At 38.0% G+C, this 113,452-nt stretch overlaps 2 protein-coding genes across 3 annotated transcripts; both read left to right on the top strand.

Annotated features, from left to right (window-relative positions):
* The first annotated feature begins 2,721 nt into the window (after positions 1-2,721).
* On the top strand, positions 2,722-9,721 carry LOC117409603 (nuclear factor interleukin-3-regulated protein). Of its 2 annotated transcripts, XM_059022209.1 has the most exons (3): positions 2,722-2,943; positions 7,837-8,372; positions 8,583-9,721. In XM_059022209.1, the coding sequence occupies exons 2-3, from the start codon at positions 8,025-8,027 to the stop codon at positions 9,441-9,443; spliced, it is 1,209 nt and encodes a 402-aa protein (XP_058878192.1). In that variant the 5' UTR covers positions 2,722-2,943; positions 7,837-8,024; the 3' UTR covers positions 9,444-9,721. The 2 variants fall into 2 exon arrangements, with proteins under 2 accessions (XP_058878192.1, XP_033871778.1); XM_034015887.2 differs by having other exon boundaries at positions 2,723-2,943; positions 7,837-9,721.
* Positions 9,722-15,090: 5,369 nt separating this feature from the next.
* LOC131736838 (methylglutaconyl-CoA hydratase, mitochondrial-like) lies at positions 15,091-84,313 on the top strand. The gene is made up of 10 exons (XM_059022214.1): positions 15,091-15,370; positions 16,245-16,312; positions 17,368-17,455; positions 25,786-25,872; positions 40,222-40,314; positions 46,143-46,199; positions 79,851-80,038; positions 81,072-81,122; positions 83,067-83,114; positions 83,452-84,313. The coding sequence occupies exons 1-10, from the start codon at positions 15,130-15,132 to the stop codon at positions 83,527-83,529; spliced, it is 999 nt and encodes a 332-aa protein (XP_058878197.1). The 5' UTR covers positions 15,091-15,129; the 3' UTR covers positions 83,530-84,313.
* The last annotated feature ends 29,139 nt before the right edge of the window (positions 84,314-113,452 follow it).

Below are 113,452 nucleotides of genomic sequence, written 5' to 3'. Positions count from 1 at the left end.
AAGCTTGGTGGAGTGGCAGACATGCCTACAGGCACAAAGGAAATCCAAAAAGATTTAGACTGAATACAGAACTGGACAGAAACGTAGCAAATTAAATTCAATCTTAACAGGCCGGTCACAAAAGAAAGACGTAATGTAGTGTTGTAATAGATTCATCACTATCAGCAACCACACAGTGCAAGGGAGCAAACAGAACGCTTGGGTATATAGAGTACAAATGGAAGGAGGTTATGATGAGGTTGAATAATGCACTGGTGAGACCTCACTTGGAATTCTGTCTCCAATTCTGGTCACAACAGCACCACAGGGTCAGCGTGGCCCTAGAGAGAGTCCAAAGAAGAGCAGCCAGACTAATCTCAGGACTTAAAAGACAGGACTGCTCTACGAGTGTATGGAATGGGTTACCTAGTCAGGTTGTTGTGGCAGAAACACTTGAATCTTTGAAGACCCAACTTGACAAAGTTCTGAGATCAATGAGATTCTAGGAACCGGACAAGGTTAGATGGAACAAATGGCCTCCTCTCATTCATACATTTTCTTATGCTCTTAAAAAGGGGGAAATCAGTGGTGTTACTGTTAATGTTGGTGCTAAGGTTGGTGAAGGAGCTATAAATGTGTGCTGTGCCATGTGATGTCGAAGGGCGAAGGTACTGCTGTGTTTTTTATGGTGTTTGTTTAGACCATTTTATTTTGGCCACTGTGCCTGTTTGTTTGTTAGTGTGTTTTATTAAAAGTGTGCAATAGCCATGAAACTGCAGCGTCTCGTGTCTGAGTCTCTCTCCCTGACAGTAACAGCCTTGCCAGTTACAATACCCTGTCACAGGGAGTCATCACAGTTTATGTGACATAGAAATGGAAATCTCACATTGGTGCAATTCTCCGAACAGAAGTAGTAATGGCTAAATACAGCAGAATGAAGTTTGACATTTTGACTAAGTGAACACCTGTGGGATCAGCTGGGAAGAGGCTTGATCCCAACGACCCCTAACATCATAGCAAAGCATTCCACAGTGTATCTCAAAGCCTAAATAACAGCAAGCAACGAAGCTCGAGGCTGTGCAATTTGAAAGCTAGTCAAGCGAAACAAAAATACTTAAACAACATAGTACCTCAAAGTATGCAATGTTATGCTTCCAAGTTTAAACAACTTACATTTTTAGAATGCCCAATTATTTTACCCTTGTTTTAATGTCCAATTTTGTTTCCTCGCTGCGGCAATTCTCTAAAACAGCTCCAGAGAAATATGGAGTGTCCTCTAAGCCCATTCAGAAAAAAAGGCACAATACCGCAGTAGTAATGTCAAAATGACATATTCGTCTAGAAGATTATACTTGACCTTTGACCCATATTTGACTCCTGTGCACCCTGACCACTTCAAACAAAATGTTTAGTTTTAAATTACTTGACAACACCACAATTCTTGGTTTTTAGGCACTTTTAACAAATCTGTCTCTGTGAAGATTTAAAATAATCCTCCACCAACAGCAGCACCAACCAAGCGAACAAGACAAATCTTCGAAACTAACAGCAACTAAAAAATAAAATATAAAGCATACCCCATTGAAACACCTTTTCCTTAAAAATACATTATTTTCATTATCTACCCAGTTTAATTCACCGTTCCTGAATTATCATAAAGAAAATATATTTAAGATTCTTTAATATTGACTTAATTTACATTACTATTATTCATTAAATTCACTTGCAATTTTACAATATTGTCATTTTTTATCACAGATAATATCCATGTATTTTAAAAACATAATAGCTGGGCTTCAGTGAGATAAAGGAAAATAATTCCATCTCGGGTTTCTGGGTTTCTGTGACAGTTTATAAACTATGCGACCCAACGGTCTGGTAGTTTATGAAGTCACATAAACCCTAGATGGGCTTCAGTGGGTTACAGGAAAATAATTCATCTATTCATTCTTCTCTCTCTCTCTCTCTCTCTCTCTCTCTCTCTCTCTCTCTCTCTCTCTCTCTCTCTCTCTCTCTCTCTCTCTCTCTCTCTCTCTCTCTCTCTCTCTCTCTCTCTCTCTCTCTCTCTCTCTCTCTCCTGTATAATATTCTGGATTTTTTTCTTTACTCTCATAATATACTGTTTTACTGCTTGTTGTTGATCACATTAATTTATTTAAGTACCAGTAGTTTAAACCAAGAACTAGAATCTGAAAATAAAACTGCTTTTCGTAATCATTCTTCAACGCATTTTATTTACATACTAGCACAGTAGGCCTACTTTTAGACGGTAAATGTGGTGCTAAATCTTTGCAAATATCATTGCGTATGTTGTTGAACTTTTTAACTTTTTTTCCCACAAATTAGCACTACCCCTGTCCCCCAAACTACTACTTTTGTGTGTATTAAACTCAAAAGTATCGATGTTCCAAGGTGATTACAAGGTCTTGATTTGTAAATGTTATTGTTCTGTACCCGGGATGGTTTTCTCAGAGTTCGCTGTAATCTGGGGGTTTCTGAAACAATGTGCGACCTTAACCACGCTTTTCTCTTTCTATTGGATAATTACGTAAACTGTCAAGTTCCCCAAACCCAGCTGTAGCTTTTCTCCCTGGTTATGCAATCCGGTGCACTTGTATTTATACTGAACTCGATACACAAGCTATATCCGTCACAGTTTCAAACCCCTCCTTCCTCTTACACCATTGGTTAAAATCAAATAAACCTTCTTAAGGATTTGCTCTTTCAAGTGTCAATACTAGGGAGCTGCCAATGCGTTTCTTTACTGACCTACTAACACAGATCTGTGTCAGACACAGACTCCAGCAGGAGAAAGCTTTGGAGAGAGCAGTCGGTTCACCTCAATTCATTTGGATTTGTACCGTTAAGGAAAACAAGTTCTGTCTCTTCGATACTACGAGCATTATTGACTACAATGCCATAGGGTCCTCAGATTCGGCAATTGATAAGTGGTAGATTTAACAGGTAAATAAGAATAATTATGTTTATTGTAATATTATTTAATTGTGCCTATTTATCTCAGTGGGATAATCGCCACCTTAAGTGAAATAGTTACATTGCAGTATGTTGGAGGGTCACGTAGTCTTTTCAACAGCATTGCAACATAGTTGCATAATACATATGTTTAAACTCTGGACTGAATGTTTATAATATATTTGTAATACATTTTGTGACATACGTTTAATTAGCTGCTTTTCTTTGAAACGACATTGTTGTAAATGTAAAGCGACTGGCATAGTGACCCAGAAAACTGATTATGTGAGCCTGTATCTTCATATAAATGAAAATCTACAGTGAGGCATGCTGCAAGGAGCAATTTTGACAGTATTATTGTTCATTCCAATTATATAGGCTACAGTTATCATTATACTGGGAAATGTGTTAATTATTGGACATTCTATAACTAATTCATTACAAAATCGGCAAAGTGGTGTTAATTTTCCGAATAAAGAGTTTTTACATTATTTTATACAAATACATGGATAAACATTTCTAAAAATTAAAATGCGTAGAAAATGCCTGTAACGGTGTTTTCTATACATGAACATTATTTTGTATCCCCAATATCAGTCACTAGTTCAGAGGACGTAAGCATAGTTCCTGGATATGTTACATAATAGAAGGGAATAGAAGGGAGCTGATTACGCGATTTTATAATCCTGACAAAAAGAAAGAAACTGGGGAACAGAAATGAACAGTTTAATACAGACAAGTGAATGGGAAGCATTCAGCGCAGTCTGGGTTTAAAAAAAACAAAAAAAAAAAAAAAAAAAAAACTCCGAGGTGAGTTACTTTTAACTACAGCTCTATATGAAACTATTGCCATTTTTGGATGATGCAGCTTTTTATATTTAACTTCTGATAAACAAGCGCGAGATAATTTATTTGAATGTAGGCTACATTACGAATCCGATTGTAAAATGATGTTTGATCTACATACACATTATTTTCATAAAATATAGAGCAAAATAAATAAATAAAAATAAATAAAATAAATAAATAAAGTCTACAGCCTACTAAGCTCGTCGAGTTTGTTTTGTTTGTCAAATACAACACTTGTCCCCTTATATAATTCTTGAGTTGCAGTTTACAGTTTTGATTACATCTCTTTTGTGGTGCAGATGTTATGCCAGGGCGTTGGTGTTTCACATTATGCAGTCTTGCGAGACCGCTGTCTATAAACGGGAAAACAATGTGTACATTAACAAATTACATAACTCATACTACAGATGTGTAGATTTTTTATTTTTTTTAAATCTCCAATTACAAATTTGGTTTTACTTTCTAGGAACATGAAAAGTAAAGCTTTAGTTGCTATTATCCACAGGTGACATTCACAATCCACAATGTTTCCCATCCTTCAAAAAATAAAGTCTGTTTTATAGCGCGTTTTCTGCAGTTGTTGGTGTACAGGTTGCACGTGTGTACACAGCCGGGCTGCATTCCTTTGTTCTTGGAGCATTGTAATAAACACTAGAAGCTGCTGAGAGCAGCGAGTCCTGCGATCCTGCCTGCATGCTGCCTCAGTCACGTCTCATGTATTTTTCCAACGATACAGCGTCGCAATGAACAATCAGCGGCAGCACTGCTTAAGCAATTTCATTTAGCCCCCACCCAAATGCAGGGTGCATATTAAATATGTATTACACGTGTTTTATTTATTTTATGTCAGTCTGACATGTGTGTTGCCTATATAGTGTTGTTTCAGTATCGGATTTAAATGCGCATGTCAAACATGTTAGAAAATAGTATTTCTAAATCCTATATTTTATGTGATTATAATGGTTTTCAAATTATTTGACCTGGTTTTGTTGGGCTGGTCCAGTTTTGGCACATTTTACTGTATATATACTGTGTGTGTGTGTATATAATGAAATATATATATTTTGTTTGTTTGTTTGTTTGTTTTGTTTTTTATCGAAACTGAGATGAGCAATAGTTAAGTTTAACAGATGTGATGTTTTCAATTCGTTAAACAATTTGAAATCCTGTTTGGTCACGAGAGTGTTGTGTCTAGAATTGGAGTGTAAAACAGATCCGTAAACTGTACGTTTGTTTTCATTGCTTCAGTCTATATAATTACGCAATGGACAAAGAATAATGCAGTACTCTGCTGTACAGTACGTGCCTGGATGTTTGTATGGATTACATCATTTGGAAGTGCAGTAAGGTTCCGTGTTGCACTTGTGTAACGCATTCAATAGTGCTGATGTTTAAAGATAGTTACTTTAGTCAGCGAGTTACATAACTTTCCAAATTCCCAGAATTTGTTCAACGGAGTTTTTTTTTAAGTTCTCCTCTTACATTAGTCGAAAACAGTTCCTCATGCTAAATCACACGTAAAAACTGCCACAAAGTGTTTGGATAAAAGACCCTACCACTTTAACAACGTGGAACAATAATACATGCCGAAGTGTTGTTCCGGATTATATGGTCCAATCACCGTCGTGGAGGGATATTCGACTTCAAGTTTAAATGAACTACTTCAGGGTTTGGATGGAAGTTTAATTGTTTCAATTAAACAATTCAGACCAGGGTTGGAACAAAGACCAAGAGTGGAGGAACCAACTTTGCCTCCTCCCCCCCCCCCCCCCCCCCATTAGTGTTTTAATTAGCTGTTTTCTGTTATATAAATAGTAAAGTTTCCATGACTACCTATTTACTGTGTACACATTTATTTTAAGATCGAATTATAGTTTTGAGGTTTATTTGAGTTAATGCAAAACAAAGCAAAAAAAAAAAAAAATACTAGTTCTTATTTTACAGTCACTGATTCAGTTAAGTGGCAAACAACTTCTTTATGATATGAAACTGAAAAGGTTCCTCTTAATTTTCAAAATAAGAGAAATGTATTTTCAGAATGAATGCAGTAGGCAAATTAGACTAGTGCGGGAATTTACAATACAGTATACATAACTGTATCCCCATTTTTATATAACTTTAAAATCCTACTAGAATGATAATGTACTTTGTTGAGGGACACACAAACGGTTGTCATTATTGGGGAATTTAAATACATATCTTTTGCATTTCTAGCGACTCATTATTAATGTCATTATTATTATAATGGATATGATTATTATTACTATTAAGTAATAACAGTACCTGGAATTATAATAATAATTACCTCCAAGTAAATATAGTACACTCCTGGCATGGCTGTAAAAACAAAATTAGTGTCATCAATGTCATTAAAAAAAAATGACCATGTCCTACAGCCACCTACAGTACATGGACATGTAAACATGTAAGTCAAACATACGTACATAGATACGTACATAGGTTCCTGGAGGGCCGCAGTGTCTTCTGGCTTTTGTTCCACCCGAGCTCTCAGTTACTTAATTGGTCTAATTATTTGATTAACTGGACACATTTAACACTTCTCTTCAGGCCTCAAAATATTTCACAGGTAGTGTACCTTGAATCAAGTGCATTTTTAAAACCATCAACTGTAAAAGAATTTGAAAAATATTAACTGTCAAATTGAACAAATAATTAGGTCAATTATGTTAATTGAGAGCTTACGTTGGAATAAAACCAGAAGACCCTGTGGCCCTCGAGGACTGGAGTTTGACACCCCTGATATAGAGGGACAAGCTTGGTACTCCACGAGGCATATGCATCCCTAGTGGGAGAAAAAAAACACATTAAAAAACATTAGCTGTCACTCATAACTTAATGATTTTGTAATGAAGAAGGCAAACCTAGTTCTGCTTACTCTTTATGATTGAAATACCCCATTTCTAGATTTCAATTTTTATAGCAGAAGTAGCACTAATTAGAAGTTTATTATTATTATTATTATTATTTACTAGGATAGTTCCTTTGAGATGCTGCTCTCCAGTTTACAAAGGCATCCTGGTAAGCTTATGTTCATACGTTGAACTGTGTAAGCAGGTTGTGTAAGATAATATTGAAGATAAGTGACTGAATCACGGCATAATCTGTATAATTTTTAATGTATTATTCATTCAGTGCAACTGGTGCTGTGCTGTTTTGTCACGATTCACTGATGTAATTAAATTTGTATCTGGCTGCATCACAGTCAAGTCGCACTAGCGTCAGCTGCCGTCAATTTATTTAGTTAGATTTCATTTTCTATGTGCAGATTGCTAAGGGGCATGTTGAGTCATGTTGTTCACAGGATGTTATTGTGACTGTTAAACAAGTATTCATCCTCAATGTTTGCATTATGTTAATATTCCAATTAAATGTTTTGTGTGTAATAATCTGTGTGGAGTAGTGGTTAGGGCTTTGGACTCTTGACCGGAGGGTCGTGGTTTCAATCCCAGGTGGGGGACACTGCTACTTTACCCTTGAGCAAGGTACTTTACCTAGATTGCTCCAGTAAAAACCCAACTGTATAAATGGGTAATTGTATGTAAAAATAATGTGATATCTTGTAACAATTGTAAGTTGCCCTGGATAAGGGCAATAAATAATAATAATAAATGCTAATAAATAACAGCAATTATTTTTGTTGTTAAGAGACAGTTTTTCCTGTGGTATTATATGGCAGAGATTAACTCTGTTTACCTTTCAATACACCTAAACGTGGTAACACTATATTTTCATAAGAGAGTGTCAGAATGGAGGTTTTGGTAACAATGTTTTTTCTAAATTCCCCTTAACTTACTATTATAATATTGTATTAAAACTTGAAAAGAACAGCTCATTTATGTGTATTGCAGATATACTAGTCAGAGGAAGTTGTACTTGTCATTCATTCAAATTCCTTAAGTGAATACTGTTTAGGGAAGGAATATGCTTAAACTGGAGCTTTCCTCTCATAGAACTGTATAGGTGTGATATTATCCTCCTATGATTTTAAAAATATATATTTTAATTTTTCTACAGGTAGTCCAGAAGCATTATTGCTGGAACAAGAAATGAATGTTTTCTGGAGTTACCAGGTTTTAAGGTGAAACGAAGAATTTTTGTGTTTATTTTATTTATTTTTTGCTTTCAGAAAAAACAACTTATCATGACCACCTTTTAGAGATTTAAAGCAGATTAAGAAATTACGAAATAAACTAAAATAAAAGATGCATGCAATCAAGAAAGAAAAGCCATCTATTGACTCTTGTAATGGAGACAATGTAATGGCACTGGCTGTACAGGACTCAAATTCAGATTTAGAGGCTCATGAACTGTCTAACGGGCCCTTTAAACAGAAAAACTCAAGCTGCCGTAGAAAACGAGAGTTTATTCCCGATGAAAAGAAGGATCAGCAGTACTGGGAAAAAAGACGTAAAAACAACGAGGCTGCCAAACGTTCACGGGAAAAACGCAGATTGAACGACATGGTCTTGGAGACTAAACTGATGGCGTTGGGTGAGGAGAATGCTACCTTAAAAGCCGAGCTGCTGTCTTTAAAACTCAAGTTTGGTTTGGTAAGTTCAGCTGCATATGCCCAAGAGGTGCAAAAGCTCTCAAACTCCACAGCTGCGTTTTATCAGGATTTAGCATCCTCCAGTGCTAGCAGAAGTTCATATTCAGTTGAACCAGAGCCTGCTTTGCTGAGCAGCAGTTGTATTTCTGTCATTAAGCACTCTCCGCACAGTTCCTTGTCCGATGTGTCTGAAACGTCTTTGATTATCCAGGGCAGCCCTCTTCGAAGTACTTGCAGGACCCCGGAAATCATCAAACAAGAACCTATGGAAACCGTCACTTACCCACGAGAGATCCGAGATGAGAACATCCCCTATGATATGTACAGGAGCTACATGGGGAACACATTCGCGGGAAGTTACTCTCAGCCATCTCCAACTTTGCAAATAACTAGGTCATCAAGTAACTCTCCGCGAAACTTGGAGGCAGATGAAGGTACTGTGGGAAAAGCCTCTGATGGAGAAGATGAGCAGCAGGTTCCCAAAGGTCCTATTCCTTCTCCAGTGGAACCACAGAGTATAACCACCACTGTTGTCAAAGTACCAGACACAAGCTCTTCTGCCCTGCCTCACAAGCTGAGAATCAAAACAAAAGCCATCCAGATTAAAGTCGAGTCCGTAGATCCCGACTTTGACTCCTCAAAGAAACTACTCTCCCCAATTGATATGTCTGCCAAAAAATGTTATCTGCTGGAGAAACACACAGCTTCAAATCTGATACAGTCTTCTCTAAGCCCCTTATCTGTTCAAGTGATTAATATCCAGGACTGGTCTCACCAGCCAGATCACTGGCATAAGAAAGACCACCCAGAAATAGTTCAAAGTAACTGTAAAAACAGACTTGGCCCTTGCTCGCCTGGGACATTAACAAATAAAACAGTTGCTAACCTAAAGGACAATTCCTACAATGACACTGAGTCAGAGAACTTGTATTTAAAACAGGGTATTGCTGACCTATCGGCAGAAGTTGCTTCTCTGAAAAGACTCATAACAAAGCAGCAAGTACCTGATTTTGAGTCTGGCACACGCAAGACTGATCATGGCTCATTGTCTAAAGGATGTTATATAAAATAAGATGTTTGTGTTTGCACAATGCTCCATTTGACCTGGAGCTGTGTTTGTGATGTCACTGTAACGTTAATGTAGTGTCTAAATTATACATTTTGGTGTCTTTTGTGCACAGATTGTTGTAGTCAATGAATGTGTCATAATTACTCCATCTGTACAGTTTATAATAGCCTGATGTCAGGCTAAATGTAAATTTAAATGTTAACATTTTCTCCATTAAGTTTTATTGTAAATTGTGAGTTTTTTTCATCTACAATAAATGTAAGTAGACAAGCACTAAACAACTGTTTTATTATTATTATTATTATTATTATTATTATTATTATTATTATTATTATTATTTGCTTAATGATACCATGTAAGAGTTTTACAAGAAAACAACAGTTATATTTGTTTTTGGTCACTTTTTTTGTTTTTATAATGGTTAGGAGATCATTTTAAAGATGTGTTGAAATACTGCATAAAATATAAAATGCTTAGTCTGGGTTAAACCAAATGTTTCTCAAGCAATCTTATTGCCTTAAAAGACTGTAAAGACTTCAATGCCACCATTGTACCTTAGTTTAGGTGCTTCGATAGGACACCTGGTATAGATTTTGTCCCTGACCTCTGACTTCCTTACTGCCCTAGTAATTTATTGTGGTTACCATGAGGGAGGAAGTAAGAGGATGGGTACAAGATATATTCCAGATGTCATCTACTGGTACTTAAAATTACTAACATTCCAAAACGGGGGATGACTATCGGGGGATAACATATCTGCATTCACACATTTTTAGCAATATCTCTAGAGCTGAACATTCAATTGTGAAGAAATTTGGTCAAGGCATTCCTTACCACAAACAATTTGAATCGACTGTAGCCTCTTGGTGATATACTTTTGCAGGTGTTCTGGCGGTACATACATTTAAAACAGCTCGGACATATTTTTTTTAATACAAAGGTTTTTTTATAATTATATATTTTTCTACTTAACAAAGAGAAGACAATGCTAGAGGCCTGCAGCCAAGGTTATTGTAAATTCAATCACTGATGCAATATTCTTGAGTTAAAAGTAAGCATTAAAGCCCGTGAATTTTTGGAGTAGGGAAAAGGGGAAATACTCATAAAACACCCAGACTATCCAAATGTATACACTATTTTTAACAGGGTTTGCAAACGTGTTTCTAAACATAAAAATATGACTTTATTCTCATGTTTTTAAAGGATGATCAGGTGCACTTACAGTAAGCATTTGGTTAAATACCAGCCCCACTTTGCCTTATAATAGACGTTCCAGTCTTGAAGCATAGGTCAAGTTTAACTCTCTTGACACTAGGGTCACATTGCAGACATTTAATGGTGTCTGGGTCACAAAGTTCTATCACTTAACTAGCTATTGCTGACTCTTTGTTTCTTGAATGCATTTGTCAAGTGACATAGAAGCCCAAGTTTGATTTTGACACATGGTGATGTCATACTGTATACAGACCATCCATATACATTTTTGACTATTATGCTGAAGACATTGTCTTTATATTCAGAAATGTATTTAATCCTGTTAAATAATAATAATAATAATAATAATAATAATAAACAGGTTCATATCAAAATATAGTGAAAGGTATGCCCCAAAAATCTATTAGATGAAAAAACCCAAACCAAAACATACATTACAAAACTACAATACCAAGGATGACACATGATAATTCCTTTTATGGAGTTTTGCTACTATCATATCCCAGCGTACTTATCACAGCTAGTTCAAGTTATCTATACAAATGTAAAACAAAACGTTACTTGTCATAGCACTGCATCTATACCCAATCTTTGAAGGGGTGACCATTTGTTGTAAGTTGTTCCTTTTTATATATACGGTATCACATCTTTGTATGGTTTATTGTTTCTTCTGCTTTAATGTAACTTGGCAGGAGCCACTACTGCATGACTAGTCACTATGATGTGGCATAAAAAAGTTCCTGATGTGATATTACACTGGTACAAGTTAACTCAGACATTGTATTATAAACAGGGCTTCTGATTTTCGGTTATAACCAATAAAAAACAATAAATCACCCCGATACAAAAAAAAATTAAATTGGTGTACAGCCAATAAACACGTGGACATGGTTACACAATTCATGTTGACCACCTCCTTCCCATTAAAAACAAAAGCCTATTACAAAAAAGAAATACATTTCCCAGTGTTGCTGGGCAATGTCCCTCCTTCCTGACTTGTATCTATCATTGATTCGTTCTCGATACTTTAAATCCACCCCAACTGAGTGGCAGCACATTCCTACATTTCTATTGGAGACGCTTGTGAGATTATAATTAGGAATGGAGGCTTGTTCGTGGTATTTAAAGCTGTATTACAGTTAAGTTACAGAGGATTTAAAACAGAACTGCGAATTGTGGTGAAATGTAAAAAAATGCCCACACACAAAAACCCCAGAAGAATGTGTCCGTGACCATAGGGATTTCGTTGTGGAAGACAGCAAAGAAGGTACAACTTAAGTGTACAGGTACTGTTGAGTTACTACTATACATATTTTGACAGAAAAAAAACAGCCAAGCATTTTGGAAAGTAACCGAAAACAATAATTAAAACTATCCTCAGTTACCATATACCTTTAATATCATATTTAACAAAACAAAACAATAACACTTTTTCAATAAACAAATAAAATCAAACAATCAACAAATCCAAATATGACACAATGGTACTGGAGTAAAAGTTTTTAAAACTTGGCCCAAAGAGTAGGGAATTTTCCATCACTCCAATACTGTCTGAGTCAGTCCCCAAAACAGTGCTATTAATATTAGCCTAGTTGTTTTGACATTGGCAGACTGTTTTCTGTACAGTAAGATTCTTGTAACAGTTTATGTAAACCATGAGTCACATGTAATGTTGTTAAACTGTTAAATCAAATGTAATTAAGTTTTAATACATTTACAAAGCAGGGATAGGTTGCCCAGCAACAGGTGCACATGGTGATGAAAACATAATCCAGCAGATGTGGAAATATCAACTGCATTTGTATTTTACATTGCACTGGGAATTTATTACACACACACAACATTATATAAAACTGAGAAAAGTTTGTACATCAAAGTATAAACATGTTTTGTTTTGCATGTTTCCATATAACAATGTAAGTCTCTGATTGCATGTTACCCGGTTCATGTTTTTTATGACCTCTGCCTGGTCTTATGTGTAACAGTGGCAGACCCTCATAAACTCCGTCTCCAGATTCCTCAGGGCCACTGCTGGTTCTATAGACTATACAGTATCTGGGGTTGGTTGGTCATGCACCTGCCCAGGAATCTGAATTCAGTCACTCCTTAAGAACTTTCTGTATTTGCAAATGTCATGTCAGTTATATTACAGATCTAAAAGAACACATACATAAATGTGAAAAAAGGGTAACCAATTTATTGAATCTCAAAAGATGTTACTGGTAGAAATTATATTTAAAAAGGCCCTTTTTTTGTTGAGGGAATTACATTTTGCTCTTATCATTATGGGTATGAAATGTATGGATACCCACAGATATTAAACTTAAGTGATTATTGTCCCTATTGCTTTTTTCACCATTGACATAATAATGTACTGTTCTCCATCAGCATCCAAGATATATTTACAAAACAACCCCTAGGCTAGACCTCTTATAGCTCAGGTGGTAGAGACGACTTAAGTGTTAGGGATCTGGATGGAGAGGATTCAGGTACACAGAGCACTCATACTGTCTGAGAGACATGGGACGAGACTGTGACTTTATAAGAGTGATTATTATTCTGCTGAACTGGATGAGAATTGCTATTTATACAGATACAGTATTAGCTGAAACCAGTATCATCAGTGGTTTCAGAGGACATACTGGACTCAATTAGTAAAAATAGCCCAAAAATTATATTATCATTGCCACCTGTAGGTAGATGAAGAACCATTAAATGCCACAGACTACCACCATATCTATTTTTGTTATTGCAGTGGTGGACTGTAATATGGCCACCCAAGCTTTAACTGTACATTATACATGCTGGGTATTTATTAATGCTCTAACACCACTAAATACAACAAAAACCTAGGATATCCTCTGGGGTAAAAAAACCCCTCTGCATTTAGGGAAAAACATACTGTACACTATTTTAGGGAAACCAATGGGCAAATAAAGTAATAATCTGAGTGTGACGGGGTACACTGCTGTTTTAGGTCAGCAGGAAAGGGTTAATTGCCTCCCCTGCCAAATCAATTCATGTGTAGAATGTGCCTGAGCCCGAATGAATGACTGACAAGCAGTCGAGCTCATGCACAGCTGCATAAAAGAGGCATGAACCTCTCAGTCTAGGTTTAGTGATCAGGGAGTAAGAACGAGAGAGAGAAAATATAAATATATACAACTGCTACTCGTGCTGGATTTGTTACTTGTTTGGTCACTGTGTTTTGTATGTCTGTTTATTTTGGTCACTGTGCTGTTTTGTTTTGTGTGAAGTGTTTTGTGTTTAAACCTTTTACTTATAATAAATGTGCATCAGCGCTTCAACCTGCAGTGTCAGTGTCTGTCTCTTCCTGGTCTGACGTCACCACCAAGCCATCCTGGTCACACTGAGATTTTGGCAAAACAGTTTATCCTAAAAATGTAACACCCTTAATTGCTTTTTGCTAAAATGTACTGTGCATATTTTCACTTCTGTCATTCACATATGTTAATGGAACAATGGCATAATGCCCATTATATCAGGGTTGCATGCATGCACTGTGGTGTATTCTGTGGTTGCATAGACATCATGTTGGGCTGACACTTGGCACATAATGTAAACTAGGCTACCTGATAACTGATGACAGCAGAAATTATTTCACATAACTATCAGAAATGTTGGGCTGTTTAAGTTGCAGGATGTGATGCTGCCCAGCTAAGACTGTGCTGCATGCATTCTGTGTAGTACCAGGTGTAAACAGAACACTAAGAATGTCGATTTTGAATTTCAGGTTTACTTGGCAGTTACATTCCAAAGGTGGGAGATCTTCATGAAAATAGCCTGCATGCCAGGCTACAAATACAATACGGTAAAGTGCAGGATTCTACACACATTCTGCCCCACCTTCTTTTTTATTCTGAGGAAAATTTCCATGAAAACCGATAGTTTAGAGGAGTTTTCAGGGGAGGTTTCCAGGAATGTTGAGATAAATCTTATATTTCCACCTAGAAAATAATAAAGCCAGTGACAGAGGCAAAGCATTAATAATATATATTTACAGTACAGTTTAGCAGGGGGTTACTATTTGGTTGATGGCTTGTTGACAATTAATTACAAAAAGGTGGAATTAATTGTTCCAGGTTCTTTTTTTGTTTGTTGTGCATGGTTATATTGTATATTATTAATTCAGAAACGTATACACAGGTTCAGGTGTTAATAATGTAGTCTATGTGAACATATGTTAGATTATTTATATAGCCTTAACTATATGCGCTCACCTACCTGTCTTTCAACTCTCCACGACCTCCACGTTCATTTTTTGAAAACCGAAAACCCCAAATACATAAATAAATAAATGTACTCCCTGCCAAATAAGCACGATAATGATACCTGCACTGCAAACGGAAGAAAATGTGATCTCTTGGAAAACACAGTGCACACTGCTAATCACGTGATTACATCTCTGTGTCACAGTTCGGAGTTCAAAGCCAACAAACACAGGCTGTGCAGCATGGCGGTTCTGGCAGGCTGCGGACATTTTTCCCGGACATTTCGACCTGCACTGTGTCTATTCCGTTATGGGGCTAGCAAGCTACAGTTGCATGCAGGAATCGGGTACCCTGCAATCTGTGCAAATGAACCGCTGCTGCGCAGAACCCGGGCTCTGTGGGGAAGTGGAGTGGTGGGTCGTCATTTCAGCTCAGATGGTGGAGACGATCTAAGTGTTAGGTATCTGGAAGGAGAGGATTCAGGTACACAGATCAGTTATACTGCCCGCGGGATCAGTGAAGAGTGTGACGTAATCAGCCATTGTTGTAAAGTTTAATTTCCTGTAGTGAGTGATTAGCGCAGGGAGAAGCGTGGTTATCATTCTGATGACCTGATGAGAATTTGTATACATAACGATACGTGGACTGAAACCAGTATCAGTGCTTTCAGAGGCTGTAAGTAAATATGATCAAAATAGTCCAAACCTATATAAAGGTTGAGTTTAATTGTACCATACTCAATATTTAGAATGTCCTTGTCTTAGATCCAGGCACACTGTAGGCTATGACATACTTTCTCAGGGTACCACCAAGGTCATTCGTTTATTACAGTATAATACCACTAGAACAGATTGTCATTTAAATGTACACTCACATTTTAATGTACATATTAGAACAATTGCTTATCATAAATGTAAGAATCGTAAACAAACAAAATAAATAAATACTAGTCGGATAGTGGTAAAATGTATTAAGTAGTTTTAAGTGATCTGATGTATATAGGTTGTGCAAAATAGCACTAACTATTCTGGAAGGTATAAAATGGGAAATATGCTCTGATAATCCAGTTTTCACATTTAAGTGTAACTCCACAGCAAGCTTCCACCTTTACCAGCTCTGACAACCCCCCCCCCCCCCCCCCCCCCAACTCTCTAACACTACTAAAGACAAACAAATAATAATAATAATACTCAAGAGAACCCAGAAACAAGTAATATACCACATTAGTCTAATTCGGAGAATAAAAAATAGAAAATTCATGTATAATTTCTAAGAGGAACAAAAGGCAGAAACTGAACAGAAGTAGCTGAAATGTTTAATGTTTTTGACTTATTCATGTTTGTTTGTATTTTGTTAGGAATTGTGGTGCTTGGAATAAACAGACCAAAGGCCAAAAACGCAATCAGCAAAAATCTTGTTAAACTGGTAAGTATGTGCAGTGTTATTGACTTATTATAGTTGAGGAGATCAGTGTTGAAATTTGAGTTTCCGTTGTACCCTAACATAATTGGGCTTATTTTTTGGAATCGGTTTATCATGAGGATGAACTTTACAGTGGGTGTCAAATTTTCTGGTATCGACATTCGGAGATACAACCATTCACCTACAGGTCCTGGCCACTTTACTGTTAATCAGAAGCAGCTATAAACCATCAGGCAAAGCAAAATGTTAAGGTGTGAGAGGCGCCACACATGACATCAATTACATCCATGAGCAACCCATATCCAGCAGGACAGTACATAATTAGCAAGGATATACAGTAACTATATCATCATCATCATCATCATCATTTAATTTTACATAGAAAAAATTGTGTTGACATAGAATTTTTTTTTTTTTTAAAGCAAAAAATAACGGAATATAAATAATTTGTGACATCAACCTAGAAAGCCAGCAAGCCTTAGTTTGAGGAACAAAGACAGCGGGTGGGTTCATAAAGTATCAGAAGGTCGAACATATAAGAGAATGTGACACTAAGCTTACTGGCCAAGTATTTAAAATCTGTATGAGATGGTATGTGTAGCCAGTGTAGTGAATGCAAGATAGGGGTCTCGCAGCTGAATTTTGTAAATGCTGCCATCTGGCTAAGGAAGTATATGGAGAACCAGAATAGAGAGTCTCATACATCAGTACACTAGTGCATAAATCAGTGTTTTAATACCAGAACAATTAAGACAGCTTTGACGTCATGCTATATAAATAATAAAAAGCTGCTTTTGTAACAAGCTAGGACCAAAGGACAGCAATGCGATTAACTGGAGGTGTTTGAGTTGTAGGCCAGCCCAAGTATAACAACTTGGACCCATATTATGGCAATGGAGCACATGACTCAAAGACAGCATATACATTTCATCCAAATGAGACCCCTTTCACACTAAATGTCATGCCATGAATATATTCAGTCAGGAGAAAGAAGGTAACTGCTTCTGTTAATGCACATTTTAAAAGGTTTTAATTTCCCTCATTTGTTGTGTTTTTAGATGGCTGAAGCAGTGGATGCAGTGAAGGTTAACAAAAGCGTGCGAACAGTCATTCTGTGTAGTTTGGTGCCCGGAATATTCTGTGCAGGTGAAGTACTGTTTACAGTATAAACTATGATTAGCTCATTATTAAGCAGCCATGTCCACCACAGCCGTTGCTTAGTCAACAGCTCAATAACTGTGAGATACAGAATTTATATTTTCGGTTATGGAAACTTCTCAGGCAAAGTACAACAATACCCTTCACTTTGACCTACAGCCTACTGTCGGATGCCATATGGTGGCCATCTGACTGTTTGATTTCCGAATAAGCGCTCCACATTCTGTACACAACTCTATTCTGTAATTCTTTAGGTCAAGTTTGTTTATGGGTCTTGTGCAAATGGCAGTCATTTTACACATGTCACAAAATCTCAACAGGAATAAAAAGCTGTTGTAATAAGGGACTGAGAGATCATCTTTAAAGTACTTATGGGTTGCAGATTGGGGTTGATACAAGACTTTGCGGTATGGGTTAGAACTGTTTCAGTGAAACCACTGTGGTTAATAATACTTCCCAGTTGACTCACTGACTTCTAACAATGTTTTCGTTCTGAAAGAGGGAAAAAAGCTGTTTCATTTTTAGGATTTTAAGGTCTCCACACACCGGACGCGATGCAACAAGCGAATGTGTCGTACGACATACCGCACTACGACAAAAAAAATAAAACATGTATTTTTGATACAAGACGCTCGCACTGCTTGCGATGTGACGGGCGACACTGAAGCGACACAGAAGTGATGCGTAAGGTAGTGGCAGTGTTGCAATCCTTGCGGGAGGCTGTACTCACTGCTAACCCAAGGAAATGTGCTATTGGGAAGAGTGAGTCGGAGTATTTGGGGTATTGAGTAGGGAGTGGCCAGATCAGACCGCTGATTGCAAAGGTGAAAGCCTTGGCTGAGTGGCCGATCCCAAGTGCGCTCCTTCTTGGGATTAGCGGGCTACTATAGGAAGTTCATCCTGAGCTTCGCCACGCTCTCTACTCCCTTGACGGACCTCACCAGGAAGGCTGCCCCAAATATGGTCCAGTGGACAGAGCTGTGTCAGAGGGCCTTTCTCGCTCTGAAGTGAAGGCTGTGCGGCAAACCAGTGCTGTGCAGTCCTGATTACAGCAGACGGTTCACCCTGCAGACGGATGCATCAGAGACAGGTCTCGGGGCAGTTTTGTCTCAAGAGGTGCGGGGAAGCGAGCACCCGGTCCTGTACATCAGCAGGAAGCTCCTTCCCCGTGAGAAAAAATATAGTACCATCAAGAAGGAGTGCCTCGTGGTAAATTGTGTAGTCGAGTCAGTCCGGTACTACCTCCTGGGGCGACACTTCACCCTGGTTACAGATCATGTCGCCTTAGCATGGCTTCACCGGATGAAGGACAACAACGATAGGATAACACGGTGGTACTTGGCACTACAGCCCTATGCCTTCAGGATAGTCCACCGAGTTGGGAAACTGCATCAAAATGCAGATTTTTTCTCTCGGGAAGGCATGGGGGTGTAGAATTTTCGAATGGACCGGTGGTGCCATTCTGAGGGGGAGGATATGTAGCATGGCGATATGTAGCACGGCGACATCTGTGCTGCGTATCTGACGGGTGCACGATCCTGCAGGGGAGGTAAGCATCCCTGTAGGATCCGCCTGTCAATCACGGCAGTGACACAGAGAGGTTGGGTGAGGATGTGTGGTCTCTCCTTCTCTGAGTGGTCGGGAGGTGGTCCTTGGGGGGGGGTCGCTAGACCTATAAAAATAACCCTTTGCTGTTTCCTCCGTCTTGCCTTTTTAGGAACGGACAACGGGAGTTGTGTTGACAAAACAAAAACAAACCTTGGATTAAAAACCATAATAGAACACCAGTGTCTGGAGAAAGAAAAGCGGTGAGCAAGCGTAGCTGAGGAAGACAGCCGCTGTAAAATAAATTAGATTGATTATTACTTACCCGAGTGGGATGTAGCTGGGGAGGTCTGGACAACCCTGAGAGTTATAGCAAAGGAATAGCAATGCACAAATAATACCGCAGCCACATTGAATAGCGGTGGCTACGGAATACTGCCAGGGGCAGCACCTTTTATTTGTAGGTTTATTGCTGTGTTTTATTTTCTCTTTTGCTTTCACCTTTGGTTATGGAATATTATTTTTAGCACTAGCATGTGCACATGAACTGTGACTGTTTCTACCTGAATTGGTAAACCTGTGGTCCTGATTACTGTTGTCGGTATTCAGGCCACGGACAAGAACGCCCTCTGCGGGCAAAAATAAATCAGTGCACCCCAGTGGTGTTTCAAAAGAAACTTCTGTCTCCTGTGTCTGTGAATTCACTACAACCCTTTCACAAGGAGTCAATTTCGAAAGAGCTGGATAAGCCTGTTACGTATGATTTATTGCCGTATATGTTGAAATACTGTCAGAGAAGACACTCAGTTTCATGTTGACAAATATGTACCAGCCTTGATCATAGTTTTGTCAATAGCAATTTTTAATAGTTGTGTAGAACGGGCAGTTTTTAAACCTGTCACATCGCCTATTTGTCTCTTCTGGTGGGTGTGGTCACGTTGCTGTGAAAGTATCTTGTCGCCCAATGAAAAATCACATTGCATCAGGTGTATGGCAGCCTTTACATTACACTACGGTACAAGTACTTTTACGGGTCTCTGCATTAATATCAAAGAAGATAATCCAAAAATGAGATCCAGCCTGGCACAATACAGCTGTCTGATAGCTTACACTTCAATCAAGCATTTGTCAGCAGAGATACAGCAAGCGCAGCTTGTAACAGTTGCAACAGTTTTGATTAAATCTGTCGCAAAATATTTGGATGCTTGGTATATCATGTTCTTAATCATTATTTAGTGCCATTTCAGCATAATGGATTTTTAATAGAAAGTAACTAACAAACATACTGTTTCAGGGAAAGAAATTACTGGTGCACACCTTAAACCCTGTGGCCATTTTTATAAGGGCCGCAGGACACAATTGTAATAATTGTAAGTCACCCTGGATAAGGGCGTCTGCTAATAAATAAATAATAATAATAATAATAAACAGATTTAAAAATAAAATAAAATAATAATATGCAGATTTAGATGGTAAAGTATTAATTTCTTATCTGTCTTGAGATTTTCCATCCAACAACAATAAAACCGTTCTTGGGGGAACTGCAGTCTAAGTCACTGTGGCCCACTGAACTTCATGGCGTCTGATTGGTTGAGCTCGAAAGCTGTGTCTTTACTACACATCTGGATTTTTATAAATTTGTGCATGAGCATTTTTTGCGAGAAGTCATTTCAGATACTTTGAATGATAACCTTTTCAAGACACTGACATTTGGTTGGATCACTGCTTGAAAACAGTCTGATTTTGATTAAGATATGCATGGATGGCTATGGCCAAAAGTTTTGAATTACCCTATAGAATTAACTAATTTTGCTTCATAAAATCAAGAAACCGGCTGAATAATGTTATGTTAACATATTGAATTACGTACCAATTTATGGTTTTCCATATACAAATTGAAAAATGTTTAGAAAATCTAACATGAAATACTGTAATACTATTATGGTTTCCGGTAGACTTTTGCAATATCATTTTGTAGTTTCTCTGATTACATGATGTTAAATAAGATCAAAATTATGTTCATATATATATAATATATATATAATATATATATCTTTTTAGATTATGTCTCAATCCTAAAATTATAGTTGATGCAAAACGTTTGGCCATGCAGTAGCTGTGCAAGCAATTAAAGCTACATGGTGTGAAGTTCTATATTGAAAGCAGTGGAAGTACTGACACCTGTAATGTGTTATTTATATCATCTGCGGGGGGGTGTATGTGAAATGCCCAATCTGTAAGAGACTTGCAGCTTTGCGTGTCTCGCTTTTTAAACTGTGTTTTCATACCACCTTTCTGCAACGTATCTCAAGAAAGATTATATCGTGAGTCTACTACACTTTAAAATATCGATGACATATTTTTATTTCATTTCTTAACGTGTCTTTACATTATCTTTAGGAATCTGACGCTGTTATTAAATTGGTGGTATAAATTGGTATTTTTTTTTTTTTCTCTCTGGGACTTGGTTGAGTTGCTTAAAGAAGTCCACATTGCACCCTGGTCAGAATGAAGAGTACACTTGACAATATTATTAAAACTGAACTAGACTGAACTTCTGAAATCCTTAACCTGCCAATTCAACAGAGGGCTGTTGAAGTTGTTGCATTTATTTTTACCTTGTACAGGAAAGCCATGCTACAAGTATTTTTTGAAGTTTTTGAAGTTCCATTATTTGAAATTCTGGAAAACAACCTTTTTTTAATAGAATGTGAGTTTGTTCTAACTGTGATTGACACTTTATCACTTGCATTCTGCTGAATTAATTACAATTCCTGTGTTTATTAACATGTTGTTTAAATACAGTTCATGTAATTGATCATTAAGCTCATAGCAAAACCTTGAATGGTTAAACTAATATTATTTCCCTGAATTTTGAGAAGTTCATGATAGTTGCTGTTGTGTTAAGTTAGTAAGTTAGAAAGTCCCTACAGTAGAAACAGCTGTGTGCACTGAAGTGGGGCATCTTGTTTGATAGATTTTCTTAATATTTATTTCTGTCGCTTTAGCTATATCGGTGTTTCCTGGAAAGTGTAGCACAGCTGCAGACATTGGTGTATATTACTGTGTTTCAAATTACCCACTACTTACTTATACCAATTATAGTCACTCTGTCTGTCTTGTTCTGTTCTGTTATTTTTGTTGAGTTATAAATTATCGCAATGCAAATTAATAAGGATGTAGGAACAGCTAATATTAAAGATTATGTGATATATTATTTAAATGTGAAAAGCAGCCTGGCCTTGCTTGTTATATTATGATCTACATACTGTGCTTTGTTTTCTAAAGTGTATTTTGCTTGTATGTTTTGATGAACATTTATTTTTTGTACTGTTTCTCACCCACCCCTGTATTATTGCTCCATAACAATGTGTAACAAAGTACTGCTGTATCTTGTATTATGCTTATGTCTGCAAAATACAATGGACAGATTTATCAAGTATTTTTTTAATTGCAGTACTGTTACATTGCTGAATGGTTAGATAGACCACTGATTTTATGACACACACAGCCAAGCTTATTTTTAATATATGTGTGTATATACAGTGCCGTGAAAAAGTATTTGCCCCCTGTCTGATTTTCTGCATTTTTGCACATTTTTCACATTGTATTTGGTCAGATTTATTTGTGGGTTGTAGTAGTATATAGAGGGAGTCTGAGAGAAAAAATGACACCAAAGCTTGGTGCGTCTTTCATTTGTTTGGTGTGCAAGGTAATCAAACATGCAATCTTCAGGTGTGAAAAAGTTATTGCCCCCCCCAGTTAACTCAACCCAATTAAAGGGATAATTAGGGTCAGCTGTTTGAGTACTTTGGTTAACAACCAGGCCTGATTTGGGCCAGCCCTGCCCAATATAAATCTGACTAACTTTGGCCTTTACCATCAGAGTGAAGTTGTCAGCACACAGATTCTAGAGGCACAACATGCCACGAATGATAGAAATTCCTGAAGACCTCCGGAAAAAAGTTGTTGATGCCAATCAGTCTGGAAAGGGTTACAAAGCCATTTCAAGGCTCTGGGGCTCCACCGAACCACAGTCAGAGCCATATTGTCCAAATGGAGAAAGTTTGGGACAGTAGCAAATCTTCCCAGGAGTGGCCGTCCTGCCAAAATTTCTCCAAGAGCAAGGCGTAAAATCGTCCAGGAAGTCAAAAAGAACCCTAGGACAACATCCAGGGATCTGCAGGCCTCTCTCGCCTCGGCTAAGGTCAGTCTTCATGACTCCACCATCAGAAAGACACTGGGCAAAAATGGGATTCATGGCAGAGTAGCAAGGCAGAAACCATTGCTCACTAAGAAGAACATGAATGCTCGTCTCAAGTTTGCCAAAAAGCACCTGAATGATCCTCAAGAGTTCTGGAACAATGTTCTATGGACAGATGAGTCAAAAGTGGAACTTTTTGGCCGATATGGGCCCCATTATGTCTGGCGAAAACCAAACACTGCATTCCACAGTAAGAACCTCATACCAACGGTCAAGCATGGTGGTAGTGTCGTGGTTTGGGGATACTTTGCTGCATCAGGACCTGGGCGTCTTGCCATCATTGAAGGAACCATGAATTCTGCTCTGTATCAGAGAATTCTACAGGAGAGTGTCCGGCCATCTGTCCGTGAGCTGAAGCGCAGATGGGTCATGCAGCAAGACAATGACCCGAAACACACAAGCAAGTCTACATCAGAATGGTTGAAGAACAAGAAATGTCAAGTTTTGGAATGGCCTAGTCAAAGTCCAGACCTAAACCCCATTGAGATGTGGCAGAACCTGAAGCGAGCAGTTCATGCTCGAAAACCCACAAATGTCACTGAATTGAAGCAATTCTGCATGGAGGAGTGGGACACAATTCCTCCACGGCACTGTGAGAGACTAATCAATAACTACAGGAAGCGTTTGGTTGCAGTTATTGCTGCTAAAGGTGGCGTAACCTGTTACTGAGTCTAAGGGGCCGATTACTTTTTCACACAGGGGCATTGGGTGTTGCATAACTTTCTTTAACAAATAAATGGAATATGTATCACATTTTTGTGTTATTTGTTCAATCAGGGTCCCTTTTATCTAATATTAGGTTTTGGTTGAAGATCTGATAACATTCAGTGTCAAAAATATGCAAAAATGCAGAAAATCAGACTGGGCAAATACTTTTTCACAGCACTGTATGTATATATATATATAAGTTAATTAATCATCATGACTGGCTTCGTTTAAAAGAAGGACTCATAATGATTTTTTTGTTTTGCAGAGAAAAAAATGTATTTTAGAGTGACTCTTAAACACAGTACTGTAGTGCAGTCATGTTTTTATTTATTTTTTCAAAACAGATATTACTCATCATTTAGCTGGTGTCTGCACTGCTGTATTTATATCGAATCTAGCTGGGTGAAGAAAACCTGGCAATACTGACATTTGTGTTCTGTCTAAGTCTAGGACATCATTTACCCAATGACTCATTTTAGAAAAAAGTCTTGGAAATATGATTCAAGTGGAACATTTTACACAGAACTACTTTAGAATGGGCTACTCAGAAGTGTAACACTATGCCATCATTTCCCTTGTGTGTCCCACAGTGGTGGCTTGTACTGTGATAACATTGCTGTGCATGGCTTTGTTTTTTTTACTGGATTTGAAAAAAAGCAGTACAGCAAATTGTTGGTTTAAGCAGGTCCAGTATAACTCATATTAACCCTGATGAATATTCAATTGAATATACTGTACTACACATTTTTGACAAACTGGCCATTTACGTAGGCCCATCCACAAAAGCATATTAAAGATTGGTTGAGTCAGATTGTATAACTCCTTCCAGCCTTTGGAATTCAGCAAGTGCAACATCTCAGTGCAGTCTGTCAGTACTTTGATAGGTTGAAATTCCCTTTTCATCCAAGCCATTTGTTAATACAATTATAGGAGGCTTGACTGTACCAACACTTGCAAAGAATGAATGTCCTACAAACCAAGTAATTGAAGACTGGATTATTTCTGTTCACAGTATTTATAAGAAACCGAGTCAAGCAGACGCACGTTTCGGCTGGTATTTGTCTACTCAAAGTACCTCATAAGTGTTACCTGATCATTTTGATTGAGTGTTTTGAAGTTATGGATAACAATATAAATCAAATTGTTTGTGCACATTAGTGTATTGAGTTCTCATAATTAAAGCTCATACATTTCCTCATTAAATAGTCTCCTGATTTTCATTCATTGTGGTGAAAGATGAAGAGGAATCTACTTTGATTGTTGAGGTGGGGTGGGGTGTTGGGAATTTGGAATGATTTATGAATTGTTGGAAACCTATTTAGCAAACAGTTACATGTTAAAATTAGGGTATTATGTTCTAATATTCACATAATATTTATTAAAAATAATTTCACATGAAAACACAATAATATATGCATTCTCATAAAATAGATATTATCAGATTGGTTTGTGTGAAAATCAGTCTGCTAATATACTGTAGAACGTTCCTGTTTTTATTTTTGTAAAGAATTCACATGAGGGAATCTTCTCCGCCACCGCAGATTCAGCTGATAATATTTCAGAAATTGTTTGCGTCCAGCTTCATTATTTTCAGTGTTATACAACCACAGGCAACAATACTTTTCACTTTGTCATAGTGTGGTCATGTGACTTTTCGGGTGATAAACATTCTATTCTCATTTAAGTTCCATTACTTGTGTTGAAAGCTTCAAATGCAATTATATTATATGGAAATGTTACCTTTTGTTTTGTATTTGTCACAATAATGTGAATCTGTTGTAAATGAGCTTTTTTTCTGCAGGTGCTGATCTGAAGGAGAGAGCAAAAATGCACCCAAGTGAAGTCGGGCCATTTGTGTCTAAAGCCAGAGCTCTCATGAATGAGCTAGGTCAGTAAGCCTTTTAATACATTTTATTTTATTGTCATTATCAGCAGGTTTGGGAAGATTTAAAGGCAAAAGGTATATAAGAGACCTACGAAACCTACGAATTGACAATAATTCATATCAAGTATAATTACCTGGAATTATTTTATCCACCAACTTTTTAAAAATAATCTTATTAAACTATTTAGTTATTTAAAGCTTACCTTTTTAAGTCTAAAATAATTCTCATAAACATGGCTAAGTTGTTCCAGATGTTATCAAAATTGCGGGCTAACGGCAAGAAAATCATGAAGATTCACCTTTGAAGTGCTACTTAATATCGAAAAACATATTGACGTTCTGTTGGCAGATTAGGAAGGCAGTCTAAACAGCTCTCTGTGATCAGATAATGCAGCATATTTGTATTGTATGAGCCGTGAATGTGAAGTGGGTGTTTCCTGTCTCATGAGCGGGCAAAGCATTCCATTAAATATGTTTATCTAACATAATCTAACTTTTACTCTAATAGGTAAAAGACGTAGGACATTAATCACCCACTCTTAAAAACAAACTTCTGTAATTGAGATTAGTTTAGTTTTTAAATTTCATTTCATTTGTACTTCAGTTGATGAGTATTTGAATTGTTTTGCTGAGCTGAGCAGTTGCAGAGTAGAGTTTGAACTGTATCTTTTTGCACAGTACTTGGTGTGCCCTGTCGGATAGCAGTTCCCCATTGTTTTACCGCCAGTCAGTCTCAGTGCATCCTTTCTCCCCATCTAAACTTTTTATGCCAATTTCTGCAGTGGCTGTCTTGTTGTCCTTAACCGGCCCCGAAAATCAGTAACAACATAGCAGGCTTATTATAGTTGTATCCTCATCACCTCTTTACTGTGCTGTACAAGAAGTTCACATGCCTGCCTACTCTCTTTATTTCACAGAATGCCTTCCTCTACTTTTATTTCGGTCTCTTTGTTCACAGTTTGATTGCCACAGTCATCTGTTTTCTGTACTTTTGCAAGGTGTCCTTTTCTGTTTAAAACCTATTCCATAATTATGAGCAAAAATATGAAGTCCCCATTTGCTGAAACCACATATAAACCCAAGATCTCATATATGGTGTTAAAATATTTTAGCAAGATATTCCACAAGTGCAGTGGTACCCCAAATGCTATCCATTTACTACCTATGCAGAATGACTGGGGGTTTGCCCCCTAAAACACAGTAAAAGCTGTCTTGGCAGTCACAGTTGCAGAAACCCATTCTTGGGGTAAAATGTGGACCAAAAATCGATTTATCTGGCTGCCAGTCATGCCACCACAGCCTTAATGAAAGATTGTTTATAATTTCACTATTCAACCTTTCAAAAAGAAAGCCCTTGTCATTAAAGCACAGTGCAAAATATGACCCTTTATCACTAAACAGTATTGGACTGCGGGCAGAACAGTGTTTGTGAAGTAGGTAAAAGTTTATTACTTGAACATGCATCTTTTAACCTAGCTATTTAGAGTTGATGAGAACAGCGTGGCAAATAATCGGTTCTAAATGTAGCCGTCTCTGCTTTTCAAAGGAATTTATTTGTGCATTCCTCATGTTACAGTAGACATTTGGGGTACATTTTGGAATACATTAAAGGGATTATATCGTATGAAATAGTAATTCGATGCACTTCCATTCACTATGCAAGTTTAACAGAGAGGACAGGCAAAGTGAGACAATTCTTTAACCCAGTATGGTGCCATATAATATTATTTAATGTGCTTTTTGCTGCTTTCATAACTGTGCATGTGAGATATATGGAAAAGCTTTATGGAATTATTTCATTATATGTAATCCTTTTAAATATGTGCTAATGCTCAGTGTAATTAAATACAGTTTTTTTTTTGTTGTCTGCATGTAGAACATCTGTATTGGGGATATTTGTAGGTAAAAATGTTAAACAGACTTGATGCCTTTTTGTGACTGAAAATAAAGGCTGACATGGACGTGGCGGTTGTGTAATGGGTGACAATGTTTTAATTTCCTTGGATCCAGGGTTATAACCCTGTTTCCTGTTTATTAGAACTCCGCTTTCTAAGTGGAATTTGGATAAGATTGGTTCATGCATGTGACCTTGGATTAAACCCGGCCATCTAATTCAACAGTGGCAGATTTAGCTTGTATCATCTGTTTGGTTGTTTTATGTATTCCTTTTTAATACCATACATTTGATTGCTGTAACAGATCACTGTTTTCTGAAAAAACATTCAAATAAAATGTTGCCCTTGCATTGGGTAGTCTTTTGCTTGCTAAATAGCAGGACTGTGCAGGTTTCCAAGTAATGCATTTAAACCTGTTAAAAGTGGTTAGGTATTAACTAAAATTGATTAAAACCTTTTTAATAATATGTTAATTACCCAACACAAAACAAAGCTTCCCCCTGTCTACACAATGATTGAGTACCAATCAATAACAACCGGATAGTGGGATTTAATATAGAACCTGTTGCGATAAACCAAACTAAAACCACTTGTGTGATTTACCTTTCTTTTATCTGTTTGATAAAAATCATTTTAATTTCACTTCCTGATTTTCACTTTGTCTTTTCCATATAAATGCGTCTCCCATTGTGATCAAGAGTTCAGCAGTGAATTGTGGGATAGTAATCTTGGGCAAAATTTAACTTTTGATTAAACCCCACTTGCGCTATGGCAGTAGAAATGTTAGCGGAAAGGAAATTCACTTCCATGCAGCTTTTAAATCACGCAAACAAGTTCATTGCCATCGGTTGGTACTCACTTGTGCAGATGAGGGAAAGGAAATGAAATTCGGTTTCATTTAAAACTGCACACAAAAAAAACATATTAAAGTGAATTATGACAATTTGAGTAGTTTACTGCCTGGAAGGACATTTTAATTGGTTAAATTAAACAATTTAGAACTTAAATCAATTATGAGGCCAGCTGGTAACCCTACCAGGCATGTACATTACATACGTTTGTATTTTTATATTACTGATCTTACTGGCTATGTTTTGGGACCAGGAAATTAGTTTTCTTTTTCTAGATTTGTGATATAATCACATTGCATTTAAAATTACATGTAATTTAAAAGCTGCATAAAACTCTTCAAAAATGCAGGCAACTTGTTTTCTATTTTTACTTTTACTTGTTAGTGGGGTCTAATTTTGTGAGAATCTGAAGAAGATTAGGTGATTTCTGTTTGAGCTGGAACTCCAAGGCTGTGCAAGGCCTGGATTAAATCAAATTGATGTTGGCGGATTAGCCATTATAAAACATAGCAATGGCGGCGCCACAAATTTTGATTTAATTCAGGCCCAAATGTTCTCTGCAGCCTTTCTTTGTGTGCATGGTTTTCATTTAACCACATCTAAAAATAGCACTTGGTGGTGGTGTTTCAGTCGTGGAACGAAGTAAAGGCTCAGTTGCTGACTTCTGGGTGGGTAAATGCATATTCGTTGTGGTTTACCTGTTTACAATTAATCTGCCGCAAATGGGGCCGGCAGTTTAAGACAAAATGTCTAACAACAGTGCTTATCATATTTTAACATTTAAAAAGCTGAAAAATGTGAAATGCAAATTAAAAAAAAAGTAAAATAAAATAAATTCTAGTAGCTTAGTTTAAAGCTGATGTGACAAGGTGGAACCCCTGCTAAAGTTAAGTGAACATATCATTTCTTTGTCATCAAGCATCAGCCTTCAAAACACACTTCAATGTGACGCAGGAATGATAGAATTCAGTAACAGAGCAGAATTCTAAAAGCTCACAAAGGATTTAACAACAAGAACATTACTTACATTGCCTGCATTCCCAGCAATGCGTTCTTATTCTGTATCATTTTAACTTGGTGTTCAAAGTCATTCTTCTTCTATCGGCAGCACTTTAGATTGCTTCCCATCAGAAACACTGGGTATTGGAGAGGCAGCATTGCTTGAAAGGCCTCAGATTTAAATTGGAACAAATGCAATTAAATAAACTGTGAGGGAAAGAAGCTGTGATGATATAGGTTGGATTGAATCCCCCAGTACAGTGCCATACCATCTCTGCAGCCACAATGGTTTATTCCAAATTCTCAAACAAGGTCAAAAAATCTACACAGCTTTTAAATAACCCCATTGCCTTCTGATTTAAATGTTACAAGGCCATTTTATTGGTTGTATGGAGAACATCTTGCGTAAAGTTTGGTCAATTTGAAAAAGTTTAGGTTTGAATCACTTTTATGAAGGTACACGTTGAAGCGTTTGTCTACTTATAGGTTGTACCTTGTAATTTTGATGGCTTTTGAATGAAATCACAAAGAATAAACACCAAAAATTGGAATCTAAAATCTCAATTAGGAATTGTTATGTTCTGCTTGCCTGATTTCAAAATATTGCATTACATTGCATATGACCAAACATTTAGCATAAAAACAGCCAGATAAAAGGATCGGACATGTACAAAGGTTATATCGACAAAACGGGTCAAGTTACAATATAGTTGTGATACAATACAAAAACAGGCATGTTAAAAAGGACTCGGGTGTGGCTTATTTTAATGTTGGAATAGATTTCAATTTAATAAAATGGGTCATGGTTTCCTGACAAACTTGCGAGTGCAGATCCTTTTTTTTCAGTGCTGTGGCTGCAGATGAACTTTTTAGAACTAAATGTGCTCAAGGGGCAAAGCTGCAGTATCAATTTAACTTCTTATTCCTGTGTTATTAATATTCTCTTTTAAACTGCGTTTATACTACTCAAGATGTAAGCCTTATCGTATCGTAAATAAAAAATGGCTAAATGTATATTTTAGATTCCTGTTTTATAAAGCTGTTGACAGTGACAGTAACATGAAGAAACAGGAGTACCAGGCGTCACAACAATTTTTGGTACCAGTCAGATTTTGGTACTGGTAAAGTGTACTACAGAGGGAGTTTAAAAAAAAAAAGAAAGAAAAAGAAAAAAATTATCTGTAGCTGACGGCAAATGTTTTACATTGAAGCATAGCATTTTCTCAAAACTGTACAAGTACCTTCAAGTACACCTTTTGTAAACTTGTTTTGCAAAGGTGGCATACTTATTGTACTGTTGTATATTATAGTGCCAGAGGTGAGCCCATTTGGGCTGCATTCCTAAGAGGAAAGTCCCCAAGACCTACTTAAAGAGGAAGTGTCAGCATTAGTGGTATGTGCCTTTCTGATACTGATTAGATTTCCTGTTTGTTTTTTTCAAGCACAGAGTGATTTGTTTTTTTTTTAAGTGTATTTTTTTTTTTACTTTGTTACACACGTCACTTTTGTATAACATTTTTATAGGGCTGACTCTTGCAGCTGTGTCTGTTTTGCCTGTATTTCTTTCTGTTTGGGTACATTTTTAAAAGTTTTCAGTTGTATATTTTATAATGCTGAATAATTTAAGTAGTTTTTTTTATGTCATGCTTCAGGTTTGCTATAAAGTTCTGTCATTTATACAGGAGTTTGAACTCTTTGAAAAACATTTCTTGTCCAAGGGACAAAATGCTAGAAAAATCTGCTTGCCCCCTCCTCGTCGCACAAAACACACACAACAAAGTAGAATATAACTTGTAGGATTTTGCTTTTATTTAATACCACTTTATTACTTTCAGCTTTTTTGCACAATGCAGGGTACCTCGTGCATTTTTCTACTATTTATTCCCCTGGTCCCACCCCAAGTCCAGTAGTGCCAGATCAGAGGTTTTCCCTCCAGATCTAGAGGTTTTATGTTTTGACTCAGGGCAGTCTGGAGGTAAGGAATGGGCAGAGGTTTTTTTAAAGGTACATTTTTAACTTTAGAGGATTTTTAAAGGGTTTTTTTCTGTCTGAAAACATTTTGTTCCCGAAGATGTATTAATAATGTGCAAGTCCTTCCTTTACTAAGATGGCGGCTGCATTGTGACATCATACTAGTTGGCACCTGCGACCGATGAGTTCTATAGAATTTTTCCAGACGTGCGATTTACTTTGACTGCCCAGTATAAGACCGCGTCATGTGCAGGAATTAGGGCCGATAGGCACACATAGAGTCTGTGCTGCATAGAATTTGAATGAGAGGCACAGGTGGGGGCCTAATACTTTCATTTAGTTGTAAGAGCCGTGTTTAAGTGTTGTGGCAGACAGTGAATATGTATTCTGGAAAATTAAGCAAAAACTACATTTACAGATTATTATTTTTTACAATGTAGCCATGGTGTGCCAATATAATATTACTGTAGGTTTAAGGTTTAAGAATTATACAAGTAAAGTGCATTCCAATGAATTGCATACATGATAATTGCATATTCCTGTTAACTTAAAAAAAGTGACGCACATTTCCTATGAAAATGCACATGCAGTAGATTCATGTGAACAGTTTTATACATTTAACCAGAATAAGGAACGTACATTTTCAAAAGAAATGTACTTCACAATTCTATGCAATTATCAGGTAAACAATTAAATGTATTGAACTGTATATGTTGCTGATAATTGCATGCTGGTAATTGCATAAAACTGTTACAGAAGGCACCTGGGCTATGCAATTAAGAAGAATCTACTGTAATAGGACAATATGATGTGCTTCTGATATTATTTAATTTGGGATTTCAGTCCTACATGCATGAATTGTCTCTTAATAAATGTGGTATATATTGCAGTTTAATTGTTTGTGTTTACAGTTAGAACAACAGGAACTGGAGCTCTCATACTAATTCATTTTTTTCCCCTCGAGGTATTAGGTGCAGTTCTAAAGGGTTTCTTGCATTCATCTAGAGTTTTTTTTTGGGAGGGGAACTGGAAACACTGCCCACGTCGTTAAATGCAAATTTTCTTCAAAAACAAAACACTGCTCAGCGAAATACTTAAGTCTGGTTGGGTGATTTTTCTTTTTTTTAAACTGTAGATAAAACGAAATATTTATCTGCTTTCTAGTCTTCTATCTTTTGAAACTTGGTTCTTGGTAGGTCCCTTTCTGTGTGCTGTGACCTGTGACCTTGGTAGGTCCCTTTCTGTGTGCTGTGACTCCTGTTTTTTTTATTTTTTTTTATTTTAAGTGGCAGTCCTATAGCCCACTCAGAAACAACCATCCATGATCAAAATGTCTCGTTTTTATTACTGAGGAAAAAATATATACAGTTTCAAAAAATATATACGGTAATAAAAAAAAACAGATTGGCCATATTGAGGTATATTTTTCATAAATACAGTAAGTGTTACAATCAGTGAATATTTAGGACAGTAGTTCCCAACCTTTTTGGGTGTGCAGACTCCTTCTGAACCTCAAAAAATTTTGCGGACCACCATGTACAACTGTCATAGTGGTACACAGCCACTACAGCTGCTTTCCACTATAGTGCAGCAATTGATGACCATGCCATACAGGAAATTGATTAACTTACCTAATGAGATGACTGGTGCTGTTTCAGTGATGTCACAGCCTGGATGTCTGGTTGGAGTGATGACGGTTTTAGCCTTAAATCTGGTTCCACATCCAGTCTACTCCGGTACTTTGATTTCAACCCAACAAGCACAGAAAATCCACTTTCAGAAGAGTATGTGGTGGTGAACGTGTTACCAGAAGTCAGTCAGATTTCGTTGCGTGAAGACTAACTTTAAAGAGCTGTCACATGAAAGCTCGGTTAGGCTGTCTTACTACTTTGATGTCAAGTTTGTGTGCATTTCACTGTCAGCGTTCGCAAATGGGTTTCTTATCCACTTGTTTTTGGAGTCCTTTCACACTGGCACTCCTAACCGGGTCTGGACCCGGGTCCTGGCTACCCAGGTCACAATCCCGCATAGTGTGAAACCATGACCCTGGGTCATACCCGGGTTGACCCGGGTCCCAGAGACCCAGGATGTAGGTCTACATGCTTTCACCCGGGCTGAGCGAGGCAAAATGCTTGATGGCTGTTCGTGAGCCGACACAATAACAAATAGCCACGTCTGCGTGAAGGATTCACTTCTGCAAGGAAAATTTCTGTTTGTTCTGTTTAGCCATATTTTTGTTGCATGAGACACACAATGAGCCAGACTGCAGCAGAGATAAAGAAACATTTGCTCTAATCAACATTTGGGCCGACGGTTCAATCCAGAGAATCTTGAATTGAAGCATCAGTAACAAGCTGCTTCCGGGCATTGACACGCGTATTGTTTATTTGCGTCTGTCACCCCAGTCAACCCTGCTTTAACAAAAGCAGTGTGAAATCACATAGCCGACCCACATGACACCGGGCCCTGACCCGGGTAGAGCACGCCAGTGTGAAAGGGGCTTTAAACTCGCTGTGACCAAGTGTAGATGGGCAGTGCACTAAATAGACCATGAGTGCCTTTGGGCATTTATTAAGACATTGTTTTCATGTAAGATCTGGAATTAGTGAGCATACAATTAGAGCATGTAGACCTGGCAGTGGTGTACAAGGTTAGTACAAGAATGTCAGGTCCAGGATATAAGACATAATCTAGCTATTCTTTGTCATTTTATTATATCTGATTGAAAGTATTTTATAGAATTGGCATCTGAAATCTGAAACTAAAACCTCTAAGTAGGTAATCGTAATTACTGTGCCCCATTTTGGTAAATATACATCACTCAGTTTTATTTGAGTCAAATCCACAGGAATGCAGACTCATTCATTGAACTTCTGTTCGAGTTTTTTTTTGTTGTTGTTGTGTGATAAGATTATCTAGAGCTTTTCTAATTAATAAGAATACAAAAAAATCTAAATCCAGTGAAATCTAAAAAAAACATGAAACATCTTTTATTTGAATATTTTAATTCAGCAAAATGCAAAACAACTTTCACTTAATGTCATTCATGTAGCTCTTTATAGTGAATAACTCAAATGCAGACGATGTAGCGGGTCATTTTGGCGAGGAATTAAATGTTTCTGTATAGCCATGTCGAAAAATAAAATAAAATATGTCAATTACACAATGTATTATAGAAATACAATCTGCAATAAACGTTTGGTGCTCTGGCTGCGTATCAACGCACTACTAATAAAAACAAATAACTAGGTTAAATGCAAACCACTGCCCTGCCAGATTAAGTAGAAAAGTCTGCTGAAAGAAATGTTAAAGTAATAAACAAGTAGATAGCCTAACTATACAAGCCAATCTACTTGATTTTGAAGTGGAAACAACCTTGACTTCCAATTTAAAAAATGTTTTTAAAGAAAGTGGGATCATCTAGTTTAAACAAGGGTTTACCTTGTTTAGTGCATTCTCGATCCTTTGTGGTTGACTCACTATCTCGCAAAAGAACAACAGTGGGGTTTGATATAAAGTTACATAATTAGTTGGTTTTCTGTAGTAACAGAGCCCTCCTTCCATTTTGAAAGTGTGATTCACCATTTTGACTGGCTTATTCAGCCTTTCCCTGGAGCTGATGGTAAAATGCTTTAGTAAGAAATCCCCTTTGCATCTGCTTGGCAGGGGTGTATTGGTTTTCTCTACTGCTTAATGACAGGCAAAAGTTTCAAATAACTATTGGTTGGTTTTAATCTATTTAAAAATACTTTATTTTGTTGTAAACAGTAGCATTTCACAAATGCACCTGGTAATGTAAGCATATGGTTAAAAATGACAAACAAATAAGAAGTTCACCCTTTTCCAGATGGTGATCACATGTCAGGTTTGAACTCTTCTCTGTCTTGTGTAGCTCTGTAGACTTGCCTTGTTCATGTGTGAAAGAGCTTCTGCGCTGTGGCTGGGTGGAGATTCTGGAATGTAAGGAGTCTCAGGTTATGGAATGCCATGCCTTCTTGCTTTGGAAGCCTTCTCGCATTTTCTGACTGAAAATCACCAAACAAATGTAATTTAAATGATAATATTTATATTTTTAGAACAAACCCAAAGTGCATTTGCAATTCTACATTAGCCACAGCAGAGCTCATTTTTGTGTATTTTTAAATGGAACAATGACTTTTGGTTTAAGGATGTAAGATGACTTGTACATTATGTACACCGAGATTTTTAATTGTGGAACATGGTGAACTGTACTTTTGGGCTGCTTCCAGTATGTTGATCTAGTTAGGTTATGTTTTATGTAGTAGGTTTTAGTTAAAAGTTCTCACCCCTGTTTTTTTTTTTTTAATTATTATTTTGGTTAATTTCCCAGTCCTTTTTAAATGTTTGCTGGATTCTAAATGGTTGCGAGTCATTTTAAGTAGTTCTCAAAAATGTACAGGATTCTCCAAGAATAACCGGTAAGTAAAAAAATCATAGCTACCGGTATCTGCAGAGTTTTGTTGGTGAATGTACATTTTGTTGAAAGGTGTACTGTATATACAGTCCACCTCAGTTAACTCGACATCCCACAGGGATGCCATTTAGTGTCGACTTATCCAAGGTGTCAAGTTAACCACAGGTGCTCATGAGCCATGGCATTAACATGCATATAAGTAACAGAACTCATTTACAGTATTACACTCTTTACAAGTTTATTTTTAGTTAAATGTTCTTATGAAAACGGTCGAAAGTACCGCAGTGAATGAATCAATTACAGTATACAGTACTGTACAAACTCGGTACAACTCGTATAGTTCGACTGAAATAAGAATTAATAAAATAACAGCAGCAAAAGTTAAGAAATGAACATTATACAGAATTAACCTAGTGAACAAAAACAATAATAAACAACAGTTTCACACAGAAATCAAGCATGGTCGATTGTTTCGCATGCAAAACATGCACATGCTTATCCCGAATAACCTGAGCTTTAAAGCCAATTGAATGGGAACTCATTTTTCGCTTCTCACTTATTGTGAACTGATACTAGTCTGTAACCAGCTGCACTTGGTAGTTGCGAATGAATGAATGAACGATCCATTTCCAGTCAGAGGTCAGTCACGTGAAAGAAGAGTGTCAAGTAATAGTTTTTATCCCTTCGGTACCGGTAATAAGTATCGAGTTACGAGTAAAGCGTGGTGTCGGATTAAAAAATGAAGAGGCAGGACGCATATATTTTATATGGAGAAAATCCGGGACCAAGACTGTCTGTCGAATTAAGAGAAGGTGTCGAGTTATCCACCAGTCGAGTTAACCAAGATTGACTGTACTTCTTTTTCTCTGATTCAGCGAACTCATTATTGCTTATGAGGTTCAGGAAGTTAGTCAGATCAGCCGCTGCATTGATGCATTCACTTTTCTCAACTTTACCATTGACTCTAAAACTAATCGCCCACTGTCTACCATATTGCTCTATGTGTTTAAATAATCTAAGTTACTGAGATGACTATTATTTCTCATATGCAGACCAATTTCTAAGAATTATTTGCCGATGAACCCAGATGCTTTCGTTTTTGTAAAATACATCTGGGTTTATTAATAATCTGAACAGCAGTGGATATAAGAACATAAGAACATAAGAATTTTTACAAATGAGAGGAGGCCATTCGGCCCATCTTGCTCATTTGGTTGTTAGTAGCTTATTGATCCCAGGATCTCATCAAGCAGCTTCTTGAAGGATCCCAGGGTGTCAGCTTCAACAACATTACTGAGGAGTTGGTTCCAGACCCTCACAATTCTCTGTGTAAAAAAGTGCCTCCTATTTTCTGTTCTGACTGCCCCTTTATTTAATCTCCATTTGTGACACCTGGTCCTTGTTTTTTTTTTCAAGTCGAAAAAGTCCCTTGGGTCGACATTGTCAATACCTTTTACAATTTTGAATGCTTGAATCAGATCGCCGCATAGTCTTCTTTGTTGAAGACTGAATAGATTCAATTATTTTAGCCTGTCTGCATATGACATGCCTTTTAAACCTGGAATAATTCTGGTCGCTCTTAGCACTCTTTCTAAAGCAACAATATCCTTTTTGTAGCGAGATGACCAGAACTGAACACAGTATTCTAGATGAGGTCTTACTAATGCATTGTAAAGTTTTAACATTATTTCCCTTGATTTAAATTCAACACTTTTCACAATATATCCAAGCATCTTGTTGGCCTTTTTATAGCTTCCCCACATTGTCTAGATGAAGACATTTCTAAGTCAACATAAACTCCTAGGTCTTTTTCATAGATTCCTTCTTCAATTTCAGTATCTCCCATATGATATTTATAATGCACATTTGTATTGCCTGTGTGCAGTACCTTACACTTTTCTCTATTAAATGTAATTTGCCATGTGTCTGCCCAGTTCTGAATGCTGTCAGGATCGTTTTGAATGACCTTTGCTGCTGCAACAGTGTTTGCCACTCCTTCTATTTTTTTCTCATCTGCAAATTTAACAAGTTTGCTTACTATACCAGAATCTAAATCATTAATGTAGATTATGAATAGCAGAGGACCTAATACTGATCCCTGTGGTACTCCACTGGTTACCTCACTCTATTTTGAGGTTTCTCTCTAATCAGTACTTTATGTTTTCTACATGTTAACCACATCCTAATCCATGTGCATGCATTTCTTGAATCCTTACTGCGTTCAGTTTGAGAATTAATCTTTTATGTGGGACTTTGTCAAAAGCTTTCTGGAAATCTAAATAAACCATGTCATATGCTTTGCAGTTATCCATTGTCAATGTTACATCCTCAAAAAAGTCAAGCAGGTTAGTTAGACATGGTCTACCTTTCTTAAAACCATGCTGACTGTCAATACTGTTACCATTACCATATACTTATATTTTTAAAACAGTGTACAACATTTTACAGCTATTTTTCTTCATCTAACATCTTGTCCCAGGATGGCTAACTGGAACACTGCTGCAGCAGAGTGATGCTGGTTTTCAACATTATTTCCCTGCACTACTCTTACTGAAAAATAAATACATAAATAAGTGAATGAATACATAAACACATTGCCATGAGATTTACAGTCTCTGTATTTTATTTTAAAATAATAATAATATTTGTATAGATAATCTCATATATAAACATTTCATTTATATCATTATAAACATATTTGTCAATCTTCATGTTTTAATAAGTTTTGCTTATGTTCAAAGTAAAAAAAAAAAAAAAAGTTAATCATGCGTTTAAATATATAAAAAAAAATGTAATATGGTAAATGGCAAACTAGGTTAGCAACACTAAAATCGAAAGGAAAAAAATCATTACATTTTTTGCCTTGAAATGCTTCTAAACAGTAAACTTCACATTTTTTCTAATCCGCTAATACTTTAGCGACTATGGTGTTTGTTTGTTTTTGTACATTTACTAGATTGCTGCATTTAAATGTTAGGTTCATGTATGAAGAAAGCAGTATCACTTATTTGCTAATTTACAAAAAACTTAAATAATAGCTTAAGTTTAAAAGATTAGTCTGCCTTGCCAGATGCTCTCTTGCAGCCATTTCTGGGTTTCTTCGTAACCAATTGAAGATCAGCTTTTTCCACAGCTAGCCAATCAGAAGTGATAAGGTTGGGACATAAACACTTTTTAAAACTTGCATGGCTCTCTAGAAACCCGTTTTTTAGCACCAAAATGAACATAGGAAAAATAAATAAATAAAAAAACTATTTGTCCAACGGGCAAAGTATTATGGCAAAACTTGTTGTCCCTCGCATAAATGTTGTTGTCCCGGGTGTCGGGCGATATGAATTGCATACCCCTGTTATGGATGAAATATGTGTGCATTTTTTTTAAAGCCTATAATGTAAAACAACCACAAATACTGTAGAATCTGTTTTTGCTGCTGTGAAAAAACAAACAAAAATAAACACTATGTATTAACTGCTCTGTATATTCAGCCACCTTTTACCTTGAGAGGGGTATTTCCTCCCCCTATGCAAACTTTTTGCTCAGATACTGTTTACTTCTAGTGTTTTTATGACGCAGAGGAAGGCACACATTGAATTTCCCATCAGTACCTCCCTGTTGTTTTAACTGTTTCAACACAGGCCTGTGTAGAGGTCCCACAAAACTCCAGACCCCTGACTTATGTGTATTTATTTTAAGATTCCTTCCCAGAACAGAAAGACCTTGAGGTCCAGCTGGTAAAGCAGACAGCTGTTGTTAGAGTGTGAGTTTGCCAAATATTAATAATAGAGAGCATGCCTAAGGTACTTGAGCTGGAGTGTCTTGCTCTATATAATACTTTCTCACTTCTTCGATTACTCTGAAAAATCTCAGTCATTTCATGAAAAATTGTACACTTGTCAGCGTGTGAATGCCTTAACTTTTTGTCGAGGCCTGTCAAACAGAGTGAAGCAGAAACAGGGTGTAAGAGAAAAAGTCATACTATTGCACTTTAAACATTTTTATAAAACACAGCTTCTTAACAAACCAAAGCGTGAGCACTTCCTCTCTTGTGGTAAATGTAAAATGTGTAGACATCCTGGTTTATCCGTTACAGAGTGGCTTCTTTTAAAATACTATGACTATGGATGACAACGGGTGGCTTCACAGTTAGGGTTCTGTTTATTTATTTTTATATTATTTTGATGGTTGCTTCTTTTGTTCCTAGGTAATCTTCCAATGCCAACAATTGCTGCAATAGATGGGGCTGCCCTGGGAGGAGGTCTGGAGATGGCTTTAGCCTGTGACATAAGAACTGCTGGTAAGAAAGACATTCAGATTACAAGTGTACTGTTATATAATGGATTGTCTCATTAATGCCGCTCTTAAGGTCTCTTATATCTGGGGGAGTTTTAAATCTGTGATGCGTCACTGAAATAAACACACATACCCGCACACCTGGTACTGTTTAATTAATTCATCATTAGGCTGATGCATCCTGCTGGCTTTACAACAGACAGAATAGCAATGGCAAGATTTTATCATAGTAAATTATGTTCATTTCTTGTTATGCCTTTATAGGAAGAATTGTTTGAAGTTATTATTATTATTATTTGAAGATACATACTGTAGAAGGCAGGGAACAATAAATATTTAGTTCACAACAACAAAGCCAAACATTCAACTCAAAAAAGTGACCACGTTCATCTCTCTCAGTGCTGTTGTCAATCATAAACGGTTTTGCTGTTTTTACTGTTAAGTATTTTCAGGTAGGAAAAAGCTTTTATAATTATGAGATTGATTTTGAAGCTAAGATGCTATACAGTAGCTGTAGGTTTGCATTGGAGCAAACAGCCCAACAATGCAATCAGCCAAATGCACTAAAGCAAAACACAATGTACTGAAGAGGCCAGATGCAGATCAGTCCTGCTCAGTTTGGAGTTCCTGAGTAACTACAAAAGGAGCTTGGGGCACTTTCAAATTAAACCAGCGTTCTTTTGGGGTTTGAAAATAAGCAGAAATATAATCTCTTTTTTTTCTCTCTTTTCTTTTTTTTTTTTTTTTTAAATAATTTAGTCGTTGCCAATTATATTTTATTATTTTCTCCCCAATTTGAAATGGCCAATTATTTTTAGGCTCAGCTCACCACTACCACCCCTGCGCTGACTCGGGAGGGCGAAGAAGAACACACGCTGTCCTCCGAATCATGTGCCGTCAGCCGACCTCTTTTTTTCACACTGCGGACTCACCATGCAACCACCCAAGAGCTACAGCGTCGGAGGACAATGCAGCTCTCGGGCAGCTTACAGGCAAGCCCGCAGGCGCCCCTGTCCCCTGGAAGCTCCCGTCCTTGGTCGGCTATGGAATAGCCTGGACTCGAACTCGCGACGTCCAGACTATAGGGCACATCCTGCACTCCACGTGGAGCGCCTTTACTGGATGCGCCACTCGGGAGCCCAGCAGAAATATAATCTAAACAATTTCACACAGACCTTCTTTAATGCTTTGACCATTTCCGTTTTTGTTTTGGGTTTATAACCACAAGGCGGGTGGGGACAGAGACAAACATAAAGTGGTCCTGCAACCCCTAACTGAACTGGAGTGACAGGATGCAGAGGTGAAGGGTCACTGTCTCTTAAGTAACACGCTCCTGATTTTTTTTTTTTTTTTGTCAGGTTCACAGAAACACAATGTTTTTGCTTTTTTGGTCGTGATCTTTATCTAGCAGGTAGTGTAAGTTCAAATACATCTACTATTTACTCCATAGATTCCCTTCACAGTATATAACATTAAATATATATTATGCTTCTGGGGATGTTTCCAAAAGCTGAGTTACATTCTGATCTATGTCACCCTAGAGTGAATTTACTCTGTTTATTACTGTGGACTATTATCATGTATGCTGCCACTCCTATTTCTTATCTTTCCAGAGAGGCACAGCAGATTTTGTACACATATTTTTGGATGTCAGGCTAAACCACAAAATGGCGTGGTAACCTTGAGCCATTATGTTATGAGTAAAAGCAAGGTTGAGCCAGAAAATTATCTTAAAGTGTATTTGTTTTTCATAAGATTCACTATTACAGTAGAACCTGTCGTATCCGATCATGTAAGATAGAATATCCTCTATTAACCGATGGATCTCTGGAATGTAATTTACACATGCCGCTACCAACTGAGCTCTTGGCGGGACAGAATGGATTCAATTGAAAAAAAAAAAAACTTTTTACATACTGTCACTTCACATTACTGCCCAGTTTAACCATGTTAAATAAAAGAAAGCAAGGGGTTAAAGCTGAAACTAGCTGAAACTTTCTTGTTGTCGGATTACTTTGTCTTAGAATGAGACAGCATTGTAAGAACTGTTTTTGGAATGCTGTTTTGTAAGCTGCCAAATACTGTAATACAGTGCTTTGTTTTGCAATTGTCACAGATTTTCTTTCTATCGTATATGTACAATACTGTACTGTGGTGTTTTAGACATACTGATGTACCTGACATTGTTCGTTTATAATGCCTCAACGTTAATAAAGAAGCTTCAATGTTTTATAATGACTCCCTCTGAGATAAAGTATTTTTACATATCTGATGGACCCCCGGAACCAATAAAATTGGATAGGACAGGTTCTACTGTAGCTAGTTATTATGTTATTACCAGTAAATTATTTAAGATATGTTGTGTCTTGAATTGCCTTGACATTTTACAAACTTTTGAACAGTACTTGTATTGATGTGAGGTTTCTCACAACTCATGTAAGTTTTGCAATAGGTTATTTTGCTCTTTGGGGAAAACGAGTGACTATGCTGGCTGCGTAACCCAGCTGCGTATATAATTATCAGATAATTATACACTAGATGTAATAACACACTTTAAAATACATCTTTCACATACTCCCCTAATTATATACTGGTTTGGGCTTTGAAGTATGTAAACAATTAGAGGTAAAACCAGTGCTATAAATGAAAGCTTTTTAATGTGCAATTGAATCACTGGATTATTTCAGAAATACAAAATATACAAGATGGAAAAAATGCCCTGCATTCTAAACTGTTAAGCATTGATGTGGTTTACCTTAATCATAGCATCTGAATTTAAAGTGGTTGCCATCTGCTCTGGTGAAGAGAACAACTAACCAGTGCACACACATGCAGAGAGTCCTCAGCATAACATTTATTAAAGCAGAAAAAATAGCATTGTGACATTCAAAATTGATGATCTCTAGTTATTATACAACAAATGTTCCTAAATATTGAAATCCGTACCTGAAAAACAGTAAATGCTAAACTGCTAAATATTTTTATGTCCACTTTTTTAAAGACATTATATTTTCACCATTAGTGAATTATCAAACAGAATAAAAACATAAAGAAAAGTCAAAATAACAGACACACGTGAAGTGTCCCCTTCCCCTTGGAAAGAGCGATCTTTAGCAAAAATATTTTCGATCTTTGATTCAGCTGGTGTCCTTTTCACTTACAGGAAGCAAACTAAACCAGCTGCCATCAACGTTTGCTGTATTTATTTTTAAGTGATAAAAAATATGTATATTTACACTTTTTTCAAAAGTAGGAATTGTCATGGGGAACTAAATATTACACTGCAATTGGTAAATTTCACAGAAATCATGAAATCCATGATAAAAATAAAAATACAGCCTTACTTCTCAATTTTTATGACCTAAAGATATTATAGATGTTAACAGATGTTGACAAGTTTCTGTTTGCAAGTGTATTATTTTGCACATGTCATTAAGTTTGTTGATGTGGCTGCCCTTCGATTGCATAAAGTTCTGACCTTTATTACACATCATTGATTACCGTCCCCAGTGTGACAGACATTGATATACTTCCACCGACAGCTGTGAATGCTTTGACAACCCTTCACACAAGACCAACTTAAAAATGTTTTAGTGGCTGGTATAGGAGTGTGTTATATGAGTACTTGATAGTAACAGAAAACCCTTGTAGACATAAGATGAAAAAGGAAAGTTCTGTCCACACAGACTTGGCGGACTAAATTGCCCCTAGCGAGTTTGATACATTATGCAACCTGGAAGAGCTTACTTGCAACCTGTTCTGTAACAAAGGACAAGAGTGTAAGATGGGAATTTGCCGAACAATGAAATATTAAGGATAGAAGGAAAATTAAAAAAGAACAAAAGAAAAGTTTGTGAACGATAAAAAGGCCATTCTGCCCATCAAGGCTTGTCCCTTGTTAGCACACCATTTTCCCCTACTGGGGGGAACTAATTTAAAAGCATAGATTCTAGTCTTTTTTAAAATGTTCCCAGTGTTTTAGATCCTACTAAAAGGCTATTCCATTTATTTATTTATTTATTTATTTTTAATTGTTTGATTTTTTACCCCGTTTTTCTCCCAATTTGAAATATCCAATTGTATTTTAGGCTCAGCTCACTGCTACCACCCCTGTGCTGACTCGGGAGCAGTGAAGATGAACACATGCTGTCCTCCGAAGCGTGTTTCGTCAGCCAACCACTTCTTTTCACTCTGCAGGCCCGCCATGCAGCCAACCCAGAGCTACAGTGTCGGAGGACAACGCAGCTCTGGGTAGCTTACAGGCAAGCCTGCAGGCGCCCAGCCAGTCTACATTGGTCGCTGGTGTGCGGTGAGCCGAGGACACCCTGGCCGACCTAAGCCCTTCAAAAATAATTCCAAATTTTAAAAAAAAATTGCATCTTATAGACCTTGTCATTTGGTTACTCATGAGGTAGCTTTTATTTCAGTTCAGATTTCTTGTAAAGTTGTTCACGTGTTAGCATCGATGTTGTCTTGTGATGTCATTGTGTGTGAAGATTATTTTTTTCAAGCAAGCTTTGTGCTGAACCCATTGAACCTGTTGGTTGTTTTCAGTATTCCTGCCTCCTTCACTTGGAGCCCCTGGCAGTACACTGTAGACTGCAGCTTCATTAAACAAGTAAACCTAGCCACGACAAATCCTGAATATGTTTTTAGTGAAATGTGATGGAAAGGGCTTAAATCCTGTAAGACTCTTAATGGAAGCACAGCAGTAGCTGGGGGTTTGTTTATTTTATGGTTTGTTAATTGCTGGTGTCGAAGATAATTTATGAAGGGAATTAATATCATTTTTGCCCAATAAATAACAGGGATTCAAATACTCACATAACTAGTAGCAATAAACACATCTCAGATGAATAGGAAGTGCTCCACTGGGGAATTCACAAGTGCTGCATTACTAAGCACGTAAAGCTGTATTTGCTTTGTTAGTCTGGAGAGTGAAGCGTGGAGCCCTAATTCAGGCTCCTGTTGTGCAGTAAATTGTTGAGCTTGTCAAGTACAGGTTGTTGTTATTGCTAAATGGATTAAACACTGATCATATATCCGCTGTCATTGTTTATGTGAAATCCATAGAAAAAGTTGCAAATTGCTTTTCATGTGTTCCACTAAAATAGCAGCTTATTAAGACATCTAGAATGATCTTGACAACAACAGTTGAAGATGAAAAAAGGGGCCTTGACCCCAACAGTTGCCTTCATTAAGGATCCATTTTTAGGAAAAGTAATAAAAGCCTGATTTTGAACAGGTGGCTGAGTTGCAATGTGCACTTAGCTGTGTTCCCCAGGAAACACATCAGACAACTGAGGAATTGGTTGTCACCAGAAATAAACAGTGTGTTTTTTAAAGAATCTAACAAAAATAATAAAAAAAAATTTTTTGGATAGATCTCTACAAAGAAGCCAGTTGCACAAGACTGTTGGAATACCTGTGCTGAAACAATGGGCTTCATGTATAGAGAGACGTAATTAATTTAGTTTTAAGTTAAGTGTGTGAATTACCAATCAGCCCTTAAAGGAGTGATTGGTTGGCTACTTTAATAGCCACAGTATGAAGCTGGAAAGAGAGGAGAGTTATTCAAAGCTCGAAGGGCTTGGTAACAAAGGCTCTGTCTATGTGTTTGACAAACCCTGAGCTGGACATTAGACTGGTTACCTGACTGGCAATAAATATGCGCAAAGCAGCACTTGAACCTAAAATCATTTGTGTCCCAGCTTTATTAAAACACATCTGGTTACTTTGACCTTCCACAGTCACTTTTACCAAACCTGTAACAAGCCTGTTTTTTTTTTTACCAGCCATTAATATACAATGTTTTTTATTCTTGTGTTTTAGCCTTCACTGCAAAAATGGGACTGGTTGAAACGAAGCTGGCCATCATTCCAGGAGCAGGTACGTTTAATTTTAAAGTTTGAAATGTTCTGTGTCAGATTGGTCAATTATGATATTGCAATGGTAACCATGGGCAACATGTTATCAGTGTTTTACACCAAATTGCAATTGTACCTCAGGTCTAAGAAAGGAAAGTAAAAATTAATTTGACAAAACTAGTTTAACCAAAGAAGTTATGTGTTAATTGTTTTGAAAAGTTTAATATATAAGGATGAAAATAAGACTCCTACTGCATAGCAGTTTCGTCCAATCCAGGTTTTAATACAAGCTTGATTAGCCACAGTATGTATGTAACAAGCTCAGGTGCATCTTATTAAACTCAGGAATGGATCAAACTGCTATGCAATGGGAGTCTTATTTCCATCCATGTAAATAGTATAATATATGGATCAGAATATATTACCACACAGTAATATGTCTTGAGTTAGTTTTGAGCTGTAATGCACGAGTGATGCAGCCTCACAACACTTATTTATTTATGTTACTTATAATTGACTTTTACAGTTTTGATCATTTTGTTCCTCGCTTTTAACTTGTTTCAAATCTGCTGAAATGTGTAGTTGCTTCTTTCATCCCTTTAACAAGAGAGGCTTGTGGTACATGACATCAATTGCCAACATCATGTATCCTTTTCAACAAAGTGAGAGAATTTCCAGTGTTAGATCTTTTTTTAAGGAGGTTCAGATGTACTGTGATCAAATTAAGTGAGCAAACGTGTTGAATGTCAAAGTCCTGAGAGATAATTACTTTGTAGAAGCCAGTGGAACATGAAGCTGTTTACTGAGCAAATTCAATGATTGCTAAACTGGATAATGTGGGATACTCCATTCAAGCATACTTTTATTCTTTATTACACGTATTTGCATGATGACTTGTCTGTGCCACTGTTGTGGTAGCTTTATCTGACATACCGGTACTTGCCGCATATTCATAACTAGAATATTTACCTAATTTAATTCATCAGCAGGTACCACTAGCTTACAAGTATAATTCTGTTCAAATAAACAAGGAAGCGCATTGAACTATTTAATTGCATAGTTATTTTCTTAGTCTGCTTGTCTGCACATCTGTGTTTGTATACTTTTGTACCACAAGTACCTCAGCCACAGCTTGTGTTCTGTTAGTATGGGTGGTTTCCATTTTCTTTAAAGATAACCAAATACAGTAGCTATATCTAAATGGTAACCAAAATACTGCTAGTAGGGCTGCACGAGGTGATGTCATTAGTATAGTTACCCCTCCTCCCCGTGCTTGCCGGATAACTCTGCTAAATATTTATCATGCTCCTGACAACATAGCAAACCGCTATTGAATGCAGTAAACATGAGAACAACCACAACACTTTGAAGTTCTATTCTCTTGTTGCAGTTTGAAACAGTTGCTTTTCGACTACTGAGAACTAATTAGGCCTCCATCAAGTAGCTATTACAGTACCTGCTTCAGTGTACCTCGCTGGCTGCCCAAGCCCAACCACCTCGGTGCTTCGGGTCTCCTTCACTGTACTGTTACACAAGCACTCTCGCCCACCGCAGCTTATGAGCCTTTGTGTGTCCTTTGTGTAAGCTGCGCACTGCCAAGTGATAGATTACACTCGGTCAGGGCTGCACCTGCCTGCTCACCCTCGGTGCATGCGCCCTCGGTGCTTGGCCTGCTCGTGCACGGGGTGATTAATTCCTCCATGCATTCGGTCCACCACTTTGCCTGGTGGGGCCAGGCGGTCAGTGGCTCTGGCAGCCCCCGAGTCCCCCCTCTTCCAGCTCTCACAGAGCTCACCCGTGTCCTGTCCTCAGCCACAGAGGCCACGCCAGTGCTCTCCCTTTCCAGAGCAATCCACAAGGCGAGTAAAGTGCTCGACCCAGGCGAGGGACATTATGGACCTGAAGGCCCAGATGGCCCAAGTGTTAGAGCTCTTGGCCAGGAAGAAGGCCCTTAACCCTGCTCCGGTCGGGGCACCTGAGGCAGTGCCCGCACTATGCACAGCCCCTCCTCTCCCTATGGAGATGCAGGATGAGCTGGAACCGATGCTGGGGATAGCTGAGGAAGACGCTATTTCTTTGGCTCCCTCGTAGGATGGTGACATCCTTTCTGAGGAAAGGGGCACAACGTGCCAGCTGCCTCTTGAAGCGGGCCTCAGCTCCAAGATATCCCCATCTCCCACGGGGAGGAGCTCTACTCGAGATACTTCCTAATACCAAAGAAGGATGGTGGCTTCCTCAATGGTTTTCTAAAAGAAAAGAGGTTCCAAATTCTGACCCAATGTAACATTCTCCAGTCGATCTGGCCGGTTTTACCACAGTGGACCTTCCTGAATCAGCCTGGGAGGGCAGAGGAGTCCGCGGGTCCTGGTCGGGCCCCTGGATGTCCCTGCACATAAATATGCTGGAATTACAGGCAGATCACCTCGCTCTCCAGCACTTTCTCCCGGAGCTCCATGAAAGACATGTGTTAGTCCGGACGGTAGAGGCATATGTCAACCACCAGGGTGGACTGATTTGGGCCCAGCAGAATCTGCTATCCCTCAGAACAGTCCATCTCCCCCGGAGTAGTGAATTCGGCAGCGGACCTTCTCTCCAGGAAAGGTCCACGTTCGTCAGAGTGGTGACTCCATCCTCAAGTGGTGGAGCACATTTGGGAACGGTTCGGGCAAGCGCAGGTTGATCTCTTTGCTTCAGCAGAGACGACACACTGCCCCCTATGGTACTCCCTCTACTACTCAGATGGTCCACTCGGCGTAGACGCCCTAGCCCACGAGTGGCCCAGAACGCTGCTTTATGCCTACCATTATCGCTGCTCCCAGCCTTCCTAGAGAAGGTCCGGTTTGAGAAGGCGACGGTTGTTCTGCTGGCCCCTTGGTGACCCAGGAGAATCTGGTTTGCAACCTTGTGCCAGCTCCTTCAAGGCAAGCTCTGGGAGATCCCACTCCGTCTGGATCTCCTCAGTCAAGCGAAAGGCACTCTTTGGCACCCGGAACCAGGCAGGTTCCAGTTATGGATCTCAGTGCCTTCATTGGACAAAAGGGTCCTTGAGGTTGCACACTCCCACCACTGACCTTATCGGTTATGTGTGGTTGAGGTATCCCTCATTAGCTGTCCGATCATCTCCCTCGCGACGGCTTTGTGGTCGTCTTCGAATTGAAAGGGAATGTTAGGTTATGGATGTAACCCTGATTCCCTGAAAGAGAAGACGACCACCAACCAGCGAGGTTGCTTTAGTTGCTTACGCGGCTTCGAGGTAAAAAGACCGAGCATTCTGCGCAGTGACTATTTGGTCTCTCGGGAGGCGGGACCTGGAATGTCACTCTGCAGATGGGCCTGTCTGCAGCTTTGATATAAAATGCTCAGAAATACCTACCAAAGGCAGGCAATATCCCAAAAGTATCATCGGTGGTCGTCTTCTTTTTCAGGGAACCTGGGTTACATCCGTAACCTAACGTTCCTCTTATTTAGTTGTTGAGACAGGAAGTGATGTTCGTGACCTGCAACAATGAAGCTTTTTACCGAGAAATGTGTTAATTAACGACCTCATCGACTCAATTTCAAAGCATTAAAGGATTGATTTAATTAGCACATTTCGTTTGAAAATCACTTGCTACTGAAGTTCGATAAAATGGCAATGGTTTTTGAAAATCCTGCCCAATAGTTCCTGTAATAAAAGGGCAATGCTGTTTTTTTCTTCTTCATCTATAAATTCATCTATAAATGAAGTAGTGATTGTCTACAATTAAAAAAAAAATAATAATTGTATGAACATAGACTTTTCATGTTTGAATGTTCATAATTCGTATGTATTGTGTTGGGTAGGCTATGGTTTTTCAGTGCTGTTATGTGTTTTAATTTAGAAAAGGTTAAAGAACAATACTTTCATATATACATTTGGGATCACAAGTTTAGCCCCGAAAGCACTCCATGGTTTACACTTCGAAATTCATATTGATTTTAAAATATTTTAATTTGTGAGCTGGTATTGTTAACACATTCATCTCACATTCAGCCCTACTTTGACCAAGACACCTATAATCTACAGTAGCTGTATTGGTACAAGGCCCCAAGATGTCACATGCACACACTGAAACATTTCCAAATAAGGGAATTATGAATTGGAACTCCACATAGTAAAACAGTGGGTAGTAATTGCACTAAGTGAGCCAAACAGTCATAATTTCCATTCTCTTAAGTTTTGTCAGGCCCTTGAACACCTCTCAATGGCAGTGTAACTAGAAATGAAAAGGTCTAAAGAAATAACCAGTTCATTCAGTCATTTAATGAACATGTTGGAGTGTGTGGAGGCAGGGGGTGAAATGAAGAGCTGATGCCCCGCCCAGTCATTCTGTATTGTTATGAAATTGATCATATTTGGTAGACCACTGCACCTCTGTGGTGGATTACTGATTAAAACATTTTGCACGTATTGTATTTGAAGAGGGGAGAGGATATCAAGATATTTAGTAAGAAAGATGTGCTATAAAACCGGCAACACATGTCCCAGTACCAGCCAATCTACAGTTATTAATTGGCATTTATCTGTATAAACATGTCTGCTGCATTCCATGCATTAGATCAGCTAAAATAGCAGCTATTCAATTGTTTTACTATGTTCCTTTTATAAATCATCTTTTTGAGGATACTGCATATTTGTCTGTTAGTGTAATACACACAAATAATTGAAGAGGCAGACGGCTAAGCTCTTAGAAATATATTAACTATTAATGGTTCCAGACACACGCCCGCAACTGTGTGCGGCAGACGGATTGCATTTAATAACGGGTCAGTGAATGAATTAGTTCCAGGGCACTGGAAAGTATGTCTGTCAAATAAAAATGGCTTTTGCTGACATTGTATCACTCTATTTCTAGAGGCTGTGCACTCTGAATAAATCTCAAAAGCTTGGAGAAAAGCCAGAAAGCCAGTGACCTGCTTTCAACCAAGAGGAAAATTGACAACAACAGGCTTTGGTAGAGAGAGCTGCCTATTTAAGAAATGTGTTATTTATACCAAACATTTAGCTCACATTGGTTTTAAACCTGCCTCCCATTTTTATTTATAATCATACAAGGCAAAGCAAAGAAAATGTATGATTCAGACCGTGTGTTCATCAGTCCATGTCTTCTAGAAAAAGTAACGCTCTTTCGCACAGGTAAACTAAATGGCAAGAATTGTGGGAAATCTATGACCTTTAACCTCCAGATGAAGGTCAAGGAATACCAGTGCAATTGTCTTTTATCAAAATTCAACATACAGTTACACAGTTATAATGCTGTGATTTAGAAAAAAAATGTTATACAAATTAGGTACAGCCAATCGGTCTTCTCATCTTCTTTTATTAAAACATTCCTTGGCTTCAGTTCAACAATCACATCAGTAAAGCCTGGACCAGCACAGCATCTGCTGACCTATTTTTTCCCCCCTCCGGAAAACAAGGTCCATCTGAACTAGGCATGTCAGTGCAGCATATTAACTGGAGTTAATATCCCCACAAATTAAGCAGCGACTACTAGTATCTTTGTATTTCATTTCAACTGCATTTCCTTATTTGTAAGTATAAAAAAAATGACTGCGATAAAGCTGAACTTCATAAATGACTTAAAGTTAAATAAAAATACATACATTCTTATTCCCATTAATCTTTTTGTTGTCGCAGTAGATTTTGTTTAAATGTGTGTTGTTTACGATCCACAGGTGTGTAATGTTCTTGTTTGCTGTCTCTGCTGTCAATAAAGTTTGTTAGGAAGAAACAAATCACTTCTTCACTGCCCTTTTACATTAAGGTGCATCCAGGGTATTGTTTCTGTGCTGCGCACATGTGACCTTCTCGATCAGTGACCCTAGAATGTGCACAAACATTATGTTTCATTTCTGCATGATAAATGTAGCCACATTCTCAACAACGTAGAATGGTTTAATGTTTCAAAACCCCTAGCAGGTCTTATTGTGAAGAGACTTAGGTTACTTGTTTAATTTATGTTTAGATACTGTATTCACTGTGATACATGAGACCATGTCTGATAAATGCTCCTTTTACCTTTGGTTGTATTATCAAGCAACAATGGGGCTGTATTATCTTGTTCTGTAATAATAAGACTTCCTTCATTTAGTTCTACAGTATGGTCACAGTTCCCATTATTTAAGCTGTTTAATATTTACGTTTTACTCATATTTTTACTTTTATGCCTCTTAGACTACGATATGTAATTACAAGAAGGGGGTATTTAAAAAAAAAAAAAAATGTGTTTGAATTGTTACTAATTGAAGAACTTAGAATATTAAGATGGCAAATTCTAGAAATAAAATAATTTATTTTAGCATTTCTAAACTTGGCACTGGTGAGGGTTTAATGGATCAAATGGTTTAATATTTACAAACCATTGCAGTGATTTTCTTTTGAAGACAGCATCAATGTTCAGCATTATTGTGCAGAAAAGCCATTTGGCTGCCCCTCTAGCTGCCCAGATGATTCATAACATTTCCCATGTGGTGTGTTATGATTTATAATTTTTATTTACTGATACTAAAAAGGGATGCATACATTTGTTCAACATCTTAGCCTTGACCACTCAAATAAACAGGTTTGTAAATAGTTTTAATCAAGTTACAGCTTATTAAAACACTTACAGCATGGACAAGCGCCAAGTATGTGTGACAGTGAGGGAAGGGTGTGTGTGATTTCTGTGCATGTGCCCGTCAGCTAGAGTACTGGAACCTCTAGAATCCGCAGGTGCAACCCTGGTTTAGACTGACTCACTAATTCTGCTCATGTCAATATCAGGCTTCCATGAAGTAACTGCCTTGGACTGCTATAATCCTAGGCTGCTTCATTGCCAAATCAATTAATGTCATTGAATCTTAAGTAGCAATCTACAGCGCCTTAGACAATGGCTTCCAACAGATAGTATAGTGCAGGTGCGTAGAGCACCAGCAGACCATAAATCATAGACATACCTAGATCCACACACCGAATCTCACTAAACGTGACCAAACTTCCGATTTATGCAAAAATATAAAGCCATTCATTCTACACAGAAGCACATGCCAAAAGTGCCAGACATACTTTTGGATCAATTCAAGACCATTCTCACTGCAGAAGTGGTCTGTGCTTTTTTTGCCTGTGCTTCTGTATAGAATTAATTACTTTATATTTTTGCATAGATTTTCCCATTTTGGTGACTTGTTTTTTTATTGCCATATTTAGTGGTGTTCAGCTTGTGGATCTAGTGTGTCTCCCAACCAATTAATGAGCACTGAAGAAAAAAAAAACAGCTGACAACAACTTAAAATAGAATACAACAGGCCTTAGCCCACTGATGATAAACTTGCCCAGTGGAATGGAGGCTGTAGCTCAGGTGGACAGTGTGGGTGTTCTCACTGATGATAAACTTGCCCAGTGGAACGGAGACTGTAGCTCAGGTGGACAGTGTGGGTGTTCGGTTGTCTTTTTTGGAGTGAAGGCCATTCTGTTTTGTGCAGAAGAGAGAGTTCAGAGTGAGCACCCTCTCTTCTTGTTTTAAATGGGGGATGTAGACCATGCATGTTACATCAGACTAACTAAAGTGACCTCCAACAATACAGTCTTTGTACAGGTGGGCAGTTTGAAAAAGAGGTAGAACCAATATATGTTAAGAATCTTTATTCCAAGTAATGCTTTTTTTTTTTTTTTAAATCAAAGGACATGGAGACAAGGTAAATTAAAAATCACAAATGTCATATTGTCGTAATTTAGTACAAATGTTGCATTACACACTGTTTCATGAACATTGATAGTCAACCGGTACTCCATATGCCTGTTTTGACAAGCTGTATTGGTGCTCAAACATAAATACTGTACTGCTTTAGGAAATGCAAAATCAACGTTATTTTAGTTTTGTTTTGTCAGTAAGCAAATTACATGTCCCATTCCAGAACAATATAGTCAACGTCTTGAGCTTGTAAGCATATTTTGTGTATTTACTGAGCATGTGTGAAAATGTCTTGTGCAGAGCCAGGGATAATGTAATAACAAGATTAAAGACTCTGTCAGATATCAGCAGCAGTACATGTACATTATGTACTATACTTTGCCTGAGAAACAATAAAGACAAATAGCCTACTATTGTTTGATCACACAAAGTGTTGTGGGGTTGTCCTGAAGCCTTTCCGCTCTGCTTGGCTGTACGCGCACATCTGTGACTGATGTGTCAGACTGTCATGTCTTTAAGGCGATTCATTGTTAACTCTAGTTGCTCGTCAGCTAATCAAACATTTCCAATAAACAGCCTGTGACTGCATTGGGGTCAGAGGCACAGTGTTCACAGCCGTTTGTAGATGTATGCAAAGCCATGCCTGTCAAATGAAAAGAGTAATCAAAGGGACATCTGAGGTGTGAGAGGGAAGCAGGAAATCTCATAGCAGGAATTTGGTTTCAGTGAATTGCAACAATCCTTGACTTAAAGAGTAAAGACAAAAAGATTAGAAAACCCATGCATTGTTGACAGTGTTATCTCTATTGGTCTTTCTTGTTAAAGCTTAATAGTACCCCCTCCCCTGTTTTCTGCTGAAAGTAAAGAAAATGGTTTAGTGTCAGAGTGGCCAGAAAGCTTCAAGAAGGGACGAAGTGTGTGCCTGTACATAAAACTACTGTGCAGTAGGTGATGTAAACAAACTGGTTTGCCAACAATGGCTGAATTTTGGTGAGTGCAGAGAAGGCTACAATATAAAAGTGTGATGTAAATGTTCACACAAGTTTGTAATGCCTGGGTTTATGCACTAGACTACACAAACCTCAGGAGGCCTTGTTTCGGTGGTTTAACCAAGGAACACATAAAAAAAACACAACAACTATACAATAAAATAAAAGCCTAAAAAAAAAAAAAGATGGAGTGAGAATAAACTTCTCCCTTACTACCAAAAGGCACGGTACAGTCATCTTAAGGCATAGTCACAGGGCAATGTGGGGAAGCTTGCTTCAATAAAGAAAACTTTTTTCTCTGCGGTCCACCCACTGCCTTTTATGAGCAGGAAAATATATCCAGAAAAAGAGGAAAAAAAATGGGTTTGGTAACATCACCGGCCTTGTCACCCCTTGAGACCAATAAGACCTCTCAGTGTTTGTAATCTGAGCCTGTTTAGCATTGGGAAGGACTGTGTATTATAGATTTCTTGCTTCTTGTAGTCGTGTAATTGTCTACTCTTGAAGAACCGGGCCATCATGAATAGGCACTCTGCCCCTGCGGACAAGGCAATAGTTGACGTAGTCATGTAGCTCTGATGGATGGGAACAAGTGCATGATTGCTATTAATCCATTCTGCTAGAAATCGGATGGTTTGATGATGTTACTTCAAGATACAGCCAAAGTTGCATTTCTGACAACACTTATGTAATGTAGTCTTGCAGTATGTTATACAAAAGAATGCATCAGATATATTAGATACCCCTTTTTTAACTGACTTCAGCTGGTTACATTTTTTTTTTTTAGAGAAAAAAAGGCATGTGATTTAAGATCGCTGGGTAGTTTGCACCATGCTTTGTGTGTTCCACCCGGAGGCTGGTGCTTTCTTTTAGAGAATTTGTCCTAAATCTGTGGATGGTGCTTTTTTAATTGCTGCAGATCCGAAATGTTTAATCACACAAGTGTCAGGTTTAAAGAAGATAAGATCAACCAGGGCTTATCTAAATGACAGCAAGTATTTTTTGTGTTTGTTTTGTTTTTTTCCACTCGCAAATGCAGTTTTAATGCTTAACAGGAGATTTGAAAATATACGATTGAGATAACTGGGACATGTGCACTCACAGCGCACACCAAACGAATCAGTATTCATTTGTGCCATTCCGTCAGCATTGATCTTCTAGCTGTGTTTCAGAGGTGATGTGCACATTGGCTCCCTCAGTATTTGTGAAGTGAGATTTGATTAATGCAGACAGCCATCTGCTATTTATTGCAACTGAAACACTGTTCTGCTTCAATGCTTGTATTCAGGACTAGTGTGAAGGTATGAGGGAGAATAACAGATTGGTGTTTGGAAGAATTAGTAATACCACATTTTTGTATCCAAGTTAATATTGGTTTGCACATTCTTGTTCATAGCTTAGACATGTCAAGAGTATACTGTACATTCACCATATGTTTACAACGTTATTTGCTATGTTCGATGAAGGTTTGGGAAATCTTTAGGTAATATGACATTATTAAGCACCGTACTTACAATATCATGTTTTCTACTTTCCTACCTACTGCTACAGTCTACCCTGCCTTAAGTGTCTGTCATTTAAGTGTACATTCTGGCTTAAGTGCATTCAATTGAAAAATCCAACCCCATTACCAATGTTGCATCATTAAATGTACCCTGTTTAAGTGTTTAAATATTGTAAGTGTATATTCCCATTTTACTGTACAGCTGGTGATGCTTTTCATACAGTTAACCGAGCATGTGCATTGTAAACAGGCAGGGGAACAGTGTCAGGGACAAACGCTTTCAATAGCTGCACAAAATGGTTGCAAAAAAGAAAACTGAAAGACTTTTCATTCATAGACTGTAAATGCTAAAATGAACACAGCATTTGTTAAAGGTACGTCTAATGATTTCTGTTCATTTTTGAAGGTGGATAAAATTATATGTAGATGTGTGAAGAAACTATGAATGAATACAGTTTTCAAAATGAATATGGTGAATTGTTTGCGACGTAGATACTTCATTTAAATAACAATTATTTCCATTTAATTATTTAAAGATCAAGGGGGGATTTTGTGAATGTGCATCACTGTGCATTTTTTACCATTTACTGTGCATTTATTTAAAATACGGTATAAACTGATGGTTCTGTGTTTTCTTCAAGTTAAATTAATAAATTGTTGGCTTGAATTAAGTGCAGCCTTAGGACTGTAGTGTAATGCATTTAGATACCGGTACGTAATATTTTATAATAAGAACTAGGATTGCATATTACCAACCTGGTGAAGTGTATAAATATTTGTGTTATACACGTAAGTGGGTTAGACTGTATCTACTGCACCACAAGAACTGTGCTGTTGGATACTGGTTACCTGGAAGTTTGAGTTCTGGATGCTGTTGCTGTTTCCAGTTAACCCCATCTCATCCCCCTGATGCACTAATTCACTGTGATTTATTTCCTTTAGCATGTCATTGGTGGTATTTTCTTGTTAACGTAATTCTCCAAGGCAACACATTGAAGGGAATGAAGCAGTGCAAAATGTGGACAAGTGTCTTATGTTCTTATATTATTATTATTATTTATTTCTTAGGAGACGCCCTTATCCAGGACGACTTACAATTGTTACAAGATATCACGTTATTTTCACATACAATTACATTATTATATTTTTACACATTATTTTTACATACAATTACCCATTTATACAGTGGGGTTATTATACTGGAACAATCTAGGTAAAGTACCTTGCTCAAGGGTACAGCAGCAGTGTCCCCCACCTGGGATTGAACCCGCGACCCTCCGGTCAAGAGTCTAGAGCCCTAACCACTACTCCACACTCCACACTATGTGACTGGATGCTGGATCACTCCATAATGTAGGCTTAAGGTGTTTTTGCAAAATATTTGATGGTCTTGCAGGTTGTAGTATTGATACCTTTTAAAATGTATTTACAGCATATGTAAAGTGAGAAATAAAGAGAGACCTCTACCCAAACCAATGCACCAACACCTGGTTACTTAATGCCAGTGACAAACTCATCCACCCTGGACTTCCCTGTTTTTACACAACTTTCCCATTCCCAGCTTTGGCTGAAAACAGTTCTACCCCAATATCTGTCTTCCTACTCAACCCAGTGAATGCTAATATCCATTGGGGTGCAAAGTTGCCCAAGCTTTCCCTATTGGATGTAGAAGCTCTAAGCACATGAAAGTGAATAGTCTGCAGGTACAGTATCAGAAATCTAGTGTATTCATAGTATCAAATACCACTGTTACCATTATTGGAAATAATCTGTGGATGAAAGCTTAGTGCAGGGTTACAGGGTATAATGAGACTAAGGCAATGGACATGATACTGTATATATTACATCTGGTAAGTGAGGCTGTAGCATTGTGCTTCTAATCAAGACTTAAAATGCAGGAGCATTTGAGTGAAAGTTTATACAGTAATCCTCTTGGTAGCACTGACAGTGAACATGGGAAGTTGATATTACCCTTGGACCAACATTTAGTTGCTATGGCAGGGTTCAGTTACAGCTGCTTTCCAATATCATAAATTATAGGATTACAGGCTGTGCTTTGTGGCTGTAATTCTGCATCTTCAGGGATTTCCATAGGAATAATCGTTTTGCTATTGACTGTATTGTATATTGTGTGTTTATATGAACCCAGTTCTACTTAAAACAATATGTACTTGATTATTTTAGGCAAAATAATCAAGTACCCCCCCCCCCCCCCATAAAATTAGGGATTCTGTTTTTCAGCTGCAGTCAAAATGTATTGCTAACCCTTTTTGATCATTACACAATAGTACATTTACAAAGCACAGCTGTATTTTATTGTGGCAGGGTTATAACAGTATTTAAGTATATCTATCAAGTACTGTTGAGTCAAGTTCTCTTCAGCTGAATCAAGGGGATTTGTTATCCAGTGATATAAAGCAGATCTGCCCTAGGAATACCAATGCTTTTATCTAGCCTTGAATAAAAGCAAATGTATTACATGTATTGCATTCATTATGTATGTGTTTGTTGGAATAAGAACATAACAAATAAATACATTGCAGTTTTTGCTGATCTTTAACTTGTATCCCGACACTCCCAGAAAATTAGGGAACTGAATTGTAAGATCAGTAGTTTGTTTTGGATGTTTTCCCCTAGCAATTACTGCAGTAAGCAGAGTGGACAGGATCCTTATCGTGGTGAGAAACATAGCTGGGTATATTTATGCAAAGCAGCGGTATTGTGGCTCAATCATATGTATTCAAGAAGAAACTTCTGTTGAGACAGACTTTGGAAATGGTTGTGCATGCTACTAAAAAGGGAATGTTTCTGAATACCTTGGAATACAGTAACATCATTGAGCATTTTCAGTACCACTTCTTTTTGCTGTAAAAACAATAGAGATCCTGAGATGTTGGTCAATAACTGCATTATACAGGTTTTTTTTTTATGTTGTTACTTTCTTAAGGGCACTTCTTTAGGAACACCGGACCAATTGAGGCTGATTATGAGGCTCAACTGAAATGTCTGTTGCCAAGGGGCTCATATCACAGATGCCTTAGCTGGACCACGACTGTTAATTACACTGGCTGTTGCCTTCACAGGACGTCATTTTATCTATTCGACCAATTTATTTTCCCAGGCCTACATGTTATAAATCATACTAGCTGCAGTTCACACAAACAGGCATTCTGTTTGTTTTTGGCAGGAACATATTAAACAAACGGTCTCAGTAAATGGCATTACCAGGGTTTGTGAATCTGAACAGGGCCTTTAGAATAATGTTTACCTCAGTTAAAAGATTTCCAAGTCTGTCCCCACACTGACTGACAATTACGTTTTGAGTCTTCAACCTCCATTGTTTTTTTTTTGTGTGAGTAATGTGGAATAAAAATGTGCAACCCCATATTAAATGCCACACATCAAAACCTGGTTATCTTTGTTTGCTGGTGTTTATGATATCCTGAATTTAACTGAGAATAGTATTGTAGTCACAAAAAGAGATAATTAGTGAGATAAGGGAAACCACATTCACCAACCATCTTGTTTGTGTGTGAATTTGAACATAACATGAAACTCTTTCAAACAGCATGGGTTCCAAATCTATAATAATGTATGTATTTTATAAGAAATTTGTGGATTGTGGTACAAGTGGTGGGTGGGGACTACAAAAAACAGATTTGAATTGTACTGTGGAATGAATTAAATAATGTGCTGTTACACACAGCAGCATCAGGTCATTATACTGCTGTTCTAAAGTTCATTCAAATAGGCATTATAATGTAATACTGTACCTGTTAATGGAAAATTGGTGGACTTTTGCAAGAGAGACCACAAACTAATATGGGAGCTTTAAAATAGTCGCCGCACATTGTTCATGATGCAAAATACCATTTGTACCACAAATGGAAAGAACTGACCAATGCTTATAAAGACCAATGCTGAAACATAGGTAAGGCGATGTTGCAGTGTGATTTAGTACATTTCTGAGATGAATGGCAAGACAAAATAGTTACATATACCTTTGTGAACTGTCCCACTTAATATTTATGTTAAAGGGATTCCTTAAATCTTGTACGATCTCCTAATATGTATTTATTACATCTTTAATATCCTATTTTGTTTGTTTTTAAATATTCGCTACTGTTGTAATGCCTACCCACAACAACTTTAAGATTTTACAATGCAGTTGGACAGATGCTACAAACGCTTACTGAAAACAACTATAACCTTTTCATTCTAAAATATATATCAAAATACAGTGGTGTAATACATTGAAAAAATACCAACAATTCTGTAGATATCTGTAAACATGTTTTTGTTGTAGCTGCTATCATGCATAGGGTCCATGATTCCTGCAACAGAAATTGTTGAATTCTGCGGTAGCCTTTTAAAAGTTAAAACCAACCCGGTTCTTTGTTCATTTCACCCTGAAGCTATGAATATAAAACATGCATATACTGTAAGACTTGTATACAATTTATAAAACTTGTAAACGATATACAATGTAGCTTGCTTTTAAATGTCACTAGACAGTTGTGAACTGAATATACAAAACTGAATGTGCTTGTGTTATAATTTTAAACATGATGGACATTTTAAGCCTGCTGTTAGTAGATATGTTTTGTGTATTGTTTCTCATTGTAGTTTCAAAAGCCCTCAGGAAAGATAAAGCATATGGCAAGTAGTAGCAGGAGACATACAGTAACTGCCACACCCTAATGTATAGCAGTGGACTAGATTACAGTTTGCCAAGAAAGCTGTGCCCTTGATCAAACATTAGAATAGTATTGTATCTTGTGTAATGTCTGTTAATCATAATCTTGATACATCTTTTAATAATAATGATAATAATAATAATAATAATAATAAAAATAATAATAATATAGGATAAAAAATACATGATTTTTCATGCTACTGTTATTTATTTCAATGAAACATGGATTTTCTGTGTCTGTGGGATAGTGCTTTGTAATTGTACTACTAAATTGTATTTTGTGTTCTGAGAGGATTTAAATCCACTATTTAATTAAAACGGATGACAATATTATTACAAAGGGGTTAACAGTTATGTAGTGTATTATCAATGTTCTGTTTTCACATGGATGTTCAGAACTGATAACTGAATGCAAATGCAAATATGGGACTTTCCAATGCATGAGTTCTGGCCTTCAATTTGTTGGTTTGTTTTCACAGTTGCATCTCAGATTTAATTAAACATTTAATTGACATTTGTTTTTTCTCCACCTGCTGTGAATGAACTGTATCTTATGGTGGCCTACACTTTCACAGCCCTGACCATGTGATAAGCTGAGCTAGTGAAGGCTACATCTTGGGAACCATTTTTTTTTTTTTTTTTTTGTTTGTTTCGAGATACTGAGATCTGTACTGTTTTTTTTTTGTGTTCTTCTGCAGGGATATGTATGGAGCTGACATACGTACCTTCTTTTAGTCCAGTTCGGCAGCTTTTGTTCTTATTTTTAAAGGGAACATTTGCATTATTACTGCTGACTTTTGTATTATGTGACTCACAGATGTGTTTTTTTTTTTTGTTATAATTAACTAGTGTAGGGATTTTAAAAAAATAAATAAAAACACTTGGAGGCAAAAAGCCTTTGTCTGAATGTCTGGAATAATCTCCCTTCTGCATGACTCCATGTTGTGTTACTGACCTAATTTCAGGCAGTTAATGTGAGCCTCAAAGTAGGTGTGGATGTAACTGGCAGGCGCAAATATGCAAGTTTCACTCTCTTTTTTTAATAAGGTGTGCAAGATATATTATAACAACCATTTGTAGATGGTCTTTTGAGTCATTTATAAGGAGAGTTGACTGTATATTGATAAACATTAATATGATTTTTACTTGTACCTGTGACCTGTCAGGGATATTCTGTTGATTATTCTTGGAATATTGTTTTTTCTTTCTTTCATGGAACTACAGTATACTGAGCCTGCAGCTACTTCGCTGTTCATGTGGATCATGGACTGGACAACCAGGGACTTGTCCTAAAACGCAGCTGGGCTGTAATCAAAGTGCAATAATGTGCATATTTGGCTGGAACTTTGTCAATCGTGTTGGGTTTCTAAGTTTGCATTTGCAAGTAATAATGTCCAGGGGGCCTGTTTTAAAATCAGCCAGGTAACAAGAAGAACTCAAATAGTACTTTAGCAAAGAAAGATACTTTGGTATTTTGTTACTGCATTCCATTCAGAGTTTGACTATCGTAGTGCATAGATAACAGTTCTGGTGTGTCTCATCATCTTTTAATAAAACCTGCATTGAATCTTTATGCAATAGGAGTCTGTCTTACTTCTATTGCTGTGAAAACAGAATGATGTAAGTGCGAACCCAGTGCAAAAGATTGGACAATATCCAAAGTTCTTGCTAACAATAGTTACTGAGATTTTAGTGTCGTCTTGAATAAAATACATTATGTAGCTGGTCCTCTTGGTAGACTAATTATCCTGTCACTCATTACAGGCATCATCTGGTTGAAGTTACTTGTATTGGGACCAGATTTGTGTTAACATAGAGTGCTGCAGAAATATAGGGCACTATTCATAGAAATACACATAAAACTAACATAGACTGTTGCTGAAATAGCCTTTTCATGAACATCAGGAGCACATTGTTTACAGCTTGTCCCTGTGTACAGCACTTATGCTATTAAAAAAATGTGGCTGTTTATTTTAGGAGGAAAGAAATAGAACTATATCTTCAAATATGACAGAATTCTAAACTAGGATAAGTAGTTGAAAAAAAGGTCAGAAGTATAAGTCTTACAGTTGCTTAGTAGTTATTCAAGTCCTCATTATTTAGATTTCGCACACAACCGTTAATAATATTAAATATTTCTGTCAGCTGCTGGTATTTTACAGCATATACAAATACAGTTACAGTACATTGAAAATGAAATGCAAACAAAAAGCAATGGGTTCATTGGTTACTCTGTAAACAGTTTGACTTGTTTTTTCATGACCCTCTTTCATGTTATAACTTCAGTTTCCAAGGAATTAGTTTCAAGCGCTTTCATTATCTTGTATAATCTGGCCTTTACTTAGTTCTTTAAAAACAGAAACTCAGTTAAAGTGTTACTGAACGGGCTGTAGGGTTTAAAACACAGCACATTACATTCCCTAGCTTTGTTGTATGTATTCCTGCAATATCTTTTTCAATATAATTGCAATTGTTTTGAGATTTTTATTAACATATCCCTGGTCATAAATCAGTTTTGACCAGTTGTTTTCGTTTCACACTGGTTATGCATCGCATTGTTCTGTCAAAAGGTCTTAAACCTGTTCCCGCCCCTCCGAATCATCTGTGCCAGAGTGAGCAGGACAGGTGAACCAATCAAAATGATGAACTTTGGGAGAGGGAAGATTGAATTCAGAAGACATTTTAACAGGAAGACCCAATGCATAACCGATGTGAAATGAAAATAAATGATTTATGACTATGGCTGTGTTAATAAAAATATCAAAACAATCATGATTTATGTTGAAAGACATAACGGGAATACTGCAGAAGGCCAAGGAAAGTAATGTGTTGTGTTTTAAGCCCTACAGCTTGTTCAGTAACACTTTAACATTCACATTATTGATACAAATACATGTCTCATTACTTATTTTAAATACTTATTAAATATATTGTTAATTAAACCTAAGGCTGTGTTCACACTGAGTTTGTTAGGGGTGTTGGTTCTGTGTGGTTCAATTAATTTAGAGTGTTGTGTGAATAACAACGTTCACTTGACAAACAAACCGAACTGAGACCGCATGAAGAGGTGGTCTCAGTTTGTTTAGTTTTCCTGCTTAGCTACAATGCGAACAACAGGGAAACTCGGTACATTTGCACACAGGAAACAAACCAAACACTTTGATCTTTGTAACTAGATGAGGAGAAAGTGAAGTTCCACTGTTATTTTTGTGTAGTTGGTTGACAGCAATGCATGTCTTGTTTCTGGTATTCTGCAAAAATGTGAAGTATAAAGTTGTGCCAAAAAATGTCAAGGGGAACTATATGGACAGTGAAAGAACATGGACACTTAGAAATTTGATTGGACACCAAAATCTAGACGGAACTTGACAAAGAGAATGCTGTCCCTCCAGCTGCTGTACTTTCCTCCAGTGTGTGCTTCAATAGTGATAAAAAGCAATACAAAATTGAAATGAATGCTGACAAAAAACAAAACAATCCCCAAATCACTGTCATCTTAAAAAGATACCAAGATGCATTGGAGACAGTGTAAACATCCTGTTCACTGATCTAACCGAGTTCACTTGCAAATTGCAATGTGAGCACAAATGAGCAGGACTTATGTGGTCTGTCATTATAATCAAAACATTTAAAAAAGGTATTCTGACTAAAATTATAATAATCCTGACAGGAGAAAGAATAGAAAATGGATAGCCTTGTGTTTCCTCACTCATAGTTCTTCTCGTTTGTGCAATAAAGGACATGTTTGTGGTGTTTGACACTGCCAGGCGGCTTGGCTGGGACCTACCAAGTGTGTCTGAACCATGAAGGTTAAAAAGAGTCAACAGCAAACGAGAGTTATTCAGGTCAGGTTAATAAATAATAAATGTTTATACAACCACTGTGGCCATGGTGTTGTAACTATATACTTTTACTATCCAGACTGAGGCAATAGACTTTCTAGATGCTCAGTTTGTTTACCTCAGAGGAGGAACTTGGTCATGTTACAAACAGTAACTTGCATGCTCAGTAACCATTTACAGAAACCTGTTGACTGCTGCTTTCTTTTGGTTTACAACCTCCCACCCATTTCTTGTTTAACTTTAGGCCTTGGAAAGTTTAGTTTAAGTTTAGGAGGAGGAGTTAGCTTCTCCGTGGCACTCCCATTCACTATATAGATCTCATACAGTACACTAGATGGAGTTTGGAAAGATGCAATTATTGAAGCAAACATGAGCTCTACTGCAGTAAGTAAAAATAAACTCTGTTTGCATTTGTGTGCTATTGTTTCACTTCTTAGGATTTTTTCACCTTAGCTGTGTCTTCAGGGTCAAAGCGTGTCATTGGCTACAAAGCACTGGAGAAGCAGCTCATTGGTTGATGACAAAGGGTTGAAATAATTTCCCTCTAGATGAAATGACAAAGGAAGTTAAAGCCTGAGACATGCTAACAGAACTTACCAGGTGCAATGTTCAATAATGTGATGCAAAAACTTGTGAGTCTTTCAAACTGCACATGTGAGACAGACCTGTTGTACAGTACATAAGAGGGTAAGATTATATTTTATGAACCACTTTATTTTAGGGATGCACCGAATCCAAGTTTTTGAGATTCGTCCAAATACCGAATCCATCTCAAAAGATTCGTCCAAATACCGAACCGAATTCCGAATCTACAAAAAACTGTCAAGAAAAACTGAAGGAAACTGTTGAATGAAAAACAGACTGTCGGCTACTAAGAAGGGGCATGCACAATCTATTGTTTTGAGCCTTTTAGTTCATAGTTTTTTTTTATTACCAAATGGAAATATATCCCTGAATAAGATTTCAGTTTGAAACTTACACAATTTACCGCTAGCCCCCTCCCCCCTCAATAGAAACGTCAAAATACAGAACTGTTTACTTTACCTTTACAAGAAAGGAGAGCTGCATCTTTGCCATAACCCACTATTTTCTTTAATGACGTTTCAACCTGTGTCAACTGATCTGGGAGTAGGGTTGCCAACAGGCTCCAGAGTCTCGGGACACTTTAAGGAAAGTCAGGTTTTGTAACTCGCCTCTCTAAACTGCAATGTATTCAGTAAAGTGAGTGTGAATTGTGCCAACTGTCAGTAAATTAATTGAATTGTTTTACTTATTTGTTACCAAAAGCACACACCTGCCTGCGAGGATCGTTTCCATCAGAGTCTTTGACTGGGTGGGACTGTGTGAAGCAAGAAATATTAAACAAATAGAAACTTTACCTGCTGTCACAAGGTTAAATGAAAGAGTGCATGTGAGTGCAAAGTTAAAATAATGGTGTTGCACTATTTTGATAGATATTGTTTACTGTATAAAAAAATTCAAGCAATACGGTTAATCATTGTTACAAGGCTCTCCGGATAGAATCGCCACCACAATTAAACAATTAAATACATCTACTAAACTGCTCAAGCAATTCACACTCACTACATGTCAAATACATTGCAGTTTGGAGAGGTGAGTTAAAAAAACCTGACCTGCCTTAAAGTGTCCCGAGATTCTGGAGCCTGTTGACAACCCTGTCTGAGAGCTATGAGGAAAAAATTACCGTGATGAGTGACCTGAATCTCCCTGCGAAATAAAACCCACATTGATTTAAATGCACCATGTGTGTAACACCTATCAAATAGGCTACGAAATAGTTTTAAAATTATTTTAATAAAACACAGCAGTTCTCAAATGGTTCAACTTGTATTGGCACATACAGTAACGTAACATTTTATTTACTAAAGTATATTGGTTTTTTTGGGGGGTTTCTTTCTCAGTATGATCTCTAGAACACGTTTCAGACAAAGCAGCAAAGCACAAACATCTACAACAGTTTGCCATTACTATATGTTACAGGTTTGCTGCATAACTTTACTCCATGAAAAAAGTGTGATGTAGATGCATGAAGTGTTTAGTGCGTGCGCCACCAGCAGGGAGTTGAGAGCCACGACACAGTTCATTAAACGTGTGCTTGTTATTAAATACAAAAGTTATGTTCAATACCGGATTTGTGTCTTTTATTTAAAGAAGAACCACACACATTGGAGGGATATATTAAACTGGATGTGCGTCTGGGCAGATATTGGGATTCGGATTCGGTTCACCGAATCCTAAATATTCGTCCGAACCCGAACCCTGCTCAAAAAGTAGGAATTTGGGCCGAAACGGAATCCCAGATTCGGTGCATCCCTACTTTATTTATCCTTGGTCGTTAACATTTGAACATTTTTATTATGGTAGTGGGTTTTGGTCCTTCCTCTTCACTTTGGCTTAATTAAGGTTAATCAATTGAAAGTTTAGCGGTGAAGTGTGTTCAATAATAAAAGTAATTTAGTGTTTTGTGTTAATATGTACAGATGCAATTCAGTAAATAGGGGGACAACTTTTGCTGTAAAAGGCTTTTTTTTAATCTTTTAAATTTGTTTTCTGTGACACATTGTCTAGTTTTGATGGAATATCACCAAGTACATCTACATTACGTGACCATTTGCAAGTTTATACAAGATATTTCCATTCAGTATACACTGCACTTTGACATTGTGGTTATCTAGGCATACGTTTGTGTTCCACCTGCAAAATACAGTTACTGTACATAATTAATCCAGAAATTCTTAGGTCACTGAGTTTGTTACAAATGTACTGTTGTGCAACACAGTAATGGGAAATTTGCTGGAACAAGACATTTGCTGGAATTTGCCAAAAAAGTTTATCTTGCAGTCTGGGCACTATTCCAAATGGAATTAAAACCTCCATTTTGTTTCTGAAATACATAGGATTTGAACCAGTGGAAATAATCCTGTTTTGAAAATAGTCATACATTGGTCTGGCAAGCTTTCAAAAGCAGATGCACAGCATTTCAGAGCTGTTGTACATTTAGGTGCTGCTACGTAACCAAAACATTGGTCTATGTTTTATTTGGCTATGTACCTGGAGAATATTAGTCTATGCAAAAAATGTGATGCATATATTTTATATCCTGTCAAAGCTACTATGTGCAATGATATTCTTTCCCATAAAAACAAACACAAAAAATGGTTAGTTTCTGATGTTTCCCCAAAGTATTTGTCAGAAAATGTAAACTTAAATGTGTAATTACATTTTTTTTTTTTTTTTTTTTTAACAGGCTTAATGTTTTTCTAAGACTATTGGATAAAGTGGAAACATTGAATCCTATTGCTGCTTGAATCCATAGTGTACTGTGAAACATTTTACTGGACTGCAAGTTGAACAGAAACATGAACAATATGTGTGTTTATTTATTTATTTTTTCTTTGGTCACACATATACTGTTGTCTTATGTTTCTGTCTCAGTAGAAACACACATACGGTACTCATCTGAATTGCCTCTTAAAGATTAGTATCCTGGATGGTGCATGTGGTGTGCACTACAGTTTTGCTCTTACATCTAATGAACTCAGCAGTGCATTCTGGGTCTCGTGAAATCCTTCAGAATAATGGCAAACATCATAGAAAGGCATGAGAGAGGCAAACAAATCTAATAAGATACAGTTTGTGTATATATATATATATATATATATATCAGTGGCTGCTGGTGAACTTTGGGTCAAGTGGGGTGTAGGAGAAAGAAAATGAACGACTGCAGACAGTATAGGATGTTTTCGCACCAATTCTTTCTTACCATTGAAATTTCACTGTGATTTAATATGCCTTGATGTTATGTAAAGCCATGTATATTTACATATGGCTAATTTAAACATAGTATTATTATTTTTTGTGTACTGTGCAATTTAATTGTTAAAAGTATCCACATTAGCTCTACATACAATATATATTAATACAAATATATTTTAATGAACAAAAATAGAAACATCATATGTATAATTACATAAAGTAAAGAGGTTATATAAACAGTACTCCCGTACTTATACAGGAATTTTGCCCGACGGTCTTTAAGGGCAGCAAACTTCTCAATGGCTCTCGTTGAAGTTTTGTATTTAGTGGATCAGCTGTTTCTCTATTGACAGTATCACCAGTGCATTGAGTTGATCCTGGCTCATCGTGTTTCTTAAAGGTTTTATCCTCTTTTAGAGTTGAAAAACATCTCTCAGATTCTGCCGTTGTCATGGGTGTTGTGATGAGAATTTGCAGTAATGTTACAGTCTCTGAAAACGTATCCTGGAGATTATTTTAAAGAAACAACCAAAATAGTGCCATAGCACCACTAGCACAACGAAATTCTGGCTTGCCGTATAAAACAGAAAGTTCAGTGTGCAGTCTTTCTTTGTTAAGCAATGGATACGCTTGCACTGTGTCAGTTAATGCTTGCATTGGAAAGCATTGGTTGTGTCTTTCAAACAAGTCAATTTGCAGTAACTTTGCACTCACCAGATGTTTTGTGAATGCAAAGAGTTTTTACATTTTCTTCACTTCGGCTCTGCATCTGGAAAACTCAGCAATTTTGAACCCAGATCGTCAATGCATTCACGCACTTTGTTGATACTCCTGATAAACTCAGTAGTAACTCTCTCAACATAGACTATGTCTTATAGCATCCGATTAACCCCCCTGTAGTCTTTTAAATGTGTAAAACTGTAAAACCTTTCAACAACCGATAAACCAGTCCTGACTGACACTTTGTCGATACATCAGTAGTATCGTCTGCTTGTATAGCCAAATATTCTGTGCTTTTCAGCTGCTGGACAATGTGCTCCCTAGCATTCAGTGGAGCAGTTCATTCTGAATGGGTTTTGAAGCACCCTTAAACACTGTTGCAGTTTTCACATGCTTCTCCACTGCACTGTCTGTACTGGAATACAAACACTCCTGGATTCAAAGATGACTCTGTTTCATTGTGACCACGTAATGCCAAATCAAAAGCACCACAAAACTGTACACAATCGATTAATTTAGACAGAATGTACCGATTCCTTTCAACGTCCTCGTTATGCTTTCTTATCCTGACTCGATAGCTCTCATCCAGTTGTGTTGCAATATTTACACTTCCTAACTCTGCCAGCTTTATTGTGTTGTTTAAGTGGTATTTACACGATTTATGTTTTTAATATTTTTGGAAAGATGTTTTAAGTCATGCATTAAGTCATGCACTTCACTGCTAAACAGCAAGCAGGGAAAACAGAACAAGGGCTTTCTACAAGCACTGCCACAAAGCCACTTCTTTTTTTTTCGTACCAGGCCGTTGTAAAACTCTGAACACACTCCTTACCCCTGTCTTTTGAGAACTGCTCCAGGATTAAGTCAGGCTGATGAGGTCCTAATCTTTTCACCAGAAGTTTATCTCCATAACTCAGTACCAGGAATGGTTTCACGAGTAACTGTTCAACTGTATTCATCTTGTCTTCTGGCAGAAATGAGCCATTGTGCCAATTATCATTTCTTAAGTAACGACCGCAACGCAGAGAGCTAAGATGGTGAATCCAGCGCCCCAGATCCCATTAAAAACTAGCTTTACCTTCTTCAAGAGACCTTGGAAATCACACTGTGCATGTGCAACAGGGGCGGTGAAGAAGAACGCCCTGCTATGTTCGTGATTTATTTTTAGTAACTATACACATACATACTGTATATACAGGGGTGTGCAATTTGTATCGCCCGATGCCCGGGACAACAAGATTAGTGTGAGAGACAACAAGTTTTTTGGTTATACTTTGCATGTCAGACAAGTAGTTTTTATTTATTTATTTTTCCTATGTTCATTCTGTTGCTAGAAAGACACTCCAGGTATATTTCAAGAGAGCCAGGCAAGTTTCAGAAAACTGAATTGCGGAAGTCTAACACCTACTACTATTTTTTAAAATAAAGTACAGACTGTAAGTCTCATGGCAATGTGTTTATGCATTAATTCATTTCAGTAAGAGCAGTGCAGAGAAAGAATGCTGCCTCCCCCCCCCCCCCCCCCCCCCAAAAAAAAGCCATCAGGGTTTGAAACCAGGATCCCCTTGCTGCAGCAGTGTTCCAGTTAGCCATCATGGTCTTAATTGTCTTTCTCTTAATTGTATTATTACTTGTACTGTGATTCTTGAAATGTATTTGTTTACGACTGTAAGTCGCCCTGGATAAGGGCGTCTGCTAAGAAATAAATAATAATAATAATAATAATAATAATAATGGAACAAGATGCTAGATGAGGAAAAATAACTGTAAAATGTTGTACACTGTTAAAAAAAAAAAAAGTATATAATAAAAAAATAAACCAAAGATAAAACATATTTTGTCTTTGCTGAATTTGAAGGAGCCTACTGTAAAATACTGCGTGCATTTTGGCAGAAAAACAGTACAAACTGTAGAGAGCTTGACAGGTTATACACAAGTTCTTTAAAAAGTCTGGGGTTCAGCAGTTACAAAACTGAAAGAACGTCAAGAACAATTGGAATTCCACAAAGCAGCAGTAATAGTTTGGCAATGATTTCGTATCTGTGATGCAACAAACTAAAACTCCTGCACATGAGGAGTTGGATTCAGCTTATAGAGAAAAAACAGGCAGAAGATACTTTGTGTTTGAATAACACCCAAGTATTGCTTATTATAGTTGCACACTTAGTATGTTACTTAAATTTACAAGCAAATGTGTTCCAAACTGCACTGAAAGGAACATTTCCTTAAAGTATGTTATACTGTACATTTCTTGAGTTGAGGGCAACTGCCTTCTACCTGGTCTGTTACCAGTTATACAACAGAGCCAGTTTAAAGCTTTTGTGTATGTTGAGGAATTTAGTTAACCGGTCAAGCTACAAGTTTGACCCAGGGTCCTTTCACCATGACAGATGAAGAGCTGGTCATACTGACACCGTGCTCCTGTCCTATCCACATAACACCTCAATGCCTGAACCGGGCAGAGGAAATTCAATCTCCGATCATCCTCCGAAGAAAAAGGAGGGGAGTGGAAAGCTGTTAGTTCCACTGACTGATTCAGGTGGAAAGCCGTAACGACCTTAGGGAGGAAAGAGTTGTTCATGCGCAATGATACCCTGGCTCCATCATCCCAAATGCGCATACAGGCACTGTGCACTGACAGAGCCTGTAGCTCACTAACCCGCTTAGCAGAGGTTATGGCTAGCAAAAAGGCTGTCTTCATAGAGAGATATTTTAACTCTATGGAATGTATAGGCTCAAACGGGGCCTTAGTGAGAGCCTCCAATACCACGTCTAGACCACTCGGGGAGGACGTCCTTTCAAGGAGGGCATAACCGCCGAGCAGCCTTCAGAAAACAGGTCACCAGTAAATGCGCTCCTGGGGACACCGAGTCAATGGGGCCATGGCATACAGATATGGCTGCTAGGTACACTTTCACCGTAGAGGGGGATCTACCCTCCTCTAGCAAGTCTTGCAGAATCTGCAAAATGGTTGCTGTAGTGCAATAAATGGGGTTATGACCTCATACACCAGTTTTGAAAATACCTCCACTTATAGGCGTACAACGACCTTGTGGAGGAGGCCCTAGTCTGCAGCATACTGACGACTGCGTCTGAGAGCCCTAAGGCAGACAGACGGTCCCATTCAGGGGCCAGACCCACAGTTGGAGTCTGCCCGGTTCTGAGTGCCAGAAAGTGTCTCTCGTCTGACTGAGGAGACCCATGCACAGCGGGATCTCCCAGGGCTGGCCTTGCAGCAGCTGGCAAAGGTTTGAAAACCAGATTCTCCTGGGCCATCTGGGGGCCACAATGAGAACTGTCGCCTTCTCTCTCCGGAACTTCTCTAGGAAGGCCGGGAGCAACGGTATTGGCAGGAATGCATACAAGAGCTTCCTTGACCACTCGTGGGCTAGGGCGCCGACACCTAGTGGAAAGCCGCAGCAGTGGAGGGAGAACCATAGGGGGCAGTGAGTCGTCTGTGCCGTAGCAAAGCGATCGACTCGGGCCTTCCCGAAACATTCCCAAATGCACTCGTGACGGGTGAGGACCCTCCCTCGAGAGGTTTACATACGCTACTACAGTTGTCCCGCGTTATACCCGCCCCCCTTTATAACGCCACCCTCGCATACCGCCAGCTATTCTCTCTGAACAAATGTCACCAATATAAAAACAGTGCTATTTTTACCCGTTATATTGCCACCCAAAACAAATGGCTTACCTTGATAGAATGGGTCGGTTTGTGACTTTTATAAACCACAGTTTAAAAAAAAAAAAAAAAAAAAAGTATGCTAAGAGGTTTGTTTGTTTACGTGCAAGTTTTGCACAAATGAAGGCTGACTTGCACTAAAGCATCAGTTTTGTAAACAGCAGAATAGTTTTTTTTTCTTCCTGTCAGTTCTTGGTCTCTTCCTGTGGGAAGGAGCCACCGTCCCAGGAAGCCGCAATTGAAATCGCATCCTGTTCCTCCCCGCGCATTGTCACGTCTTGCTCTGAGATGTCCAGGGCTCTGGGGCACCGAAGCACCGAGCACCGAGGGTGCAAACACTGAGTATACTGGGCTGGGTGTCTAGTCTGTACCGCATGCAGTCACATTGCTCTTAATTGTATTAATCTTGCTCTTAATTGTATTAATACTTGTACTGTGATTCTTGAAATGTATTTTTTGTTTACGACTGTAAGTCACCCTGGGTAAGGCCATCTGCTAAGAAATAAATAATAATAATAATAATAATAATAATAATAATAATAAATAATAACACAACCGGGGCACAAGTCTCTCTTTTCTCTTTTCTTTTTTCTCTTTTTTTTTAGCTGCAAATAGCAGAGTAAGATAAACATAAAACAGCAATGCTGCAAGGTTAGGAAAGCAGACTACAATCACCAGGCGATGCAGGCTGTTGAAAAAAAGAGATTAAATGGGAGTGCAGATGCGCAGCGTTTATAGCTCAGTCTTCAGAAGCCAAGTTTCTGATTCCGGGGAAGTGGCACGCAGACTTCCAGGTGCAGCAGTGTTCCAGTTAGCCATCGGGACTGAGGACTTCACTCCCCGAAGGGACCTATTGGCAGCTCTTACATAAAGTATTCATTAAATACCTGACCTGTGGCAGGCATATCCCAAAAGTATTGGTTGTTGGTCATCTTCGAATCTCAAGTGTTCAAATCGAATGACACTGGGATAACAATTAAATCTGTATTGTCATTTATACATGAAATTATTATACACTTGTATTTGTATCTTGTAATGTGAAGATTTTAGATTGTAACTCACAGTGACCAACCTGTTTTGTGATCCCGGCATTGGGAATCTGAAGCAATTTGTCCTGTCTTCACTCTGTCTTCAGAGACCCTCTCCGTGTTCTGTTCTAAACATCCTATTGCTGCATGTAACTGACTAAAAAATGAAAAAAAAATGTTGAACTCCTTTCCCGTTTTTGGAAAAAGCTTTGTGTGAGAGAAACATACAAAAGTGAAACTTTGGGAGAAATCCCCCAATTGATTGATGATTCAAAGCATGTGTAAATAGTTCACTGGAGCCGACAAAAAGCAAACACTAAATTACGGCAGCACTCCTAACTTATCAAGAAGGCAAGCTTATCTTGCAGGGCTAAACACCATAAAGGTGGCTATCAAGTTTGGAAAATTATTTTTATTGTTTATTAATTTTGTGTATGAATTGGCAAAACTTGCATGCTAAAACGTAAGCTTTTGTAAAATGTGTGATACTTCTGTTAATATGTAGTTATCACTGCAATCCCTTTAGTAATTACTTTCCTGGAATGTTTTCCATGTCACTCCCTGATACAGTGCCAGCTACAGTATATTTCCCAAACTACAGGTAACAGGGAGACTTATGACTGGTGCAGATTTATTTCTTAAGCCTCAAAGTAACGTTGAAAATGTTGAAACATTAAGGGTATAGCACGTTATATTACCCAAAAGGAATGTAGCACAACTTACAGTAAATGAGTCCTGAGAGTTCCATGTTGCTACACTGCTGTGTGATGCAATATACTGGGACTCTTCCCGGTATGAGAATATTTGGCTCCAAAATGTTGTGTAAGAGTTGTGCAATAGCTTTGACTGCTGGTTTGGAACTTTGGCAGAATAACATGACAGAGCTGAAAAGTGCTATTAATGACTTCCAGCACAGTGATTTCTGGGCAGGAGGACATTGCTTCATATAGGTGATGGTGCCAGCTTGATTCTTACGTTGACAGATTTTCAAACAGACACTTTATTTGTATTTATCCTCTCTTCATTAACATGATCATATGAACATAAACAAGGCAGTTGTCGATCGGTTTTCATATGTATGTCATCTGAAGGTTTCATTTAAGGATAGTACATATTAAAAATAATTACACCCGTCGCATGATTGGTTTTGTCTCCCCATCACAACAGTAGCCGTTTCCAGTTACATCAAGCAACGACACAAACTGACTGAATTCAGTAGAAGGAACAATTGCAATCTGAAAATGTAATTATTTTTGTATAATTATGGGGTTTTGTTTATATAAAGCTAAATTGTCAAGTTTGTCAGGTAGTTGGTATTTAAAATATATAAAAATTCCAAATATGCAAAACCCCAGGCCCAGTTTGGAGAGTACCGGTATTTTCAACCTTAACTAAACTTTGTTCCTTTAATAGCTTGAATTCTGACACAGCACCCCTGCCTTGTTACCATTAGAATACTGTATAATATGTTGGCCTATTATAAAGAACCACATAGTTTGGCTTAGTTAAAACATGTTTTTTAATCTTGCAGTCTTATTTGTCTGTATGACTTGCATAGTCTTTTTAGAATGCGCTGTAGGCACCTTGATTCAATAACCATGAATTTTATAACAAAAGCATGCGTGGACTGTAAAGGGGCTGCGTAACAACCCAATAACTCCTTTGGAGGTGTCGTCCTGAAAGAGTTTTAAAAATGGTTAGAGAATGTCATAAATATTTTATTCCATAACCACCCATAGTATAGCATCTTTTTTTGTGAAGGAAGTTGTTGGTATGCTTGTTGATTGTACTGCATAACTTGTGTTCTCAGACATGGCTTTTCTGTTTTTTACTTTTCTGGTTTTGTTCCCTGTAGAAATTTTATTTAAGCCTGTATTTAATTTAAGTTCTGAAACCATCAGTTGATTCTCGTTCCTATGAATAGGCAGTTTGGAAAACTGTAATATCAAATCACTTCTGTAATTAGAATGGGCGTAAAGGCTGACATTTGTGTTGCTTTCAACACCATTTACCTGTCACGAGCAATCAATTTGCCTTATGTAAACCAGCTGGATTTTACTGCTTATTGTGCATGCACAAGCGAGTGACATGCCTCATGTAGTTTATCAAGCAACCTGTTTTCAAGTCTGCAGCCGATCATAACTGCTGGTAAAGTCACTTGGCAAGGTGTGCAGATCTGAAAATGGTGGACAGACAGTGAGAGAAATCGGTCAAACTTAGTGATCTGTGCAAGGAACATCTAAGTTCTACAACGTCACTTCTAAAGAATTGTATGACCCAAAAAAGAGACAGGCTGCACTGGAGGCATATACTGTACTTGCAGACGTACAGACACAGATACATTGAACTGACAGGACTGATACATTTGAGACGTGCAACTGCCTTCTATCACGTCTGTTGCCAGTTGAAATAATCTATATTTTTGAGTTTTAGTCCTAAGAAAACTAGTAACTGTTGCTTTTGCTTAGTAAAATACTTTTCTAATTAAATTTCAGTAACACATTACTTGTTACATCCTCCTCAATGTGTTTGACACAGTATGTGGCATTTATTTTAAGTAATAAGGGCCAGGTGATGTCTTATTAAGCAGTGCTCGTCTAATTTTCAAAGAAAATGTTACTCATCAGAGGTAATTACAGCACTGCTATTTCTGTCTACATTTATCATCCTCTTAATTGTTTGGTAAAATTCAGTAACGGGCATGACTAAATAGAGCATAATTCTACATTCCTGTCTTGTTAGTCCTAGGCAAATGACCATCTGACCAATCTTGCTTTATGACAAAAATGGCACAATAACTGGGATTTATTATAAATTTGTTTTGTACTCAGTAAAAAATTGCCCTGCGCATGAAAAGTGGGGTTGTTGTGTTGTGTTTATGTAAATAATTGTGTGTTTATTTGAGCAAATAATTAATGTAGACCCCGAAGCCCCGTCTCAGACAGCCTACCTGCTGTGTTTGGCTATGGGGAAAATCAGCTGGTGTTTGCCAGCTGCCAATCCCTGACTAGCAGGTGGGCGTGTTCCAGCAGAGCGTCAGGTATAAAAGGGTCCCACAGATATACCTCAGGGCTGCTGCAAGGCCATAAGCCAATGGACTGAAGATTGTCCATGCTACCCAGACAACGAAATCTGAAAGCTGAATCCTCCGATCTCCGTGTGTCTTAGCTTTGTGGAGAAGAAGCCGAAACCACCAACGACGGGGTGTGACAACTAAGGATTAGTTCAGGGATCATAGATCCCCAAAGTATAGTGAGGGGTATAAGCGGGACCTCCATGGTGTTAGCGGAGTAGTGCTCGTTGTGCTCACAACACCTTTTATTTGTTGTTTTTGTACTGTGTTTATTTTGCCTTTTGTACAAACTGTTGTATGTCCTCAGTGAGCTGTCGTTGTTGGTAGCGTCACGTGCGTTGTCTATGTAAATAAAACCTGCGTACCCACGGGGCATGTCAACTTGAACTGCAAAAACACATCCCTCTGTTTTACCCTTTAACACTACCTTTCAAGCTTTGAGATGTATCGACATTTACTACATCTTGTAAGGTTGTGGTGCCACTGGAGCGGCTTGCTAACAATATATGTGCTTTATGAGTCATACTGTAGAGGCTTTTGATTTGTTTCCAGTCAACCCACGTACTCCCAGATGAAAAAGTTCTCCATTGTGATGGCATAGTAATTAATGAAAACTATTGACTTAATTTATCTGCTTTCTAAATGAAATTGGATTTAAAAATAATACAAACATGTTCCTGGATCCCAGTCTCCTGTGGAATGAGTTATGTGTGTGGATGCAGATGAAAGCTGACATCTCATATATTCAAGTCTTTATTCAAGAAAAATATATGGAGCTAGAGCACTGTGTTAGCTCTGAACTCTACTATTCATAATTTGTCTTCAGCTCCAACCTTGTGTTTTACTTACAGAAGATTATCATTATTCACATTTATGTAACAGTGGGCCCATATTCATCACATTTCCTCTGACTGTTTTATGGTGGATTAATTTATTTCTTGTCTGTATCTAAAGTATGTTAGAGGGTAAAGTTTTGTGACCAACACCTAGGCCTGACATTATTTGTGGTACTCAATTTCACCATTGATTTTTGGAATGTACACCTGCATGTGCACCTACAGCACACTTCTGAACCCAAGGTGTTTTTAAAGAGCTCTTTGAAAAATTGATATTCAGAATGTCTGAATTTGTTACTAAGCAAACTATGTAGTTCATTCAGATCGGACCTATATTGGGGCTATGCAGAGGAAAAATGTCTTATACTTGGATGGTGGGAAGGGCTAAACCTGAAGAACATAGACCGGACAATGCTTTAGTCTTTATTTAACAAGGATTTTCATTTTAATGACTTACTGACTCATGGAATGGCAAGCGTCTCTTAAAAAGGAAATCAGTGTGTTCCTACAGCTAAAACTAAATGTGGGCATGTTTACAATCTCTGTTTAGTAGCAAACATAACTAACATTATACTGTAAAGTGTACAATTGAATGCAATTGTAGGTCACCGTAGCATTTAGAGGCTGACAACAATCAGCACTCCGATTTTGATTTCAGTGCTAAATGCAGAGACAGCTTTTGTACTAGAGAGATTAATGACTGTAAATTAGAACCACTTTATGCAATTGAGAGACAGTTATTGATGAACTGTACAATATTCACTTTAGCTGAGCACCGCTAGCACCATGGCCAGTCATTTATGTAATTGATTTATAATTTTTGATACCTGCAGCAGGGAACCCACTGGTGTTTTGATTTTGTTTTACGTTACTTTTATCTCTTTTTCTAAGTAAACTCGATGGAAACATGAACCCCCTACCCCTTATTTAAACCCAATTTGATGGGTATTTTAGAATGAAAGTCAGGGATGTTCTTGAAAGCACCTTCCAGTGTTAATATGTCATTTACTAATAAACCAGATAAACTGGGATGGTAACAAAAAAAAGCATAGGCCAATGCATGCTGTGTTATTATGGCAACGAGGTGCTTTTATGCATATTACTTCTTTCAATTGATAAAGAAATAACTTTTCTGGGTTTTCTATTTATTGCACTAGTGACAATAATTGGCAGCTTTTGGTACGCAATTTTGGGTCTTCAATTAAGAAAATAAATAAATCTTGGAGAAACATTTGTTCTCTCAGTTTTTGTTTCACTGTGCCCTTACCTTTGACTATGAGTTCAGGGGCAGCTCTTCAGTTCTCGTTGACTGCAACAGACATACTGTAATTAACGTAGGTCTGATAATCTAACGTATCTTTTAGATTATTTAGCACCAGCACCATCGACTGTAGGTCTTCACTCGATGGCCCTGGATCTACTTCTATAAAGACATCTCTGCTGCTCTCCTATATTGTATATGTCTGTGGCAGGGAACTGGAACTGAAGAGCCGATCCTGAATTCGGGTAGCATTGTTAAAAACAAATAAAACACCCAGTAATTGAGTACATTGAGAACTACCTAGAATGATTGCAAACATCCAAAAAATGCAAGAGGCTAGGCTAATTACTCATTAATTATGGTGTGAGTGTGAAACAGGCACGTCATACTGTTAATATTATCTTTACACAAAATAACTGCTTGGTTTTCAGTATGTGTGACCACTGTGTGCTTATAAACACACACATAGCATTTATATTTATTAATGTCTGTTACTAATGTTTTTTTTTTCTTTTGTTATAACGTGCGTACCACCGAGCCAAATCTATACTCATTGTTTTCTGTTGTCCAGGTGGAACACAGCGGCTGCCGCGTACCATTGGAGTGGCCTCTGCCAAGGAGCTAATTTTCTCCGGCCGTACTGTGGATGGAACCGAGGCGAAATCCCTGGGGTTGGTCAGCCACTCCGTGGAACAGAATGAGGCAGGAGACGCCGCCTTCAGGAAAGCCTTGGCCTTGGCAAGAGAATTCATTCCTCAGGTGTGTGTGTCCTCCATTAAGAATGTTCCCAATATTACGATATATATTGTAAACAGTATCTGAAAGATTTGTATATTGGCACCAGAAGTGTCAATTATGGATTTCAAGTTTACACATATTTATAAACATGCACACTGCACTGTAATGTTTAAATATGCTCTGATGGACTGAGCCAAATTCACAAAGAAGCACAACACAATGCAAAAGTAAATGACATTGTGTGATTAACCTCTGCATTGCTAGGACAGTGCTCCCCATTTACAGTAGTAAGCAATACATCATTTACTAATAAACTGTTCAAAGAACAATGAAATGAATAATGCACTGGATGAGTTTATTAGTTGATAAATCTGAAGGGTGTACACGTTTTAACTTGCGCCTTTAACAGAGAAAGTGGCTTTTGCGTGGTTTGGATACCCCAGGCTACTATAACTTGACTCCAGTGTATGGATTAACTGAAATCATAACAGTGTTTCAGATTAAACATCTGTTTTTAGTACTATTGCGTCACATTGTTTCCCAAAATCTGTTTTTAAAACACTGTAATGTACACTTGAGTTGTACTTTGAATTCCCAGCATCATAGTAGAGTTTCTGTTCAAGCAATGGAATGTTTGTTACACTGAGTCCTAACTATAATGATTATGACATCAGTACATCATTACAGATGGAGCTAATGTCCCAGTGTGTTTAGCAAGCCAGTACTTTTATTTTACTGCTTGCCTAATTTATAGTAAACTATGCAAAGCCCTCCGCCCGAGCTCTGGTGTTGCTCTGCCAAAAAAAAAAAAACAATCAGCAGTTTTGGCTTATAAGGAATATTCTGGAAATAAAAAAAGATGGAATGTTAAAGAATACTTATTTGTGTTGCATAGGGTATGTTAAAAAATACTCAAAAAGTATAGAAAGGGATGATTATATTTGAATCAGGTTGCAACCGTATCCTGTCACCTGAATTACTGTACCTCTCTACCAATCTGTTTGTATCTCTCTTTCTAAGGTATTCAGTATTAATGTTTATATTTGCTTTTCAGGGACCTATAGCTATGAGAATGGCTAAGCTTGCCATTAACAGAGGAATTGAGGTAAGCATTTAAACAGGATCACACCCACCCTTCCCCCATCATGATACAGGAAATATTTCATAATGTGTTTTTACTTTACTTCCCATAACAGAATGTATTAAATAACCTATTGAGAATGACCTCTAATTCCTATGAACTTTTAGATACACATTTCAGATTTGTATTCAGTTATTAATAGATAAAAGTACAGCTGGACCAAGCTTGTTCTCGTTCTTACACTTTTCTTATATTTTTGCTCTATATAACAGCATTAGGCTTTGGATTGATTTACTGTTTGTTAATGTACTGTGTTTGTTACACTGCAGAGTAGCCCGTCATTGATTAGTATATGTGCTCAGAGTCTTTATCATGTTTGTGTGTATTTTCAGGAGAAACGACATTATATAACTTTAGGCTATTGCTGCTGCCTGGCACAATAACCAGTTTTTAATATTAGAGGTGTCTAATTTCTGTTATTAATAAAGCTGGCAAGTTAAAACAAGAATGTTTTTATTTAAGTTGCTGTTCAGTTTCCTTTCATGAAATGTGAAAGAAAAAACAAGTAAGCCTGGTAGTTGGGTCAGAGTGATCCAAAATCACAAAATAAATATGTACTAAATATGACTCCTGTTTTGTATGTATTTATGTATGTATGTATTTATTTATTACAAGTTCGCAGCATTATACTGTAATTCCTCTTAGGTCTGATCACAAAATGGGAAATTAGGACAGTGAGTACAGTATCAAAAAGAGAAGACAAAAGAGGGGAGATGATTAAAATTGCACTTGTATTATCTGGCCTTGTGTGGGCTTAATTAACCTAATATACTGTTCCCTGTTTGTTTCAAGTGATGTGAAAAGATTTATAAAAAAAAAGTATATAGACTACATGCTACAGAAAACAAGACATCACATAATCATGTGACTCCTAGTGCTGCACAGCGATTGCGTGTTGCTGCAAAGGCTTCTGGGAAATCCAAGTTCCCATGAACCTTTTTACTATTATAATTGCTGTGTTCCTTATCTCTTGTGATTGTTCTCCTATGATTTTAGCAGCCAAGATTGACTAAATTCATTCAGTAGCTCTTTAATCCTTTTGATATTCTATATCAGTGGTTCTCTAAGTGGGGTCCATGGAGACTGCCCAGAGGGTCTGTGAAATTATTATTTATTTATTGGCAAATGCCCTTATACAGGGCGACTTACAAATGTTAAAAGGTACAGCAGCAGTGCCCCCCATCTGGGATTGAACCCACGACCCTCCGGTCAAGAGTCCAGAGCCCTAACCACTACTCCACACTGCTGTCCTGAAATATTAAGGGCTTGCCTGAGTAAAAACAGGCAAATCTCCTCAGTTTACACAGCGTGGCATTCCTGATAGTGCATGTGTAGAGGGGCTGGTTGAATGCCCGCTGGTGACGTCATGCCCTGGTAACAGAAGTAGCATCCTAGACTCCCTTGCTAAGGGAGCTTTTTGAACGATGTTGTTTTCCTGTGTTGCGGGTGGGCAGGACAGGCAGACGGAGCAGTGCAGTGTGTTTCGAGCAAGTCGGGGCCACAGGGGTTAGCAGCAGTAAATCAGTTAGGGGGTCCGTGATTCTTATTCCATTTGAAAAGGGGTCCGTTTGAGAACCTCCTTTTTATAAGTCTGATTTGAATGTGTTTAGGTTTGGCCTGTTCACAATGAAATCACCTGCAACTCAATAAATCAAGTAAGAGAGCAAGAAGGGGCTGTGAAATAGCATCCTTCTAAAGCACATGGGAGGATAGCAGGAGTTCAAATTAAAACATTTGTGCCTTGATCATTTCTATATGTTTTTGCTTCTGCATACTGTCAAAGGATAATGGAAGAAACTGGGTGCAAAAGTCATGTAGTTATTTTTATTACTTTGTGTGTTTGCTACCCACATTCAGCATCAATGCAACACCATTTCTTAATTAGTAAAGCTGCTGTTTTTTTTTCAGGTTGACTTGGCAACAGGTTTAGCGATTGAAGAAGCTTGTTATGCTCAGGTATGTAAACACAATATTCCTGGGTCTAAACTCATTTTTTGCTTTCACCTGTCCTTAACAAAGCTCCAAAGAAGTTAAATGAATGTTACTTTTGCATTGAAAATACATTTGTGGCCTGTTATATTTTATCCTTTTTTCTTCTTGCCTTTTCCCTTTGTTTTTCGCAAGCCTTGTGAGTTTGACCTTCAGTTGCCTTATCATTTATTGTGTATTCATTTTGCAATGACATTTGGAGCATTTTCAGCATCAGAAGCAGTTTTTTTTTTTCCCCTGACCTTGCAATTGCTTCTGAAAACAATAAAAAAAATGATTGCGTTTGTTTACTCGTGTATTATAGGTGATTCCAACGAAGGACAGAATTGAAGGTCTAACTGCATTCAAAGAGAAAAGACCACCACGTTACAAGGGAGAATAAGAAAAATCATTTAAAAGGGTGCCAAGAATACTGCCTGATTCACATGGTATAATAAGAAGAGTGATGAAACTTGAAACTATCAGCGTATGTACTCCTCGCTTGTGACACATTGCATTAACAAACCTCAAGTAAGACAGCAAGTTAAAACAAAACGGATATTGAATGATCTGGAATGTGCGCCAACTTGCCCACAACACTACTGCTTTGTCATCAGCTGAGTTTTAGATTAATCTCTTTTATAAATAAGCAGTGGGGGAGAATAGTGGTTCATGGCATTTATTGCACAATCTGGATACTTCATGTAGCAGCATTTTTCATGTTGATACATAGCTTCATGCGGTCTTTCCTCATAAAACCTGTAGATTTAGAGGATACATCTGTTGTGAATTGACTGGATTCCAGTATTCCAGGTTTAATTTATGAAAAAGCAAGATTACAGATTGTCAAGCAATGACTACAGATAGCCCCTGCTTATTTAAAAATGTAGATTAACCTTCATGTTAGTATTGCCTTAATAAAATGGTAACTGAAGAAATGCCTCGTGCAGTTTCTCATTAATGGCCATGCTTTTAACCAGCTTTACAAATAAATGTTAAAAAAAAAAACAGATTGAATACATTTTCTGTGTCTAATTGGTTGTAATGTGGTGATTACCGGTCCATACTGTGAATATTGAATGATTTTTAAATCTTACTGTGAATATTTAAATAAAGTAAACCCTGTATCCTGGGGCAGTCGCCTTTCCATTCTGCATCCTGTAAATAAACATGACTTTGAGCAATCACTTTTATGTGGCTGTAAAATGTAATATTAACTGTTGTAGTGCAAGTTTCAATATTATATAATGTCAGTTTGGTGTCTGGAGGAACCATTAGTCTTTTTAATCTAAATAGTGACATCTCCATGTACCATTGTCTTTAAACTCCTGAACCCACTCTAGAATAGACCTGTTTTCTCTGAATTTATATGGATGTAAAAAATGGCTTAATATATCATCTCTATGGATGGAGGGGGAGTAGAAATAAAGGATGTTGTATTTAAATGTCTTAGCATCAAAAAGCCCAATGGCACATAGTTATAATATTTGCGCCAATAATATTCAGAAAGTAGAAAGAAAAAACTTAACAACTGAGAGGTTTCAGTTTTTATTTCCCTTTCACAAAATTGGTTCACATCACACACTGTAGTAAGTAGGTTATGTGCTTCTGCAACAATTTAACCTATTCCAGAATGGTTAAATAACAATGAACCAAATGCAAATAAGTAATGCAGTTTATAGTGCATGCATTGCACTTTATAAATGTATTAGCCATATGTATTGCTCCTGTCATCCGTCATCATTTGTAAGTAATATACTGTGACTTCACGCTGTTGCTCCTTGGAGAATTGCAGGGTCGTTTTTTCACTGCCTCAACAGTATTCTAAGTGAGTTAGTTTAATTTTAACTGAGTAATATACAATTATTTTAATAGGGAAAATGTTAAGTCTGCACAAAATAATTGTGGCATTTAGATAATAGAATAACTGCACGGCCCATTAGCAATGACTGGGGCTTCTTTTTGCAGCCTGATTGGATTATTTCTGTATGAACACCGGGGTATGGTGTGGAATGATATAGCTCATGCAGTCTGTAAAATTATTTGATATTCTTTATTTTGAAAGCAGTGTAACCATGCATTTAATTGTGCTGCCTAGTCGTTACTTAATAGCAATCTGTATTTGGGGTTGGGGGTCTGATGTATGGCTATTTAGGCTGCTGTAGAAGGAAAAACAAATAACCCATTATTATTATTATTATTATTATTATTATTATTATTAATTATTTATTTTTTTCTAACCCACTGCAAGATTGTTTTCCCATTTTGATGCAATTCCCCTTGATGCTTACCTCGCTGTGATGTCATAAAAGGGTAAAAAAAAAAAGTAGAAAGAAGCCAGCACTCCTTATAGAATAACTTTTTTTTTTTTTTTAAAGAAAAATAATAATGGCAGAAACATAGCAAACGTGTTGCAGCAAACAAGCCTTCATCAGTGCATACACATAATGAGCATAGACTCTCTTTTATAAGCTTAACGACAAACAGGTGTTTTTTAAAAAAAAAAAAGATGTGAAAATGCAATACCAATTAAACTGTTAAAGTGTATTCAGTGAAAACAAAAAGGTACCTTGATGTATGAAATGTGTCACATTATATCATACAACAGCAAAAGCTTTGAAGTTGTCAAGTAGCATTGCAAAGGAGTTTGTAATTTTCTTACTTTAGCTGTCCAGAACTTTGTGAACAGAAATACAAGGGTCATATATCATTAAAGTAATGGGAGGCAGACAGGCAAGGCTTTGATTCTGTGAAGTATCTATCTCTTTTTATATACACTATTAGCTTACAACTTGAAATGTTTCATTCCGAGTCTGTGCCCGTATACTGTACATAAATCAAGGTACAGGAAGCTCCTTGAAACAAGCTGGCATTTAGCAACCATTCTTTTTTTAATTATACTTATTCAGGTCACAAACCTGAGCTTTGAAACTGTACTCTGACGCATGTGCATAATGCTTCCTGTAGGTTCAATATATGTTTGCAATAATGTGATTCTAAGAAAATTGCAAACGATTATCTAGCATTGCAAACAGATAATTGTTTGCATTTTTCTTAGAATCACATTATTGCAAACATATACATTTTATTTTTCTTTTATAAATGTTTCATCCGGTTTATTGTGGGTTTTGGTCAATATATCATTATAGAATCGTAGTACAGTAGTTGTACTGTAAAAATAACTACTGGCATACGATTATAATACTTACGGGAATCTTGTAGTTAAGAAATGTCTTTCCAAAAATTATTTTAAAAAACTGCAGTATTACTACAACAAGCTGTTATATTGTATATCTGCAGCATTATGGACATCATAACCTGCCTACAAAAGCTATTCAATGTGTATTTGTACAATGTGTATTTGTTATGAAAGTATAAAGATGCAAAATAAGACAGCTGCATTGAATGGCATGATGTAACCAGTGCACTTCTACAACGACCTTGTTAATTGTATGTGAAAAAATACTTCTCTTTTTAACACTGCAAACTGCACTATATTTGTACATGCTAAATATTCAGTGCTCTTTTGTGTTTATTCTTGTGGTTGAAAATTGGTTTCATTGACTACAGACAGCACAGTGAGTGTTGCTCAACACAGACAACTTAACCTGTGGGTACTAGATATTAAATAGCGTGCACGAAAAAAATGATTCCTAGGATTTGTATAGCAAGTCAAGAAGTGTTTGAAAAACAGGCAATGCTCTGCCTTTCTGAATAGCTGCAGAGAGCTTGGTGGTGTCTAACAGCCGACAGCATATTGTACATCTTTTAAAAGTGTATCGGGATATGCTGACAGAAGTGGTACAAGAGACTGAGGTTGTGGTTGAAACGCCACTCGAACATCTGTGGTTTATTTACAAACTTTGTATGAATTCCACAATACCTAAGCCATTGCTTCAACAGAAGAAAGACGATGTGCTACTGTACCACCAATGGTAGGAACAGCACAGTGGTGCTGTACACAGATTTCACTTTTACAGATGCACACACAAGAAACAGGCAGTAGGAACATTCTCTCTCTATCCTAATTACTATGCAATAAGCATTTGTTTCTATCTCTCTATTGTTCATTTTTCTTATTCACCTCAAGCCACACAGTTTTACAAAACCACCTCTGCCTAGCAAAGAAAACTCCAACTGGAACAAAACTGCATAGCATTTACATTTTTTTTTTATCCAGTACTTTTTTAAAAGGCAATTGTCACTGTAGAACCATGCCCACTACAGTAGCTGTGTGGGAATACAGTATGGCGCACCAATCTGCAGCAGCCATTTTCCACACATCTAAACAGCTGGCAGGCCGACTCAAACAGAGCACCTGGCTTTTTCTAACAGCTGACTTGAATATCACAGCTGTTAATAGGATGTACAGTAGGAGCTTCCAAGGGCAGCCAGGAGGTCACTATTTGTGATGTGAACATTCTTTAATAATTACTGCTTTTAATTCCACAGAAAAGTCTGTCAGCACTTAACACTGATACACTTTGTGCAGTCGTGGATGTAGAAGCACCTGTCAAAATACTGTAAAGTACCTACAATTACATATGTCAGTCTGTCAGATATGCAACACAGATGCAGCTTTTTACACAATACATGTTGGTACTGACTGGCATAGCAGCATTGTCAGTCATGTGATATAATTTACACAAAAGTGTATGCTAAATGTCATATATGTGTTTCTTTCTTAATAGAGTCTATTGTTTGCTGTTTAGCAGGAATGATGGCTTATTGCACAGTTTATTTCCAGGTTTGTTGACACCTCAATGCTCTTGTTTTTGCCAGGGCATACCAACTGAGGGCTCTCAAACTACTTATAGTATGTCTCAATGGGGTGGATCTTAAATAAACACTGCCCTACAATTTATAAAACTGATATTTTTATATTGTAAAGCAACTGTTTAGACCATTAAAATAGATCACATTTGGTTAAATTTAGCTAACGATTATCTTGAAGGTTGTTAAGGCTTTGTTTCATCATTGCATTATATATGTGGCTAACATTCTAGCTCTGCAATTAGAATACATAAAAAAACAAACAAACAAAAAAAACAAAACCTGAAAATATATTTTTGCAATTCCTTTGATGCTCACTAACTTGGAAAATACCAAGACATACATGCATATCTGTCCATAAACTGTCCATGACTACTGATGGGGATAAAGCAAACATATCTCTTAACATTTGGTTACTTTATTGCAGGGTAATTTGTGAAGGCACAGGGGTAATTTTGTTTTTTCGAATGACATTTATCATTTCAGTTGGTCTGTAATAATAATCACATTTATATTTAATTTTCATCCATTTGATTTTCCTGTGCAATTCACAAGCCCTTTGTAGGAGTATCCTGTGTCAGAAATTGCTGCCAGTTCAAAGAACTGTTAGCACACTGATAACATCAATGCAAGTGTTTTAAACACTGTGACAAGATGGCATTTGGGGATATTAGCAGTCTTTCTGGCAGTTACAACCACTCGAAAAGAAATGAAAAAAATAGATACACAGAGCATACATTCCATCCATTAAAATGCCTTGAAAACAAAAAGCTTGTGAGAATAATACATTTTAATTGATTTAATCATTAAAGCCCTTTGCCCTTAGGTTTGAGCTTTACTACATTTCCTCAAAATCGGGTACTATTTGTTAAAAATGTTTTATTTAAGGAAATAGGTCTGTCGTCAGTTTCTCTAAACTGAGTTCAGACATTTTAGCTGACAATCCATTTTCAAGGCCAGAGCTTATGAATGAATCCAGTAAATCTTAGTTGAATTCATTTCCAGTCACAAGGGTAGGTTGATCTCACAGTCTCCTACTGTATATGAAAGATGCACACAATATTAAAAGTAACACAGTGGAATACATCTATTTCATGGAAACAGTCTTAAAGGGATTATTTATAATATCTACATTGTCAGAATGTTTTAATTTTTACTTTAATCTCCTATTAGGTGTGCTTCATATAATTTTCTGAATTATATGAAACACATAATGGGGTATTAATGAAACAAAAAAAAGAATCTGTGAGCCTTTGAGATCAAAAGCACTTCGATGGAAGTGCAAGAAAATAAACACATTCCTTTGATTGCATTGCGACAAAATATTTAAAAAATCAAATAGACCATTAGCATGATAAATCCTCACTTTTGAGGTACAAGAATGTGACCTCCCATGCCCTTGTTACCATTATATAGAAGGTAGCAAAATCTGTTTGGGTTTGGTGGACAAAGACAGTCAAATGGCATGGACAGAGTAAAGGCTGAAATTCAGCTGTGTTTCTCCTTTCAACTAAAAATGTTCCATGAAAACTCATCTACCTCCTTAGAGGCACTCTTGTTTCTATTATAGTCACATGTATCCTAGCCTCAGTCATCAGCCACAATTCTTTCATATTTCACAACAACAACAAAAAAACTTAGATAATTGTCTTTACCATTTATGGCAATTTTTAAAACATTTTTACTGTTTGCTGTCCATTGACATTTCTATAGAAAAATAAATGTTCTGCACACAAGCAGGATGTGACTCAGTAACACAATTCTAGGCAAGACACAGCTGTGTGCTTGGATGTTTTGCCGTGCACTACATTCAGGTAACACAGCAATAATGATCCGTGATATGGTACGGAACAGAAAAGCCAGAGCACGCTGTTATGTTTTGGTTTTTTTATCGCTCTTCCTGCAGTGATTTAGAGGGCAAATCTCAAACCGCAGTGCACTGGAGCAGACATTTTGAAAAGAGCTTTGGAACAGATTTCAAAGTTATAATGTAAAATCTTGTCAGGATGTTAACAGTGAAAAGAAAAATTTCAGGTACGTGGGGACGTGGAACGCTCGATTTTACAAAACCCCGCTACTTACCTCTTTAACAGTACCACTGCCTCTCATAAAACATTTGAAATACATTTTTAGGAGTCCAGTGTGAGTTTGATGAATGTAACCACCACACTTCAAGAATGCTGAGATAAAGCAAAGAGATATTTCAAACATGAATAATACATTTACATAATAGTTCATGACCGACTTGTTTGAATAAATCCACTTTTGTTATTACTGAATAACCACAGTTCATATAAATGTATAATTTAAAAAGCCCCCCCCCCCAAGCAGCAGTGAACTTTGTGACCTTAGATATAACCAGAAAACCTGTACTTAGCCCCCTTGTACACCCAAAAATTAACTTTACTTGTAGATTGCTAATCTCCTGTAAAATGAATCTGATTAAATCAAACTGACTTGAACTGTCAGAACAAATGACTCAAATTGACTCGAGCCAGATAGGTGACTCAACTTGTCTCGAGCTTGGCATGTCAAAGATGTCAAAAAATTGGGACTCGACTCGAGTCCCAATTTTTGTGACTCGATTACAACACTAGAACAGACCACACATACTTAAGATCCAGTTAGTACACAGCTGTTTTCAGTCAATTCCCAATACCTATGTTGTCCATTAAAAAAATAATCATTTCATTGCCACTTTTAATCACTAACCATATAACCTGTGGGATCATTTGCTTTCATTCATAAAAAACACACATGTTGTAAGTCAAAATAATAGTGCTGAATCTCTCATGTTAATCTACAGTCAGAGAGGTGTGTTGTAACTATTCTTTACTAGGTGAACTGTGTATTATGCATATCTTTAAATAGAACAATTTGGGTGATAAATGTAGTTTTGCTCTATGGAGGTGAACTGCATAAGGCCATTTTACCTTAAATGCTCTATTGTTGTCATGAGGTGGACAAGGGGTGCAAGTGAATGAACTGAAACGATTTCATTTGGAGAGAAAAGAAAGTGAGAATGTGGCAGGGCAGAAGCCCTGTGTGTAAATATTGTAAATAAAGATACATTATTTTGAATTTAAGTTTGGCAGGGATGGGGTTGATTCCATTCCTGCCAAATCCACGTGTGGAATGTGGCTGGGTCTTGATTAAATAATTGATCATATAAGGGAAGCCAACACCTTTGTTTAGTTGGAGGAGTTTGTGGAGAGTTTGGGAGGTGTTCCAGTGAAGGCGTGGCCCAGCTGGGACAGTAAGCATTGGTTTTGTTTAAGTGTTTTATTTTGATCCCTGTACCTTGTTTATTTGTTCACATGTTTTTTGTGTTTATTTCATATATTTGTTTTAACAGCTGTTTAACTGCAGCTCTCCATCTCAGAGTCTCATTGCTGCCAGTAACAGATTGGGCCGTGACGCTATCCTGCTAGAGAGTACTTACAAAACAGGGCCTTGAGCGTGCAAATAATAAGCATAATATCTGTGTTCGAACATTGATTGGCTTAAGAACATTGACAGTTGTCTGCTGTTCTCTTTTGTAAGTGTTTAAAACAGTACGTTTCCAAAGCTGAAGAAGGCTGACATATGGCATGAACTGCAGGGAGTGCTGTGAAGGCCTTTCCTCTGCTCCCATAAGACAGGCTGCAGAGAGAGTGTTATGCAATGCTCTGATTAATGGCAGCTCCCACAAGCAGGGTTGCATTACCTCAAACACCAGTATCTTGAGAATGATTAACTCGGTTACATAATCCTTATCTGGTAAACAAAGAAAGAGGGAACAAACTCAGTCTCCTTCTGGTGTGTTGTTTTTAACCCCCAAAAAGTCTCTAAGCGGTTTTTAATACGTAACAGCGTACGTGATTAAGCACAGCAGTAACAAAAGGAATTTTAAAGACAAGTTGCCACAGAAGTTACATATGCCTAGCAGGTTTTGCAACGCTAATGAGGTGTTTGGCAATCAATCGTGCTATTGTAGACAGGCCACTATTGGTGAATAGATTTTGTCAGAGCAGTCTTTTTTTAAGGTGGAATGGTTCTCCTCTCTCCCTCTAACAATATGCAAAGCTTGCACCTCTGAACAACACGTTTTAAATAGGCCTCTGTTCCTGGCACTATCTTGTCATGGAGAGCATATGTGCTACATACCATACATAAGTCATGAAGCTTTAGTGTCGTCGTAGGTATTTTATATAGCACTTAAATGAAGGATATTAATATTCCAGACTACCTTTTTTCCACTGTACCACTGTACTCATTCTGTTTTAGCATGTGCTTTAATTTCATGAACAACGCTAATATATATATATATACACATATATATATATATATATATATATATTCATATTCAAAATGGGAGTGTCTAGATAACTTCATTGTACTCTTATTTTAATTTTATTTTTTACCAAAATTATGAGCCACACTGGTCTCTCTAGCTCGCATGAAAACAATCTTGTTAGAAGCCTAGTTTATTATTATTATTATTATTATTTATTTCTTAGCAGACGCCCTTATCCAGGGCGACTTACATTTTTTACAAGATATCACATTATTTTTACATACAATTACCCATTTATACAGTTGGGTTTTTACTGGAGCAATCTAGGTAAAGTACCTTGCTCAAGGGTACAGCAGCAGTGTCCCCTACCAGGGATTGAACCCACGACCCTCCGGTCAAGAGTCCAAAGCCCTAACCACTACTCCACACTGCTGCCCAAAGCACTTGATAAAGCACTTGGGGACCATCCAGTTTTCCAAAAACATGCCAAATGCCCTGCCCCAAAAGAAAAATTTTCCATGCATCTGTGAATGTCAGTTGTATTCTGCTTCTCCCTTCACAGTCACAGACTGGATTAATAAGTTTTTTTTTTTTTTTTCATTCAGGCAACCAGAAAGGGTAAGGGTGGAATTTCATATTTCAGCCAACTGGAAATAACCCTGTGAGAAATCTGTGCCAATGGCTCACTTTTGACGTAGTAAGTCTGTAAAGGAAAACTTGCAAATGGCCAGTTTTAGCAAACTAAAAACTGATCTGCAATTATGACCTTTAATAACACCAAAATAAATTGTTTCCTGTATCCAGCTTGCACAGTGTGCAATGAACTAACCCTGAGCCGGAAATGAGTTTGGTGGTCTAAACTAGGATACCAGTCTATACAGCATAAATTTGTCCACATCAAGATTGAAGAAGTAAAATATTAGGCAAGGCTGCTTCCACAGTTCTGTCTCAACAACTTGGGGTGTTGACAGTGCAGTATATTCAGGTTGGAGCAGTGATCCATCCTGACTGGTTGTTTCTCGACATGGGCGACAGTCTGATTTTCAACAACAAACATTTTGCATGAGTCTCTTTTTCAGTGCTCACTTGCTTGCAGTACAGTATGTGCTGCACAATCTTGGGCCACCCACTTCTAGCCTCATGCTAAGCTTCCAGAGCACAGATGACTAGTCATTTAGTATACTGATTAAAAAAATACGTAGTTTGTATCTTTGCTATGATTTCATGCCTGTTTCAATTTTCCTTCGCATTTTAGATTTTTTGTTCAATAGTATTTGGGGTTTTTATGTCATTTTTGAAAGGTAGCTTTAAGCTCCAGCTGTAAAGAGTAAGGGCATTGTACTGGGAGTTATTTTTTTGCTGATGCTTGTCCATTTGCTGGTACTGTAATCTGCTCCCCTACGCTTATCTATTTCTGCCCTGGTTTAATTTGGTCACCCCTGGGTTTTTCTTGAAAGGCTGATGCACTGAATGAAAAAATAGCTAGAAAGATGAGGTTGAGTTAAAGACAATGACAAATCAGAAACGCTGCCTCGATTTACAAAAAGCGTAATCCCTGGGAGACAGTGGCTTCTGATTTGGGGTCTCATCCATGATTTGGAGTGCTGCAACAGGTATTAAGAAAACTTAACAAGACAGCAGGGAATTTATTCTGTGGAACGCTCTGCTGCATATGGCCCATTTTGAAACGCCTTACTTTGTGCTTGTGTGGTGATTCATTCTGTTTTTCTGTATGAATATTATCTTTTCAGGGTCAAAGAAAAGTGTGTCGTGAATTCTATATTGAATCGTAAAGTCTGACCTCTTTCCACACTTGGACATGCTTCAAACTCAAAATGAGTCAAATGCAGTACTGGACGTGCTGTTCCATGTTACAGTTTAAAGAGGAAACACAACGCTTAGCCTTTCAAAGACTCATTTAAGTGCAGTCAGATCATTTTATCATAAAAGTAGTCAAAGTCATTTAGAAAGCAGATTTGTCAAGTTTGGATGGAAAAAAAGACGAGTTGTACAGTATGGTTCATGTTTTGCATTATGTTTTAACAGAGCAATTCTTTAATGAGTTATCATGGATCAGACACAGTGCACTCAATCATTTAGTTTCTACCGTATATTAACTATAACCAAGACCAATTTTAATCTGAGTTGATGGATGCGGGATGACATATTTACAAATGCTTCAGATGTAAAGGATTAGTGCATGGAAGTTTTCTTTAAACCCTCTTCTACTTTGAACACTCAGTAATACTGCATATCTTAATTATAATTGATCAGAGGAAGTGGGGACATGTAGCACCTCTAAGTCCTTTGCTTCCAAGTGATACAACAACTAATTAAGATTCACATTTTTGTATCATTACTACATTCATTTAAATACACTGGAAAGTCAAGATTAGTCCAAAGTTAATGTCTATCGCTGTGACTGTTGATTTATGTTATACTGTTCAGCAACATGAATCCCAAGGTTGAATGGTTGTGCTTCCACCCTGAGGTTAAAAAGGTTGGCATTTCTACACTGAGCAGAATATTTATGTCAGCTGGCTTGCACTCTCTTGGATCGAAACCTCACAGTCCCTGCTCCACCAGATGAAGGAGACGAGGTGAATGTGTGCAGTACACCAAGTACCTTGCATGGTAGCATCTATGAATAAAAGACCCAGTGCTCTAAAAACTATACATTCAGAACTAAACAGATTACCTATATCTGCTTGCTACAGTATTATATTAGAAAACTAGACCTTGGGAGACATCTCAAAGGTAAATAAATCAACTTCATCGTTGCTTTATTTATGTTTTAATTACATTTGTGTAGCAGGACCCAGGGGAATAGTTTTACTCCTTTCACCCAACTGACCAATGATTGTTTAATTGTTGGCAAATTATTATACAATTATATAAATTAGCCATTTCTAGCAAACAGGGTTGAACACTGAATGAGACTAGGACGTGGTTGTGGTTTGCTTCGGTAAAAAGGAAAGGAATCAATTCTCCTGTTCTGCTAAGATCGGTGAGCCTGTTTGCATCACCTACTCCCAGTGTGTATTTTGTCTTTGTTGTTTGTGTGGATTTGTTGTTTATTATTGTATTGGTAATTTGTAGGGCAAATTTTGTTTTCTTATGTTTTCTTATACATTTTTTTAAAGTAATTGATATGTTTTAGTTTAACCTGATGTGTGATTCCTGGGGAATTATCTTGGGTTGTATTTTATTGTATATCTATAATTTGTTGCAAAGTAATGCAGTTCAGTCTTACAGGTATTTTATGAGGCTAAAATGCTGTAAAGGTATTTTCTTAAACAGAAAATGTAATGATAAAATATGTGCAGGTTAGCACAGTGATTCATTTATTTGGTGTTCGTTTATAAAATGTGGTATGCAATGTGTTATTGTTTCTTGATTGTGGAAGTTGCTCACTGAGCATTTGCCATTACGATGATGCAACACTAATAAGTGTTTGATTTATATTCCGGGAATGCTAAGGATTGCTGTTTGATGTTATGCTCTATGACACTGATTAAATGGGTGTTTGATATTGATAGCTATTAAACTAGTGATATTTGTATAGACTTATTGCACCTTGAGATTTTGCTCGCACTTTGCACTTTTGTGTTATACAAATCTAGTTGGTGTTTTAAGATTAAGCATTGGGTACTATTTGTGGTACTGTGATATTTTGCCATATAATTATCTAATATCAAAGACTATCAATTGTGTGTAATTACTGTGCCTGGCTAGGTTGTCTTAGTACTATATCGATCTAATCAGTGATCTGGCTGGTTACTGTTTGCTTACTTTGCTTGAATTGCATAATATACATTTTGAACTTTTCTATTCATAGTTTTATTGTATTCTAATAAATAGCTCCATCGGGGCAATTTGAACTGCATTCATGTCTATGTCTTTCATTTAATTGAAGGGGCTCTGTGTTGGGGATTAATATTTAACTAGGTAAAAGTGTCCCTTATATAATTATAACATCTAGTAAGGGTGGCGTAGTCAACTATCTTATATCTGACTCAAGGTTACACCGGGTCTGGGGGCGCTACATTTGTATGTAAAATTCACTTTGGCTCAAATTCTCAAAACAGTTTACTCCAAATCATTTCCATACGCTCGTCTTTGAAACTGTAATGTTCCTAATCCCTGTTGTATAGCACATGACTTGGAGGAAAGTACAGTGGAATATTCAAGAAGCTGGTATTTTGATTGGTTGAGGTGGACTTGGCTGGGGATTTAGAATGAGTTTAGAAACAAGCACAGTAACCTCTGAATCCTTCTGATAAGTAAAACACAACTAGCATATTTTACAGGTGATACAGTATGGTGCAAAAACTTGTTTTTGGCCCCGTTAAAATCACCTTGTTCTGAGTCCACTAGAGGTACCCATGAGGCTGCCATCAAGGGAGGGCCATGGGACACCTTTGTATACAACACAGGGAGCAATTGCATTACATGACAGGATTCATTGATAGAAACAAATGTACACAATTGCAATCTGCACTAAAGGATCTATATGTTTACAATATTATTTTACATACATTTTAAATGTCAAGCCCTTCTGCACATGAAGCAGGCCACTTTGAATCATAAGATTGAATATATGCTGTTTTGGGTAGTTATCTGAAGGGTGACATCACTTAACAGTAATTCGAGTAATTACATCTATGACAGGTTTCCCTTTAATCTTTCCTCCCCTAATGACTTGTATCTATTTAACCTTCCTACTTTATATGCACTCAGTTTTTACCACTTTAAAATACCACTCAAAACAGCACTGGCTAGCCCTCTGCTACACACTAGTTTACTCAGCTGAATAACAGCCACTTTAGAGGATGCAAACAGGCTCATTAAATGTTGGCCTTTGTGTGCTACATTGTAGAAATGAATTCAAAGCCTCCATTGTTTAACAAGTCAAACAATCAAAGAAGAATGTGAAGGGAAACGCATACTTATGCTGCATGAAGCAGCAGCTGCCAGCCCGGCACAGTGTTTATAGGTCCTAATTCCAGAGCCTACGTGCAGGGCTGGTTAGCCTTTCAGCTGTGGTGATGAAATGCCTTGCATTGCTTCCTGGAATAGAAGGCTGATTTAAAAAAAAAAAAAAACACTGTTCAGTTCACCAAAGTTTATAGATAAACCCAACACTGGGGTCACTGCAAGCTGAAGTAACAGGATTGCTGTAATTATATCATATGCTCCACAGCAGCCAGCTTCAGTCATAATCTGAAAACAGACAACAGAGGTCAAAACAAACAGACAAAAAAAGATCATGAAACTGGTTATGCTTCAGATTGTCCAGAATATCCAATAAGCAAATATCAACCTGTCTCACAAAAAGCAGTTAAATACAGGATACAATTCAAATTAACCCAGATATGCCTGAATTGTAAGTGACTTACTGTATATGTAGAACAATATGCATATGTGATACACTGATATAGACTAAATCTTGCGAATCATTGCCCAGGTTTTGATCAAATCTGACCGTCCCTGTCCAGAGATACTTGAAAATACATAGAAAAATTGAATTGTTAATTAAGTTTGAGCCTATTTTCTGTCCATTGTAACAAGTGTGCAGTGACCGCTTGGTTTGTCTAGCCATGCTTATTTTTCAGTTGGGTGGATTTAGGAAACGAGAGATATTTTGGGATGTATTTACGGTGGCTATAACTTTAATGTGTAAAACACTGATGTGGGTATTTTATTCATTATTGTTTTGGAAGAACAAGAATATAATGGTGAGAGTTCACTAATCCCTGCAGTGTCTCTAATTCTGCTGTATGGTGGCTTCCATGGCAACTGAGATTGTCACTGACTTGACCCAGTTCTCTACCGGTTGGAATAAACTTGTTGTTTCGATAATCAAATTTAGTATTTAAAACTAGTGTGGCACTGATAATCAGAATTATTGACAGATTCTGGTTAAACACACGATTATTGATGATGCTAAACTAGACTATTATTTCCTACTTACTACCTACAAAATATTGATGAAACGATTGATGGAGAATGTTTATTACTGGTGGCAGCAGGGACATGATTGATGTGGAAATGCAGTCGTTCAATTTGAAATGGAATTTACATGTTAGCTTGTTATGTGAATTGTCTGAATAAAACAAAAGGGTAATAAAGAAAGCATGTGCATTTTTAGCAGAGATTCTGTTAAACATGAATCTGGATATAATGCAGCTCCTTTTGTCTATACTAGAGGCTCTCCAACGTTTTCTAGCAGTGGTCCTCACTTTACTACTTAAACTACCACTGCTGTAAACTAAACCCAGCATACATTTGATAAATTGTTTTTAAGACAGTGTGGTGTATGTCAGTGCACTTGCAATAACTCTAAACAATTCTGCACAAATAAACACGATTTGCTAAATAATTGGGTACGCTCTTGCACACAGGTACCCAGTTACACTTCTGATCAATACCTACCCTTGCTGGTCAAGGTCCATCATGACTCCTTCCATTACCACTAATGATTTCATATAGTTAATAGAGTGTGGCAATGTGACCCGCCCCTGTGTGCATTTCTGTGTTATATGTTACGTGTGCTGTGTTAATGTTGGTGTATAGGCATTGGTACACGGGATATAAACGGGTCTGTGTTTCATGTGTGTTTAAAAATGTATAATTGTATTTAAGCACGATTCCATCCTATCCACAACACTTTTGTATTATAATTTCTGTTGGAACTGAAAATAAAATACTATATATAAAAAGGTAAGCTGTAGAGTCCAACAGTCATAATTTTAAGAAATGTTACTAATGTCAATTTAGACACAATTGACATAACATATTAGCAAACACACTACTGTAACCTGTCAAGGACTCTTAATATGAATATCCAATGAAATGTACTGTATGTAGCAGTTGTTCCATTTCATATGTCTTTGCTCTTACACACCAGGCCCAGATGAGAAGGGGTGGCTAATGGAGTGGAGTTGGATCTGCATGGTCGGTTTCAATATACCTATAGTGCTGGTGGGCCATTCAACCCTATATTTTTCATCTGAGGCTAACAACAGACTCGTGTTCAAACTTTAAACAATACAAATTACTGAGGTAAAACCACAATAAAGTAGACTAAAGTTTCAACATAAGTCCCCTTTAAGTGTCTCCACAATCCCCAAATCCACCTATGGTAGCTACTTCTCTCACGTTAACAGCTGTTGCTGCACTGGAAATAGCATGAAAAAGGAAAGGACCTGATTTAAAAAGAAAAACTAAACCATCAGCACAGCATTCTTCTGGTGGAAAAGCTTTCAGTTGTGAATACAGCTGTTCACTTTTCATGTCTGCTATTTTGGGTTTGTCTGTGATGCTAAAAATAGAACCAAGTTAGTACTCTCAATGGAAACGCTGTCAGCTTCTCTTGCCAGGACCAAAAAGAAATGTGTCAGCTGCTCAGTGCAGTTGAGTAACTACACCCTTGTGATTTTTAGGAAAGCTTTTAAGAAGAGGCGCAATCAAATCTGTTTAAAGTCATAGCGTCAAAAAATTACCATCTGTTATTCTAGACTGCAGGCTGCCTTCTGCAATGAGAGAAGTACATGCCTTTGTGTATAATTACAGTATTTTATAATAAGATGTAAACTTAAATGTTTTCCATTGTCAGATATCTGTAGTGCACAGTTTTTAAAGCAATATTTGAACATATTCATTTTAATTAGAAGTCAATGACTGGAGAACTTTCAATAATATCATTATGATTGTACACAAAGAGCATTTTCAATATTTTCATTTACTTATAAACATAATAATACCCTTGCATGGACTGGACTGGCTGTCAACGTGAGCTCGTTACTGCCAAAATTGGTCTGTAATCTCCAGTAGTGCCCTCTGTGACAGATATTATTGTGTGAGTCTGCCTTCATTTCCACACAAAGCTACACTGGTGTTTGGAAGTGAGATATGGACCGGACGCTACGGGAAATGGAGGTGAGGGTCGTGGCGGGGATGGAGATGACACCGTTGCCAGAATTTGTTGAAAGGCCAGGATAGAGCAATCTCCGGAAGCCAACTGCGAAGAGAGCGTCAGAGAGTGAGAGGGAGGCGGCTGCAGTGGGAGCCGGCATGGAGCGACTGGTGGCGGAGGAGCGACCCCACCAGAGTGGAGGTGAAGCGGTGGCGCCCACAAAGAGCAGTGGGAGAAGAGGGGGTCTGCCTGGGGTACTGCTGGCAAGTGGAGCGGCCTGCGGGCTGACTGCTGTCATGGCATCAGCACCCCGCATCAAGACCAACAAATTTGATGGGGCGATTGTGGAGGCCAATGAGAGGTTGGAGACCGAGAATGGGGGCCACCTGATCGCTGCACTGGATGGGGAGGCTCAGAAGTGCATTCTTACGCTATCGACAGGAGAGAGGAGAGATTATACAGCCCTGGCGAGGGCACTGGAACAACAATTCGGGTGAGCTGCCTCCAGCTTCACACACGTCACAGTTGAAGGACTGACTGAGACAACCCATCGAGTCCTTGGGGGCCTTGGGAAACGATATCCCCATCCTCATCCAGCAGATGAACCCCGAGGTTCAAGGTTCAACTGAAGCAGGTGTTCAGGGACATCATCTTCATTGTTATTTATCTTGAAGAGTAGTCTATTTTATTTCTCCCCAGTACTTTGTCATTTAATGTTCCCGATGCAACTTTTCCTTGTATTGCGTCTGCGTGTGCTCTCTGGCTGAACAGTACTGAAATTGACAAGACAATTGGTTTTTAGAGGACGATTGCATTTTAGTTTTTTAAAAGAATGTTAACACATAACATGTGTTGATTCAGTTAAGACGTTTCTGAAATATACTACAGTGCCTTGCGAAAGTATTCGGCCCCCTTGAACTTTGCGACCTTTTGCCACATTTCAGGCTTCAAACATAAAGATATGAAACTGTAATTTTTTGTGAAGAATCAACAACAAGTGGGACACAATCATGAAGTGGAACGAAATTTATTGGATATTTCAAACTTTTTTAACAAATAAAAAACTGAAAAATTGGGCGTGCAAAATTATTCAGCCCCTTTACTTTCAGTGCAGCAAACTCTCTCCAGAAGTTCAGTGAGGATCTCTGAATGATCCAATGTTGACCTAAATGACTAATGATGATAAATAGAATCCACCTGTGTGTAATCAAGTCTCCGTATAAATGCACCTGCACTGTGATCATGAAGAACAAGGAACACACCAGGCAGGTCCGAGATACTGTTGTGGAGAAGTTTAACGCCAGAATTGGATACAAAAAGATTTCCCAAGCTTTAAACATCCCAAGGAGCACTGTGCAAGCGATAATATTGAAATGGAAGGAGTATCAGACCACTGCAAATCTACCAAGACCTGGCCGTCCCTCTAAACTTTCAGCTCATACAAGGAGAAGACTGATCAGAGATGCAGCCAAGAGGCCCATGATCACTCTGGATGAACTGCAGAGATCTACAGCTGAGGTGGGAGACTCTGTCCATAGGACAACAATCAGTCGTATACTGCACAAATCTGGCCTTTATGGAAGAGTGGCAAGAAGAAAGCCATTTCTTAAAGATATCCATAAAAAGTGTCGTTTACAGTTTGCCACAAGCCACCTGGGAGACACACCAAACATGTGGAAGAAGGTGCTCTGGTCAGATGAAACCAAAATCGAACTTTTTGGCAACAATGCAAAACGTTATGTTTGGCGTAAAAGCAACACAGCTCATCACCCTGAACACACCATCCCCACTGTCAAACATGGTGGTAGCAGCATCATGGTTTGGGCCTGCTTTTCTTCAGCAGGGACAGGGAAGATGGTTAAAATTGATGGGAAGATGGATGGAGCCAAATACAGGACCATTCTGGAAGAAAACCTGATGGAGTCTGCAAAAGACCTGAGACTGGGACGGAGATTTGTCTTCCAACAAGACAATGATCCAAAACATAAAGCAAAATCTACAATGGAATGGTTCACAAATAAACATATCCAGGTGTTAGAATGGCCAAGTCAAAGTCCAGACCTGAATCCAATCGAGAATCTGTGGAAAGAACTGAAAACTGCTGTTCACAAATGCTCTCCATCCAACCTCAGTGAGCTCGAGCTGTTTTGCAAGGAGGAATGGGCAAAAATTTCAGTCTCTCGATGTGCAAAACTGATAGAGACATACCCCAAGCGACTTACAGCTGTAATCGCAGCAAAAGGTGGCGCTACAAAGTATTAACTTAAGGGGGCTGAATAATTTTGCACGCCCAATTTTTCAGTTTTTTATTTGTTAAAAAAGTTTGAAATATCCAATAAATTTCGTTCCACTTCATGATTGTGTCCCACTTGTTGTTGATTCTTCACAAAAAATTACAGTTTCATATCTTTATGTTTGAAGCCTGAAATGTGGCAAAAGGTCGCAAAGTTCAAGGGGGCCGAATACTTTCGCAAGGCACTGTAAGTAAAAATTTGTATAGTAGCTGGCTTTGTTTTTTTTTTCCATCCAAAACTGATAAACTGAACACTATCTGACAACTCGATGGAAAACAGCACACAACAGGCACCGCCTCCCTCATCGATCCTGCGTTTCGAGCAAGATCTCTCGATATGCTGAAAATAATTGTGAAAGCTTATAAAACAAAGCAAAAGTTGTTTAATATCATATCAGTGCTTACAAAGACACCACACATCTGTTTTTATTAGGCTATAATATAAAAATTTTGTCGTGTTTATTTTTTATTTGTGACCTGCTATTTTGTCCGATTTAAAATTATTTTTTGTATCCATTTTATTGCTAGTTTCTTATTTCTGTGATCTGTGATGTCTGTATGGTATTTATATTTTATTGTAAAAGAGCTTTGGGATACTGTGTGAAAAGAGCACAAGTGTTAGGCTAATATTGTCAGATTTTTTAAGCCTTCATTTATAACCCTTGCGCACAGGAAAGCAGGCACTGTTGCTCCACATTGCGTAATCCCATAAAGTCCACTCACTATTTTCTGTAGGAGTCTAACCCTGAAAACACGTGTCGGTGGCGGTATTGTTTGAAGGAGCAGCTCCTTCCTGAATTTCAGCAGTACAGGAATGTAAACAAAGACACATTCTAAACTATTCCCGGTAAGCATGTTATTCCACTCATGTTATCCCACTTGAGTGGGATAACAAAACATTACACCATGCTAAATATACCCACACTTGTGGTATAAATTGAATGTATCACTGTGGCAGGGCAGAAGAAAGCCCTACACATAATTAGAGGGGGCAGGGCAAAACCCTGCATGTATATAATTGTATTTGTATATGTTTATGATTTGAAAAAGCATGGGTTATTGTGATTTAAAATATATTGTGGTGCATTGTATTATTATTTAAGAGAAATGTATTGTTTATTTAAATGGGTGATATCAGTGTGTTATGATTTAAAAGGTATTCTGTGTTTATTTAAAATACAAAGTGCTTTTGTTTTTGATTGTGTTCCAGCATGGATGGGATTAAAAGCCCCATCCCACTAAACCTGTGTAGAATGTGGCTGTCTCAGAATTAATTAATTGGTTGTTATTTTGGAGATGGCCACATGTATATAAACATGTGTGTGTGTGTTTGGGGGTGGGTGTTCAGGAAGGAGGAACGGGAGTGAGCGAGAGAGAGACGGGAAAAACGTAACAGAAAGAAACAAAAACAGAAGTAAAAGTAAGAAGAAAAGAAAGAAGGCAATTGCTACTCGTGCCGGGCAGACCAGCACAGTATTTGTTTGGGTGTCAGGAGATTTTGTGTGCGTGACCTGTTTTTGTTTAAACCTTTTATTTTGGCTCTGTGAGCTGTGTTTTTGTAAATCCTGTTGATTTAATTCTCTTTCAATAAAAACAGAGCACCAGTGCTTTTTCACCCACAAGTATCAGTGTGTTTCTGTCAGCTGTCTGTTCCTGGGACATCATCACTCAGCCTTCCTGCCACAATCACCATGCCAATGCCTTTCTTTGTTACCTGCTTTTTTTTTTTCAAACATAAGTACCAGGCTTTTCTAAAAACTAGATTGAACTATGGATATATTTAGTACTTCAGTTTCAAGCCAGCAAAGCCATTGAAAAGTTAACATAAAAAAATGCCATTGCTTTTCAGCATTCAGTTACAGATTAATGGCATGTCATTATTTCTTTGTGATTGGGTAACTTTTGTTGCAGTGTGCATTCCTGCTCAGATGTAATCAGACTATTAATAGCAAAGCAGATTGTAAAACATGCTGACCTGCAGAACCATTCTCTGCTTAAAAGCATGGTTTCCAGCTCTTTATAAATTCATATACTGTAACTTTAAAAACCTCTCCAATTATTCATTGCTCCACAGAATCCCACTGGGGACAGTTGGATAAATATTTGGCTTGGGCTAGCGTGGCTAGTCTGTTTAAATAAGGCATGTCCAGCTTTGCCTTATTTTTATATTAGAGAATTTGAAGTAGCATTGTTACAGAGCAGTATATATAGTAGTATATAGTGTATCTAGACTATATATAGTAGTTTAAAATAACTCTACTTCAAATGTAGAACAATCTTGAGAGATCTCTAAGGAGGTTGTTCTTTCATTGAAACCCTGGTTAGGAATGTGTAGACATGCTGGTTAAAAGCCTTGAGCAGAGGAGATGGTCATGGATGGTTTCATTATGGATTGTTGTAATAAATCACATGTCAGTGTATACTCCTGAGTTCTTAAAACAAAACAAGTAGTGAGGAAAAAGGGCACTTTGATGACAAAAATAACTTTATATTTCTATATATTTTTGTAAGCTTTTTAATAAATATTTGTAATAATCTATTCATTATGTTTAGTGGGTCACAGTACATAAAAAGGTTTAGTTTCTGTGTTAACCAGTAATGATTCCGCGGTAGCCGGATGTGGCTCCATGACACGGCTTCTGTGGATAGCAAATGATAGTGAAGGCTCTCTCTGAGGAGGCAGAGAGCAGTAACATCTGGCTGGTTGAGGAGGAAAGAGGCTGAAACCTCAAAAGAGGTGATGGAGGAAGTTAATATCAATGAAAAGGAATGGTTGGCTAAGGTAAGTGCCCCACCCAGCACATTCCAGATAGTTGCCATGCGGAGTCGCTAGGGAGGCCGCACTTTGGTTGATCCCTGGAGCCAGCATCGCCGCGCTGTGTGTGTTGATGCACCAGGGAGGCCACAAATAGGCTGATCTACTGGGCCTAAATAGTCAAATAGTCAATGAGTGTAATGGAAATGCATATAGTACATGTGTGTGAACTGTACTGTTTGTACGTCTGTTAATCTAGCAATAATCATTACATATCACATGTCATTAAACCTTGACTTTAAAATCTGTCTTGTTATTTATTAATACACCATTACATGACAGATTATACACTATAGCCCCGAAGCCCTTAACACCGGTCTGTATTCACAGCAACGGTACATATTGTCATTGCACCGCTCTGACCTAGACTGACACGCTCACCTGTCACATCACAAAAATATGTCGGAAGCACGTTTTCCTCAGTGTTATGAAAATAAGCTTCAACAAATTCTAAACAAAAAGACACTAAAAACACAAAAATTGTAATAAAAAACATCTATCATCATCCTTCAGCAATACCTCCAATGTGAAAAAACACAGCCATGGAGAAATATTTCAGGTTTTATAGAAAACTGTTATCCCCTTGTGTTAAATGAGTGTCCTCCTGGAGACATTGTAGCCCTCAGCCTTTGGCTTTGGGAAAAGTAATCCCCTATAAGACACTATATCCTTCTTCTGGGACAATAGTTTTCCACTATATGCCTCAACTCCAGTCCATATTTGTATAATGTGTTATTTTCCACTATTATGCCTGATCATTTGATTTAGGAACTGGTAATACATACATCTAACAAAGAAGATTTCTGTATGTTGTTTTCATATCATGCTGATGTGACGGTTAGATAAAGGTTTGAATTAATCTCTACTTTTTAAACTACCAATGAGACTTATTGTGTTCCACTACAGCTGACCACAGCACACTACAACAACAGCACTCAAGGGAGGCTCCCTATGTTCTAGCACCCTCCCACCTTTAGGGACCATAATATTCATGAAGTGTGTCTGCAGTCCCAACCCACTGCTGCTGGGCAGCTCCATTGGAAATCATTGGAAATGGCAGTGGCACATATACATACAGCACCACTCTTCAGATTCCTCAAAATCCTACTGGCTAGTTATTCTCTGGCAGATTCTGGGTAACTACAGGTGGAATACATGGAAATGACCTGTGCCATGATGTTACCATGTAATTACACCAGGTAACAAAATGTCCATTTCCATGTAATTACACAGTAGTAACCAAGTATGAACAGGAATCATTGGCAATTACCTTTTTTTTTTTTTTTTTTTTACAATATGTTATATGGATATGAAAATACTGTAATTGTAGCTCAGCCCACACAGGAAAAAAAAATAAAAAAAAACTCTTAGTAGGAGATGCTATGTCAAAAGTTATAATTAAGCGATGTGAAGACACATTACCAATTTTGTTTGATATAAACCTTGCAAAAACTACAACGGGTACAATAAAGGAACACCAGACACCCCTGATGCAATTATAACCTTGTAATTCACTGCTGTCCATCTATTATTAATTACATGGCTATTGCTGGGCTGTAACTTAAAGTGCTACCATTATTTTCTTTAATAACAACAGACATTAAAACAATTATTATTTTATTATTAACTATCCCATTTTTTTGATTATCCTGCTGACAATTAAGACAGTGTCTAATAAAATGTTGTGTCAAGAGTGTGCCTAATTAAAAAAAAAAAAAAGCATATTAAAGGCGTATTTTGTTGTCTGTATCTGAGACACAATGCCACAAAAAAAATCCTGCTGTGAGGAGCAGTGAGATACCACAGCATTTCCATCATTATCACAGATAAAAGGCTGTCTCTATTATCTGAATAATAAAACAAAATAACCTGGGGCTGAATACTACTTGTCTTCCCATGGCAGCTGCTTCCAGCTGACCTAAATGTAGCTGCTTATCTATTCCTCAGTGTTTGCAGGCTGATGTAACTTTGATCCTCTAATATTAGATGACTACTGTGCTGTATATAACTGGATTTGAATGTGAATCCGTTAGACAAATTCCCAGCCAGAGTACATAATCCAAACAGATAGGTGAGTACCTGAGTCAACCTACTCATGTGTACTGGGGGCCAAACATAGTTACCATCTCCAGAGCCGGCAGGTTCATGTGACATGGCAAGCACATGGCTTTGCCCTAAATATAATTTTAATACCAATATGGAGACACCAGTATCAATCCTTGCATTTTCCATTTAGACAGGAATAGATTGCTATCATGGTTATGATGCATTTAATGCCTAGGTTTACATTTAACATCTAATAAAAGTCAAAATCTGTAAGCAATATAACCTAGTTCTGAGATAGGGCATTTAATGTTGATGCTTAAATCTGAATTTATTGGCAACTATATTTTTTTTACGGTGCAGAGATAGTGATGCAGAATAACATAACATAATGCAACTGTATTGAGGTTCCCTTTCAATTCGAAGACGACCACCAGTATACTTTTGGGATATGCCTGCCATAGGTCAGGTATTTATGTCAGAGCTACCTCCCGAGGGAACAAATAGTCACTTCACGGAGCTCACTTCCTCTTTTGCTTCTCACCGCGGTAAGGTAAGGTACTAACCAGTTGCTGTGATTGAGTCTATATGAAAGAGCTCTCACTCGAGTTTACTGGAGTTCCTCTGCTTTATTTTTAAGAAAATATTGCTGGAAGTCGGCTTTCCACTTCCCTGGAATCAGCAACTCAGATTCTGTGAACTGAGCTATAATCGTTGCGTCACTGCACTTCGTTAAATCTTTCTATTTTTCACCAGTCTGCATCCCTTTGCGTCGCAGACTGCTTTCTAACCCCGCAGCATCTGCTGTTGTGTGTGTATTTCTCCTGCTATTGCAGCTAAAAAAAAAAAAAAGTGACGTGTGATTTCCTCCACTGGGGCCGGGCTCTGCCACGTCCCGCTGTTGAGTTGATTCCGCTGGCTGTCTCGGCCTGCCCACCTTGGTGCGTTGGGCCTTCAAAAAAAACAAACAAAAAATGGGAGTATCTTCTTTTTTTTCTTAACTGTCTCTTAGCAGTTCAGCCCACACCTACCACAGCTCTTTGAGCCTGTGCTCCACTCTGGTGTATGCTGTGCATTACCCAGGTTGTGTGACTGCACGCGGTCAAGGCCAGGCTATCGCCCGCGCTGCACCCTGGTGCAGCACCGTGAGCTTCTCTCTGTACTCCTGTTGCCTAACTGCAGCCACTGGAGCCTGTGTATCCACCCTGGCATATGCTACGCACTACCCCGGGTTGTGTGACTGCACGCGGTTAAGGCTAGGCACCTGTCAGTGCCCTCGTGCTTCGGTGCTCCAGAGTTTAGATACCCTCGGTGCTCGTCACCCCTCGATGCTTCAGCGCCCTTGGGGCCTCAGAGTCTTGATGCACGCGGTGCCATCATTGCTTTGGTGCCCTCAGTGCCACGGCACTCCAGAGTCAGATGCCCTCGGTGCTTGTCTCCCCTTGGCGCCCTCAGGGCCTCAGAGCCTCAGTGCCCTGGGTGCCTTGACGTACCGCGTTAGATGCACTAGTTGATCAGCACTAGTTGATCAGCACCCTCAGTGCTTTCAGACTCCCCGTGCTTCAGGGCCTCAGTGCCTCAGAACCTTGGTGCCCTCACTGCTTCGGCGCCTCTGTGCCTCAGCGCTCCACTGGTTAACGCCCTCCAGTGCTTTGCACCCTTGGGCCTCAGAGCCTCAGATCACTGATACCTTCGGTACATTTGTTGCTTCGCCGCCCCCAGGGCCTTGGTGCTTCCATTTCTGGACACCTTCGGTGCTTGAGCAAATGATTTTCTCGCTCGCTGGTGCCTTGGTACTTGACACTTCGTGCACGCGGTGTGACCTTGACGGCAAGCATGTCTAAGTTTCACGCTTGCACGTCCTGCGGAGTGACACTAACGGTAGTTAGTGGGACGGTAGTTCCTTCCCTTAGGATGAGGAGGAAGGAGATGTCCAGGAGGTAACCTTCAGGTTGGGTCCCAGCTCCGAGGCAACCTCAGACACTGGGCTTGAGAGGTAGTTGCATTACTTCTCAAACAAACCACCCGCCTTGTACAACCCACCTCCCAAGAGGAGGGGCTCTACTCAAGGTACTTTCTGGTGCCGAAGAAGGATGGCGGCCTTCACCCCATCCTGGACCTGAGACACCTCAACGGGTTCTTGAGGAAGAGGAGGTTCCAGATGGTCACACACCATCACATTCTGAGTCTGTCTGGCCGGGCGACTGGTTTACCACTGTGGACTTAAAGGACACAGTGGTAAACATCCCTATCCCTATTCGTCCTGCGCACAGGAAGTATCTCTGCTTCGCCTTTCAGGGAACCGTCTTCGAGTTTTCTGTGCTGCCATTTGGCCTGCACGTTCTCAAAATGAGTGGTTGCCATCCTGGCCCCCTTACGGCTGCAAGGGATCAGGGTGTTGAACTACCTGGACGACTGGTTGATCTGTTGCCAGTTGCAGGAAGGAGCAGTGGCCCACACGGTGATCGTGACGGAGCATCTGTTGAGGCTGGGTCTCACACTCAAACGATGCCAAAAGCCAGTTAGTACCGGTGCAAAGTACTGTTTACTTGGGACTCCGGCCAGACTCCATTGCAATGCAAGCCTACCTGTCAAACAACAGAGTGGCCGCCATACAGAATTGTCTCTCCCTGTTTAAACAGGGATCGATAGTACCTCTGGTGTTGTGTCAAAAGTTGCTTGCTCTGATGGCCGCAGCCTCATCAGCTCTCTAGCTGGGATTACTCCATATGCGCCCGCTTCAGGCGTGGCTCAATGCCTTCCACCTACATCCCAAATGCAACAGACACCGTCGGCTACTGTGTCTTCCGCATATTGGTAAGCCTCTCACCTGGAGGTGATCCACAGCCATCAGGTGGTGACGACAGATGAATCCAATTTAGGTTGGGGAGCAGTCTGGGCCAGCAGAGTTGTCCGCGAGTCCTTGTTGGCCTGTTGGACATCCCTGCATATAAATGCGCTGGAATGGCTAACGGTTCACCTTACTCTCCAGCATTTTCTCCTGGTCCGGACAGACAATATGTTGGTAGTGACGTATGTCAACCGCCAGGGAGGTCCCCGTGGTTACATCGCATAGCCTTCTGACTATTGACTTGGGCACAACGGAACCTGCTATCCCTCCGGGTTGTTCATCTTTCCGGAGTAGTGAATTGGGTGGCGGACCTCCTCTTGAGGGAGGCTCCTCAACTGTCAGAATGGGAGCGTTATGGGTCTGGCCCCTGAACAGGACCGTCTGTCCACTTTAGGGCTCTCAGACACGGTCGTAGGTACACTGCAGAACACTAGGGCCTCCTCCATAAGGTCATTGTACACATACAAATGGAGATATTTTCACGATTGGTGTCTTACCTGGGGTCATGACCTTATCTCTTGCCCCATAACAACTATTCTTCAATTCCTGCAAGAACTGCTGGAAGCGGGTATCCTCCTCTATGCTGAAAGTGTATCTGGCAGCCATATCTGCATGCCATGTCCCTGTTGACTCAGTGTCCCCAGGCTCCCATTTCCTGAAGGGCGCGCGGCTGTTACGTCCACCTAGAAGGGACGTCCTCCTCGAGTCTAGATGTTGTACTGGAGGCTCTCACTAAGGCCCTGTTTGAGCCTATACATTTCACAGAATTAAAATACCTCTCTATGAAGGCAGCCTTTTTGTTAGCCATCACCTCTGCAAAGTGGGTTAGTGAGCTACAGGCTCTGTTGGTGCACAGCTCCTGTATGCACGTCTGGGATGACGGTATCGTTATGCACGAACCCTGCATTCCTCCCTAAGGTGGTCACGGCTTTCCACTTGAATCAGTTAGTGGAGCTAGAGGCTTTCCATCCCCCTCCTTTTTCGTCGGAAGAGAATCAAAGACTAAACTCCCTCTGCCCGGTTCAGGTATTGAGATATTATGTTGACAGGACGAGAGCTCTGCGTCAGTCTGATCAGCTCTTCGTCTGTCATGGTGTAAAGACCCTGGGTCAGGCTCACTCAAAGCAGCCTCTTTCTGACTAGATTGTGGGCACAGTTTTGACTGCATATACTAATGCCAGCCTACCCCCACCTAGGCGGGTGGCCGCACACTCTACCAGAGAAGTGGTTACATCATGGCCCTCTTTAGAGGAGCCTCATTGTCCGACATATGTACTGCGGCTAGCTGGGCTACCCTGCAGGTTCTACCGACTTAATGTGGTAGATCCCTCTATGCCTTCATTATGCACAAGGGTCCTTGAGGTTGCACGCTCGCACCACTAACCGTGGTTTTGCAGTCTTGAGACGTCACTCCTCTGATGTCTCAGCTCACGCTCCCCCGCGATGGCTTTGGTATACTTTTCCCAAAAGTATTGTTGGTGGCCGTCTTCTCTTTCAGGGAACCAGGGTTACATCCGTAACCTAACGTTAAGGTGCTGTCCTAAGTAATTTAATTCCCAATTTATTGCTCTGCAATTTTTCATCCACAAACATTACATAACTGTGTGGTTAGTATCTTGTATTTAGCAGGGTGTCTAATTTCTTTATTAGGATGACTCAGATTGCAAACGTAGCTTAAGATAATAATTGCCTGAGACATTTTGAATATTTGTTACAGAAGAAATTGGCTTCAAAGAAAAAAAATTCAGTGCAGACAATAAAGCCCCACAAAATACTGATATTGAAGTGTTTACCAAAGCATGACGTAGTGTATTTCAAATCAGTAAAATTGGTATACTACTTTATATGCTTTTTTAATAGCCATAATAATATTTTTTTTATTATTATTATTTATATATAGTCAATAATATTTATAAATCAAACTCTTTTAGAATCTGTTATTAATATTCATATATTCCCTTACCAGGAAAGTGTCTTATATTTAGTCTGTTAGAGAATACAACCCATTTTCATTCCATATCTATATAACTATGTGTATGGTGTACTATTACTGCAAGCACACTTCATTTTGCTTATTGTTGTGTATTTCATGAATTGCACTAGACTCATGTTGTGTATTGTATGACATATATTGGTTACATAAAAAATAGTCTATATGCATGATGAATTAACTTTGACTTTTAACCTGCAGAGGAACATTTTGTTAAACATACCTGCTGCTCATTATCAACGATGAATTTATTGATCCATTGTAAATGTTGAACCACTTTCAATCTTTTAATTGAATAAACTTAAACATGGAAGGCAGGGCAGAATAAGAAAATAACTAATAGGAGCAGTTTGAACATAGCTTGATAGGATATTATTTAGAGATAATATATTTAAGGGCAGGGAAACATTTGATTGTTTTAGCCAATTTGACAACCTCAGTAAGATCATCTGTATCCAGTCAAAGCTGCAGATGACGTGCATACAGGTGAAATGTTTGAGGCTGCCATTTTAAGCACAACATAAAATATCCCAAAATGCCACAGCTGCGTCGATGTAATATGATAGAGGAAGTGCAGTTGGTTGCTATGGTTTCCTCTCTCTTGACGTAAGAAAAGTTAAGGTGAAATGAGTCATCCATTTCAATGTCCAAGGTTTTTTTTCTATTGATTGCATTTCTCTGATAACAATGGTAGTATTAGTGTGTGCAGTATTCAAATGAGCTCACATGCTCTGTTTGATTTGGAGGGGTTTTATTTTCATGTATGCAAGGGAATGATTACAGGAAATAATAAAATAGTAACATTTACAATAGAGCCTCTCAATGAGTTACAAATAACAGGGTTTCTCAGAAACCCATACCAATACATCTTTATTATCAAGGCTAGAGAACAGTTAGGACGCTGTAATTCTGTTTTTACACAGCTGCCTAGTGATCTGTGAAATATATACTAATTATGAGCTGTTTTATTAATACATATATTGGTGACTATTACAGTTTTCCATAGTTCCAGTTTAGCTTTGAAGAAAGTTGAACTTGTGAACATCTCTAAGCTTAGAGATAAGCTAAATAATTTAGCTTACAAAAACAAACGCAATGGATAGTGTGCCATAAATGCATCACCTAGAATTTTAGGATTGAGACATGATTCAAAAACAAAATGTCACATTTTTCCATTTTTGTCAGTTTTTCATGAATATACAGAAAACTACAAAGTGGTATGCAATTCAATATGTTAATGTAACATTATTGAGCAGGTTTCATTCGACTGTAAGAAGCACAATGTGTTAATTCTATAGAGTGAAAACGTGTGGCCATAGCTGTAGGTGCATTCTATCAGTGTGTGATATATTATAGCAGGAGCAATA

This window comes from Acipenser ruthenus, chromosome 1 (assembly GCF_902713425.1).
Source record: "Acipenser ruthenus chromosome 1, fAciRut3.2 maternal haplotype, whole genome shotgun sequence".
Taxonomy (NCBI): Eukaryota; Metazoa; Chordata; class Actinopteri; order Acipenseriformes; family Acipenseridae; genus Acipenser; species Acipenser ruthenus.
Note: the sequence above shows the minus strand (reverse complement) of the source record. Positions and strands in the feature narration are given on the sequence as shown.

Coding starts and splice junctions, on each gene's coding strand:
- LOC117409603 (XM_034015887.2), top strand. CDS start 8,025: ATGCATGCAATCAAGAAAGAAAAGCCATCTATTGACTCTTGTAATGGA.
- LOC131736838 (XM_059022214.1), top strand. CDS start 15,130: ATGGCGGTTCTGGCAGGCTGCGGACATTTTTCCCGGACATTTCGACCT. Junction 15,371..16,244: donor TCTGGAAGGAGAGGATTCAG/GTACACAGATCA, acceptor GTATTTTGTTAG/GAATTGTGGTGCTTGGAATA. Junction 17,456..25,785: donor GCCCGGAATATTCTGTGCAG/GTGAAGTACTGT, acceptor TTTTTTCTGCAG/GTGCTGATCTGAAGGAGAGA.